Source organism: Dendronephthya gigantea, unplaced genomic scaffold, assembly GCF_004324835.1.
Source record: "Dendronephthya gigantea isolate DGI-Jeju-01 unplaced genomic scaffold, DenGig_1.0 000004F, whole genome shotgun sequence".
NCBI lineage: Eukaryota > Metazoa > Cnidaria > Anthozoa > Malacalcyonacea > Nephtheidae > Dendronephthya > Dendronephthya gigantea.
This window is the reverse complement of record NW_021163014.1, coordinates 1,229,559-1,360,521: the sequence shown is the minus strand read 5'-3', so window position 1 is coordinate 1,360,521 and position 130,963 is coordinate 1,229,559. Positions and strand designations below refer to the sequence as shown.

The window sequence follows — 130,963 nt, the reverse complement described above, 5'->3', positions numbered from 1 at the left end:
TCACTTCCACGGCGTGGTAAACTATTAAATCTTTGCGCAAGTTCGTCTTCAACTGAGGCATTTGTAGAACGATTCTCCGGACTCGGCCTTTCTTCACTTACTGACTGCACTGAGTCATAAACTCTTCTAACAATTTCTGTTAGAGTTGACTCATTTAGTTCTACGGTATTATCTAAATTACCAGATGGGTTTGCAGAAGATGATTGCCTGCCCGCCATATTTACATACACGCGCACGAGACAGTATTTTGACAGTATTTCACTGGTTCACGTTGAACATATATTTGGTCAGCGGTGACACTGAGCGGGCTATGGAGTACTTCATTAAAGCATATATGAATCTTGATATATATATTTAAATCTTGATATATATATTCAAATCTTGATATATATATTTAAATCTTGATATATATATTTAAATCTTGATATATATATTTAAATCTTGATATATATATTTAAATCTTGATATATATATTTAAATCTTGATATATATATTTAAATCTTGATATATATATTTAAATCTTGATATAAATATATGAATCTTGATATATATATTTAAATTTTGATGTATATATATTTAAATCTTGATATATATATTTAAATCTTGATATATATATTTAAATCTTGGTATGTATATACCGCATCTTGGTATACATATATGACACTTGATATGTATCTATCGCATCTTGATGTTTTGTCCCTTTTTAACAAGCATATCAAAGAGCATGGAAACATATGGAAGGAACTTTGTTTTCTGTGAGAAACATGAAGGAAAAGTTAATGGGTCGAAGAAAGGAGTTGTTGGATGTAAACATGTCTCCAAAAGTTTGGGCAAATGATGAAATAGGTTTCATAGACACTTCTGTCGAACAACTAACACCCATTTTGAATAATGTTGAGAGTCTTGTTAACAATCTACAATTTTTGCTCTCTCAATTGAGAAAAAGATTTGATGCTACTTCGGTTTTAGAATCTGAGAAAAGAAGAAGTGCCAGAAGGCAGAAAGAACAACGTAGCAAAGTTGCGAAGAAAAAAAGGATGAGGGCAGCTATTGCACCTAAAAAATCTAACAATTATCATGATAGTGAGTCGAGTGACTCTGACTGATTTTTATGTACTGGATTGACAATTTGACAGTTGACATGCTTTTTATACATAAGTCTTTAATAATTGAAATAGTTGTGCGCAAAAATTACATTGAAATTTTCTTACCCAACCCTTCACATGTTCTGTTTTTCATTTACCCAACCTTTTACTTGCTAAAAATTTTGTTTACCCAACCCTTTTCTCTTCGGTGCCACCCCCCACCATAAATAATGACCGGTCCCTAAGGTTTCGCCTCGCATTTTTGTCGGATCTCGGATCTTTAGCCACAAAATTTCAAATTACGTCAATCGTATTCGCGCTGTATTCAAGATGGCCGCTTACAACGAGCGAGTTTAGCATCAATTTCAATTACAAATTAGCATCAATTTCAACTTGAAATAAAGGACAAAAAGTTCAATTTTACAAAGAACTTTGGAACGGGAACATTTGGCTCGCGCAAACTGCTGTTTATTTGGATGCTTTTCTCTGTGGCTCTTGCTGCAAATATAAATACTGTTACGGGTATTGATATTAAACATTGATAATACTGTCATCTCGGCAGCATTTGGCTTGCGCAAACTGTCGTTTATTTGGATGCTTTTCTGTATTACTCTTGCTGCAAATAATACTGTTAAGGATATTGATAATACTGTCACTTGGCTCGCACAAACTGCTGTTTATTTGGATGCTTTTCTCTGTGGCTCTTGCTGCAAATAATACTGTTACGGGTATTGATATTAAACATTGATAATACTGTCATCTCGGCAGCATTTGGCTTGCGCAAACTGCCGTTTATTTGGATGCTTTTCTCTATTACTTTTGCAAATAATACTGTTAAGGATATTGATAATACTGTCACTGTCATGGTGTAGCCTAACAAGACCGCAAGAGTGTAAGACCGAAATACAACCACAGTGATCATCATTAATCACTACGTGTGAAATTTAAACTTTGTTACTGTGGCTCCAATGACTGGAATATTACAGGTTTACAAGTCGAGTCTGTTACTGTGGCTGCAATGACTGGAATAATACAGGTTTACAAGTCTGACACCTCTTTCAACTTTTCAAGGTCAAGATACCATATTAAATGAAACACAATACTCACTGTCAATAGTGCAAGGGCTGCAAAGGGGCCCTGTTAGGGGGGGGGGGCTTGTGATGTCGGCTGTCGGCTGTACATATCTCATTTTGTCATGTTCTTGATCATGAAAATTAGTATCCTCTCCGGCTTCGGGGCGGTGAACATCTCCCAGTAAACCTATCCATCCCATCCCTAATTCCAATGACACTCAAAATAATATATTTGCCCAATCACCTCTACCACTGTCAAAATGTGTTAGTATAGGTAATAGCATGGTTTCGAGTGCAATTACGGATAAACAAGCACATGTGAGTATTTTAAAGACTGATTTCTAGTCTTTAAAATACTCACTGTACATCTTTAACTATATTTGCATCAGAAACCAAAAGATGATCTACAGTCTGGTCTGCGCATCGGTTCTGCTTATAATAAAAGCGAGACTCTTAATATAAACATTGCCCAAATTTCGCATCTTTTGAACTTCTTCAGAATTAAAACTCTGGTTTATATTCATTTACAAGCATAGCAAACCAGAACAGTGTAAGATATTCAGTTAGTATATCATATTTTACAAATACAGCAGTTCGAAATGTAAACAAAGCATTTGTTTACTTCCCGGACTGAAAAATATAGATGAAAAAATTTGCACTCTTACCTTCGCTACTTAAGCATTGTCTTTTTTATGATATGCTCGTTGCATTCTCAACTTATTAATTTCCTCCAAAACTTTCAAAACAAAATGTGAAAAATTCAGATATTCGTTCCCAGGCTCTGTTGACTGTTCTAGTTCTGCTCCCAGTCCCAGTTGCAATTTGCATAGGTAATTGCACTCCTTTTTAGCCAATCAGCACACAGGCGGCCCAATCGCGGGTAGAGTGGTTTCCTAAAACTATAGATATAGTAATACTATATGTACAATATATTAAACATTATATAATTCTGTCTGTGATGTATATATTTCAAATATAATTTATCTACATGTACTTTGGGTGTTCTCATTTTATTCCTGCTGTGTTCCGTCGAAACTCACGCTCTGTAGTGGTAGGTACATGTAGATAAATTATATTTGAAATATATACATCACAGACAGAATTATATAATGTTTAATATATTGTACATATAGTATTACTACATCTATATAGTATTAGTAAACCACTCTACCCGCGATTGGGCCGCCTGTGATCAGCAACCAGAAATTTTTGCACCATATTATCAGTTACGAAAAGCCTATATCATTAATACCCCAGCGACTAAACGCTCCACGGAGTGTCTTGTTGAATATAAATTGTTAATTTCAATAAAACACATTTCAGGAAAATGTTAATTAGCCCCCCGGATTTTGGACAAGCACACTCTGTTTATTTATTTTTAACTAATCAGATTTGTTCCTCAAACCGCGTTTAATGTCACATATGTTCACTGCATGACGTCACTGAACCACAACGGAACTGGACTAACTTTTATTATGACCTATGTCTGCAGGGGGTCGCGCGTGAGACATGAAATGCTCGTCATTCTCGCGCGATTGGCTATGACCAAAGAAAGCTGGTATAAAGATTGAGACTACTTCAGGGTTGACGAGTGTGTTAAGGAAGTATTACACACCTTGGCTGTTTTGATGATAACATTAATATCTAACATTGGTTCTAGATTAATAGTTTTAAATTAGTCTTAAAATACCGTTTTCACAATATAACTTTGTAATTTGTAATCCATGGCCATAACATATGCGAACTTTACATCAACCCGACTAAGACTACGACGAAGACATTTCACTCGACCTAGCCCAAAGAATCCAATGATTGACGACACATATTTAAGGTTATTATTTTAAGGTTTATTATTTTTGCATGATTTAAATCCGATTTACTTTTCAATAAGGTTTACCTCAAAAGGAAAAAATTCCATTTAAGCACTATAATCTTTAAATGCACCCATAAAGTACAAATCTAAATTTCCGTATCAATATCTTTTCTGAAGAATATTAAGTTCACAATTTCGAATTCCGGGAAGTCTGAGCCCCGCTAATAAGATTTCAAGGAGAGCCCCAATCCCTAAATTCCCATACTCTACGCTTATTAAGGCACATGCATTTACTACTTGTAGATCGTATAAATTATTATTTCTCTGTTTGAAAAGTTAGTTTTGTACCTGGTGTTCTATAGCATTGAAACCGATCACATTTCACCGGGTTTACATGCACGGAAAGCAAGTAAATGAACAACTACTCCTTAAAGAGGCCGAGACCTCGACAAGTCGAAGGGCTTGTAATTGTGGAGGTGTTGCACTTTGGAACGATCTGGACACTTTAAGGTGGCTCAACAGGAAAAAATAGGTATTTTCGATAGCTCAAATGACAATGAAAGATTTAACCAGATGCAACCATTTTTTTTGAGAAGAAGTGTTTATTCCGTAACATTATCCTCACAAAAAATTGTTAACAGTAGATGAAAGAGACATGATTTATAACTTTGACACTCAACCCATATTTTGACGACACCAAAGATTAAGGTATTACAAGTTATAATCATGAATATAATTATTAGCTATGCAGATAACTAGAATTATCCAGATAGGGCAAAGCAGTCATATTTTTTTCCACCTGCCAAATGTTTCATTTTTTTTCCTGTTTAGCCACCTTAATAGATTAGATAGATAGATAGATAGATAGATAGTTTAATAAAATACCTATCTTGCAGAAAAATACTGAATTGATTAGGTTTACAGGAATTAAAAAACTAAAAGTAACTTTATACTACCTATTTACAATAAAATTCATTATAGCAACTAGATGTGACATTAATAAAGCAGTTATTGAAGCGGTCCGTATTACACTTTGGAACCGTAAATTTCCTAATGCTCCTTAAAGGTAAACCCGTATTCGTATTAAAAGGTAAATATTTAAAAAGTTTATCTTTAGTATTGCCAGAAATCTTTAGTAGAAGGTCATCGCAAAGATTGTCCCGATGGGATGACAACCATTCCAAACTCGATAAATCAAGGGCAACTTCGTATGGTGTATCAAAACCGTGAATAATCCTCATTGCTCGTTTTTGAACACGTTCCAAAGACTCCTTTAATTTTTCTTGTAAGTTAAAGTTAAAAACCTCGCAAGCATATGTTAAAACAGGGCGGATGCACGTGACATAGAAATTTACTAAGTCTTTGGTGTGGACTTTTGCTTGCTTCAGCTGTGATAGAAAATAAAGGCGCTTAGACGCCTTTTTGCAAACTTTTTCAACATGTTGGTTCCATTTAAGATTACTTTGAATAGTCACCCCCAGGATCTGGAAAGAGTCTACGACTTCGACAGTAGTGTCGCCCAGCTGCAGGTCGGCAAAATCAGACGGAGACTGCTTAAAGGATATTCGCAATTCCTTGGTCTTTTTTGGTTGAATTTGAAATTTGTTCTCACTTGACCAATTAGATATTTCATCAACAATAGCTTGTGCAGAGCTTTGCCCAGATTTGCTCACAACTTCAAAGGAGGTTGTATCATCAACATAGATCGCATTACCATTTGATGATTTAATCTCTAAATCGTTAATTATCACCAGAAAGAGCCATGGTCCCAGTTTAGAACCTTGAGGAACGCCAGCGGGAACATTATCTCAAGTTGAGAAAATATCATTCTCCAGTTTGACTCTTTGCTTACGATCACTTAGGAAGTCATGGATCCAATTTAAAATGAAAGGATTGATTTCATAGCTTTTCAATTTACACATCAGTAAGTTGTGATCGATTAAATCAAACGCTTTTTTGTAATCCATTAAGATTACTTTTACTTTTGAACCCATGACATCAGTTGCTTCCAGCTAATGGTGAATCAGGTATATCAGAGCGTGTGTAGTCGATGAATGCGGAACACAGTATGGTCGGATCAAATTTTCTTCAAGACGGCAAGTTTCACATGCTCTTGCACGACAAACTCTTCAGCGATTTTCGATAAAGTAGGCGTGAGAGAAATCGGCCTCAAATCTTTGTTAAAATCTTCAATGGTCTGGTTTTTTGGTAGGGGGATGACATCAGCCTTTTTCCATATAGTAGGTAATACTTGTTTTTGGAAGGACGAATTAATTAGATAACATACTGGTTCAGCAAGTAGATGACTAAAGGATTTTAGGAACCAATTTGGAATGTCGTCAGGGCCAGATGCTTTGGACACTTTAATTTCCCTTAGTTTTCTTTCAACCGTTTCGATGGTAACTTGGGGAACTCGATGATTAGTCACCGCAATTTTTCCACTTGAGGATAGTTCCGAGTAGCTTTGCAAAGAATCCAGAAACGTTGAATTTATATCGTTGGCCAATTTTGTTTTGGAGTTAATTGACGGCAATTCCATTTTCAGAAGTTTATTAACGATGCTCGCATTCGATTTTGACATACCGCAAATCTTCTTACAGGTCGACCACCATTTCTTGGGATCGATATGTTTCAAATTTTCAACCTTGTTCTTATAAAATTTTGATTTAATTATCTTCCTTTCCCGGTTTACTCTATTCCAATAAAACTTAAAGAGCAAGATGTTGTTTTCTTTCAAAACCATTTGACGATTATGAATTAGCTCTTTAAAATGAGGGGTCATCCAAGGGGCATCATTAACGTGCAATTTAACCAATTTTGAGGGCATCATTGAGTTCAAACCGATCTTAACGATATCATTGAAATAATTCAGTTGATCCTCGATGGTAAACAAGAAAATAAGCACAGACCAGTCAATAGTGCCTAAAAATCTCCCTAACGCGTCCATCGAGCTCGGATAAAAAGTTAGTTAGGATAAAAAGTTGGAGTACTTAAAATATTTCAAAATAAACTAAAGCAATGAAGGAAGTATCACGCACCTTGGCTGTTCTAATGATGACATAAATATTTAACATTTGTTTAAGATTAATAGTTTTAAATTAGTCTTGAAATACCGTTTCAAGCAACACAATATAACTTATGTCATCCCGATTACGATCACGACTATAATATTTCACTCGACCTAGCCCAAAGAATCAATGATTGACGACACATATTTAAGGTTATTATAATTAAACAGGTACACATAAACAAAAAATAATGCCATCATGCACATTTTGTTTACCAGCTATAACATTTTAAAATAATTATAATTCAAGCTTACTAAGAGAGCAGTTGATATTTTTATTTTTGCATGATTTGAATCCGATTTACATGTCAATAAGGTCTACCTCACCAGGAAAAAATCGCATTAAAGCACTGTCAGTAATATTCAAATGCACCCATCCATGGTGTGAATACCATAAGAAACTTCTTTCATCACGAGATCATTCAGTTTTCATACTATGGAGATTATAACTTAGATTATTCGCGCAAAGTGAAATTTATTTCGCTGAATAAAAAGCCGATTGACTGAGATATATATATACCCTTTCTTTAGCAGACGAGACCGTAGCTAGATCAATTAAATGAAACAGAATTCTGCAATAATTTGATAGTTAGTTATTTGCCACTGGAGCTGGGTATTGGCATTTCCTTTGTAATTACATATACGACTACATAACATTGACAACGAACGAAAGTCAATAAATATTGTATTTGCATATCTGAGTCCCTATCTATATGCACCAATCCATTCTGCAAAATGAAAGCTGTGACAATTCTCCCACATAAAAATACGGTTTAGAAAAGGTAGATTACAATGCTAATGATGTAATAATTCTCAAAAAATTCATGCAAATTGTAATGGAGTTCTACGTTTGACATTATTTTGTAAAGTTTACGACAAAAAATTTATGTTTTATTACACTGCATGGACTCTTCACTAATTTACATCTTTTAAAAGCAGAATCCAAGTTCCCGTTGCAAGAAAAATTGCACCGTGTAACATGGCCAACTACCAACTCAGGAGTATGTTTGATACTTTTTTTAAACAACTTATCCCATAAAAGCTAGTTTTAATGAACGCACGAACCGTTTTAAGAACCCGCCTCAAGGAGCGGGGTTACATAGCCACAAAAAAAATATAATTATTATTACTATAGTTTGGCACCTAAATATATAACTTTAGAATTGTTAATTTAAATCTCCAGTCAATTCGCGAACAGACACAGCCAAAATGACATGTAATTTAACGTTGTGGAATTGTATTGTAATAATGGCTCAGCATATACCTGGCTGGTATACTACATAACAATGTCATTGTCCTCACTAAGGTGCAGGGTTTAGGCAAAACAATACCCCATTCTGGTAACCAACTCTGCATTTTCCAATAATCAAACGCTCCAGACTATATATATATATATATATATATATATATATATATATATGTGTGTTTTTATTCAGTAGATCGAGTTTCAATGTGCATAAAATGCACATTAAGTATAAGATTGAGAAATATACATGAAATTTTGGTACTCATTCTTACACAAATTCAAATTTTAAATTCAAAACTTAAACTACAAGTGTTATTTCTAAGAAAACTTTAAAAGGGTATTGAGAAAATTTCCCATATTGCCAGTTCTGCAATTTGTTGGGTCGAAGTCCGGAAGGGTAAATCCGTGCCACCAATTCTGAAAGTATTGATTTTGGGCCGCAGACACACTGTAGCAGTAAACCACCCCTTTCTCTTGGGTCATTGGTTGACCTGTACAGGTTCCTGTCGTCACCTTGGTCGATGACGTCACGTCTACATTGTTTTCAGCAATGAAAACGATGGATTGCCTGACTGCGGGGTCTGGATCGCAGACTGCCTTCCAATAGAATTTAGGAACAACCATGTTTCCTGTTCCTGTTCTATATGGTTCTCTCCAGGGAATAAATAACCACTTCGTTGACCAGTACTTTGCCATACCAGCTGAATACAAAAATTGATGTAAAATGATTAGGACAAAGTGTTATTCACAGTTTCTATTTCTATGGCTGTATGCGTTATCTAACTTATCTATATTGCAATTTGATATATTAAAGATGAGGTAAAGTCCGTTCTGCGCATATATTCCGCGCATCAACACATTCCATCAATGGGGGAGCAACTTTTGGAATGTTAATGATATGCGATATTAACGGGTTGTATTACAAACGGCAGTTCGGGAGCAAAATTATTTTATTTTATATCGCAAGGCGAAGAGGCTCGAATTGCGAGTCACGACGATAACTTATCTTATCATAAAGCTGCTAGAAAAAGCAATATTATGCTGAAAGAAATGCTCCAAGAATTTATTTGTTGAATAAGGCCCGAAATGGCGAGGCTATTTGTTGACGCTACAGACGCCACCTTCTCGCTTGTCCTACAATTACAAATATATAACGTTTTAAATAACGGCCGGTTTATTTACAAGCTTCGCTTTATATTTTCTTCAAAATATAACAATATTTTCTTCAAAATATAATAAAAAATAAGCATATTCATCACAGATCACAGCCCGTCGAGCGAGAAGAAAATAATAAAATTATAACGACGCATACGTCATGTAAAGATTGTATAACCAACGTAAACAAACATTGTTATGCGCAGAATATATGCTCAGAACGGACTTTACATCATCTTTAAATAAAGTTGATAATGGTCATGTTGCGTTTAGTGACCCCACAACAATTCAATTCTTTAGGTCCCGTTCACTCGTGGGATTGCTATTGGAACAGGTCAAAGTTGATAAAGGACAGTGGAGATTTGTAATGTCCTTGACTTGAATAAATATACCAAATCTGTCAAATTGATATAAGAGTTTGCTAATAGCCGTTGTTTCATAACGGCAAACGAGGATGTGGTTAGAGCAGTGGCGTAGCCAGCCAGCTGACGATTTTGTCCCAGGATTCCACATTAATACATCTTTAAATTTGTATATTTAATTTGAATTTAATTGCAGATCTTAAAATCTTCGTGATATTGGAAATTGCATTCGACCAGCAAAAGTGGACTATAATTATAGGAAATTTTTTTTTACCAGCTTCCGAATTTATTAGATTAAGAAATATTGCAACGTTATAGCACGTATGACAAGACGCAGTGGATGATGCTTGCCCAAGAATGCAGAGGAAAACACAAGGTACTTACCAGTTCCGGTAAAAACATAAACTCCATGTCCGACATTATTAACGTATGCCTTCACAGCTTGTTCAACTGCATTCCAATTCCCTGCGTTAAACTCTTGCCATTGTGGCGCAATGTTAGTCATAGTAAATGTAAGGTCGCGCTCATCCTTTGTGTCGAATGCTCCATTCGGGACAAGGTGACCTCGGGAGCAAAAGTATTGACCAACTGCGCCGGGAGGCTTATTGCAATCTGTATGTTGTGCTTGTGGATTTGGAGCTAAAAAGTGCACAAAACGGTTAGTAATTAAAAATCATGCACATAGAAAGCAAGAGGATAATATACTCTTCGGTGACATGCATTTAGTTTATAATTAAGTTTTAGTGAATACTTATACCTACCCAAAGGTCCTTCGTCCTGTCTGAACCCGGCATTAGGCCTCTTGTACCCCGTCAAGGGTGGACCGACCAAGGGTGGGACAACATAAGCGGTAAACTCAGGTATCAGTTTTTCTGTATTGTAGCAAGAGATATATTGAGCGTTATTAGGACGACGGGCTGGCAAGCCATAACATAATCTTGAGTGTTTTGTTGTGCTACAAGCAGCAGTTGGTGAGGTCCGTAGAACAACAGGAAGACCGGGACCTGGAGTGGTCCATTGATTGATCATACATGTATCGAAGTTTTTGTCGAAGGCATCTTTGTTGGCATCAGGGGCTCTTTTGTATCCTTTGAAGAAAACAGTTGACATATGATTGCTTTTTTGAACTATTTAACAATTGGTCAATGAATATAGGCTTATATTCACTGAATATAGGCTTGTAATCACCGAACCTGAGGCGACTAATTGTTTTAGTATAAATTTTGAGGTGTTTACAACCTCAGAGTCAACAAAATTTCATAAAAATTTATAATTACTTCAAATTTCTTATTTGAAAAAACATCAGAAAGCTATATAGTCGCTGACCAGTGACTATCACTTCAGAGACAGCGAATTTTGACCAATTAGAACGCACGAAAATCAATAGTCACCTCGAAATTTATGCTAAAAATTCATAGAGAAGCCATCGGTAGTCGTTTTGCTACGAAAACAAAAAGTCGTAAAATTCAACTGAAGCAAAATTATGTCCTAGTGTTCCTGTTCATTTTGGAGAACAATATATTATAATGACGTTGTCGTTATAGCTACATTAATGTTATATTGTCGACAGTCTTTTCTTGGGCAAATAGAAGCTAGAATTTTTTTATAATGTTTTGCAGCGACTCCAATGACACGAGTTTTAATGAAGCTACCAAATTGACTGTTGGGAATCCGGAATAGTGACGAAATTTCCCCTGTCCCTCAGCGAGTTTTTATCGCAAAAATATTCGTAAATAAATAAGCGCTACAGGATGCTACCGAATTTTGCGTCGTCGGCATATCTAGAGAGTAGAGACGTCGTTCACTTACCTTTAGCTGTCGTGCCATGTGCATTATTAACCAACTGTTTCGCTTTAAATACCGTGACAGGAACGAATAAGATCAAAACACGCAAATAAAGCATTTTCTGTCTGAAATTAAAAAAAAGATACAAAAATTAAAAAAAAATAGATGTTGTAATAATTATTATGAGGAGATTTTTTAGAAAATCGCGTATTTTTGCACAAAATCGCTCAAAACTTAGCAACCAGGCCTTCGCTAAAATATGCTTTGCAGCCATTTTGAATTTACAAGTTTGGTAAAGTTTTCGTGTTGAGTGACAGCTCTTTTACTAACTTTTGGGGAATTTCAAAAGACGAAAAGCTCCTTGAAACAAAGAAGAACAACAGGTGAGTGTTCGTTCAATTGTTTTGATATTTTGAATGATATAATTTTCCATGCGTACATTTTTATTAGTGCGAAGGAGTGACACACAGTCACAGTCACACACTAATGTGTAATTGACAGTGTAAACATATTGAAATATACTGATTTTAGTGGTTTAGAATTAATCTTGTGATAAAATAAAAATCTCAAATGTCAACGTTTTTATTTCTAGGTATCCAACATCTTGGAAAATATGAACAATAGTTTCAGATACGGACATGCCAGTAAACTCGCATTTGCGTTGGAGATGGTGGATAGTTATGTGTAGTAGCTTGAAGATCAGTTTATCTTTATCACAACAATAATAAAAAAGACCGTAAATAATTTATTCAAGAAACAACACAAAGAAAGGGAAAGTCAAACTATTTTGATTTATTTCAAAAACAACTGCCCTCTCTACTTTATTAACAATGAATTCCTTGTGTGGTGGGTACATAATATGGGACATGTAGGTGGGACAATCATGGGACAATTCATTCCAAAATTATACAGCTGTAAGTATAGGTAATATAAAATTGTAATGTGACTTTGTTGTTAAAATATTATATCATTAATTGCAATAAATAGTGTTTTTGCAATCTTGTGTTGTTTCCACTGTTTTTTCAAAGCCTGCAATAAAAAGTAATAGATATGTCAAATATGTGGCAATGGCAAATTCCTCTATAAGATATTTATCAAGACAAGTCTGGAGTTAACAAGAAAGGGCTTAAGGGCATGTAGGATGTAGCATCCAGGGCTGATTTGCACAAACTTCCAGATCTGCAACATGTGTTCAACCAGGATAAATAAAACCCTATACAATCACCATAGAAATATAAAATGGCTGAAAGCCAATTGTTTGCACAGCTTACAGTATACATTTCATTTTATATCCAAAAATCAGATAGCAACACTGGGCTATTCAAGTAAATACATGTTGTGTATACAGCAAATCTGTTTTGTGTTGAAACAAATTGTAATTTTGTCTCCTCATTGAATATAGGCTAGTAATCACCTTGCCTTTAGTCAGTAATTTTTAGGATTTACCATTTGTAAGAATATTTAAGTGAATAATATTTGTCAAATATTGGGCAATTGGAGAAAGATACATTGTAAAAGATACATGCTGGACTGTACAATAAATACAGGTAGAGAATATCACACAAATCTGGTTCATTTTAAAAAAGTCGAAAAATGCTCCACGGCGTACCACTTCAATTTTAATTAAATGATGGTTTTTGTAAACTAGCATACCTAGGGCAAATCATGAAATACGCCTTAGGTTGATCGGAAATGGTTCTCAGTTGATATTTAATCATTTAACTTAAGGTGAAGGTTCCCTCCATTTTTGCCAAATCATGGCTTATAGAAAACCTGTGGATTTTGGGAACAAAACATGTTCAAACCATCTAAAATCATCATAGAAGTGTAAAATAGGTCGAGAGCCATGTTTGCACAGCTTGTAATACGGCGCTTCGCGTTATATTCAATAAACAGATAGTAATGCTGGACTGTACAAAAAATACACGTTGAGAATACACAAATCTGGTTCATTTTAAAAAGTCGAAAAATGCTCCACGGCGTACCACTCTAATTTTAATTAAATGATGCTTTTTGTAAACTAGCATACCTAGGGCAAATCATGAAATATGCCTTAGGTTGATCGGAAACATTTCTATAGTAATTTACAAGTGGTGAACAACAGTTTTACAACAGACTTATGTATTCATTTTATACTCAATTACACAAAAATATCAATAACTTTTTAGATAAATTTCATGCCTAGATTTTGGACCAGGGCAATTGTTGTAACAAAATACATCTTAGTTAAACATTAGACGTTATAAATTATAATATGAACACTTAGCTTGAAAGATAAGAGCAAAATACGGATTATAGTGACTGCATTTTGTGAAAATTTAAAATTTGAATCGCTTCTAAATTTAAGCAAGATTTACTCCGAAATAACCAAGTTAAGTTTATATAAGATGCCTTAAATTAAAACTAGAATGTCTAAGGAATGTTGCAAGGTATGATTTATTGTTATCGATGGCAGTAAAATAAAATCCGCAAAAATGCACGCCTACCTTCCATGCTTCTGTGAGAGTCGAATCCTTCCAACCCCTCTGTGTAACATTGCGTTGCTTTTGACTCTTCAATTACTGTTGAATTCATCTTGTTTATCATTTTACACATCATTCCAATAGTATATTGACGATATTTAACAAAATTAAACGAAAGTCAACAGTTGACTACGTGAAAACACGCAGTAAAGTACTCACACGATATAAGAACCAGCCGCCATGTTACCACCCGATTCATTCGATTGAATCTTAATTTAGTTTTGAGCGCCCAATACGCGATTTTCTAATAAAACTCCTCTTTAAAAAAAATTAATAGATTAAATTCCATGCTCTCATTAATCATATAAAACAAGAGCATCGGTTATAGTTATCAGTATACTAACCGGCTAGCACTCTCCTTACAATATCAGGATTGTAAATGAAGTGGAAAGCAATTAGCTTATATTTTTACAACGTTCAAATTAGGCAAAGAAATAATTCAAAACAGGTTCCTTATTGTGACAGATGTCAAAAAGTTAACGGGTGTGAAGTTAATCCCGCATTTCATCTAGACACAGCGTGATTGTCGCCCCCCGCACACATGTAGCAAAAGAATTTTTTAATTATATAGTAAATTGAAAATCACTAACACTGCTTAAAAAATTTTCCATTTATGCAATTTTTTGGCTTCGTTTTACATCATAGAACAACTTTCATAATGTTAAATTAAAATACTCTTCATTATTGTTTCGATATGTTTTGTACAAATCCACATTACATGTGCGTGTAATTTTTTGTATGAAATGTATATGCAATATAAATCCACATTACATGTGAGAGCATGGGGATATATTTTACCTAAAATATAAATTATGTGTATTTGTGTGTTATTTATGCATAGCGAAACGAAAATTGAGCCTGAATTTCTCTATCGGTTTCCATACGTATAAAATGTTTTAATTTAGTATCAGCGTCGTTCGCCCTTCACACAAGCGAATCAATTCTTTACATTTACCCTTATTTAAAGGTAATAAGGAATTTAATTCCGACCAGTTCTGGAACTCTTCCACCGCCTTGGGACTCGGCAGTTTTGAGAATTCATCAAAATCGGCAATAGCAACGAGGACTAGTTCCTCCTTCATTGCTACAGGTTGATTTCATAAAAATAGACTTAATTATAGTATTATTTTTAATTTTCGCACTTTATTCAACCAAGACATGTGATTAAAATACAGACCGCCAGATTCTGTGCTAATACAGTTTCTCCGGCACAAATAAGTGTTATTTATGATTTCTATTCATTAAACTCTAGCTATACAAAAAACTTTTATTAAAAATCACTAAAGCGTTCTATCGACCATGACTGCTTGCAGGTAATTAATTTATTGTTTGAATTTAATTTTGGTTTTCAATATATATATATATATATATATATATATAATTATATATATATATATATATATATATATATAAATGTAAAGCTTAATGATGATAAAACAAAGTTTTTGGTTTTGACGGGTCCACGCCGAGACTGTTCTGATTTCCCTTCCCTGTCGACCGGAAATGAAAATATTGTTAAATCAGAATCAATAACTCTTCTAGGAGTAGACTTAGATGACAAATTTACTTTAAAGAGTCATGTTCGTAATATAGCGAAAAGTTGTTTTTTCAAGCTCCGGAATATGTATAAGATTAGACAATGTATTACTGAAGATGCGGCAAAGATAATGGTAAACAGTATGATTACATCAAGACTGGACTATTGTAACGCCATTTTATATGGATCACCAAATTGTGACTTGGACAAGTTATACAGTGTCCAGAAGTTGGCTGCAAGATTAATTACAGGAACGGGAAAGTACGACCATATTACACCGGTATTGGAAAGACTCCACTGGTTACCAGTGAAAAAGAGAATAGAATATAAAATTCTCTTACTGGTGTTTAAATGTATCCAAGGAACTGCACCTGAATACTTAACCGAATTGCTGGAAAGACGTGAAAATAAAGGCACAAGATCAGATGATAAAAACCTTTTGGTTATTCCAAGGGTTAAGCAGGTTACTCAAGGTGAACGTAGTTTTAGAAGATCCGCCCCAATATTATGGAACAATTTACCTGACAGTTTGAGACTTGAGGCAAATTTTAGCATTTTTAAAAGACACTTGAAAACGCATTCTATCCATCTGCGGCCAACGTTTTTGCAAATGGGTGTATATATATATATATATATATAAGAAATAAGGAAAACCACGTACTGCAATTGTTCCCGACACAAGCGAATATTCTTTAAGCAGTGGGAAATTTTCGTGAGAAATAATCATTATACGGGTTTATGAATATGTATAGAGGGTCGTTTCACACGATCCAATTTTGTCGGACCCAACTACTGTAGTCATGCATGGATATCTTGTAATGTGTCGACTTGCAATTTTTCCCAGCAGCAAATTAACCAAAGCCAAGGAATACTGCTTTTATAATGTATATTGCTTTTCTGCTTAGTGCTGTAGAATATAATATTTGGTTGACTTAAAGGGGTGATGCAGCTATTATTTTTGTTGCAACTTTTCATGCATTATTTTATTTTTCACGCGCCCAGGGAGTGATGTTTGATATTCACATGAGCATTGATCTTTTTCAGTGATCTTTGACCCCATATTAAATTATTGCCATTGTCCGTACTGTTAATATATATGTATGTATATATGTAATAGTACATTGGAAGAAACCAACATTAAGGGATATAGATAATTACAGACACATGACCGAGAAACGTTTGTGATACGTTGACAATATGTCGTCTTTGTTTTGAATACATGTTTGTATATATTAAGCGAAATGAACCACTAAAGTTAACAGGTTGTGGGCCCAGGATAGCCCAGAATAGCCCAGTAAAAGCCAAGAAAGCCCAAAACAGTAAATAATGGATAATGACTCGTTCAAGTTGCTATGTTTAAACGGTGAAGCTGAGGATTATTCAGCTTGGAGTACCAAGACTTGGTTCACGGCGTTTTTGCTAACAAAGGGTCTCTACAAATCGTTATTTAGTGAAGAAGTTATACCAGAAGAAATCGCTTCGCCTCAGCAAAGAACAGAGAGAGAGACCAAAGTAAGACAAACAACAAGGAAATCGAGAACATTAAAGAGAAAAACAACAATGTTGTTGCTATCTCGCGTTAGCATTTGACAAAACAAGCCTGATGTATATTCGATACGATTGTTTGTCTCAAGACGGCACTGGCGACGGAGTGAAAGCATGGCGCTTACTACAGCAACGTTATTCGAATGTAGAAAAGCCTGCAGTGGTAGGTCTAGGGGGACAACTATCACGTTTACAACTCGGTGTTAAGTTGTTGTTATAGTTAATTTTCTACTATAACCGTTGCTTGCTTCAGCAAACTGTACCATGCAAACGAAGCCATACTTTGGACAAAATTACCATGCAGCGAAAAAATAGCTCCATGTACCAGATAACACCAAATATACTAACCTATTTCCAAACGACGGCTTTTATATAATATTGCTTGCTAAACTTCCCTCACAGTAGATGATATTTACCGCTTAACCCACCACGTCCAATTTTGTCTCATTCACTTAATAAGTTCAGTCCTATTACACGGTGGCCCTTAATAAATATCATACAACATATTTTTAATTGGAAAACACGACCCAACATTCACAATTACTCATTTACAAAACGAAAACAAAATTCAGAAAAAAAAACCAAAACTCATTTCAATATAGTGATAACACATAACATGATAACAATATTCACAGCATCTGTCGAAAATGTTGCCTTCGCCAATATGTAATCTTCGACACAATCACAAGTTTTTATAATATGTATTTAAATAACAGAAAATCCCAATCAGCGCACGGGCTGCTCACATCACACTTTACTATCATACACACTGCTTTAACTCCCCACACCCTCGTCTTAAATTACAATTATGTTTCTGACGTCACGTGCAATTGAAACCTTATATAACCCTATATTAATAGCGCCAGTCTCCCACACACCCCCCCATAGCTTGGAATCAATGTATATGTCACTAATCGAGACTGGCTTAACTTTGTGCAAAATCAGTAAAATAGTCAACTAAACTATTGTCCTGGAATCGGTCATATTGTTCCGAACCTAAACTGTCTATATGTGTGTATTTTTAAAGTTTAATCATTGCGAACGACTATTTGTAACAAAGTCAACTTATCAGTTCTCCTCTTCTTCTTCTCTTGCTGTCTGCTGAATCCTAACATTCGCAGCTGCGGCGGCGTCTCGTCTTGGTCGTGGTTCAAATGCCGGTGCTGTTGGATCCAGTTTCCTTGGTTCGACTTCATCACAAGACTACTCCATAGGAAACAGGTGCTGGATGGCTCTGTCGAGGCAACCGTTAGTTGTCCTCACCTTGGCCGCACGTACAACTCCATTACGAACTCTTATCAGCTCGACAACAATCCCCAATTTCCACAGGTTTCGGTTCTTCTTCTCGTCTTGAATGATCACGGCGTCTCCGGCTTTGGGATGTGAGATATTCTTCTGGCTTACCTGTCGATGGCGTTCACGTAAACTTCTAATGTATTCTCTTGACCACCGCCTCCACATAGTTTCTTTGCACTTCTTGAGAAATTTGGCTCGTTTGCGTAAGTCCTTTTCGTCGATGAGGTGAGTTCTCATCTCGGGTAAAACGCTTGGGTTGATGTTTAACATGGTGTTAGGGGTGAGGACGGGTAGTTCGATATCATCTTCTAAATACATCAGCGGTCTGTTGTTGAGTGCCACTTCGATATCAAGGATTACTTCGCTCAGTTCTTCCCATTTTAGGTTGCCGTTCCCAATGGTTTTGTAAAAGGCTCGCTTGAATAGTCCAATGAGCCGTTCAAACTGCCCCCCCCCCCACCAGGGGCCCGACTGAGGTTGAATCTCCATTTGATTGAACGATCTGTCAGGAACGCGTGTAGATTTTCTCCCTTTTGTACTTTGCTCAACCACTTCTTCGCAGCTTTGAAGGTCTTTGCGTTGTCCGAATATATTATCTCAGGACGTCCGCGTCGTGCTATAAGTCTCTTTAGACTCGGTAGGAACTCAGAAACTTCCAGAGATCTCAACAGCTCGAGGTGCACTGCTCTTGTCAAGCTACAGCCGTACAGGACCAAATAGGCTTTTCTGACTGCGTTCGCTTTCGTCTTGCACTGAATTGGGCCAGCGAAGTCCACTCCGAGGACTTGAAATGGTGCAGAGCCGTCAGTCCGGGTAGGTGGGAGGTTTCCAGGTGGTGGGTTGTTGTAGGCTTGGGTGCGAAACTTAATACACCCGTAACACTTCCTTCTAACTCTCTTCACGAGCTGGCGTAGTTTTGGGATCCAATAACGCTCTCTAACTTTGGACATGGTCGCGGCTACTCCTCCATGGAGTGTGGAAAGATGCGTTTTTTCCACAAGTTTCTGCGTGTAGACATGATTCTCTGGCAAGTATATCGGGTATTCCCCTTCGATTCTTCCTCTACACTCCAAGATTCCTGATATGTTTGGTTGCAGGTTGAGTTGTATCTTGTCTTTGTCGATTTCCCCACTGCGTTGTGCTTCGCGTTGGGTTTTCTGGATCCACCATAAGTTTTGCCTTTCAATCTCTTGTGTTTTGAGTGGGCCACTCACTTTGTCAGTTCGACTTCTACAGTTTGTTAGGAATCTGTGGATCCATGCTCCAATGGACCTTTTGCATAATAGACCAACTTTTGATTCAGGTGACAAAAAGGGAATTTCCTAAAAGAGCATACAAAACTTAGTAAAATTGCCAAGTTTTGGTGTGAAATATTGTAAAGTGCCGCAGATATAGCCATGCGAAGTTGGCGAATTTTGTATACTTTTGTATTACGGCCGGACGCGTGTAACTAAATTAGTTACACGCTTCCAGCCGTAGTAAAAAAGTATACAAAATTGGCAACTTCGCAAGGCTATATTTTCCATACTTTACAATATTTTGCAGCCAAACTTGTTAATTTTACTAAATTTAGTTTGCACTTTTCGGAAATTTCCTTTTTGCTGCCTAATTCAAAAGTTGGTCTATTCTGCAAAAGGTCCATTCTCAGGGTTTTCCGTAAGGAGAATTTGCTGATTAGCTCGTCGAAACTATCTGCAGATTTATTAGATGTCGTCAGGACTTGGGGACTCCGCTCTCGTTTCGCTTCCTCTTTCACCCTTTCGTTGGCTGTGAGCGTGACTTGCGGGGGCCATCTGCTTGGATCACTAAGCCATGCTGGTCCACGCTGCCAAAACTCGTTTTCGTCGATCGTTCCCCCACGACTCCCAAGATCTGCTGGATTCTCGTGAGTGGGAACATGGTGCCATTTAACGCGCTCGTGCTCTTGGATCTTCTTCAGTCTGTTGGCGACAAATTGACGGTACTCGCCTTGGCCATTGATCCAGTACAATGCCACGGTGGAGTCTAACCAGCAATGTACCCCGGATACCTTCTCAATGCCAATTGCTCTTTCGACATTAGACCCAAGATTGACCGCCATATGCCCTGCTACCAACTCCAAACGTGGAATCGTAAGATCACGCTTCGCCAGTCGAGACTTGGAACACACTAACCCTTGTGTCGTCGTTTCCTGCTGTTCAACCACGGCATACACGGCGGCAGACACCCCATTCTTGCTTGCATCTCCGAATGCATGGATTGATATTGACAACACTGGTTGATAACGTGGTACTAACGATCGCGGAACCGAGAAGTGTTCTGGCATTTGCGAGTGCCATTTCATCCAACGTTTCTTCAATTCCTCTGGGAGTTCACTTTCCCACGCAAGATGGGTTTCGCAGATTTCGCGATACAACATCTTTCCAACAACCGTAGCAGGTGATACCAAGCCGAGCGGATCGTAAACCTTCGCCAGTTGAGAGAGAGCTATTCTTTTGGTATTCGCGAACTTCTTCTTGTTTACCACCACGCTGAGTGTATCTCGCTTCTTGTCCCATGGTAGGCCAAGTAATTTCGTTTCCGTTTGCTCGACTCCGAGATGCCGCTTCGCGAAGGTCGTCTCTTCCCCGTCATGTGTCAACACTGGTGTCCTTTCTTCAAGATCTTCGACATTAGAGTGCCATTTGTGCAGTTTAAAGGTGTGGCGTCTTCGAAAACTTTGCTTGTCTTCATCTTCTTATCGTTGAATTCTTCAACAGTTGCACCCCCCGTCATGAGGTCGTCTACATACAGCCCATCACGGATTTCTTTGACCACATCTGGGTATCTCCCCTCCCACATCTTTAAGTGTTCGTGAATAACACCACCAAGCAGGAAAGGGGAACAGGTCAACCCAAACAACGCCCTTGTGAATCTGTAAACGCGAACTTCATTGTTTTCAGGAGCCTTCCAATAGAATCTCAATGCGTCTCGTTCATGTTCTTTAATCCTCACTTGCAAGAACGCCTTTTGGATGTCACTGGTGAGTAGTACCGGGTAGAATCGCGACCGGACAAGAACGCTCCAGAGTAGGTTCTGAAGTTGAGGGCCAGGGTGTAAGCAGTCATTCAGCGAAGGCTTGTCGTTCGATTCCTTTGCCGAGGCGTCGTATACAATCCTAAGTTTGGTTGTTTCGGCTGTGTTCTTCGTTACGCCCTTGTGTGGTATGTAGAACTCGTTGCCTGTAGGATTCGCTGGCGCTGGTTCAATGACTCCTTGCTCAAGTTGTTCCGTGATAATGTCGTCGTAACGTTGATAATCTCCGTCGCGTTTTAGTCGCTTTATCAAGTTGTTTAGTCTCCGCAGGCTTCCAGTCTCGTTAGTTGGTAGAGGTAGATAGTTGGGCTTCCAAGGTAGGTTCGTCTCGTACCAACCCCCCGGATTTCTGACAAGTTGTTCTTTGAAGTCGCCAAACACAAGGTCCTGGTCATTCTCCATTGTATCTGCAAGGCCCAACACGTCTAACCTACAGAGATCCTCAAAATCGGCCTGCGATGTCTGGGTCAGCAGCATCGTACTCTTGTCGAACTCGACCCCAGGGCTCATGATAAACCACCCGAGCTTTGTTTTTTCCGCCACTGGTTCGCAATCGTTTCCTACGAGGGGCCTGGTGCTGGTCTTAATTCGAGAGTACTCCCCGCTTCCAAGTATGACGTGAATCGGAAATTCCTTCTTCGTGTCGCTGTCGTTTATCTGTACTGCGTTCAAGTGTTGATAACGCTTAATTAGCTTGTCGTATCCCGGATTATTGATAGATAATAGTTCGTCTTTACCGACCTTCGTCAATCTCACGTTCATGACGTAGCTTCCGTCGATCGAGGACACCGAGGTATCATACATCTCCATTCGTGAGGTCTTCGTACTCATTAACATGTCGACTCGTTGCAATCTCGTTTCGTTTGGTTTCAACTTTAGGGCTTCGATTAACTTCGCAGACGCGTACGAGCCACCGGCGCCAGAATCAATCAATGCTCGACAAGTAACGCCATTGACTTTCACGACAACAACCGGAAAAATGCCATCACCACTTCCTCCATCTGTCATCAACTTTTTCTCGTTCTGCTCTTTGTCGCTCGTCTGGTGCGTTTTTGTCGCGCAATTGAAGCACAGCCTTTTCTTGGACAGAATCGCTTTTCGCTCAGCTACTGTTGTCACGTTAGTACACTGGTTAGCTTTATGCCCCGGGTCCCCATAGTATACACAACCCTTAGGCTTGTATTCGTCGCTTCGAGCATGAAAGAACTTCTTTCGATTATCGTCTCGATCTCTCTCGCTTGACGTAACTGGATTTCGTTTTACCCACTGTCGTATGGCCTCAGTTAACCTAATAAAGTCCCACGTTTCCCATTCTGGATCAGTTCGGACCAAATATCCCCGAATTCCGGATAATTTCTCCAGGGTCATAGAGACATTGCCGCTTATTTGGTCAAGCTTGCCCATAGTCTCAAGCGCCTGCACGCAATGTGATAACGTGTCACTAAACCCTGAGATCTTACGCGAATTGGAACTAGGAATTTGTGGTAAATCTAGAATTTCCTTGACATAACACTTAACAATCTCGGGCTCCTTGCCGTATTTGTCCTGCAAAACAGCCTTTGCGCGGTTATAACCTTCGGGTGTGAATGGGAGGGCTTCTACACAACGTTTAACTTTCGGAGCGAGAAGTTCGCATAAATAAGTGAATTTACTTATCGGAGCGATAGAGCTTTTGTCGATAGCTTCGGTGAATTGGCCCCAGAACCTGGGCCAATCCATAAATGAACCTTCAAACTTCGCGATAACCAACTTTGGTAGTTTGACCAAATTTTGGCAAGTTCTGCTTGCATTTTTAAACGTTTCTCATGCAGTTCCATTTCGAATCTAAATTGCTCTTCTTGAGCTACAAGCTTTTGCGCCTGCTCATTTTTCGCGAGCCATTCCTCAAGCTTAGTCACCGTTGCGTCTGCCGCTTCAAGCTTAGCATCAATCTCATTACTCCATTCGCTAATTTCAGAGAGTTCTGCCTTCTCGGCAATCTTTGTCGCTTCAACAATGTTTTTACACTGGTTTGCGTCCTTCGCAATAGCTTGTATCGTCTCAAGATGCCGTTTAATGGTTACTCTCTTACCTGAGTCCAGTATGTTATTCGTTCTTTCTACTGTAATCTTTAACTGCGTCAACTTCGTATCCAAGTCCACGGTTCCCATACTCTCATACGTTGTACGCTTCCCCAGAAAATGTGTTTTCAACTAGACGGTAACGCTATCCCGTCGGAGGTACCACTATGTCGAAAATGTTGCCTTCGCCAATATGTAATCTTCGACACAATCACAAGTTTTTATAATATGTATTTAAATAACAGAAAATCCCAATCAGCGCACGGGCTGCTCACATCACACTTTACTATCACACACACTGCTTTAACTCCCCACACCCTCGTCTTAAATTACAATTATGTTTCTGACGTCACGTGCAATTGAAAACCTATATAACCCTATATTAATAGCGCCAGTCTCCCACAGCATCTTTATGAATCGAAATTGAATTTGATTATTATATCCACTTGTCAAAATTTAGTGTTACTAGCGTTTTATTGGTCGAGAGCCAATCACATGAGATTGACGAAATTCTGATGTCGCCCGCTCAACTCCTTGTAGGGGGAGAAAAGGCGTTACTTCATGGGGAATATGAAACTGTAATGACGTGTGGCGCACGTGGACATGTGAACTTTTGCCCGTTGATATTCCATTTCAAATTATTTGAATAAATTATATCGTTGCTTACCTTGTTGTTTGGGGTTTCTTTGACAAATTATTTATAATAAAAACTCGACCGGTCCATATTTCACTCGACTTCGTCTCGGGTCCACAAAACACAATGACTCCTTCGGTCGCGTTAAAGTGCCTTTATCACTTGTGGGATCTTTACGGATTTGAATAGGGCTTGAAAAATTTGTTTATAAGTTCTACAACCTTTTTTGATATAATTAAATAGTTTCGAAAATACGTCGGTTGGGGGGACTGGGACTCAGGAATGATTTGCAAACACGCCGTCTTTTATAATGTAAACATGAAAAGTTTCACTGGCGATATTGTTTGCGCTTTTCAAGAAAAAAATGCGGGAACGGTGCGCAGTGTATGGCTGTAGCAACTGGGCTGGTTTTTCTTAAAATATTTTACGTTATTTGAAGATCGAAGTAAAATTACAATTGATTATATTAGGTTTGACAAGAACTCGGTCCCTGAGTCCCAGGCCCCCGAACACGACGGAATTTAGGCAAATCGTCATGTTTAGATGTAAATATTTCCGAAACTATTTAACTATATCAAAAAGGGTTGTAGGACTTATAAACTAATTTTTCAAGCTCTATTAAAATCCGTAAAGATCCCACAAGTGATATAGGCACTTTAAATAAGTGTTGAATAATCACCATACGGACAGCCAAAAACGGTAATTTCTTTAGGTTACTTTCTTTGGGTAATTTCTTTCGGTTATAGTGTGTCACATGGGTCATAATATGCAAATATGGCCGAGAGGCAGTTTGATAAATTTTGTATCATGCAATACAGTATCCAATGCAATCGAGTCTTACGTCAAGACTACGTCAAGATTATGTCAAAATTTAAGTTTTTACCTTGGTAAAAAAACTATGTTGGTTTAACTCGTTTTGAACGTAAAACGTCTTCTTTGATATTCGGTTCTAGGTTTTGGGAGAGTGGCCTACTCAACATAAACAAACTGAACCATCCTGTTGGATGGTTCAATGCTGGGTGAAACGGGAGAATCTTTTTGAACGCACTGGCGGCACGAGAGAATTCGTAGTCCCCGCCTAGGGGTGGTTTCCGGGTAATTAAGTGACATTATCGTCAGTTATACATGCAGTTTGTGCTTACTATTTAATAGAGTATTAAATCTGTGCATGTCGGTCTGCATGTCAAATTAGCATTTTTGGGATCCTTTTTTCAATTTTATGAAATGTGTTTAAATAATTATAACAACAAGAAAAGCACTTTTTCTAGAATCCGCAGACCATTTGAAGAATAAATTTCGCTTACGCTCACAGTACCCAAGAAAGTACCCCCAAAATAGCGCATATTCGTTATCGTTAGAAAGGCAAAATTGCCTGCCTGGGTAATTGTTGATCGACCGCGTAATGTATGTGCGCGGCCAAATTGTCTCATAATTACACAGCATAAAAAAGGTTTTATTTTCATATTTAAATGTACTTTTCTGCCACTTTAAATCTCCAACAATTATGTCATGCACATACCAGAAAAATAAACGTCTATAGATGACGAATTTTTGAAAACAGGCTGACATGTAACATCACGAGAACAGTTAAGATTTAAGAACAGTTGAAAACAGTTCCACGTGACAACTTTCATCCACGTGACCGTGTTTTGTTCCTCAGTTCCGTCTCAATACTATTCCTGCATGAAATCTGCGATGCTCCGAACAAGAAAAATAATGAAGCAGCCGGCCTCAGAGCCTGCTTCGCAGACGTGTTACTGGTAGGAAAAATACCCTCCAAGTTCAAAGCATCGTCTGTTAAAAATATGGGGCAGCGTAATTTTCGTGCGAAAAGGTGAATTCGAGTATCCCCTTAATCCATCACAAGACGCGCGTGCTCAATTAGTTAACGTAAACAAGAGTAATCCAGGCGCGCGCCGAAAATCCGACGAATACTTTTGTTTACGGCAGCTTTTCGTGATGAAAAAAATTGGAAGACGTTCGTTTCTTCCACAAGGGGTAAAATCCCAACTACGCTCAGCCTGTCAAGTGCAAGTGCAATTACCTAAAGGGAATCACGCGAATCCTTTACGAATCTTGGAACCGAACAGGAAAAGACTGACATCTCTCAAAGCAGAACGCGTTCTCCGTGTATCGGAAGAAAACATAAAGAATGTTCAGATTGTACTAATTTTACCTGAGGTATGTTTTTATTTTTCGTTGTTCATTTGTTATATAATATATTCGGAGAAGCAGTTTCATAAATTTTGTATCATGCAATTCGTACAGTATCCCATGCAATCGAGTTTTCGAATTCTAAAATGCCAAGACATACTTTCTCGACTATATCAAAATTTAGATTATTATATACCTTGATAAAAAGCTATGTTGGTGGAACTCGTTTTGAGAAGAAACATTGTTTTTATACTTTTCTATATTATTACCAAAGAGGAATACCTCATGACCTGGATAATATACCAAGGTCTAAAATGGTTGTTGATCTAATTATTAGGTAATCAAATCTTTGGAGAGATTTAGCATCGTTTTCGGGCAGGAATTATTCGTGTTATTGAAGGAACATGAAATTTTAAGGCAAAAATACGATGATAATGTTAAACAACTTGAGCAGGGTAAGAAGTTGGAAGCCGAGTACAAGGAATGGTTAGAAATGAATGAAAAACAAGGGGATTTGTTCAGTGAGTCAAGTTCTGAATCAAAAAGTGAATCTGGTCAAAAAGAAGACGAATTTGTTGTTCGAGTGAACGGACAAAGCATGACAACTTTACGCGAGAATGTTGTCATAACAGCGAATGAACTGACGTATTCTGTAAAGAATATTCTTCGGAAGTTCAGGTCTGACCCGACTGCAACAAAAGCTGTGATAGGTACAGTAGATCTTGCTAAAACCTTTTGCTGCATGTACTTTATGGTGAAATATATGTGGTAATACTTTTCAAATAAATCTTTCAAACTGAAACTTTCACACGCGGATAAACGTCATTCTAATTTACTATTTGAATGATTTCAGGAATAATTTATAATTACAATGTTTTGTGTGTTGCAAGTCGTCATCAAGTTTTACCACTTCATAAAGCAAATTAAATGAAAAACGAAATAAAAATAATTAGAATGGCGACAATAAAAACGTGAATTAGTCACCTAAATCAAATATTAGTTAGTGAAGCGGTGCATTCTTTCATGTGCAGCTTCAAACGTACCTAGTACTAAACTATTAAACTTTTGCCAAAACCAAAACGAACTTTCTCATTTTGACATATGAAAAAGTGTGGAAATAAAACATTACGCAAGAACGAGACTCCCGGTCTTGGCCTGGTAGCCTCGTTTTAGTGTTACAGTTTATTTCCACACTTATTCTTTTTCACGCACGTGGTGATGAACGATGTTTTGTATCTTTGCACGTGGCTCGTGAGTGTAAAACTTAAAATCCATCGCATTTAAGGTGGTTCTATAAATTTAAAGCAGTAATGTTGCGACGTAGCTATGATGAAAAGGGTCTATTATACAAAATAGATCACATTCGATGCGAATGATCTGTATTGAATCCTCCAAAAATCACCTGTTTTGCATGTGGAATTTTATACTATTTAATTAGATAACTCTCTTTACTTTTACAGAACAAGCAAACAGCCTATCTGGAATTAAGGAAAATTTCGTCAAGGGACTGAAGGATTTGCAAATGATCGTGCGCGAAAAGCTGTTGACAACACCTGTAGAGTTGGAAGAAAGAAAATATTACATCGCAAAAGTTGTTCAACGAGAAAACATGATATTGAAAATCAAGGAAAAACTTCAAGTAGATTACGAACAGCAAATAAAAATCAAGAATGAAGAGGTACTTCAAAAAGAATATTTTTAGCACCAAAACTCAAAATCCTTCGAAATAAGTGGGAACATGTCGCAGCTCTCGGAAACTTTCGTCCAATTCGATAATGCTTTTCTATGCTTTGTATAGAACAAAGCTATGCTATTGGTTGAGACAGAAATGTATTGTAAAGTTTAGCCAATGAAAATCATTCTTGCGAGGAGCTGCGACACTACCTAATAAGTGTACTATATACTTTCATAACTAGAAATCGCAATAAAAAATCTTTCCAGGCATACTTTCACATACGTATACTAAGTTTCGTATACCTTCTATAGGAGGAAAAACAAAACGCAATTATTGAAAAACTTAAGGAAGCGTTGCGATCTTTGAACGAAACAGCCATCAAAGAAAGCTCGAAAATCTTAACAGACGCAAGCCAAAAAATTAAATCTGTTGTTAAAAAGAGTGATGCGAAGCAAAAGGTTGTCACACAACAGATTATTGACGAGAAAAAAACATTTGGTGAAAGGTTAAGTCATAACTATGAAGACGAACGTGAAAAGAGAAAGGTACACGTTTGTGAGCGGAATCAGAAGCAGAATCAGCAGTATATTCTGTTCTGGCCGATGGATTTCTTTTGAAAACACGTATGCGTACAAAAGAAATCAGTAGGGCAAAACGAAATATATGAAAATTCAATACCTCCCCCCGGCCCCCTCCCAAATTATTTTCCTAGTTTCACCCTTGAGTTCCCCCTGAGTAAGGGAGGTTCATTCGAAAATTGTACCTATAGGCCATACGCTTTGGGATTTTTAGATGTTATACAGCATGCATTAAGTTGAACATTTCGTAAATCTGAACTAATTAATCGAACCCGCGGGTTTTGGCTTGCTAGTCCAATGCTCAGAATGTGTTCAGAACTGTCTTCTGTCGTACGCGCACTCATTGTCATATGCATTTTCTGTCCCCATTTTTGTTCGGAGCCATCCTAAAATGGAATTCTAAAAATGTCCTTTTCTTTGCAAAACAAACCCAAAATGTTTTATACAGAAAGTGTTCGAAAGACTTAAAAACTACCTACACATGTTTACAATTTTTTTACAGTAAGCCAAAGATGTAGAACTTTTAACTTTTTTGTAATCTTTGTGTTAACAGGTTGATATATAATTTTCATCTTTAATTTATCTCTTTAATAACACCTTTCAGAGGAAATTTAAGTTGTCTACTGAAGTGTTTAATTGGATTCAGAAATATGATAATGATATGGGAATGCGCCAGGTAATGTATGAATGGATAAAAAGGATTCCTTTACAACGGTAGATGGAGAAAGATACAGCGTTAACCTGGGGTCAACCTCACTTCATTCATCAAGTTAGTAGGGAGTTTTAGCAGCGACATTAGGCAGATTTAGCTCGAGGACGCGAACGTCGAAGAGGACGTGAAAATGGCGAATAAATTGCGTGGCATGTCCATATATATATGTTATTTACCGGCTGCGAGGTCCGGATGCAAAAAACTGTGCCGGAGGTCTCGAAAACGGCCCGAGGCCGTAGGCCGAGGGATGTTTTTGAGACCGAGGGCACAGTTTTTTGCATCCGCACCGAAGTTGCCGGTAAATAACGTGTTTATTTTTTTACCTTGACTTTTTTGACTTTATAAAACACAAAAAATACAACAAATTTAATGAATAAACTATAAAAATTTTAAATTCTGCAAGCCATTTTAGAATTTTAATACGTCAACAACTCCTTATAAGGATATCCTAGTCGGGAAACAGCCAATGAAATGGCAAATATTGTTACCATAGCAACTAAATCACGGCGAATCGATTAAAAAAACAACGTATTGACAAGCGAAAAAAAGCGTAAAAAATCCAAAAAAAGAAGTTTTTCGGGTATGTTTTTTATTTTTAACATTCATTTAGCCTTTTCCAGAAAGGTTTTCACACATTTTAGCCGTACGTTGCTTTGGTTTTGTCGTTTTGCTTGCATTTTTCACAGCGGGCCGGATGCATTTTGCAGCAGGCCGGATGCAAAATTCCGGCCCGCTGTGAAACGCTTCCCAGCCAATCAGATTGCTTCATTTACAGAGTTAAAAAATAAATAGGCGTATCACGCCATTTATTCGCCATTCTCACATCCTCTTTGACGTTCGCGTCCTGGAGCTAAATCTGCATATTCTTTGGCAGCGACTACGCGTACGAGATTCGTCATTCTCGGGCGTTGTTTGCTTACGCCATCAGCCAAAACTCGTAGTCGTTGGGCTTTCGAGTACGATATTTGCCAACAAACTCGTACTCAAAAACCGGACGACTACGAGTTTTCGCTGATGGCGTGTAAGCCAACAACTCGCGAGAATGACGAATCTCCTACTCGTAGCCTGTCGTACCCGTGGTTGCTGCTAAACGGCTCCCTACTATCGCGCCTCAAAGCAGCCTGTTGAAAGGCTTGGCTGGGAGAAAGTTTCTCAGACAAATTATTCCGATAGCACTGTGAAATTAATTTATTTTGCAAACAATCACTGTATTTTTACGTATTCATTAAATCATATTGTAACAAACATACTCTGATCTTACAAGTAAAAGACAATTTGAGGGCCTGCTAAAGTACTTTGATCTCGCAATTAAGTTAATGAGAAAGTGCAAGGAGTTTATCAAGATAGTTATTCATCACAAAATTGGAAAATCCTCAGGTTCCTCTGATCAATCAGAGTTTCATGCAAATTTGTGTTATGTTAAGGACGAATACGACGAAGTGTTGATTGAAAGAGATAACTTGAGAAAAGACCTAGACGACTTGGGACGGCATTTCAGCGTTTTGGAAAAGGAATATTTGGACATTCTTGAAGAACGGAGATTGGCCGAGGAAGCAGAAGAACGGCGAAAGGCAGAGTTTGAAAGGCAAACCGCCGCAGCCATAAGACTTCAAGCCTGTTGGAGAGGATATCGTGTCAGGAAACAAATGAAGAAGAAGGTCAAAAAGGGGAAAAAAGGAGGGAAAGGGAAAAAGGGAAAGAAGAAGTAAAACGATTTTGCCAATTTGTGTAATTTTCTTCACTTTCTGTTGATAATATGATCCATTTGCAACCAGAAATATTTAGAGTGTCTCTAAAATATGCTACTACAGCTCAAATCATTTACCTTATTAGCTACTTATATCATTTCTATTGTCACATATACTAAACAAATTATGTGCAATTGACCATAACAAAAAAGATTGTGGATGTACATTTTACCAGAATGCATTGCGGTCGGAAATCGTTTAAGGAAGCGAACTGACGTCTTTTAAAGGACAGGCATAAAGCAGGAAGTTATTTTCTTCGCTGTGTTAAAATTTCACGTCATTAGGAGTTTTTCTTACAATCTTTTTTCAGTCAATCATTCTTAATGCCTGCAATGCATTCTGGTAAAATGTACACGGTCAATTGCCTTTCTGTACCGAGACAAGTGAAAGCACGAGGTAACATGAGTGTGGAGTCAGTACTCTTTTGGTTGATATCACTGCGTGGGTAGAATTACTTACAGAGAGCCATACGACACCCCAGTTTCATTTACATGTATGCATGCTAAATTGAATTTCAAACCCGAAATCTAATCCTAATTTGTAACCTAAACCCATGGAAAACATAGTATGTACCTATTGAGGTATATTAAAATTACAAAATAATATATCATAAAATGATATTATGATATTTTTTTTTTCATTGCCGCTCTAGTCATATGCAGGTTGGAGTTCTGTTTCATCGGTCAATGTTAAAAACTTGTTCACAAGTTAAAATATCCATCACCACCGTGTAGAAAAGATTTTGCTCAAAGTATTTTAAAAAATCTTTTAAAAGTCTTTTCTACCTGTCAGACGTTTCTATACGGGTATAATCATGCAATATTCAATATTTAGATATAGCCTGCAGAAAGTTCGTTAGCGTTTAGAAGCGCCGGGTAAGAGGTTGCGAGGCACCGCCATCGTTGGTACGGATACAATTTCTTTCAAATTCCAATCCTCTAGATCTCCGTAAACGGCCTATTTTGAGCACGAATAGCCTTTTCTCTCCCGTGTACATAAGTTATACCATTTTTTAGCTAGCCACACGCGCTTATAGCACACCATCTATTGCTATAAGCAAAACAACTGGGCGCAAGGCCCTGTGCCCTCCACCATTAAAGAAATTAACGCGACTTTGGAGCTTATAATAAATTATAATGCTGATGGACTCTTTAAACTAGCTTTTATTAGATCGGCCACTTGACCTTTTGTAGAGTTAAAGAATTAGTACAACATACTTAAAAAAATATCCGCGGCTACCTATTCTATTTTTTATCGTGGACTCTTGCATTAACTAAGGTGTAATTAAAGCACTAAAGTATTTATAATTCTATGCCGTATTTCAGATTCTTTACATTTTATCACTGCACATGCCATGAATAATATTTGCTCGCTCTTCAAAGACGTTTTACAAGAAAACGTCAAAGTGCTCTGAAACTATGTTATTAGCGTTCATATCTCCAGCATCTAATTTCAAGGAGGTATTACTAGAATGACGAGATCGAGCAAGCTTTGTAAAGCTATCGTTTTGACTCTCAACTCCTTCCTGTTTTGATTGTGTCAATGTTTTGCCATGCAACTTATGTTGGTTTACACCACCTGTTGCACCTCTTGTACTTTCTCTGCCGCCGTTAGTCGGTTCGCTCTTTAATCTAGTTTTCTGCTGGACAATGCTATCACGTGCACTATTATCACTGATCAGCCTCCGACATTTCCTCATCTCAGAACCCAACGTAAACACTTCGATGAATGTGTCGTATAACAATTTGGCTTTGTGTTTATCTTCGCATAACAATACATGAGCTTTAACAGTTAGTTCGCTCTCTTCCTGTGCAACAACGATGAAATACCGAGAGTGTTGCTCCTTCGTCGTCGAATATATGACATCCCGTATACGTGACAATTCAAATCTTTGCAGCAAATCTCCGTCTTTGTCGTACAACAACGCACCGCTTATGTCCACAACTAGCCTCAATTTACACCCGCGTTCACAGTGGAATAATTCTAACAGATTGTTGTAGAATTCTTTCATCTCTTCCTCCGAGCTACCGGTTGTGTCTGGGTTCTCGACACACGTCGAACCAACACGTTTGACGATAAACTGAGTCCCTGCAGCCAGGGTATCATTGCCGTCCTGCTCTTGCAGACTAATAAAACGATGTTTTCGCCATAAAGCCATCCTCGTCGCGGGTTAGTAGAAATACTGACGGAAATACCTGCTGAATAATTATTAAATAATATAACAATCATTCGACATCATTCGATTCTGAGCACTAAAAGGAATCTTTAACGAAAAGAATAAATTCCCAGGAAACAGTTAAGTACTCACCAGTCAAGCACCACAAAATATCTGGCAAATTTTGTTTATATATAGCTATGTATATACTTTATAAAAATTAGTACAATAATTTGTAATGCACGGTTGCGAGTAATCGCCATATATTTTGTTTAGTATTCTGCAGCAGCTCTTGCTTCGTCGATATCAATATCAATATCAATGGACAATAGTGTCAACTAACACTTTCACAAAATCAATTTGACAATGCTGAGAAGAACCCATTACGGCATTACCGACTAAAACGTATTAATTGTATGCGGTTTGTAGACGTGCCAACGTTGTCATCTAGATAAGCCTTATGCAATTTTTCGTTGCTTGGTTACAGGAGTGTAGATTCGTGGACGTGGCAAGAAATTTGTAAATTTGTCACGCATCACCTGCTCAATTTCAAAACAAACTTTTGTAGGTTTTATTTCCATAACAATGTAGAGGCGTGCATCATCATATTGCAATCCCTTTATGTGAAATGTCAAATAATACTGATCATGATAAATGCTGAACAGTAGCGTAGCCAGCCAGACGATTTTGATGAAGCGAGTTTTCCCATCACATCAACAAGGGCAGATTTCGTTCTAAGCCAATCAGCGCGTTTGTTGACATTTTTGCTCTGCGCCAATCAGAATGCTTGAAAATAAAAATTGTAAACAAAAGGAGCGAGAAAATATTGCCGTATTCTAAGGCATCCGTGAGCCAGAATATTTACTTTTTATATTCGAAACCGAAAGAATGCAATAAAACATAAATATATCTTGAATTTTGCCGTGGGGTTTTTTAAATTTCAAAACATAACGTGAAATATCGACGTTTGAATTACTGCAATGATGGCGCTCTATGGCTGCAATATATCGTTAAACCCGATAAATTATTTGGGGAATAATGTCGGTTTCTTCTCAGGATTCTCCTTTCCGTCTCATGTTTTCATTTCAGTTCTGGATAATGCTACTTGGAATGAGTTGGATCTTTGGGACAATGAAAACACCATGATATAAATAATAACCATTGTTCGGAGCTTGCTAAGATGTTTTTTCACGCTCAGTGGACATTCTGTCAGAACATATGGCACTGTTTATGCAATAGTAGAGATTCACAGCACCAGCATCCCTGCATATCACCTCAAAGGCATTGGGATCCATTTCTGGTTGGGAAAAATTACCAATGTGAGACTTGATTTTTCTAAGATCATCACTGAAATTTCTTGAGCAGTGAAGAATATTCATCTGCAGAGAGAAATACACTGTCAACTCTTTGGCACTCTTTGTCTGCAACATCCAATATTTTTCCTGTATAAAAATCTTGACTGTCTATGGTATTTGCTTGGCTGCATGGGTGTTAAAGTTATTGTTGTTGTGTCACTTGTTTGGCTCTATGATGCTTCTTGGCTAAGTGCTTGATCTTCTACATTATGTTGACTTTCAGCAACCTTATCAGTGGTTATAATTATATCACCGGCCTAGCTATTAGATTGTTCTTGCTTCTCATTCGATTTTTTGCTGGATTCAAGGTGATGAATGGATGTAGTACCAGTACATTCAGGATTAACATGCATCTGCAGCAGAGTATAGTAAAGTACAGTAAGTTAGCTATAATTATTATATTAATTTACCATAATTAACATGTTGGAGGGTGGAAGGGAGGTGTATAGGATTACTTATATAATTTTATATTATAATGAATGTAACTCTCAATTTAATTATAATTTAATTATAACTCTCATCCCCCACACATTCCTTCCCCTTTTCCCCATCATCTTCGCCCACCTTACTCTCTACCTACTACATTACACTACTAGGTTACAATTAGTAGCATCACAAATAATTTACAATTTACTTGATCATAGATCACAATATAATTAAGATTAGGCATTCAGATAAAGTTTGAGGAATTAAGGCTGTGTTCTGATTGAGTGCCCGGCAATTGTGCTGGCACTTTTTCTGGTGCCTAGGCTTCACACAATATTTCTAAATGAAATTGGCATAATGGCATGGTACCCAGGAATGGGCACTACCTCCATATGTATTATAATTAAATTGAGAGTTACATTCATTATAATATAAAATTATATAAGTAATCCTATACACCTCCCTTCCACCCTCCAACATGTTAATTATGGTAAATTAATATAATAATTATAGCTAACTTACTGTACTTTACTATACTCTGCTGCAGATGCATGTTAATCCTGAATGTACTGGTACTACATCCATTCATCACCTTGAATCCAGCAAAAAATCGAATGAGAAGCAAGAACAATCTAATAGCTAGGCCGGTGATATAATTATAACCACTGATAAGGTTGCTGAAAGTCAACATAATGTAGAAGATCAAGCACTTAGCCAAGAAGCATCATAGAGCCAAACAAGTGACACAACAACAATAACTTTAACACCCATGCAGCCAAGCAAATACCATAGACAGTCAAGATTTTTATACAGGAAAAATATTGGATGTTGCAGACAAAGAGTGCCAAAGAGTTGACAGTGTATTTCTCTCTGCAGATGAATATTCTTCACTGCTCAAGAAATTTCAGTGATGATCTTAGAAAAATCAAGTCTCACATTGGTAATTTTTCCCAACCAGAAATGGATCCCAATGCCTTTGAGGTGATATGCAGGGATGCTGGTGTTGTGAATCTCTACTATTGCATAAACAGTGCCATATGTTCTGACAGAATGTCCACTGAGCGTGAAAAAACATCTTAGCAAGCTCCGAACAATGGTTATTATTTATATCATGGTGTTTTCATTGTCCCAAAGATCCAACTCATTCCAAGTAGCATTATCCAGAACTGAAATGAAAACATGAGACGGAAAGGAGAATCCTGAGAAGAAACCGACATTATTCCCCAAATAATTTATCGGGTTTAACGATATATTGCAGCCATAGAGCGCCATCATTGCAGTAATTCAAACGTCGATATTTCACGTTATGTTTTGAAATTTAAAAAACCCCACGGCAAAATTCAAGATATATTTATGTTTTATTGCATTCTTTCGGTTTCGAATATAAAAAGTAAATATTCTGGCTCACGGATGCCTTAGAATACGGCAATATTTTCATCGCTCAAACCGGTCTAAAAACACCTGCGTAGCCGTGGCATGGTTAGACAAACAATTTATTGCAGTCTTTAATCAGATTGCATCTGCCAGTTGTGGGGATTAAATTAAACGTTTAAATCTTGATAAAAAACTGTCGTAGGGGAAAACCTCGTGGTGAAAGAAGACCAGATAAAAATATTCAATTTTATCAACTCGGCGGACTTATAGCTGCATGCTATTTCAAAATCTTGGAAACCTGTAGAATTCTAAATTTCTCCTGTGGGGATGTTGCCCGACACCACCACGGCGCGTTTGACGTCAGGGCTCTGGCTACGCCGCTTCTGCAACGGCTACCAGATTCATCGTGAATGACGTGGTATTTCTTTTTAAACGCCTACACACACTTGACGCGATTCGCTAATGCGACGCGAATTTTTCATTTGCATAAATAAATAAATTCAATTCTGAAAGATCATTTTGAGAGATATGGGTACAAGAGCAGTCAAAATGTACCATCAATCGCGGTGATTACCGAGAATATCAAAACATTGTCAAAATTAGCAGCTTTTGAAAATTGAAAAATTCGTAAAAATCGCGTCGTGTTGGCGGATCGCGTCCCTAGGCCCATTTTTCAACTTTCAAAAGCTGCTAACTTTAACAATGTTGCGATATTCTCGGTAATTACCGATTAGTGGTACATTTGGTACATTATCAGTTCGAACCAGAGCGACTCCGTGACATCTGATTCTAATGGACCTTTTTCATAATGACGTCAAACGCGGAAAGTCTGATCTTACACGAAGTTTGATTAGCTCGATAGTTTTGTGGAGCCAATCAAATTCCGTGCATCATCAGACTTTCCGCGTTTGACGTCATTATAAGAAAGGTCTATTCTTGTCGACGTTTTATACCATATTTATTGTTGACATATGCAGCTACGCCGCCTCCATTCTTCTCGGCTCTGTCTTTCCTCAACAGATCGATTCCCTCGTCAGCAATAATATAATTTAACCACGTTTCACTTATAGTCAATACATCCAATGTTTTCTCACTTACCAAGATCCTCAGTTCATCAATAGCAGATCGAATTCCTCTAACATTAAGGTGCGCTATAACAATTCCACGTGCGCGGGGTTTGCGAAATACAACATGTCCTGGTCGTAGACATTTGTATTGTTATGATGATATGCTGTGTTTAATTTACAGGACCTGGTTTTAATCGCATCTTAGTGTAAACGTAAACTAATGAATTATTGTACCCAATATCGATCTAAAATGCTTACATATTTATAAATTCTTTGTATACATTATATTTCCTTGTTGTCAAATATTCTAGTTTGTCAATTATCAGAGTTGTCCATAAGAGAGTATTAAAAATTTTGACTGAAGAATTGTCGTTATATATGTATGATATTTGAAGAGCTTTTACCTATGCCTTCTGCGGTTATTGTCATTGTATATCTCCGTATTTAAAAAGAAAGTTACATTTTTATTAGTTATATACATCATATATTATAACAGAGAATTAAAACAGGGACAAATTACGATGTTAGATCAGCGGATTTGCTCCATGCTATGTCATGGAAGAATCTGAATGAATGGCATTAAATAAATAAATCTGTTTTGATGTTTAAAATATTAAACAACCACTCAGCCCCTAATTAAAAAAAATTCATTACAAGAGAAAATTGAATCTGAATAATTATAACTTAGAAATGCTGATATCAATCTTTCACCTCCAAAACCAAATACGGAATATTTTAAAGAAGAGCTTTGGGTACAATGGAGCTATGCTATGGAATAGTTTATCAATATGAAATAAGGAAACAAAATCTTTGAGCAGTTTTAAAAATTTGATAAAATCATGACGATTCTGTGTCAGACATCAATTAGTCTTAATTTCTAATTTCTTTTTAATGGTTGCATGCGTATATGCAAATACTTTTATCAATATACTGTCGGCAGTTAGTTTATTTAATTACTTATAATTATTTGTAATTGTGTGACGCCCCCCATGGAAATCATCCACTGGTGATTCATCCAAAAATCTGACATAATAAATTTTTATGAAGTGTTATAGAGAAGAGGTCAAACGTCTGGAATCGGAGAAGTAACCAAAAATTCATACGCAATCAATTTGGGATAACCCACTCCATTCGGACCTTATACAATCTTGGATTCCATTCCTAATTATATACGCTACTGCTCCTTAATTCAGGTTGCGAGACGATTTACGAATTGCCCAATATCATGTTTATTTTCAAAAAAGGTGTTGCGCACAATAGAATTACGCAAGTCTTCGCAAGATTAGAATAAATTTCTTACCGAGTTCATGAAACCTCATATTCAACCCGCATTCCTACGATAACCTAAAAAGGATTTTCAAATTTTGAACGCAACAGCTAATTATAAACGCAACAGCTCCTGAACATAGCGCATGTGAGAGGTTGTCAGAAAATTTACGACTGGCCCAATGCCTCGCACCATTACTGTATGAAAGACAGAACCCATTGTTTTAGTAAAATAACTACAAAATGTTATATTTATTATTCAGTTTTTTATGTAATCTTGGCTTCTTTTTGGATCATGCTTATTCTCAAAAAAGTTGTTGCGCACGATTACGCATGTCTCACTGTATAATCTTTTTTAAATCAGTCTGAGTTCGCAACATAAATTTCGTTTTCTTGGCCAATTCAAGAAACCTCATGTGGATCCCTTATTCCACCGATAAGATTGAATTGATATTTTAAATTTTGCAGCCAAAAAATAGTTGACCTGGTAAACAGCGAACAACTTGTTGAAATTTCATACTTCACTAAAAAAGCTTAGCTGTCTATTTGCAATTAATTTCGCCGTTAACTGGTAAACTGAACGAGTCCATAAAGATGCCTTCGAATATCGAAATGGTGTTGTAGGGTTTTCCGGACATTCATCCTAAAACCTTATATTACTAAAAATATTTTCATCAAGTGCATGTTATATAAAAGAGAGGTCAAGTGTCTGGAGTGGGGGAAGTAACCAATAACACATACCTAATCTGTTTGTGATAACCCACTTCATTCGGACCTCGTAAGATCTTGGATTTCATTCATAATTATAAATGCAACTGCTTCTGAACTCTGCACATGTGGGAGGATACCAGAAGATTTACGTCTGCCCAATGCCTCCCAAAAGTTACTCTATACAATTGGGAAGATATTGTTTTAGTAAAATTATTATTTAATTCTACATTTATTATTCCGTTTTTTATGTAATCTTCCATTCTCTTTGGATGATGTTTATTATCAATAAATTGGTTGCGCACGATAGGATTACGCATTTCTCCCTGCGTAATCTTTTTTAAATCAGTCGGAGTTCGCCACATAAAAGTCCATAACGCTGCCTTCGAATATCGAAATGGTGTTGTAGGGTTTTCCGGACAATCATCCTAAAACCTGACTAAAAATATTTTCATCAAGTGCATGTTATATAGAAGAGAGGTCAATTGTCTGGAGTGGGGGAAGTAACCAATAACGCATTACTAATCTGTTTGGGATAACCCACTCCATTCGGACATCATAAGATCTTGGATTCCATTCATAATTATAAATGCAACAGCTTCTAAACTATGCACATGTGGGAAGATACCAGAAGATTTACGTCTGCCCATTGCCTCGCAAAAGTTACTCTATACAATTGGGAAGATATTGTTATAATAAATAATTATTTCATTCTACATTTATCATTCAGTTTTTTATGTAATCTTCGCTTCTTTTTTGGATGATTTTTTTTTTCAAAAAAATTGGTTGCGCACGATAGGATTACGCATGTCTCCCTAAATGATCTTTTTTAAATCAGTCGGAGTTCGCCACATCAGGTTCATTTTCTTGGCCAGTTCATGAAACCTAGTGTGTATCCCCTATTCCACGATATGGTAAAATTGAATTTCTATATTTTAGCGGAAATATGGTTGCACTGGTAAACAGCGGACAAATTGTTGAAATTTCATGCATTACTAAAAAAGCTTAGGTATCTATTTGCAATTAATTTCGCCGTTAACTGGTAAACTAAACGAGTCCATAAAGGTGCCTTCGAATATCGAAATGGCGTTGTAAGGTTTTCCAGACATTCATCCTAAAACCTGACCTAAAATATTTTCATCAAGTGCATGTTATATAGAAAAGAGGTCAAGTGTCTGGAGTGGGGGAAGTAACCAATAACGCATAAGTAATCTGTTTGAGATAACCCCCCCCCCCCATAATCTTTTTTAAATCAGTCGGAGTTCGCCACATAAGATTCATTTTCTTAGCCAGTTCAAGAAACCTAATGTGGATCCCCTATTCCACCGATACGGTAAAATTGAATTTTTATATTTTAGCGGAAATATGGTTGCTCTGGTAAACAGCGGACAAGTTGTTGAAATTTCATGCATTACTAAAAAAGCCTAGCTATCTATTTGCAATTAATTTCGCCGTTCTAATGGTATACTGAACGAGTCCATAAAGGTGCCTTCGAATATCGAAATGGTGTTGTAGGGTTTTCCGGACATTCATCCTAAAACCTGAGCAAAAATATTTTCATCAAGTGCATGTTATATAGAAGAGAGGTCAATTGTCTGGAGTGGGGGAAGTAATCAATAACACATAAGTAATATATTTGGGATAACCCACTCCATTCGGACCTCGTAAGATCTTGGATTCCATTCATAATTATAAATGCAACAGCTTCTGAACTTTGCGCATGTGGGGGGACACCAGAAGATTTACGTCTGCCCAATGCCTGGCAAAAGTTACTCTATACAATAGGGAAGATATTGTTTTAGTAAAAAAATTATTTAATTCTAGATTTATCATTCAGTTTTTTATGTAATCTTCGCTTCTTTTTGGATGATGTTTATTTTCAAAAAATTGGTTGCGCACGATATGATTACGCATGTCTCCTTGCATAAACTTTTTTAAGTCAGTCGGAGTTCGCCACATAAGGTTCATTTTCTTGGCAAGTTCATGAAACCTAGTGTGTATCCCATTCCACGATATGGTAAAATTGAATTTTTATATTTTAGTGGAAATATGGTTGCACTGGTAAACAGCGGACAACTTGTTGAAATTTCATGCATTAATAAAAAAGCTTAGCTAACTATTTGCAATTAATTTCGCCGTTAACTGGTAAACTAAACGAGTCCATAAAGGTGCCTTCGAATATCGAAATGGCGTTGTAAGGTTTTCCGGACATTCATCCTAAAACCTGACCTAAAATATTTTCATCAAGTGCATGTTATATAGAAGAGAGGTCAATTGTCTGGAGTGGGGGAAGTAACCAATAACGCATAAGTAATCTTTTTGGGATAACCCACTCCATTCGGACCTCGTAAGATTTTGGATTCCATTCATAATTATAAATGCAACAGCTTCTGAACTCTGCACATGTGGGAGGATACCAGAAGATTTACGTCTGCCCAATGTCTCGCGAAAGATACTTATTACAATTATGAACATATTGTTTTAGTAAAATATATATTTCATTCTACATTTATCATTCAGTTTTTTATGTAATCTTCCATTCTTTTTTGATGATGTTTATTTTCAAAAATTTTGGTTGCGCACGATAGTATTACGCATGTCTCCCTGCATAATCTTTTTTAAATCAGTCGGAGTTCGCAACATAAGTTTCATTTTCTTAGTCAGTTCAAGAAACCTCATGTGGATCCCCTATTCCACCGATAAGATAAAATTGAATTTTTAAATTATGCAGCCGAAAAATAGTTGAACTGGTAAAAAGCGAACAACTTGTTGAAATTTCATACATTACTAAAAAAGCTTAGCTATCTATTTTCAATTAATTTCGCCGTTAACTGGTAAACTGAACGAGTCCATAAAGGTGCCTTCGAATATCGAAATGGCGTTGTTAGGTTTTCCAGACATTCATCCTAAAACCTGACCTAAAATATTTTCATCAAGTCCATGTTATATAGAAAAGAGGTCAAGTGTCTGGAGTGGGGGAAGTTATTAGAATTATTACAATTATGAAGATATTGTTTTAGTAAAATATATATTTCATTCAACATTTATCATTCAGTTTTTTATGTAATCTTTCCTTCTTTTTTTATGATGTTTATTTTCAAAAATTTTGGTTGCGCACGATAGGATCACGCATGTCTCCCTGTATAATCTTTTTTAAATTAGTCGGAGTTCGCCACATAAGATTCATTTTCTTAGTCAGTTCAAGAAACCTAATGTGGATCCCGTATTCCCCGATACGGTAAAATTGAATTTTTATATTTTAGCAGAAATATGGTTGCACTGGTAAACAGCGGACAACTTGTTGAAATTTCATACAATACTAAAAAAGCTTAGCTATCTATTTGCATTTAATTTCGCCGTTAACTGGTAAACTGAACGAGTCCATAAAGGTGCCTTCGAATACCGAAATGGTTTTGAAGGGTTTTCCGGACTTTCATCCTAAAACCTGTCTAAAAATATTTTCTGGAGTGGGGGAAGTAACCGATAACGCATAAGTAAACTGTTTGTCATAACCCATTCCGTTCGGACCTCGTAAGATCTTGCATTCCATTTATAATTATAAATGCAACAGCTTCTGAACTCTACACATGTGGGAGGATACCACAAGATTTACGTCTGCCCAATGCCTTGCAAAAGTTACTCTATATACATTTGGGAAGATATTGTTTTAGTAAAATAATTATTTCATTCTACATTTATCATTCAGTTTTTTATGTAATCTTCATTTCTTTTTGGATTATGTTTATTTTCAAAAATTTTGGTTGCGCACGATAGGATTACGTATGTCTCCCTGCGTAATCTTTTTTAAATCGGTCTGAGTTCGCAACATAAGTTTCATAGATTTTCTTGGAAACCTCATGTGGATCCCCTATTCCACCGATCAGATTAATTAAATCGAATTTTTAAATTTTGCAGCCGAAAAATGGTTGCACTGGTAAACAGCGGACAACTTGTTGAAATTTCACACATTACTAAAAAAGCGTAGCTATCTATTTTCAATTGATTTCGCCGTTTTAATGGTAAACTGAACGAGTCAATAAAGGTGCCTTCGAATATCGAAATGGTGTTGTAGGGTTTTTCGGACATTCATCCTAAAACCTGTTTAAAAATATTTTCATCAAGTGCATGTTATATAGAAGAGAGGTCAAGTGTCTGCAGTGGGGGAAGTAACCAATAACGCATAAGTAATCTGTTTTGAATAACCCACTCCATTCGGACCTCGTAAGATCTTGGATTCCACTCATAATTATCAATGCAACAGCTTCTGAACTTTGTGCATGTGGGAGGATACCAGAATATTTACGTCTGCCCATTGCCTCGCAAAAGTTACTCTATACAATTGGGAAGATATTGTTATAATAAATAATTATTTTATTCTACATTATCACTCAGTTTTTTATGTAATCTTTGCTTCTTTTTGGATGATTTTTATTTTCAAAAAAATTGGTTGCGCACGAAAGGATTACGCATGTCTCCCTGCATAATCTTTTTTAAATCAGTCGGAGTTCGCCACATAAGGTTCATTTTCTTGGCCAGTTCATGAAACCTAGTGTGTATCCCCTATTCCCCGATACGGTAAAATTGAATTTTTATATTTTAGCGGAAAAATGGTTGCACTGGTAAACAGCGGACAACTTGTTAAAATTTCATGCATTACTAAAAAAGCTTATAGCTATCTATTTTCTATTGATTTTGCCCTTTACGGTTTTGTTGTACGGTTTTCTGGGCATTTTTATCCTAAAACCTGTCTAAATATATTTTCATCAAGTGCATGTTATATAGAAAAGAGGTCAAGTGTCTGGAGTGGGGAAAGTAACCAATAACGCATAAGTAATCTTTTTGGGATAACCCACTCCATTCGGACAACTTGTTGAAATTTCATGCATTATCAAAAAAGCTTCCCTATCTATTTGCAATTGATTTTGCCGTTTTAATGGTAAACTGAACGAGTCCATAAAGGTGCCTTCGAATATCGAAATGGTGTTGTTGGGTTTTCCGGACATTCATCGTAAAACCTGAGCAAAAATACTTTCATCAAGTGCGTGTTATATAGAAGAGAGGTCAATTGTCTGGAGTGGGGGAAGTAACCAATAACGCATTAGTAATCTGTTTGGGACAACCCACTCCCTTCGGACCTCGTAAGATCTTGGATTCCATTCATAATTATAAATGCAACAGCTTCTAAACTCTGCACATGTGGGAAGATACCAGAAGATTTACGTCTGCCCGTTGCCTCGCAAAAGTTACTCTATACAATTAGGAAGATATTGTTTTAGTAAAATAATTATTTAATTCTACATTTATCATTCAGTTTTTTTTGTAATCTTCCATTCTTTTTGGATGATGTTTTTTTTCAAAAAATTGGGTGCGCACGTTAGGATTACGCATGTCTCCTATCATAATCTTTTTTAAATCAGTCGTAGTTCGCCACATAAAATTCATTTTTTTGCCTAGTTCAAGAAACCTAATGTGTATCCCCTATTCCGCGATACGGTAAAATTGAATTTTATATTTTAGCCGAAATATGGTTGCACTGGTAAACAGCGGAGAACTTGTTGAAATTTCATGCATTACTAAAAAGACTTAGCGATCTATTTGCAATTAATTTCGCTGTTAACTGGTAAACTGAACGAGTCCATAAAAGTGCCTTTGATTATCGAAATGGTGTTGTAGGGTTTTCCGGTAATTCATCCTAAAACCGACTAAAATTACTTTCATCAAGTGCATGTTATAACGAAGAGAGGTCAAGTGTCTGGAGTGGGGGAGGTAACCAATAACGCATAACTAATCTGTTTGGGACGACCCACTCCATTCGGACCTCGTAAGATTTTGGATTCCATTCATAATTATAAATACAACAGCTTCTGAACTTTGCGCATGTGGGAGGATACCAGATGATTTACGTCTGCCCATTGCCTCGCAAAAGTTACTCTATACAATTCGGAAGATATTGTTTTAGTAAAATAATTATTTCATTCTACATTTATTATTCAATGTTTATAAAATCTTCCATTCTTTTTTGATTATGTTTAGTTTCAAAAAATTGGTTGCGCACGATAGGATTACGCATGTCTCCCTGCATAATTCGCTGTTATCTGGTAAACTGAACGAATCCATAAAGGTGCCTTCGAATATCGAAATGGTTTTTAGGGTCCTCCGGACATTCATCTTAAAACCTATCTAAAATTTTTTCGTCAAGTGCATGTTATATAGAAGAGAGGTCAAGTGTCTGGAGAGGGGGAAGTAACCAATAACGCATAAGCAATCTGTTTGTGATAACCCACTCCATTCGGACCTCGTAAGATCTTGCATTTCATTCATATAATTATAAATGCAACAGCTTCTGAACTTTGCGCACGTGGGAGGATACCAGAAGATTTACGTCTGCCCAAAGCCTGGCAAGAGTTACTGTATACAATTGGGAAGATTTTATTTCAGTAAAATAATTATTTAATTCTGCATTTATCATTCAGTTTTTTATGTAATCTTCGCTTCTTTTTGGATGATGTTTATTTTCAAAAATTTTGGTTGCGCACGATAAGATCACGCATGTCTCCCTGCATAATCTTTTTTAAATCAGTCGGAGTTCGCAACATAAGATTCATTTTCTTGGCCAGTTCAAGAAACCTCATGTGGATCCCCTATTCCACCGATAAGATAAATTGAATTTTTAAATTTTGCAGCCGAAAAATGGTTGCACTGGTAAACAGCGGACAACTTGTTGAAATTTCATACATTACTAAAAAAGCTTAGCTATCTATTTGCAATTAATTTCGCCGTTAACTGGTAAACTGAACGAGTCCATACAGTTGCCTTCGAATATCGAAATGGTGTTGTAGGGTTTTCTGGACATTCATCCTAAAACCTGTCTAAACTTTTTTCATTAAGTGCATGTTATATAGAAGAGAGGTCAAGTGTCTGGAGTGGGGGAAGTAACCGATAACGCATAAGTAATCTGTTTGTAATGACCCACTCCATTCGGACCTCTTAAGATCTTGCATTTCATTCATAATTATAAATGCAACAGTATCTGAACTCTACACATGTGGGAGGATACAACAAGATTTACGTCTGCCCAATGCCTCGCAAAAGTTACTCTATACATTTGGGAAGATATTGTTTTAGTAAAATAATTATTTCATTCTACATTTATCATTCAGTTTTTTATGTAATCTTCCATCATTGCCTCGCAAAAGTTACTCTATACAATTGGGAAGATATTGTTATAATAGATAATTATTTCATTCTACATTATCACTCAGTTTTTTATGTAATCTTTGCTTCTTTTTGGATGATTTTTATTTTCAAAAAAATTGGTTGCGCACGAAAGGATTACGCATGTCTCCCTGCATAATCTTTTTTAAATCAGTCGGAGTTCGCCACATAAGGTTCATTTTCTTGGCCAGTTCATGAAACCTAGTGTGTATCCCCTATTCCCCGATACGGTAAAATTGAATTTTTATATTTTAGCGGAAAAATGGTTGCACTGGTAAACAGCGGACAACTTGTTAAAATTTCATGCATTACTAAAAAAGCTTAGCTATCTATTTTCAATTGATTTTGCCGTTTACGGTTTTGTTGTACGGTTTTCTGGGCATTTTTATCCTAAAACCTGTCTAAATCTATTTTCATCAAGTGCATGTTATATAGAAGAGAGGTCAAGTGTCTGGAGTGGGGGAAGTAACCAATAACGCATAAGTAATCTTTTTGGGATAACCCACTCCATTCGGACCTCGTAAGATTTTGGATTCCATTCATAATTATAAATGCAACAGCTTCTGAACTCTGCACATGTGGGAGGATACCAGAAGATTTACGTCTGCCCAATGTCTCGCAAAAGATACTTATTACAATTGTGAAGATATTGTTTTAATAAAATATTTATTTCATTCTACATTTATCATTCAGTTTTTTATGTAATCTTCCATTCTTTTTTGATGATGTTTATTTTCAAAAATTTTGGTTGCGCACGATAGGATTACGCATGTCTCCCTGCATAATCTTTTTTAAATCAGTCGGAGTTCGCAACATAAGTTTCATTTTCTTAGTCAGTTCAAGAAACCTTATGTGGATCCCCTATTCCAGCGATAAGATAAAATTGAATTTTTAAGTTTTGCAGCCGAAAAATAGTTGAACTGGTAAACAGCAGACAACTTGTTGAAATATCATACATTACTAAAAAAGCTTAGCTATCTATTTTCAATTGATTTTGCCGTTTTAATGGTAAACTGAACGAGTCCATACAGTTGCTTTCGAATATCGAAATGGTGTTGTAAGGTTTTCTGGACATTCATCCTAAAACCTGTCTAAACTTTTTTCATCAAGTGCATGTTATATAGAAGAGAGGTCAAGTGTCTGGAGTGGGGGAAGTAACCGATAAACCGATATTACGCATAAGTAATCTGTCTGTCATAACCCATTCCATTCGGACCTCGTAAGATCTTGTATTCCATTCATAATTATAAATGCAACAGCTTCTGAACTTTGCGCATGTGGGAGGATACCAGAAGATTTACGTCTGCCCATTGCCTCGCAAAAGGTACTCTATACAATTGGGAAGATATTGTTTTAGTAAAATAATTATTTCATCCCACATTTATTATTCAGTTTTTTATAAAATCTTCCATTCTTTTTGGATGATGTTTTTTTTCAAAAAATTGGTTGCGAACGTTAGGATTACGCGTGTCTCCTATCATAATCTTTTTTAAATCAGTCGTAGTTCGCCACATAAGATTCATTTTTTTGCCTAGTTCAGGAAACCTAATGTGTATATATCCCCTATTCCCCGATACGGTAAAATTGAATTTTATATTTTAGCCAAAATATGGCTGCACTGGTAAACAGCGGACAACTTCTTGAAATTTCATGCATTACTAAAAAGACTTTAATTAATTTCGCTGTTAACTGGTAAACTGAACGAGTCCATAAAAGTGCCTTTGATTATCGAAATGGTGTTGTAGGGTTTTCTGGACATTCATCCTAAAACCTGTCTAAAAATTTTTCATCAAGTGCATGTTATATAGAAGAGAGGTCAAATGTCTGGAGTGGGGGAAGTAACCGATAACGCATAAGTAATCTGTTTGTCATAACCCATTCCGTTCGAACCTCGTAAGATCTTGGATTCCATTCATAATTATAAATGCAACAGCTTCTGAACTTTGCGCTTGTGGGAGGATACCAGAAGATTTACGTCTGCCCAAAGCCTGGTAAAAGTTACTCTATACAATTGGGAAGATTTTGTTTCAGTAAAATAATTATTTAATTCTGCATTTATCATTCAGTTTTTTATGTAATCTTCGCTTCTTTTTGGATGATGTATATTTTCAAAAAGTGGTTGCGCACGATAGAATGACGCATGTCTCCCTGCATAATCTTTTTTAAATCAGTGGGAGTTCGCAACATAAGTTTCATTTTCTTGGCCAGTTCAAGAAACCTCATGTGGATCCCCTATGTGGATCACCGATAAGATTAAATTGAATTTTTAAATTTTGCAGCCGAAAAATGGTTGCACTGGTAAACAGCGGACAACTTGTTGAAATACCATACATTACTAAAAAAGCTTAGCTATCTATTTGCAATTAATTTCGCCGTTAACTGGTAAACTGAACGAGTCCATAAAGGTGCCTTCGAATATCGAAATGGTGTTGTACGGTTTTCTGGACATTCATCTTAAAACCTGACTAAAAATATTTTCATCAAGTGCATGTTATATAGAAGAGAGGTCAAGTGTTTGGAGTGGTGGAAGTAACTAATGGAGGGATCATGCATTTTAGAGAGGACTGAGTCTCTCACACCATATCAATTGGAATTGCTGTACAATGAAAAATAAATTTGTTAAAAGCTGTTTTGAGTTGTACCTCCTAATTTTGTTTTTATACAAATTTGATGCAAAGAGGTGAAGTTTGATCTTTTGCCCCTTACATTTTCAAAAAAGTTGTGGCGCACGATGTAGGATCACGCATGTCATGGTGGATTATTTATTTAACTGAATCAGTCGAAGCTCGTAAAGTAAGAATCGACGTTAGCAATAGACGTTGACGATATAATAGTCGAGGTTCCTTTCCCTTTCCCCAGCTTAGTCAAAGCAGCTTCTGAACGTCCGTGCTTCTTTTTATATCCCATGATTATTCTTACATAGGCCTATAATAAAATTCGAAAATATTCTGCCTGCAATACGTTTCAAGCTTTTCTTGCTGTTTCACTTTTAAATCAGTCGAGCTTTGCAAAATAAAGGCAGCTCTCGTAGCGAGTTCAATAAACCGGGCATGTATTCCGGTCTTTTCTTGTGACGAAAGATTCCATTTACGCAATCCACACTTTTTTATTCGCTTTTGGCTGAACTGTTTCCATCTTTGATGCGTATCCGAACCCGATTATATGATTACTGTTAACACTTCCCCGGTATTCAGTCGCTCAGTTATAATTCATTCCGTGAATTCAGGTTTCGTCTTAACTGTTTCTTAATCATTCGGTATTTGTCATGTTTTTGGCCTTTCGTTAGTGCTATAGAATCGCGCTGATGCCAATGACTGCAATATACGTAAAGGTTTAGTTCCAAATTTTAATGCACGTCAGGCATTTAAACAACTGACCTCGTCGCGTCAAAACCAAGCGTAATAAAAATAAAAAGCGTCCATCAAGCTTCCGGTAATCTTCACATGGCCGAATAAACAGATGGGACATTTGATAACTCATCAATATGAGCTCCAATCATAATGCTCCTGTGCGATCACGTGGTGCATGGGCGATTATCTTCTGCAGATAAGAATATAAGTAATATGGAAATTCCGAGCACTCAAGAGCCATCGCAGCGTGAGTGACGTCTTTATAGTTTATACACCTGTCAATGTTTTCATATTCCCCACGGGTATTTTTGAAGAATTCAAGATATTATTTTTTTATATATTCGCGACCAAACAAAACAACAGGATTTTATGTGAGTGCAAATTACGTCAAAGAACGGACGAAGTAGAACAAAATTTGGCTTATGAGAATCTTCTTAGAGGCATTATCAGCTATATCTGTATCGAGAATGGTAAGTTGGCGACTGAGAATATAATAATAAAATAAATGTAGCCTATGGTATGGTTCTATAATGCATGTATTGTCAGTAACAATTTTGTCTGCGTGAAATTATCACAATACTCATCCTTTGTTCCAATGTTCTATGCTTCAAGGTTTTGCTTATCCAAAATTGAAATCTTTATGACTGCATGAGTTTACACGAGACTGTTTACCGGGCAGACGCCTGCTGGGAATTCAAACACTTTATATGGCCGGTAGCTTTCCCGCATAGCCGTAACCCATACTTGCGTATTTCTTGCAGTAAATAAGCCAAAAGATTTATTAATCTAACCCAATCCAATAGCTCACAGCTATCTTCAAGGAAGGGGCATAATATTATTCCGAGCTAAAATATTACGCCTGACAGCTTAGTTGTCATTTAACTGCATGTTAATATGTACCGACATTGATTGTTGTCAAAATTAATGAACAGTGTAATATTTAGCGATTATTGAACATGATATGAAAGTTATCAAGCCGAAGACTGAGGTTGATAATGACAAACTAAGGCTCGGTAATTTTTCATATCATGTGAAATTCAATAGGCGTTTTATTATTTACTTAAAAGAATGAAGAATACAATTTTCAATTGATCTCTTGAATTTGTGTCGATTTCACATTCCCGCTCCTTTGGGACGTTGATGTTTTCGCCATTGGTGTGACGTCATTGCGTGGGGTACGACATTTATCACACGTTTAACCAAGACAAAAGTAATGATTATTGGATCGACGCACAACCTTTAAAAGGTCTGTGACTATCCAGCAATGTTAAATGACAACCTGGGGTATTCCTTGACGAAAAGATGAGTTTGGACAAGCATATTGAAAAAATTTGTAAAAAAGTAGGGGCTGGTATAGCGGTTATGAAAAGACTCAGGCCCTTTATTCCCTCTCATACTATGCAAATGGTTTATAATGCTCTGATACAGCCATATTTTGATTACTGTTCATTAGCATCATTTATTCACTAGATCTGCGTCAATATATCCGATTCGTTCTAATTAGGTCTAAGTCTATCAGCCATTTTTAGAGTTGGAAACTAGGTTACCCGTAAGGTATAGGGATCGGTGCGAGCATTTTAGGGTCCAAGTGAAACTAAATCCGTTTTAACTAATAGCAATAGCAGGTTTCAAACTCGAAAAGTGAACATTTATTGAACGTTATCTCGCTGGGGTTTCTGGGGCTGTGCATGAATTTATACCTGTTAGCGAGAATACTATCCTGACTGGCCATTTTTTATTGATACTGTGTCGATGAGCCAATAAGACAAACCTTGCGACGCCGCTGCTGTAGCCGCTCCAATTCTAAAGCTGTGGCCTACATCGTGTGATAACCGCCTTGGGGCTAAAGGGCTGAAAGTTCTCGAGCAAATTGACTACGCGCGATAGTGGAAAGACGTGTATAGATCAAAAACCACGTTTATAAGATCCTCATAAAAGCACAAAAAAAGGTTTAGTTGATTGTAAATAAGAATAAAAACATATGCCTATGCTTACAGTATAGCCCAATATAAAATATAGGTCAAATATGGCACGAATCTGAATGATTCAGTTAGGCAATTTAGACGGATCAATTGCATATTTTATCTGTGACTGTGTGGTCTGTGTCATGTTAACACGACTCGCAAGCATTAAAAGTTGGATTAAATTATCCACTGGATTGTGATTATTTCAAAAATTCTTTTTTATAAAATAATTTTAAATTTGATATATGCAGTATATATTACAGTATATTCAAATTATAGCTAACGAGTTATCCGGTACCTCGAAGATAATATAAAGTATAGCGACTTTGAGATGCGGTTTTGTTTCAGTTTACGATTCTAACTTTGCTTGCCAAAGGGAGTTTCAATTTACGACGCCGCGAATAACTTGTGGCCCTCGGGAGCAGCCTTCAAATGCATTTTAACGGCGTTGTGAAAACAGCTGCAACATGAGTGTTGTTAATGGCGTAAACGGCACGACAATATCAGCTAGACATCGAAGGTTTTCATCAAATTCACCAAAATTAATAAAAGCTTATTTAATTAATTAATGAGTCTCGCGCTATAATTATATCAGTGTTGTTAAAGAATATACAGTGTGAGTAGTATATTGTCATCCAGAAATTCGTTACACAAAGTTGCAAAGTCCGGCTGTAGTTAACATAAAACTACATCCCGAAACCGACGAGTACAGGACATGCAGCAGGGAAATCAAATGGCTTGTTGTAAAATGCGGACTCAGGACTGGACCGGAAAACAGGGTTGCCAGATTACTGAATAAGCAAGACGCCTGTTCTGGCGTTAACTCCGGCGTGCGGTGCACCTGCCAGTCTTCAATATAAAGCTTCTGAACATAAACAATACAGTTCATGCTCATTTACATGCCTTGCAGACCTAAGTGTTGTTCGATCGCAAAAAATCACAAGCATATCGTACTTTAAAAGCTATAGAAGTTCAATTGTTCACAAATGTAAATAAACCGCATGATAGATTCACTCTGTCTTACACTTTGCCTTTGGAATTCGCGCTTACATAGCTATATTAAATCTTCAATCTTGTGCAAACTGCGACGTGTCACCGCGCCCATACACGACCACATCTTGTCAAACGGCGAAATAGCAGCGATATTATTAAAATTGGACCAGCATCTACATGTGTTAAATGTATTCTTTCCCCAATTAAATCTAACTTATCGAACAGCATCAAAAGAACGGTTGATTTGTTCCTCTTAGACCCCTTTTACACTAGAACGAAAGTTTCCGGATTTGTAAAGTTATCCGGATTCGTTGTTACACACATGTATCGGATTCTTCAGGTGTTTACACTACGCTTTAGTTGTCTCTGTATGCGGATTTGTCCGTTTACACTCACATTACTTGTTCTTGCAGAATTGTTTGGTCGTCATATTGAATTTCTTCGGATTCGTCGTCCAAAGCGTTTACACAAGAAAATTTTCCGTATTCAAATGTTTCTGGATACGAAGTTTCCACAAACTTTTACGGATTCAAAGTTTCCGGATACGGCTTAAAACCGAGTACATTTTCTATCGGATTCGTTGCTGCATGTGTAAACAGCAACATGAATCCGGTACTAAAACATTCCATTTTCGTGATGAATCCGGAAACTTTCGTTCTAGTGTAAACAGGGTCTTAGAAGAATTGCCGTATCAGCGAAATCAAATCGCGCATCGAAAAATTAGCCAAAGCTGTGCACCACAATCTTGGGCGACAAAACTGCGACGTAGATAAATACGTTCAACATACATACGCTTTTCAAATACTAGTATATTTCGCGCCAAAACACACCCGCGACGACGACAAATAATAACAGAAACAAAAACTAAAACAAAACCTAGGCGAATTTTCAACTCTGTCGCTCACGCCGGAGTCATTAGCCAAATATTATTACCATAATCATGGTTTTCTTTGTTTCAAACAAAGAAACCAAAGGGTCGACTATAACAAAGTTTGGCTTCTTTTTTCAGTAATCTGGCAACCCTGCCGGAAAAACACAGACTTACAAGTTTCTTACAAATCACGGACTTGTAAATGACGGACTCAGTTCGTGATATAAGACGCGCACTTGTAAAGTGCGGACTTGTAAATAACGGACTAGTTATAACATTTTCCTCAGATCTCTCCACTAATTTTCCTTTTCGAAGAAAATTTCCGAAAGGCAAGACCCCCTATATATATACTTATACGCGATCTTACAAATTTGCCGAACTATTCTAAACTCTAGTTTCACAATTTACATAATATCGCGAATGCGTTTATAGTCTTGGCATATATATACTTCTTGCTTTTTAATTAAAATAGTCCGTATTTATTTACAATTCCGCACTTTACAAGTCCGCGTTTTATAGCACGCACTATAGTCCGTCATTTACAAGTTCTTGATCACAATCCGCACTTTTCCGGTCCAGTCCTGTCCAGTCCAATCCAGTACAGTCTAGTCCGCACTTTACAACATGCCAAGTCAAATCCGTTTAGTTCTCAATATAAACATGTTTTCAAGCACGTCGACTATATTTTGTTTTAAATGATGCATGCGTCGTCTTATATGATCCTATACGGCTGTGCCTGAGACAACACGTCGTTAACAACAGTTTTTTTTATAAATGGACCCCGTGGTAAGCCTTATACATTTATATATTTATATACTGTATATTGTATATTGTATATTATATTCAACAAAGGAAAATACTTGCAATTCCTCAAAGCTAAGATAAGTGTATGTTGGAATTTTGCCGAAATATAGCAATTCATTAGTACAGTCATGCATGATGGCTGCTAAATCAGATCAATCTGAGATAAGTTCTCTGCGGCTGGAGTTTTATTTATCTTGAAGAAATGATTATATTTGTTGCGTTTTGAACTCAAAGATGTGGGTTAGAATCCTTGCTTTTCCAAACACAGTGTCCAGAGCATATTTTGGGACCGCAATGTTCGTTAATTTCATGTCTTTGACGCATCCAAGATGGCGGCCAGCTCCATGGGAACCATTATCCCAATAAAAATACTATTTGAAATAATACAACTTATTGACCAGTGATCGCTAAGCATAAGCTATAGTTTTTGAAAAAAATGGAAACTTTTGTAATATTAATATTGTTGCTCGCTCCAGTGGGCAACTTTCGTACTTTGATTAATTTGATAGGCATGCATGATGATAAAACATTTTCCCTCTCTCTGAATTGAATCCTGAAAGGACAACCTTGATTAAAACACATTTAATAGAATATACAGGGCTTGGAGACTAAATAAAAGTACAATACAACTCATTAACTATGTCATTGTCCAGGTTTATGCAAAAAATGGTCCCTTTCTCGTCACGTGTCTATTGTATTTTAGCCAAATTTACCCGCAATGGCATATTCATCTTGCTAAGACGTTGACTTGAAAAATGTGTTAATTATAAGATTGCTATTGGTTTATCTGTGCAAAATATACTAGACATGTGACGAGAAAGGAACACTTAATTTTTTGCATAAATCTACTTCAAAGTCAATGAGTTGTATTGTAGTTTTTTGAGATCTCCAAACCATGTATATTCTATTAACTGTGATTAAAATCAACTGCATGTGCAAAGATAAACCGTGCTCTCGTCTCAGACTTTAATATAATAGACTTGTGAGTCAATTTGTTGTTTTCCCAAGACCAGCATTACCGTTGTTTTGTTGTACATCGTATTCTGATGGTTCCTTCCTCCTTCTCATTATAATACGCCAGATTGAGCTAAGTTGTTTACCGTGTTTATACATTAGACTTATATGACGCACGCAAACAGCTGTAATAAGGAGAAATGGGCTTTTATCTCGAAAAAGTCAGTGACCTCTATTTTAATTTACGGGGTGTTTGTCGTTTATAGCGCTCTAAGGAATCCTAAATATCACTTCAAAATAGCTGGTGAGGGGTGAATTAAGGGCTTTTAGATGGGCTTGATGTTTTTATATCCCGTTAAAGGCGAGATCCCGCTTCGTTCAGGCGGGATCTAGCCATATATGAATGAAATTTTACGAATATAGTGAAATAATAATGTGAAGCGATATCCCGGCACTGCCGACATTAAAATCTATTTGCAGGCACGTTTTAGGTTACGCTACCAAATCCAGACATTCGTATAACCTGTTCAAAGAGATTAACTTAAACCACTATATTAATTCAAACTAGAATAGGCCCTTAAAAAGGTGAGGAAGTTGGAAAGTCTTTTACCTAAAAATTGAATGATATATTCTTGAGACAAATGATTGCAGTGTGGAGAAATATGAAGCGGTCCATTTGATTTTTTATATATGGGAGGAGGGTTTTCAGATTATTCGATAATTTTTTCCAGCTCCTGACACTGTTTCATTTTTCAGTCTTAATATTTATAACAGAAATACATGCATGCAAAATCCCCTCGCCTGAAGCAATAAACATATATTTCCAACTCCGAAACTCTACAATACTCATTTATGCTGAATAATCGAATTCAGTCGTATAAGTAAAATCCTATATCAAGTACAATTATAAAGTCACAATTATAAAGTCGACTCTCGACTTTCAACTATAATCACATTCAACTATAATAATTCATTAATTGTGCTACGAATGGTGTTAAATACTGTACTACGATTTTTAGCGAAAATTAAATTCCCTTTTGTTTAGATTCACCTTTAAAAATAAATATTTTCCCAATCAAAATCATTTGAACAAAAATGACGAATAAATTCCAAGAGGTGTCGTACGTTTGTTGATAAATGATTGTTATGCGCATGTGAACATATACCAAATGGAACATGCATATGCGCACTATAAATGTAAATTTGTAGTGTATATAAATGTAAACTCACCTGTTTTAAAATGCAATATCTACCTATCTACCTGTTCAAAAACACTCTAAAAATGCTTTAAAATCGTAAATTTTTCACCATCTTGTTGAATCAAAGTTTTTCTATCCGAAAGCATCTTTCACTTTATATTTTAATAAAATTTTACGAGTGAGTTTTTCGTATATATTCAAAACCATACAAATGAAAAGTATTTTTAAAAAAGTTTTATAATTCAAAATATCAGTTATGCTGACGCGAACCAAAATTTTAATTTAGCCAATCGCACGCTTGCAAACGTTTCCTAGTTACCAGTTTTAACTCGTCTTAAACTAACGCATGCGCATAACTTACAAAAACGCCCAACGTCCATGGCATAATGCCGCACAGCTTTGACTTCGCATTTGCATTCCCGAGCGTATTTAAAATCTCCGGGCGGAATTAGTACCCTCGCTCGGTACTTCGTACCGGCTCAGGGATAATATAATTATAGCTATATAAACACGCACTGCAGCTATTCTTCGTTGGGATTTACATGTTACAATATAACGTACGAGCAGCAGTGGCGTAACTAGAACGATAATTGAAGTGGTGCATGTATATTCATATTATTCAGTTCTGGCCGACGGATTTCAAGTGTCAAGAGCTTACATTATAAATCCTCACAAAACTGAATGTATGACTATCATTCTAGTTACGACCCTGCGAGCAACGTCAATGCATCGTCTTCTAGCAACTTCGCATCAAATGCGCCGTAACGACTTTCCAAAATAGACCGCAAAATAGGGTATTTGTAGGTATATAGTTGATGATTCTAACTCTCAATAAATATATGTTTAAAGAGGAGTAGAAGAATAACCTCGAGAAATCTGCGACAAGCAGGTTAGGGGAAAAGTGAACAAGAGCGCCTCTTGATTATTTCATTCACTGTAATTGCCTTTACATTATACAGTGCATGCGTAGAAACAGTACATGCAACAATGTGGTTCATTTATAGTTAGACCATTTATTATTATTTAAAATAAGTTAAAACGCGGTTAAAACAACCAATTTTTGCGGTTGTTTTTATCATAGCAAATGTAATTTTTTCAAAAGAGAGATTAATCTATAACAAGACGCCAGTTCTGGCGTTAACTCCGGCGCACGTGCCAGTCTTCAATATAGAGCTTCTGAACATAAACAATACAGTTCATATTCGCATTATGCCTTGCGAACCTAAATGTTCGATCGCGAAATTCAGAAGCACATCGTACTTTAAAAAGTATAGAAGTTCAATTGTTCAAAAATGTAAATAAACCGCATGATATATTCGCTTTGTCTTACACTTTGCTTTTGGAATAGGCGCTTATATATTATATCTTCAATCCTGTGCAAACTACGACGTGTCAACGCGCCCATACACGACCACATCATCTTGTTAAACGGCGAAATAGCACCGATATTATTAAAATAGGACCAGAATCTACATGTATTGAATATATTCTTACCCCAATTTGATCTAAACTTAATCGAAAAGCATGAAAAGAACGGTTTATTTGTTCCTCTTGGAGGAATTGCCGTATCATGCGAGCGAAATCGAATCGCGCATCGGAAAATTAGCCAAAGCTGTGCACCACAACTCTTGGGAGATAAGACTGGGACGTAGATAAATACGGTCATATACATGATTAAAATACTAGAATGTTTCGGCAGTTTCGCGCCATTTCAGACTTGCGACGACGAAAAATAAAAAAAAAAAAACAACAACAAAACAAAACCGAGGCGAATTTTCAACTCCGTCGCTGACGCCGGAGTAACAAGAAGTCTTAAATTAGTTTCTAACAAACTTGTTTTACAGAGTATTGACTTTTTTAAAAACGAGAATTTTATAATGTTTTCACAGGCCGACGTTGAGCAATACGGATTGCATGAACTCATGGATTACAAGGTGAATCTCGAAGGAATGGTGAACAACCACGTGTTCTCTATGGAAGCAATGGGGAAAGGAAATATTTTCGCGTGAGTTAAGCCTGTTTTCAACACGCGGTATTCCGTTGCCTGCCGGCCGAGCGGGATTTTTTATTGTTGGCACTCTTTTATGCAGAACTAATGTGAGAAGAACACAGAAAATTCCGCTTCGCGCGCAAAATTCCAGCTAGTGGAAAACAGCCCTAAAACCGATCCTTCATTACCGTTCTGATCTGCCCATGCGACCGTGACGAGCCTGAAAAACAAAGCACGCTTCGCCCTCGCGGGCAGATCGCCTCTATGGCTGTTTCCCATTACATTCCAGGTGATATCGCGCTCATATTTCAGCCAATCAGCGCTCAGAAAGTTTGTGAAAATAGAAATCCATTCTGCAGTGTTTAATCGATTATATCTTTTATCATTCTTGATGGAACCATTCAAAATTTTGCGATTATGTTTAGTTCTAAGAACTATAGCTCTGATATAAATTTGAAACCGAAATAAAGTATATTTCACGAGATATTAAGTTGTTTCAACCGAGAAATGGATTTTTATATGAGTCCTAGTCCTTTCCCGCCATATCAGATCACCTTGTTCGTAAAGCGACCTTTGCAATATAAAATATCTTTCCCTTAGTAACAGTGAAAAATTCAACTTCCAGACCCATTCCAAAACTATATCTGTACTTTTTCTCTTGTAAATATAACTGATAAGCATTTTTATTATCTCTCAAGTGGAAATCAAATGGCCCAAATCCGCATCACTAAAGGTGGGCCTCTACCGTTCTCATTTGACATTCTCTCTGTATGTTTCCATTACGGCAACCGAACTTTCACCAATTATCCTAAAGAAATACCCAGTTTCTTCAGGCAATGTTTCCCAGCTGGCTTTACAATGGAGCGATCACTTCGGTTTGAAGATGGCAGAATTCTGGACGCTCGTAGTGATATTAGGTACGATGATAATGAAACTTGACATGTCAAGAGTGTTTATTATGTTCCCTTATAGGAGGGGGGGGGTAGTGTCGCAGCTCCTCGCATGAATGATTTTCATTGGCTGAACTTTGCAATAGATTTCTGTTTCAACCAATAGCATAGCTTCGTTCTTTAGAAAGCATAGAAAAGCATTATCCAATTGGACGAAAGCTTCCAAGCACTGCGACATGTCCCCTATAGGAAAAAATTACTTTGTCGTGTTTTCATGTTTGCAGCGTTTTCGAGGACACAAAAGAGGAATCTCGTTCTAGACCAATCAGCAAACTTGTCTCCATTTTCTGTACCCAATCAGAATGCATAAATATTGACTATTTCCGGTGAAAAGGTGTCTTATTTACAATTTTACATTTAAGAAATAGAAAACATTTTCCGTGTTTCTATACTGTTATAGAAACACGCGTGGGAGTTTGGGAGAACGAGAATTAATCAGTGGGAAAACGAGCCCGTAGGGCGAGTTTTTCCACGTTATTTCGAGTTCTCCCAAACTACCACAAGTGTTTCTATTTAACAATTAGACAACGTGTCCGAGTTGTCTATGAGTGAATAATCAACGAAGGCGAAGCCTGAGTTGACTATTCGCTCATAGACAACGAAGGCGAGTTGTCTAATTGTTTTAGTATACACCCTGTACCTAGATTTATTAATTTCGAGAAAATAATCGATACACCGCAATTACACCGAAAAATAATTCAATTAATTCAATTTTATACGGTCGCGCGAGCGAATTTTTCCCAAACTTTCACTATCACGAATAGGCAATGGTTGAGTAGCCAATTAGAATGTAAGATTTGTAATAGACAATAGTCGGGTGTATACTAAAACTGTATAGAAACACAGGAAAAACTGTTTTCTATTTCTTTTATATAATAATATAACTCAATAAAAAGATTTTGTACAAATATTATGATTCGATTCAATTACAAATTCTCATTACATCGCTTCGCTTGTCAAGTTCGGTGGGAAAATTCCCGTGTTTCTATACAGTTATAGAAACACGCTTCTCGACCAATCAGCACGCGCGTACTATAAATGTTATATTATAATAATTTATAAAAAATTAGACTTTCTGATTGGCTTAGCCTGAAAAATGTTTGAAAAATTTGCCGATTGATTAGAAACGAAATCACTCTTTGTTTGTTCAAGGTAGATTTGTTAATTATTACTTAAAAAAAAGAAAAAGAACAGCTTGTACTGATAGCTTTCAGATTTCCACATAAGAGAAAGCTTTACATGATTATTTTAACATAATTATAGGGCATTAAATAATTATGTGCAGTATAAGTGTGCATTAAATATGAAGTTTGCTAGCTGAGTGCGAAAAAAACACATATTTTTGTTGTGATGCCCACATTCGTATTTCATAATTTATCACATTCGTGCCCACAAACCTAACATCGACATTGACGTGCTTCACAGTTTATCAATGACAATGGACCATTCCCAGGTCCATAAAACCTTGAACGCTAACTTGACCACCATCTTTGAAGCCAAATTTTGTTTCCTGGATGTCTCAGGACATTCACGTCGTGAGTAACGAGATACTGTGATATCGGCTGATGAAATCCAAATACTTCGCTATCGGCTGATGATCTCTGCGATCTGAAAAGAGCGTATAAAATAAGCTCGTATCAACGCCCTCTCCCAGCTGATAAGAAGAACAAGTAAGGGGTTTGGAATCCAATAGACTCTACAATAGTATCGGCCATCACGTTTAACATAAACTCTTATACAATTAAAAAAACGGGAAATTGGGGTCGTTTTGGTCGATAAACTCCAAACGGGGTTGTCAAGAAATTGAGAACACCCACAATGACATTTCAGTCGAATGATTTGAAGCTTTAATTGCGATTACTACAAAGGCGTAGGTAAGGCAGGGGTCATAGATAATAAAATTCCACAGAATTCTGCGCGCAGAATGTTCTGTTCGAACTGCGAACTTTGTCTTGAGTCACACTGTTACCCTGGCCCCTCGATCCCGACCAAAAAATCTTAGCTGCGCTTCTGTTAACCCACAATAAACACAACATTCATTAAAATGCCCCATCATTTATTTTAAGCCTGAAAGACGGAAAATTTGTTGGCCTTGTTGAATGCAAAGGGGATAACTTCCCAAACGATGGTCCTGTGATGCAAAAAACAATAATTGGTTTAGAACCATCGTTTGAAACTGCGTTTCCCAGAAATGGTACCATAATTGGTGAAGTTATTCTGTCGTTCAAGATTGCACGTGGAAGCCATTACACTTGTCATATGAAGACAATTTACAGGTACACACACACACATGCAGGCTAAGTTTTGCAACGATACGGTTTAAGAAAGAAACTGGCTTCTAGTAAAGAAACTGCTCACTCTTTGTTCGATTGTTTATTTAATCCGCAGGTTTGACCACAATTAAAAGCCGTCATTCAAACTGAAAAACAAAAGAGGCATCTTTATTGCTACATGCAATTTTCGCCTGATTGCGTTGATCATGCATTCAAATTCCAACAAAAACTTTCAATAGGGGGACTTTTTTGGGACACCCTGTACAGGGTGAGTAAAAAAATCTGACATCTTTGAAATTCAAATTGGCCGCGAACTTACGGCTAGAATTTGACAATTTCCATGTGCACAATCAACAGGACGTGGTTAATTAATGCGAAAGTGTTTAAACCAATTGAACTAATTCAACGTGGCGCGTGTGCTAAAAAAACGATTTGATAAAACTGTCCTTTTTTATTTACAGAGCTTACGTGTAATAACAAATAGATGACTATGCGCGGCTAATTTGAATTTTAAAGGTGTCAGGGTTCTTTTTACTCACCCTGTATATCGCAGTTTGCTATAATAAATCTTTATTGACATCTCTTCAGCGGCACCCATGCAGTTAGGCTGGATTTTCACTTGCAGAGAAACAGTTCGCTAGCGAAATATTTGCATATATTTCTTTTAATTTTAGCAGAATTAATTCAGCTTATTTCAAAAGAAAATATGCAAATATTCGCTAGCAAGCAATTTCGACTTAATTGTAGAGATTGAAATCCAGTAACTTTCAATTAATTTTATTTCCTCCAAACATCGGATAATTTGTTTTCCAGGTCAAAGCAACCAGTAAAGAAATTGCCGAAGTACCATTTTATTCAACATCGTTTGGAGAAAACCAACACTCTGGATGACGGAAAATACATTGAGCAACACGAGACAGCTATTGCACAATTCTCGAGCATTACAAAGCCTATTGGGTCATTATATTATTGGGCCTCGTGATTTGGGACAAAATTCGGACCGAAACAGCACAATAAACGTGCTTTTTGTAGCCTGCGTGGATAGTGAAGGGCAGGGCAAAACATTAGATAGTAAGGGCAGAGCAGAACTTTAGATAGTTTCAGGTGATTACATTCTAGAAGCACTCGCTGCATGATGTTAATACGTGGAGGATACAAAGAAAAATCATAGAAGTCTTGTTTGATTGCTATCAGTAAAATAGTTCCGTTTTGGAGAAAAGTAACTCTTAAATGAAAATATTGAATGAAATTGGTGCATCCTTAGCTTTGAGGACCCGAAGGGATCAGTATATCTGGCAGCATGTGCAGGTGCATTGTCGTGCATAAATAGTAGTGTTTTTCGCAGTCTTAGTGGCTGCTTTTTCCACCATGGTCGAAAATACTTGTCCAGAAAGGCACTGTGAGTAGTTGCATCGATTTTTACCCCCTTGTCAACGCGAAATGGCCCAACTAATTTGTCACCGAGAATTCCCGCCCAAAACACACCCCGCCTCCCGCTTGCTGACGGGACATTCGGACGGGGGGAGAGTGATCCAATGAAACCCAGCCTCGGGCCCAGCCATCTGGTCCATCCAGCGTCCCTCGGCATTCATCCGTAAATATTACTCGCGAAAAATCAACTTTCATGTATTGCTTGGCCCATTGTATTCTTTTTGTTTTGTGTCTCTGGTTGAGAGGTGGAGTCTTGACGGCATTCACGACGCTTGCAACCTCGCGCAACGCTTTTCAATGTGTGACACGGCACACATTAGGCATATCACAGGCACCAAATATCTGCCTGCTGGTTGCTAATGGTGTCTTTACAACTTAGGGATGGATTTGCCGGAGTTGGCGTCCATTCAGCTTTCTAAATTTTGGCTGTACATGTTTCTTACGTCCATGGTGACTCGCCGCTACATACTTCTTGACTGTTCGGTGATCAAGCTGCAGAACTTTGGCTATCTGTAATGTAGACTTTCCATTTGCCAATTCCCTTGTAACACACTCTTTTTCTTCTACTGATCGGTCAGGTTTTCGGCCCATTTAGGCGTTATGTTATCGCTTGCATAATATTAAACACCTCTTTCTTCTGCTTGTTAAATTTATACCCGAAAGAATGCTACCCATGACTAACCATGAATTTTATATGACTTAGTTACATTCCTAGGCGAATTCCGAAGTTTCAGTGCTTGCACAACATGCACGCTCGAACAATTTATGACAACAGTACTGCTTTGCATAATAACTATAAACACAGTGTATAAATATCGTAATTGCATGTGCCTACCTATTTACGGTAAAACCAAAAGATGTTTACATTTGTTATTTACTGAGCAGTGCTTAGTATTTGGAATCGTTTTTATAACATAATAAGTAGGAATAAAGATGTAGCCGCGCCGCACTTGATATAACGTGTGCGTCACTGAGGTATTTTGGTAATCGCGCCCCATTCGCCGCCGGATAAAACGATTAGCGAGCCTTTCTGAAGAGCCAATCAGCGCCCTGACACAACCTTTAAGACCCCGTTTACACTAGAACGAAAGTTTCCGGATTAATCACGAAAGCGGAATGTTTTAGTATACCGGATTCATGTTGCTGTTTACACATGCAGCAACGAATCCGATAGAAAATGTACTCGGTTTTAAGCCGTATCCGGAAACTTTGAATCCGTAAAAGTTTGTGGAAACTTTGTATCCAGAAACATTTGAATCCGGAAAATGTTCTTCTGTAAACGCTTTACACGACAAATCCGAAGAAATTCAATATGACGACCAAACAATTCTCCAAGAACAAGTAATGTGAGTGTAAACGGACAAATCCGCATACAGAGACAACTAAAGTGTAGTGTAAACACCTGACGAATCCGATACATGTGTGTAACAGCGAATCCGCAAAATTTTACAAATCCGGAAACTTTCGTTCTAGTGTAAACGGGGTCTAAGTAATGCAAAACTCATTTGCATTCATAAATCTGCTTTCGTTTATTAGGCGCAGCCACTTACTAAAGAATTACAGCTGATGTAGCTATGTATATGTGCCTAGAATTTTGTGTTCAATAAAAGTGAAACCCTTACCTTGAAATCAATATCATTGCGGTAAGAAATGTTTCAATGTCACAAATAATAATGTTTATATATGTTCATATAAATTTTAGTAAAGCAACTTACACCGATATATTTTTTACTTTAATTCAATAGTTGAATATAAATTATATGAAATACTATATATAGAGAAGCAATAATGAGATCTACAATTTACGAAAGCATTTAAGCATCAAATAGATGGGTAAATACGAAGCCGACCTAGGAATTACTATATAAAGTTTCACAACACCAGTAACACCAGTTGGAGACGTTTGCCGCAAAATGAACTAAAACATGATCTTTAAAGCGTTTGATTTCCGTGTAGTGCATTCGATGCAGATTTCGCGTAACATTCCATACGGTATGGAGAAAAAAAGTTTGAGAGATGATTACAAACGCAGAATGCTGCTGGATGTTTGAAACCCTTTATATGAAGTGGATCTGATAAATTTTTGTATAGTAAAAAAACTTCGAAGCTACGAAACAAAAATAAAAGAAACACTGTTGTCGCTATATGAAAACAGTTCCCATACAAATAATTTTGCTATTTTTGTGACCTTTTTGCTGCGGGAATCTAGGCCGGCCCTGTCGAAAACTTTGCCCGCGGAACCTCAATAAAGTTCTGACCCAGCGTGCAGTGCATTTATGTATTTTGAAAGGAACTATGATTGGAAATTGTTTAATTTCTGACGAATTGATATTCAGATTGCCTTATATTCAGATGGCGAATTGATATTCAGATTTTTAACTCAATACTTTAAATTCCTACACTCTCCAGGAAGACTTCGCACTCGGTTTTATAACCATCTTATATACAGTATATAAGATTTAAATTATAAATATATATATAGTATATAATTATATATATATTATATATATATATATATATATATTATATATATATTATATATATTATACTATTTAACACGCCGAAGATGATGCTTTGATAGCCCCGATGGTTTCTGAATTCTGATTATCAATTTCAACTTTATCTGAACTACAGCCAGGGTTACATTTTACAATAATTATTACGATTCTTCCAAATTACCTCAATAGTTGGAGAACGTGGTTCATTTAAAATCGCTGTACGACAAAACTTGTTTATTTGGTATATATGAACGCGAATCCTTTATTCTTGAAGACTTATAAATCGCTTTGTTTGGACACTCTTCGATCCGCCATATTTATTTGTGAATACTCACTAAATTGTTTCCAGTACTTTGTCTTTGATCCGCGACAGGTTGCTCAGATGATCATCAGACTCCCATACAAGTGGCGTTAGAACTCTCGCTATATGTGATTTAGAACACGAGGAACGGGTGGTGTCCTATGTTATGGGACCGACTTTTTTATTGTTTGTATTTGATAGAAAGGCCGGGCCAGTAAAGTATGCATATAGTCGTTAGAGAATCTTAGCTGAGAAGCGAGTGTCCAACTGATGAGTGGCGACAGCTGAAAAAAAATCGAGATCTCATTCTACAGAAACTTAATTATGGTTTGCATGCCATAATAGTATATTCGCGCAGGAGTTATGTTCACTTGTATCAAAATTAGGCTACGAGGTGGAAGAGAAGGAAAACTGCTATCTTCATTTTCATCTTAAAGGATCATCTTACAGAGCGATGCAGTAATTTTAAATTGGCGTCTTTTCATGCAGATATGTACGGGATGTCTTTCCGCATCACGTCCCGATGAACATTTGCATTATAATTATATGTATAAGCACAGTAAAATATTGCTTCTTGTCGCAGGAAAAAAAATTATATCATAAGCTGATACTGACAATCCATTGGCTGCTCAACTATAATTATAAAAATAACAGAAAAATGTCTTAAAATACTTTATTTAATTGTGCAAAGTGCAAAATTGTGAGGCTATATATGTATAGAAATATGTCTTGATAAACAGCAAACTAATTATATATTAGCCGTAGGAAAATAATACATTCGTCTGGCAATTATCTTGCTCGGAGCCGACATTTTGCAAATCCAAATGCAAAAGAAAATAATCTTTTTTTTTCAATTTTAGGCGGATAAATGTGGCTTCTAAGAACAGTAATTGTAAATGTTTCCTAATTCTGTATTCAATTTGTATGGGCACAATTTTAGTTCTCATATGTTACCTGCAGTATTCACTAAGAATGAAGTACTTTGTTTATAATAAATTTCCTTGATCTAAAGCATATGTTAATGGGATGACATAATTATTAATAATTATAGGCTCAATTTTGTCTGTGCGTGCGTGTGTTCAAGACAATACATAACAGAAGAATAATTAGGGCACCTATGTTAACAAGGCTTCCGACAAATACGCTTCATATTTGAATAAATTCAAAATGCTATTGGCTGATTGGATGTTTTAAGTAATGCGAAACTAAAACTTGTCTGCATTAGTTTATTAGGCGCAGCCCCTCTCTAAAGAATTACAGCTGGTGTAGCTATGTTATGTTCCCAAAATTTTGTGTTCAATAAAAGTGAAACCCTTACCTTGAGATCAGTATCATTGCGGTAAGAAATGTTTCAATGTCACTATAATAATAATGTTTATGTATAAGTGTTCTGACGTTCATATAAATCGTATAAGTAAAGCAACGTACACCGATATAATTTATACTGTAATTCAATAGTTGAATTTGAATTATATGAAATACTATAGAAGCAATAATGAGATCTACAATTCATGCACGAAAGCATTTAAGCATCAAATAAATGGATAAATATGACGCGGACCTAAGAATAACTATGTAAAGTTTCACAATAAAAATTTTAAACACCATCTGCATGGAAATTTCATGAACATTTCATACGGTACGGAGGAAAAAAGTTTGAGATGATAACAATAAAGTGGATGTGATAAATTTTGTACAAAAAAACTTCGAAACGGCTAAGCTGCGAAGAAATACGTACAGTTGTCACTATATATATATATATATATATATATATATATATTATATATATATATATATATATTATATATATTATTAATATATTATATATATATATTATATATATTTATATTATATATATATATATATATATATATATATATATATATATATATATATATATATATAATAACAGTTCCCCATGCATGCACATTCACGAATGAAAAACTGAAAGAGGATATTAAAGCCATGCAAAACATATAACAATACCACAATTCAAGTGCATGTAATGTCGGTTATTTTTCACATTTATCTATATAATCGTGTTCTTCACAACAACCATTCGTTTATTCAGTCATATAGACCCTGAACATGCATTCTACAAAATATTTATGTTATATCATCATATCCTGCATGGGATATTTCAGGCTCAGTCAGCTTATTCCTTGTTTTTTTATACAAATTAAATGTAGACAGAGATAGTCATTTGCATGAGTACAAGGAGCCGAAACTTACAAATTTTGCGTATCCAAACAAGCTTCAGGGCGATCCGTTGGAAAAAATTAAATTTAAGTCACAGATGCTTGCACCGGGTGCAATTTATCAATCCGACGAGACAGCGACGAGTTTTCAGTATAAATGGTTCTCCAGCAGGAAATTTAAAAAATTCGGAAGATGACCCCGCTTTGTTTGCACAATATTCCTGCACAATTTAAAACGTGTCGCTAAAAAGTCCAATATTTATTTCTCAACCCAGTGTTGAGTTCATATCGTGCCATGATTAAAACATGCTATTCAGAAGTATCTCAACACTTAGCGCAAGTTGAACACTAATGATTAGTAGTTTAACATCGAAAGAAGAAAATATAATTATATCCATCCTAGGTTAAAATTTTAATTTTGCACGCCTATGTTAGTCAATATCCATAGTGACTTCAGAAAATGTTGTGCAGATCTTCGCCTTCTTTCGTTCCGTATTGAAGATATTGTAGGCCTATAGTTAATATTACATTAGTTTAGGTAAGTGCAGTTAATAATTTTGCTAGTACTCGCTGCGGGATAAAAAATTTATTTGTTATAATACTTATTGCTGCGAGAGTCTATAATCTCCTTTATTGCTTATATGCACGCAGGAGAAAACTTGTGATGTTTACTCCACTTTTAACAAAAAAATTAATTATAAATTAAGTCACCGAATCATATTCACGATTGAGGAAATTGTAATCGGAAAAGTTTGCATGACTTGTATATGCAAATGTTAAGAGGGATGATTGTGTAACAGGTGCAACCTTGTGTATATCTTGCTATTCTTTGTTTTCGTGTTTCGTTCAATTTTTTTTTTGTAATTAAGGCTCTTATTATAATAGTGTATGTTTCTGTTAAATTTTGAATGTTGTTTTATACTTAGTCAACTCCTTATGATCATGCATTAAACTCAGGATGTATATTATAGACGATGTAATAATAAGTGTCGTTCTAATGACATGCAACTTTGATTAAGACACCGATGCCTATTTTTGGCCTATATACACTGCGACTCACGATATTAGTTGTCATGCAAATATGTTCACAAATTTACTCGAGTAAGCTCTTCCTCCTCACGGAGTTGGGAATATTGAATTATCGCGGTGGAAACATAGCCTCGATGTTTACATTCACGTACGTCACGTGATTCGTAAATTAGGCAGGTTTTTATATAAAGGGTGGTCCACTTTATTATTTTTATCATTCTGTTGTGACGATGGGACGAAGCAGAGATCTTACTGACCCAGGAAAAGAGATTATTATAAAAGAGCTGGCAAAATCAACCACAGTTGAAGACACTGCAAAGCTTATCAAACGTCACGCCGTAACAGTAAAGAGATCTTTAAAGTGCCTATATCACTTGTGGGATCTTTACGGATTTGAATAGAGCTTGAAAAATTAGTTTATAAGTTCTACAACCCTTTTTGATAAAGTTGAATAGTTTCGGAAATATTTATATCTAAACATGACGATTTGCCTAAATTTCCGTCGTGCTCGGAGCCTGGGACTCAGGAACCGAGTTCTTTGTAATTTTACTTCCATCTTCCAATAACGTAAAATATTTTGAGAAAAACTCGCCCAGTTGCTACAGCCATACACAAAGCACCATTCCCGAATTTTTTTCTTGAAAAGCGCAAACTATATCGCCAGGGAAACTCTTCATGTTTACATTATAAAAGACGGCGTGTTTGCAAATCATTCCTGAGTCCCAGTCCCCCCAACCGACGTATTTTCGAAACTGTTTAATTATAACAAAAATTGTTGTAGAACTTATAAACAAATTTTTCAAGCCCTATTCAAATCCGTAAAGATCCCACAAGTGATATAGGCACTTTAAAAGATCATTTAAGGAGGAGGAAAAGAAGAACTGATCGTGGATCCATGAAGTCTGTTTCAAAGCGTGATTGACGTTGTTTGAAGCAAAAACTACCAGGAGCAACGAGTAATAGAATATTTAAAGAAGCTGGCCTGCCGGACGTCTCCAAAAGTACACGAAACAGAATTTTGGCAAAGATGGCCGAGAACAAATGTTCCCTGAAAAGGCCTTCACTAACGAAAAGACACACAAATTTGCGGTTGAACTTTGCTAAAGACTATATGAAGACAGACATGAAATGTGTATTGTTCACTGACGAGGCAAGAGCAACCCTAGATGGCCCTGATGGTTGGTCGAAAGGATGGGTCATCCATGGTGAACAGTGTCCAACAAGAATGAGACGCTAGCAGGGAGGCGGAGGTGTAATGATATGGTCTGGCATAATCGGGGACGAAATGTTTGGTCCTATTCGTGTGCCAGAAGGTGTTAAAATAACATCTCAAACTTATTACCATTTTTTAAAAAGCGTTCTTGAACCTTGGCTCAAAGAGATCCCATTGTCGCTGTTGAGAAAGTTAATTTACATGCATGACAGCGCCCTTTCCAATTCAGCTAAAGTCTTTGGGTTTCAAGGACCGAACACTGATGATATGGCAAAAATGATCATATGGAAAACAGTATACTTCCAAAGATGCCTTGTGGAAAGCCATGCAACAGGAATCAGCTTCCATACCAAGATCTTTAATAGGAAAACTGACAGATTGAAAAAATTGTTGCGTTAGATTTGTTGATATTTCAAACTTTTTCATTTTCTGTAACGTATTGGTTGGACCTTTTGAATACACGTAGTATAATATTTCCCACTATACAATCAGCCGAAATTGAAGATTTTTTCAAATCTATAGCAATATAACTAATATCGTGAGTCGCAGTGTAATTGAGGAACCTTAGCTGTTCTCCTTGAATCTAATTCGGAAAGGACATTGGTATACGGCTTGTTACAATGAGGCAGCCGTGCTAAGCGCGAGTATAAATTTCGTGTCTTATATATTATCCGCAAAAGATTTGTAACAAAAATTCTGGGTTTACCGCTGCATTATTTTAACAGTATACCGCTACTAATTCTTCCTTTTTGGAAATTGCAGCAGACAGCTTTAAAATTTTATTTATTCTGAAGGCTAAAGATGATATTTATTCAGACACAAAGACAGCTCAGTTAATGATTATAGCATTGAGTAGATCGGTATAGTTCGCGGACGTTTTCAAATGATACAGAATGCACGCTACAGTATTCTACATGCATGGCTAAAGGATATTTAGAAATATAGGGAAGAATATGTTATCTAGCTGTAATATATCCAAATATTTATGCCAACTCAACAGTTTGCTTTCTTCTGCAAAAAAAAACGGTAGTTATTATTCTTTTGGTATATCTTTTTAATTTAAACAGTAAGATGTTAAAACGTTTCCAAGCCTTTCTTACATAATTATGATATCTTTTAAAATGCAACGATAGCTTCGAAAAGTTTTTTGATTATGCTTATATTTTATATTTATTTCATATTTCTTTTCAGATTTCCAGTTTAAACATTGGAAAAAATCAACGATACTCGCCATGAATGTTTACAAAGTTCTTCAATTGTATTTGTTACAGTTGTTCACATACACGTCCAGTTCTACGATATCTACTGCCGTATTCAAATTAGCCGCTTCAGGTAGGCAATACGCAATTAATTTTCTCCTTATTATACATAGCTTAAGTTATTTTTTAGCTAATAGCGACAGTTTTGGCAAGATATTGTAACTGTTCACTCTTTTTGACTTCTACGAGGCAAGTGTGAAATTTTGGCGACGGATATACTTTGAATAAACCATGTTGGCTCTTAAATGAGACATTGCAACTTTTGACCACTAGAAAAGACACTGCCTCCAGTTATTCCGATGCAATAGATTGTGTATCTCAGCTTATGTTTAATCGCTGACACACTATCATCATGATGGTGTGCCGCCTATAAGAATGTCTACATATAGATCTTTAACCATTGATCATCAGTGATCCGAATGTTTGCAGAGTTCCTTGACTTGTTTTGTTTCATACCGATAGAATCTATAATAGAGAAATCAATGTACAGTCGGGGCCGCCTATAGAGAGTAAAAAGGACAGTTTGCACATGTTGAGACCGCCGAGAAAATAATTGAACTTTCGTTCGGAAATTAATATTTACAGTCCTTATTTCCAATACATAAGACTATGGGTTTTTATATAATTCAGATATATATAGGTAATATAATTATTACGTTCAATTGCGGAAATGACAAATGTGGAATTTTATAATCATTATATTCAAAAATTTAAAAGCCTTTTTCAAAACCTGTAAAACAAGAGAACTAGCTATATATGCTGCTAAACATGCAAGACTATACGCTAATAGATATAACTAATTGTATGCTACCTAATACACTAGTATACCCATAACTTTGCTGTTTTTGTGACCTTTTTGCTGGGGAGCTTCGCCCGAACCTCTATAAAGTTTTGACCCAGTGCAGTACATTTATGTATTTTGAAAGGAACTATGATTGGAAATAATTTCTGGTGAATTGGTGAATTTTATAGGCCGATGAAGGCTTTCAGAATTATTTTTAACTGCTCTCTTTTTTAAATAGTCTCGCCTGTTCATCTCACATCTATCAGTCTCTGTAGTTATCCATGGAGCATATGTGCTGCTGACTTTTCTTGTTTTCACTGAAGCATAAATATCCGACACATGGTTAAAAGCATTTTTAAACTGGTCCCATGCATAATTGTTCTGGATCTTTGTGTGCCCAATTCAAACTACCCCATGCAGTAGATGAGAAATATGGTTGTTGAAATCATTAATGTTGTATTTTTTTAAGTTTGTACTTTCTAAAATCTTATAGGCTTTTCATTAGTCTAGTAGGTCTTCTGCTCAATCGATCAATACTTAAAAATGTTCACAACTTAAAACTAGTAAAGACAACTAGTAAAATTTACTTTACTTATTTTACTGAATTGAACTTTTGATGACGTAATCTATTACATGCTTGACCGTGCAACATTTTTAACACAATTGATTGACATAAGGGCTTGCATTGCCTATAGCACGCACATTTTTTCAGAAATTGGACAATTAAGATAAGTGACGATTTAAGACTGTTTATCCAGGTATTAGCTCTGAGATGGTGATAAATTTTTTCACCTTATTACTTATTTGATCCCCCCATATGTCATACTTGAAAGGAAAAAGTGATTGATGATCGGCAAATGGGCCAAAAATTATATTTACTCAAGCATTTTGCGCTAAAAATCAATCACTAATCCCTGTCATGCATGCAGTTGATATTCCTATTTTTACAGCTATTTTTATATGAATACATCCAAGCACAATAAAGCCTTGCGTAACACAAGTAAAGATTTTGTGGTACTTGTTATACGTGTGGCATCTGTAATTACTTGTTTCATTTGAAATAATTCAAGAATATCCAAAAACCTACTTGAATGAGATAATAAATAAATGTGGAGGAGAAAAGTCAGAGTTTAAGTCCCCTGTAAGAATTAATTCTTTGTCTTGCTCGTTCAAAATGTGAAAATAGTTTTCTAATTCGTCCATAAAGTTAACATTAGAACTCGGAGGACGATAAACCGTAGTGACCAATATCAGTTTAGATTTAGGCTTAGTAATCTCTAGACAAACGGCTTCAATAAATTGTAAGTTACATTCTATTTTCAATTGGAATAAGAAAAATGCAAATTAGTTCGCCCCTTTTCTCACAAATTTCTGCCTTATTTCTTCTTTTTCACAGATTCTGGACTTGCTGGTCACGTCATTCGCAAATGCCGCGCACTGACTGCTCTAGACTGTGCTCATGAATGCTTGGCTGAGCGTCCCGCTTGCAAATCCATAAATTTTATAACAAGAAAACAATCTGATCCTGGCATGAATTGTGAACTGAATAACGCCACAATGTCAGCACATCCCATTAAACGTTATTTGGCGAAAAAAGGCAATTATTACGAAATAATTGAAAAGGTACGACAACTGGGTAACTTTTATCGTTTTTAAAAAAATCTTTGAACAGTACACTGGCCCTCTATTTGATTACCTTGGAAGGTACACCGATGACTGTCTTCGTACAGCAACGTGTTCTGGTGATGAGTTGGAGAGATTCATCGAATTTGTTGATGTATTTCATCCAGCACTCCAATTCACATGGGAGATCAGTGAGACCAGTGTATCATTCTTAGATATCCTGGTTTCCATCAATGGTAATAGGCTCACTATCTCAGTGTTCTACAAGCCACTGACTATACCTCTTATATTCTTCCTTCTACCACAGCCACACTAAGAGGTCTATCTCTTCCTCGGTTTTTTATCAGGCATCATTTCACATGCCTCTGCTCCAACCTCAATTATTGCATCTTATGCAACAAATGCGGTTTACTATATATCGGTGCAACTGGAAGATCTCTCAGGGTAAAGTTTGGTGAACACCGTAGGTTTGTCAACAACCACAATAACACCAAGCCTTTTGTCAGACACTTTACCCCTGGTAATCATTGTGTCACGGACACGAAATTTAGAGCCCTCTGTCCCATTTCCGGTACTAACGATAGCCGTAAAAGACAAGAAATGCGACTCATCCAAAGTCTTGGCACTCTCCATCCCTCTGGCATGAATAAATGAAAGACTCTCTTTCATTTAATAATCTCATTCACCCAGAGTAATATGACTCCCAATTCTTTGTTTACATCAAAACTGCTTGTAATATATATTCGTTGCTGATCAGGCTTCCCTCATTGTGGGCTATTCTTAGCCCACAATTAGGCGCCTCTTTGGCAATGTAATGTATTCCAATTTGTTTTGATTTTTTGTTTCCTATCGGCCCATTTTTATCACGTGTTTTTCTCCCATTCTAATTCTGCTGACGAAGACCCTCAGGGTGAAACGTCGAGAAGTGTTTTGTCTATTTTAGGCAATCGTTACACGACATTTGATGCTAAGTTCTTTGAAGACGCTGCCACGCTAATCCCTGGTTATCTTTATGAATATTTTATCGGCGTTGACGGTCACTCCTAGGCCTTTCTTTCTTTTCCTATATTAATAATTAATAGCTGCCTATACAGGCTCATATGCATTGTGTGTTATCAGTTTTTTGTGATAATTTTTGTCGGGGCCCCCCGTCTCTTGACACCCGAACGCCCCCACGTTACGCCTTGTCCTTAGTTCCTCTCTATACATACTAGGCTTTTCCGTTCGAAATTAATGCGATGTGTTGCAACACGTTTTTGCCAATTAGACTTATTTGTTTGAGAGACCAGCGAATACATGGGCCATGGCACGGCTGTAACGAGAGAGAACGTCTAGCCACAGTTTTTGTGAAATAGAATTTAGAAGCTAACCTTGTATATTTCACGTACGGCTTGCCAAACTTTTATTTCTACGTTAATTTTAATCGTTCTAGTTCGACCCATAAGAAAATATTTTTTATTCCTTTCAACTCATATTTTAGTATCAATTCGTGAATTTTTTTGCAATCCTGCTGGTATACTAAGAAAACGGAATTTCCGAAAGATCTTCGAGATATTATATGTGGTATTGCCATATAAACTACTACCACTTCAAAATTAGTGAACTTAGTCTGACGAGCATGCAAGCCGTATTACTTCTTGTATTTCGTAATTTAAAATGTTCGCTGCAACTTTTAAGTCCTATACGCTTAAGTAGTTTTAACGTTGCTTCTTCGTCGCGTCGGACAATGCACTGATGTTGTGACAATCGATTGAACTCATTAGCACTGATTGACTATCGTCTCATTATCAATTGTTTTGATATCTTAATGAGCCGCATCATTTTTCTTTAGAGAAGAACTACTGGCGCGAGTGTTTCATCAGTGCAGAATGGTACGTTCGAGTTTTTGTGTTAGTTTACATATCATATGGCACTTTTATATTATGTGGATCGAGCTATACTTAACATATGAAACGTCCTTGCTTTCTAAACATTTGAGGGCATGTCATCATCAATTTTCTATATCGTGACGCAACGTGTACGAATAGATAGTTAATGGTGGCAATGTTGAGTATTTTGATGTTGCGTCTAAAAAGGATATAAACGTTCCTGCTAGAAGTTGGGTAGAAATGCATCTGAAATTATAATTTATAGCTACAATATAATTATTACAATATATTACAAGACATTATAATAGCCTCATATGGCCGTTACGAACTACCTGTGGTCACTCAACATCACCCGTCATAACACCGTTAATGGGGACTTTAAGTTGCGCGACTACAGACAACGGACTACGGTTGACCGTGTGTTTTCTGTACCCGAAGCCCTGGGTTGAGTACGGACGTCGTAGTCGTGCGAAATTGAATAGTTAGTTGTGGTTGTGCAAAAACTACGGAGTACACTGCGTACTATATTGCTTGTAAATATTGCGAAACGTCTTTCCAAAAAGTACGAGAAGTCTTCGTGTATGGGTTAGCAGACGGAATTCTCAGATTTGATCTGCAAAATACAAACTGGAGCTCAACTTTATTCCAGACTGGATGCTGACGATATAATAAATATTACATAGAAGTATAAAATGACTTCCTACTTATTATTATTCATAAAAAAAGGATATGTATACTCACCTTTGTACACCGCCATACCTTTATAGCGTAATTTTGAATGTCTTGAGTTTAATTTCGTTTGTTATTAAAAAAAATAAATTATCGCCTTTTTATTTATGGTACTTAAAAAATCGTTAACAGCCAGTCTGGAAATAAAGTTGAGCTTCATTTTGCATTTTGCGGATCAAACCTGAGAATTCCGTTTGCTAACCCATTAACGAAGACGTCTCGCACTTTTTGGAAAGACTTTGCAATATGGAAAGACTTCGCAATATTTACTACAAGCAATATCGTACGTAGTGTACTCCGTAGTGTTTGCACATGTAAAATTAGGTTTTATTTCATGTATTAATAACCCTAGTATAATCGGCAAATATGTCCGCCACATTCTCGTACCCAGAGCCCTTCTTACGCACGGTCTCATGCGCTAGACCCTGGGGACGAGAATGGGTGTCCGCCATTAACACAACTCAAAGTCAAAGTCAAACAGAATCCGTTATTCATTTTTAGTATTATATTAATGCTACGTTATGTTGTCTTGCGACTTTACTATAAATCTTCTCTATATATAGCCCCAACTTGCCTGCTTAATTGGAAAGAATATAATGGTCGTTGCTACTATATCAGTGGTAATGTTGCATCATCTTCGTCCACGGCGAGGGAGTACTGTACTTCACAAGGCGGCGACTTGGCTGTACCAACAAATGCTGAAGAAAATGGATTTATCTTCAATGAGATAAAAAATCAAAACGCTCACGACCTATATATTGGTCTTTTCAGAGTTAATCGGGAAAACAAGTTTAAAACTGTCTACGGTACTGAACCATCCTACAAAAATTGGGAAAGTGGCGAACCGAATGATTCCAATGGACAGGAAGATTGTGTCACCATGCGCAACTACGGAAAATGGAATGACATAAATTGTTTCCGTTCCATGCATTTTGTTTGCGAAATCAAGGTCTAATAATAAGAAACAGAAGCAAAACACTTGAAATACACCTGGGCACGCAACTTTTAACAATGTATTAAAACTTTGTGTTTTGATATTTAGCTAGATAATTAGATAATTAGCGACTTTAGATTATTCAAGATGCAGGTTTGACAAGTTATCTATCCGTCCTGTAGTCATATAAAATATATAGAAGCAGTAGAAAAGTTATTCACAATGTATACACATAATAAGATACTGATTTATATTGCATCGTTATTACGTCGTTATATCGCCGCATGCAAAAAATACCGGACTCGTAGTAACTCAAGAGACAGACAAAATAAATAATGTCAAAACAAGGAATTCTTATGAATTTCCACTTTAAAAAAATCCCTCCGTTTCAAAAAGCCAGCGGTTCATGATAGAAACAATGTGTATAACTAAACTAAATTGAACGAAACTATTCTGCATTGCCATAGAAAAGTCCACTTGCTTTCCACTTGGCACTAAAGCTTCATTATTTGAAATCTAGGTCAACATATTCTAAAATACGGGGACGGCGGAACGTTGGGGGGCTGGAGGGTCTAAAGCCCCCCCTAGTTTGTATTTACTGTAAAACTAAGAAATGTTTACACTTCTTCTTTACCGAGCAGTGCTTAGTATTTGGAATCGTGTTTATAACATCATAAGTAGGAATAAAGATGTAGCCTCCGCAGTTCATATGACTCTCCGCCGTCCCTGAAATAGACTTTTGTAGAACACAGAGTACTCAATACATTGAATGCAGAGCGTGTTATAACAATTATAAATACAATTCTTTTAATTAGTTGCTACCACTGAGCTGTACTAAAATTCCTGGATGGAGTGCTCGCCATCATCAAGCGAAGCCAAAAAGATGGCGGATTTTAAGCTTTGCTGACGCGACATGGTCCTAAATGGCCTGGCTAGTTACCGCTGACAAACCGCGATCCAAAGACAAAAAATGAGTCATCTCCCTCCTGGTTTTTGATAAAAAATACTTTTTCCTAATTTTTAGTTTTTAAAATGATAAATTAAAATTGTTTCTTCGTTTCCGGGCTTTCCCTGTTTCACAAATTACGCGAAGCTGTGGTTTCTTGATCTACTTGTGATGTTATAAATGTTTCATCGTCCGTTTCTTCCGTCTGGACTTTAGTATATAACTAATATACGACTCAAAATTAAAGCTCAAAGCCAGTATTATAAAGTCTATCAAAACTTATGTTATGAGAAGCAAAAATGTTTGCCAAGAACATGTTTTGATTTCATTACAATTATTAATTAAATAAAAGTTTTATTGCCATGTTACAGAGAACTAGTTTTATATGTCAGCCTTTTTGGTAAATTTTCATAATGCAATTTTTTCAAATAGCCAAACTTTTAGTAGAATGTATACAATTTATAAGTTTGTGGGTACGTGGCAGACTGTATATTTTTAGCTAAACAAGACACAGTAGTCACTTTATATTGATTTATTTGCCTGACCTGGCAGGGGTTCGGGCAGGTTATTTAACAACCACTGGAGTCAGTGGAGTGGCAGTTATAAAGCCTAATATTTTCTTTGACAGGCAAATTCCTACAATTTTATTAATTCTCGCACGATTAGAATGCATTATTATTATTAACTCCCAAACTGGGCAAAGGGAACAGTCTTTATGTTTTAGGTTGATTAATGGGTTCACTTATTTATGCTTCGTATACCTATGAGATATTTCAGTAGCGAACAATTTCTACTTGTGGAGGTGGAAGTCCAGCCTTACGCCCACAGTAACTCCCAATTTATTTCCTCCAAATACCGGATAATTTGTTTTCCAGGTCGAAGCAACCAGTAAAAAAATTGCCGAAGTACCATTTTATTTAACATCGTTTGGAGAAAACCAACACTTGCGGTAAATACATTGAGCAACACAAGACAGCTATTGCGCAATTCTCGAGCATTACAAAGCCTATTAGTAATTTCGCAATCGAGCAGGGTACTGGGTCTAGTCGCAAACGCGAGGCATCTATGGACTGTTTGGATGGACAAATTACTTCAGACTTATATTTCCTGTGTCCAAACAGTCCATAGATGTTTTGCAGTTCGCGACTAAACGCAGTCCTCTGCTCGATTGGGAAATGGCTAATTGGATCATTATGTTACTGGGCCTCGTGATTTGGTCCGAAACAGCACAATAAACGTGCTTTTGTAGCCTGCGTAGATAGCGAAGGGCAGGGCGGAACTTTAGATAGTTTCAGGTGATTACATTCTAGAAGCACTCGCTGATGTTAATCCGTGGAGGATACAAAGAAAAATCATAGCCGAACTATTTCGAAGTAAATAGTTTAATTGTCAATGAAAGTACATATTTAATGCATAAGATTTACGCCTGTATTCTAAAAGCTCACTCACACCTAAACTCATTGAGTGGGAGATCTTAATCCTCTCATAAGGTTTCAATGGCGGTATTTCCAGCCGAATAGGGGCTTGATTTTCAGTGATTTACCTTATATCTTTCCACCTATTCAGAAAAAAACTTTCTCATTGATCAGCATTAACAAAATTCATATGTCACACTCCATGAGTGTGAGTGTGAGTGAGCTTTTTGAATACAGGCGTTAGGTTCAATCATTTACAAGATGTATGGGGGTACTTTGGCTTATCCAAGATTTAAGCTAAACGCCTTTCGAACAACCGGCCCCAGGATTAATAGTACGAGTAATTCTGTAGGCGATGCAAACGTAATTCAAACAAATTAGTAGGAGTGATATTTGAAGTTTTTCCCAAAATTGGACGAGCCACTGGGGCGAGTTCGCAAATAACTCTCCGCAATTTTTTTTGGAACAATCATTAAAATTGTATTCAAGTACATTAATAAAATAACTGTACTCCTATGCATTGACCAATAAGCAACCATGCAGGAGCCAGTTGTGTAAAAGACCAGTTATATTAACTTTTAACTGCATGTAGTTAAGGACATAATTGGCCGATCAGAGTTGTTTAAGTAGGATTTAACTATGCAAAATATGTGAGGGTAAATCGAATTACGATCAACGGTAAGTCGATTTACCCTCACCTATTACCGGCATTACCATCCTATACACACATTAACCACGCTTGCTCTTGTCAGCTACCTCTGTAGCTCAGTGGCAAGAGCATCGCACCAGCATCGCAAAAGCGTAGGTTCGATTCCTGTCGGAGGACCTATATAATTGACTCCTTTTTCCATCAACTGTTCCTGCATGGCTTGAATTTGAAGTGTGTATAATTCCACTGGAAATTAAGACCCTTAAAACCTCTATGCAAAATATAGTTAAAGAGTTATTTTTTACGAGTTAAGATTTTGTAACCACGCATATGATTTTGGCATTAAGTGGACTTTTATTTGTTGTACAGGGTATCTAAAAGAACTATTGAAATTACCCATATAACAATGCAATACTTACAGCTTGAATTTGTGAGCACCTTGTTGGGACCCACAAGTGTATAAATGTTTGAAATAAGCATTTTTATGCACGATGACAGTAAAATTCGTTTGCATGAACAAATGATTTTCACAATATATTTTATCTATGTCGGTGCTTGGTATTCGCAAAGACGGCTGTGAGGTTATATAAGGCCAGTTCAACGGCGTTTTGATGCAGCAATGTTGATGAGTTGAGGTTGGTTGGAGTGGGTGCATGGACATTTTTGGGTGTGATATAATTTATCTGTCACATTTAAACATTTCCTAACTAAATCTACTCATTAAATTCATTATACAAAAGACCAGACGCCGATATAGCATCACCTAAACCTACAGTCTTAAGAGGTCGTTTACAAACTAAAACTGGACTAATGTGCAACCTAATCGCATCGTTATAAACCACGGAAATGGGATCATCCGAATTAAATTTGATGGTATTTGGTGATAGCAATGAGGTGATGAACTCCCTTGGAATTCTAAGTTCAGCGTTGTCATTATCGGCGACCTCAGTGTCACATGCCTGAGAAAAAGCTGTCCACGCCCCTTTGCCAACGCTTGCTTCGTTTGAGCTCCAGTGTTGGGGTACAACGACCAGAATGTGTACATATAAGCAGTGAAAATGTACCCGGGATAACCTCGAGTTTTCTAGGGAAATGAGGCCGTATTGCTCAAGTATCCAACTTGCTATGTCACTGTAAAAGCCTGGAAACAAGAACAAAGGGATGATTATATGACGATATGACTCTTCTTTGACATCGGATTCTACATTCATGCATCGATGGACGACTTTTGCTTTAAGCTGTTTACACTACACTAAAATGGGCACCGTACCGTGCCAATAAATTGAGTGTAGTGTGAACGGAGCTTTAGACTGTTTATGTTGGCGATAAAAAGAATATCTCGTGAAAGAGCATATCAAAACTAGTAAAACTGCCACGCTTCGCTGCGAAATGTTGTAGAGCACGAAAAATACAGCCACGCGAAGTTGGCAAATTTCGCATACTTCTGTACTACGTGCAGAAGTGTTTTACTGAATTAACTAAACATTTCCGCACAAAATACAAAAGTATACAAAATCTGGCATTTTCGCATGACTATATTTTTCGTATTTTACAAAATTTTGCAACGTTTGCACTCATTTTAGTTTCCTCTTTCAAGCTGTGCTGATTTATTTTCTTTTTGCTACTTAGTGCAATAAAAAATAGTCTAAAGAGCAAGTCATCCATTACGACGAACTAAACACCTTAAGCCCGCCGCACACGAGAGCTATCAGCTGAGCTAACGATTTCGCGAGGCAGTTAGCTCAGCCCGAAAACCATCCGCACACGTGAGAAATTTGCCTCTCGAGGCGAATTCTTCACGAAAAACTATCCGCACACGAGAGTAACTTACTGAGATAACAGTCACGCGTGGTCTTTAGCTCAGCTAATAGCTCTTAATTGCAGCTGAAAGTCATCATGCATAAGAGGTCTATAATTCTGGCATGCAAGCATACCAATTTCATCTTCCTTTTTCACTGCTCTCATTTCGGCATGTCGTCCTCCCAAACACCTTGATATAAAGGTTAACTCTTGTTCATTCAAACCAATCGAGTTCACCAACGGAAACAACTGCTTAACGATAGCCACCATCACAGGGCATTGACTCATACTGGCGAGTTCTAAGTGGACTGGAACCGAACGTGGAAGGCGGGAAAAAGCAACGGCTGCAGCGGTAATTCTTTGTTGCCAAAGTTCGGAATCTTGACTGTCAAGCAAGTGGAAGCCAGAAACAACGATAAGGTTTGGCTTGAACACAATTGTCTCCTCTAAAAATATTAGAATGCAAACATCAAAAAGATATTCAGTTAATTAGACCGTTTGCACGAATCTTAAATATCTCATAAGCACAAAAGCCTTTCTGCTCCTGGGAATTTGACATAACTTGTAAGAGCATGCACATTTGTAGCAAAGTTGTTAGAAGGCGCTACACAATCCTGGCATTAATTATCGTGGACATTGCGTTGTGGAGGGAACCGATATTTATTTCGGCATAAATCACCTTTCGGAAATGTCGGCGGAGTATTTAGCTGTCATCCGCGTCATGTTTGATTGTTAAAAAAAAATTGAATACGGGGGAAGACTGGAAGAGGGGGTGATTCCTTGCCAAAAGAACGACTCGGTGTTTCTTATTGCGAAAGAAAAGTTACAGTAAGTGCATGTCCACATGATTATTGAGGCTGGTTTAGCCTAAACGGTGGATAATTAAATTTAAATACCACCCTTACATCTCTCTTAAACGAGTCAACTTGAATATTATGCACAGAATAATATGTAGTTGTAAACAAATCGCTGTATTAAGGTTAAAAGCATTTAGTTTGCTTCATGAACAAAACGATAGACTTGCTTGCTATTTTGAGCATAACCACTGTTTAAGCTAAACGGGCGGGATACAACCAGCCCAGCTATATACGGCCTATACCACACTACTTTGATTCCTTGTTATGTTGGAACGTATCTTATACGACTGATCCCATAACGAACAGCACAACAATAAATCGGCCTGTAAAAACATAGCCAACGATACAGCCTGTACTTACCAATAAACGCTTCGAGTGTACTAAGAGCAGAGTTTGCCACATCGTGGGACATAATAAATCTATTTGCAACAGGCGCCACAATATTTCCCCATTTCTCTTGCCGTTGATATTCCAATATCAGGTGGTTCTCGTCTCCCGTCATCGTACAGTTGTCGGGAACCACGATACTCGTCGGAAGTAATGTTGCCAATTTGGGACCGACAGGACCACACAACATCACCTGTATGTGTATAGTAAAAATGCAGGTTACAATTAATAGAAAGCGATAATTTTAGGCAAATTGCTAAAAATGTATCGCATCACTGCGACGGTAGGGACAACCGGTATGGAACTCCGCTGGTAGAAAATTATCAAGGCTATTCACACGATACTTAACGTTGCGTTTACACGGTCCCGCGATTTGATGACGTTTTTTCTCATTGTTACTGACAATGTTATTGACAATATATACGCTGCACAAACTTGTTAAAATAGACAGAATAGAATCCACGAACAACATTTTGTTGAATACATTTTTCAATAACGAATTTCGCGCGAAAACATTTTGCACTACCGTAATGAAACTCTTACGGTTATCAGCCCGTTTTTCACTAGGCGAATTTATTCGCGGGAACAGATAAAAAGTAGATAGCGACTCTACTTTTTCGCGGTGAATTTTTTCGTATACCAATCACATCACCGAATTTCAGACATCGCTTCGTGTCGCGCGAATAAATTCGCCTGGTGGAAAACGGGCTTACAGGCTGACACACAGCGGACGCAATTTGTTCATGCGATGGAAATCACGAATTTTTCAGTTTTCAAAATTTGCAAAATTTGCTAATTTTGACAATGCTGTGATATTCTTGGTAATTACTGTATGATAGTGTATTATCTGAATGATAGTATATTATCTGAATGATAGTACATTACTGAATATTAGTACATTACTGAATGACAATACATGATATACTTGGTAATTACTGAATTATAGTCTGCATGGTCTGGTACCTATATCTCCCAAAATTTTTCTTCGGAATTGAATTTATTTGCTCTTGATTATGAAAAATTCGCGTCCAGTGTGTGTGGGCCTTTATGCGTTCGAGGACGGTTAAATTTTGAAACCAAGTTCTCGAGCGATTCTATAAGATCTCAAGTAGAATACGGATGCACGCAGAGATTTAACATTTAATTTACAATTTTTACAGTGCGATTTTTGTCTTTTGAAAGTCGAAAGTCGAAATTTTATCTGACTTCATCTGACGTTTACAGTATATGGCCTTGCAGAATCGTCCACAACTTTTCCTACTCGTTCGCATCTATCAAAAGAAGAGAGTCGCACATATAGAATCGTTTTAAAAGTTGCTAGCTATATAGTGTGAACGGCGTTATATATGCCTGCATGCACGGAAAATTTGAGATAAAACACATGCATCATTGCTGAAAGCCATCACTCGTGGTCATATCGGCCGCAGTTAAAGTCCGCGAAAACGATGTCAAACAAGGAAATAAAAGGCAGTTGCTCTTTTTCCTCCAATTAAATGACTTTTTATATACGTCATCTTTAGCCGTCAACATTCACGGAGAGATCAATCATTCATGGTCTCCAGGCGAGAAACAAACAGTGAATAAAATTTCCTGCGGCCGGATTGTGCAGATTGTTTCACCTTCCAAACCATGCACACATCATACATGTGCCGGAGATTTTTTTGAAGAAAACAAATTTATTTCGATATTCCGTCGATTACGGCCCATTCTCAGAGGCCCATTCTAAGAAATTTCCAACACTATGCACACACTGCAACGCTAAAGCATCAGGGAACTGAAAACACATGCGACCTTGCATAGGCAGTGCAGTAATTAGGTGGACTCCCCGTGCATATGGCCCTTGGCGTAGAGAATTACTCTCTTCATCTGAAATAAGTTTAAGTTATCGAAACAATCAATACGGATATTATAAACGGGATTTTCGTTCTTTATAAAATCACATCGCATATCGATGCGCCGCACTTGTGTACAATACTGCACACTAAAACAGCTCGTGACGAAAATATGAAAAGTCCAATGTTGCTGTACGTAAAGGAAGAAATATCTCTACAAACCTGAGCTTCCGAGAGCAATTTGGTAAATTTCAAACCAACCAAGGCAGCATTTCCTCCCACAAAATGCTACAGAAATGTTTTGAAGCTTGCGTTTAGATAAGGAATAGAGCTAGATGGGTTAGAGCTATTTTTCGTACACTGTACAGGGGTCCGGAAAATAATGCTAAAATTAGGTCTGCAGTTAGGATCAGACATCCACTGATGTCATGCAAACATATCGTACAATACCTGTGTCTGAGCCTCCGGTAATCTCAAAATTGCTGAAATAATTTGTGAGTTCAAGTCCTGGGTTGTGATTGGTCGTTCAGCAGCAGCTCCCTTGTCCATAAAATATGAGAAACATTCTTCTAAGACATCCAAAGAACTGATATCACTGCATTCTTTACCAGCACCACGTTCCTCAACACCAAGCTCACGAAGTAGTGCAACACCAGATACAATCAGATCAATATTTGCATTTGTCCTAAAATACAAAGATTATAGTAACATCATCTGTAGACATCATTTCCCACGTAAAAATATATAATATTCTCTTAAATATTTAAACATATTCAGGCATCCGCTTGGTTTTGATGGTACCATGTAAATACTGCACACCTCCTTCACTCCTTCAACATGGCATGTGCTCTGAACCTAGACTGTGTGCCCCAGCACTGGTGCTCAGAGTATAAAATTGGGTTAATAACACATGCTAAGCACAATGCCCTACATATACATTGGTACTGACTCGGATATATCGGTACTGATTCGTATTTCAGTATATTAATAATTTCAGTATATTAGGTCTGGTAGAAAAGGTATATGATTAATAATTGACAAGTGAAAACCACACAAATTACAGTATCCTCTCTTGGTCAAGAGCAGTTGGTATCCTGCTGAGATGTGTCCGCATGGGGGGATTTTGCACTGTATGTATTTCTATGGCAATTTCTCAGGATTAATTTACCTACAAATTTGTACTCTTTACAAATGAGATATATTTGTTTATTACTACGGTCAAATCTACTGTACTATCATTTATTACTGACCGATCAAATATGTGTAATATTACTTTGGAAAGTGATTGTTTATATATAAATATCATGCCTGCAGATATTCCCAACTCACTTTGTGTGGTCTCTAATCAGCAAAAGTTAAACCTATTTCCCGAAAGCATGATTGGGTGTTGTTTATATGATCTTGGGTACCTGGGACACCCCTACCCCCCGAGATATCCTGGAATAGAGATAGGATCATATTGACATATTAGCAGCTGAAATGCAAGCATTTATATGAAAGGTTTTCTTGTCCGATTGGGTCACCCTGTTTACAAAAGAGTATAACCCTAGCAGTAGGGACAACTATTATCCATGTAAACACTTTGTCTATGGCCTCCAGGGTTACTTTTCTACCGGGCGGTGTGTGCGCAATGGCGAAATATAATATGTTTCTTTTTAAGCAGACACTATCGCTTTGTATTTGCTTGATATTTTATCATACAAATGCTTGGTAAAGTTGTCTCAGGGGTAGGGGTGTCCCTGGTAACGAAATCATATAAACAGCACCTTTATAGTCGCACAGGCATTCCAGGATCTTCTCATGCAGATCATAGTATTTGCAGGATTTTTGTTGGAAAGAAATAATAATCATTTACGATCATCCATATGCAGAATAAGGTTGTATACATAACAACTGGTGTGCAATATTATTCCACTTATATACTGAAATGATAAAGGTTTAGTGGACGTACCCCACAGCAATTTTTCTATAGCTGCTTGTTCGATTTTCTATTATTTTCCACAATGCAAATGCAGTCCTCTTCTCAATGCTTAACGTTTGACGACCCTGCTTTTGATATTGATAAATAGCCAGAGCAAATATCACGCAAATAACTCCAAAAATATAAAATTTGTTCGACATCTCAGGTTTTGTATCAATCAGAACAGAAAATTAGAAGATTGAACAAATGCAAGTTGTTCCGACTTGTTCGATCAAAAATAGTTCGTTGTTACAGCTCGGGGTATTATCGGGAGGATATTCACATTCTGACGTATGGTTTCCTAGCTTCAGGCAGTATTATACATTTACGATTTTTGATCAAAATAAGTCTCATATCCCTCGAATATTCCACTTAAACGCAAGTCTAAACATAAAATATGTTTAAATTTAATGATTTTTTCATGAAATTTTGGGTAATAATCGCAAATAATTGAAATCAAGACAGTTCTCAACTCTTCAAGTCATTTTGGTTGATCTTCGGCTTTTCACGCTTTCAAATCGGACGCGCATGCGTATTTATCTTCCTCTTTGAACGCCATATAAACTTCTCTTTAGAAGGTTTAAATTCAGTGAGTAAAAAAATCCAATTTTTGCCCTACTTTTTGGCCTTTTGTGGTTTGAAAATACCCTGTGGTTGTAAAATACCTTACGTAGTATATTTTGTTGTAGAAAATGTCGAAGTCAGTGCAAGTGTTCGGTCGTAAGGTCAGTAGATACACTGAGTCAAACCTTCTCAAACACGTGTTGGTTTGGTTTATAGTTGCTTGTACAACACATACCAAAATAAGGAATAGTGGATAATTTTATTTTCACTCAGCAAATTGTTGTGCCAACTCGAATGGTCCTTGTTTTTGCCAGATTCTATTTAAAATCTCAATAGTGAAAGGCTGCAGGCTGGTATATTTTGGCTCGATTTTGCAGCCAATTTTAATAGTTTAGTACGAAAGCAAATATTTTGTATAAACTATAAGTTAACTGGTGCCATTGGCATATGTTGGTGCACGAATGTTTAAGGACAAGTTTGCTGGTGAAAGCTAGAGTATCAGATTATAAACTTTCAACTATATGGCCCCATTATTTGCGGTTGACTGGCCCTGTTTACATCTGCTAATTTTGCTATGAGTTTAACCTACATGATGTTCTTTAACATAGCCTGGACCAGGTATACGTCTAGGTGTGAAAAATATTAACCCACAAGACATTTCAATATATTTTCATTTCATCATATTTTCATTTTACCTTGGTTTAGAAAACTGCAACTGCAGTTGCATATTGCAAGGAAGGTAATGGAATGGTTAGAGTGAACGGTCAACCACTTCATCTTGTCCAGCCAGAAACATTAAAGTTTAAGGTAAGATATAAGTTGAAATGCCACATTTATTTTGGCAGATTGACAGCAAAATACAAATACATAGTTTCCTCAAATTGTATCTACTGTAGCTCGAAGAACCAATTCTGTTATTGGGAAAAGAAAAATTCGAAGGTGTTGATATCAGAGTCCGGGTTAAAGGTGGTGGTCATGTTTCACAAGTCTATGGTAAGAAAACATGCCGGTATATGAATATCTAATTTGCAGGCTGCAACGTCCGAATGAAGAAAAACTAAGCCTCGGTCATGAAATAACTCTCAGCCAAGACCAGACCAATATGCCATAAAATGAAGCTAAGGCCAAGAGCCATTTCATGGCCCAGGAGTTATTTGTATGCATAAATTACACACATATTTATAATTACAATAGTTTATATGTATATGGTGAAAAGCACGTTAACCACCAAAAAAGCAATTTCATTGGCTTAAAAGCATGTACAGGGAAAAATGCTTTTTACTGAAAGAAAGGAGCATTTTGTCACTTTTTTGACCAACATAACCTGTGTAGACTAATGCTACTTTTGTGTGATATTTAAATCAAGCCTACAGTGATGTCTTACCAGTTTGATAGGTACATACTCCCCAGCATGTTCTTATCACACAGAAGCACTGCTTCTAATGACACCTACATTGCTCAAAAAGCACAAACTTGTGTATACAGTAGTGTAGCTGCCCCAGCCTCTAAGAAAAGGGTGCTGGCACTTTGATTGTAGCAAAACCCAAAAGTCAGAACAAATGAACAATGGCTATATATACTTATAGTGTAAAACTTTAACACTTTTTCACTTTTTTTAAACTTTTTCATTTTAACCCTCCCCAAGGAGAAAATTGTTCCTTTCACGCTGAAGCAAGCTTGAAAAATTACTGAGACCCATAACTGAATAAAATAAACTTGTGAAATCCTCTTTAAAACCACAGTAGACATATTTTAGAAAATCTGAACAACTCCAGTATATTGTACTCAAGTGAAGTCAGATATTTTCTGACAAGTTTCTAAAAGCTCTGAATGCAAGATATTTGCACTTATTCTCAGCAGTTTAGGCTAGGCACATGTTATTCTTATTTAAACCAGTATTTGAGAAACAAATGATATTTTGCTTGACTGGTGAATCGCTTAAACCTGTACTTACTTTACATAGAAGGATTTGACCAAAAAAACTCTGCTTTACAATGAAATTCTTTTATTTTTAGTTTTCACTAGAAGGTAGTTTTTTTTAAGATGTTTATCCTTTCTTTTCTAGCTATCAGACAAGCAATTGCCAAGTCCTTGGTCGCATATTACCAGAAATGTAAGTCCCAAAAATTTCAACTTGTAGGTTAATTATCTGTTCACCGACAAACCAATTTTCATTGATTTCTATCAAAAACGAGCCGTCAGTCTAAGAATTCGCAAAAATTGCATTTCCTTAAAGTTTCTACTTAAGTTTCGTTCATCATGAATGGCAAAAGTTTCTGGTATAAAAAAAGTTCTCCTAGGCTAACCTACCTATCAAGCCTCGTAGTCTTTCCCAAGATCAGTTGGTAGTTTACGATTTACGAAGCGGCCAGCTTAAAGACGCGCTTGTAAAACAAAACACCACACGCGTGACAATAAGTATGCATAGTTTGTGCTCCCATGATAGGGTTGTCATTCTTACGACGCCTTCAAATGAGGCACTTTCACGGCCTCTCGATGACATGAAAGCGGCAGCAACATGATAGCTGTTTGAAAGCTTATATGAACCTGCAATATCAGCTGGACATCGGAGGTTCTTAGCACAATTGAAATATGTGTATGGGTATTTAAAAGTCCTGGCAGCATAAGTAATTTCTGTAGCTTATTTCTAGCAGAATAATTGACTAGTCACGTCGAGCTGGCCGCGTCGTAGATCGTAAACTCCCTATTATCTAAATAAGGACTCCTCGACTGTATCTTGACTGCGAGTCTGGAGACGACACCCTTGGAAAATGTTTGCTCAGACATGCAGGTCAGATTGTTTGAGAACCATGTTTCATTGTGTTTTAACCCCTGTTACAGTCCTGCCTCTTGTCTAGAGCTAGAGTCTCGCGAATTTTTGCTTCATTTGGGTTGGTGAAGTTCTGAAGCATTTTTTTTATCGGAAAGCAAGAATTAAAAAGAAACACTGGTACATACTTTGTCGTCGTATAGGCTTGAGGAGATGTTGTACCTATTTCGCTTGAACATATAAAAATGTTGACAAAAATTTGAAACATAAACATTGAAAATATAGGTGGCATTATAACGCCTGTTAAAACGAGTGCGTCCGTCATAGTTGGGAGACATCTTAATTTCAATCGGCATAGTCACTTTGGCTGGATTACACAGTACTGCTCAAAAGTAACTTGACAATTAAAGCGTTCGCGTTAAGTTTGCCTCATGAGTGTGTCTTAGGTTCATTTGAAACGTTCCTACTTGGGATATGGCGAACAGCTTACCGGAATTCCCGTCGTTTGATGCCGAGAATCTAGAAAACATAGTAATTCGATGAAAGCGGTGGATCACGCGATTCAACAATTTGTTAATAGCATTTGACGTTAAGGCCCGTGTACACTCGCAACTTTTGCTGCGATTTTATGTGCGATTTTCTTCTTTTGGTAAATCTGAACGAGTAATGAGTTACTGATTTTCAAATACGAGTTCCTATTATTCAGAGCATTCGTAACTAATTGCTCATTCATATCTATCAAAAGAAAATCGCACATAAAATTGCAAGTGTGAACGAGCCTCAAAAGTCAAGACGAGACATGCAGCGCGCCGATTACACTTGCAATTTTTCCTGCGATTTTATGTGCGATTTTCTTACTTTGATAGACGTGAACGAGTGAATAGTTATGGATTTTCAAGTAGGAGCTCGAAACATCAATGCATTTATGACTACAGTAATTACTCGTTCACATCTATTAAAAGAAGAAAATCGCAAGTGCAAACAACGAGCCGTTTATACCAATTCGGAAAACACTGGCGGATCACAGTCAAACATACATTATTCCGTAGAATTGCAAAATATGCTGATTAAAAATTCACTGAACTAAGACGCAGACAATATTTGATCATCGATAATGTTGCCTGTCTTCGATTAACGCGAAAGGAAACGACATATCGAAGTTCTTGAAATTTTTATTCCCTTCTCCCCAAGCAATTTTTTTTGTTTACACCGTTTGAGTGCAAAGAAATGATTCCTTCCCCCGCATATTTCAAAAGCTTTAAAGGGTTAAAACGCAATGGAAACGTTCTTGTCTGAACAATCTGACGTGTCTACAGTAAGCGTTTGAATTCTCCGTCTTACCCTGTGATTATCTGAAGTTCTCCCACTTATCCTCCATTTTCTTTCCCCATCAGACGTGGATGAGGCATCAAAGAAGGAAATCAAAGATATCCTAACGCAATATGATCGTTCTCTCTTGGTTGCTGATCCCAGACGTAGTGAGGCAAAGAAGTTTGGTGGTCCAGGGCCCAGAGCTCGCTACCAGAAATCATACCGTTAATATTATCATTACAGTATGTATTCTAGTGCAGTCATGCCATTAAATGATATTATTTGAACGTGTTGTGTCCGTGCTCTTGTGACAAAATAAGTGACCTGCTTGTTGATTGGAGATAAAACAAAAAGTGCTCACTTACTGAAATGAATCCAATCGTGTATCTGAGTATGTGTAAAGTTAACTTGATAGCCACTCCGATTATGCATGGTCATGCAAGGCAAAACACGTGCATGTGTTTATCCGAGCCGACCGAACGTTACACCCAACTTCATCATTGAGTCATGTAGAAAGGATTAGAGCGATTTTGATGAAGCGCCTAAGAATCAATAAAAATAAGAAGTGAAAATGAATTGTAAAGGAAATGTATTGATTTCACCCGCGTAATTGCCGTGAATGTTCGCCGCAATGGACTGTAATCCCCAACAAGTTCAAAGTTTTCAAACAATATATTTATCACACGTATACCACTAGCTGCTTCAACTCAAATTGTCCCTCACACGCTCTCGCGTCTCTACACACACTTACACTAAATGGTGTATCAGAAAAAAGTAGACAATTTTGAAATATTTAATGAACTATAAATTTATCAACACTTTGCATAGAGTCATGCAAACATGGGTACGTTAGCATCGTCAGCTCAATGTAACACTTAGTGTTACATTAAGCTGACGATGATAACGTGCCCATATTTTCACGAGTCCATGCGATGTTTTCATAACTTTATAGTCTACTAAATATTTCAAAATTGTCTACTTATTTCCGATACACTCTGTATAACGCATCACATATTACATACATATGCCATTACGTTACCTTGACAATTGTCCCAATTATATGTTGCGTCATCTGTCAGTCTCCAACAGGTTACATTTTTTTACATGACGCAACGAAACTTATGACTTTTACTCATTTTGTGCAGCTCTTTCCAAATTCCAATAGCGGTGAGATTACTTTTGAGATTTCCCCATACAACGTACTAGGTCAATATTTTATTTATTTTATACGATCGGTCTACTAATTACATGATTATGTACGAATTTTAGCCTTACAATCTTAAAACAATTAAAGAAATTGGTTTGTACTCATCGAAATGCCCTAAACACGTCCACTGTATGCGACATACTTTTAATTACATTGATTTTTTATATGCGTTTGGTTACATCGACTTTTTCAATTTTCATTCATTCAACATTTCCTCATCAATCAGTGAAAATATTCTCCAATACTCAGCTGTCATGCAACAAACCTATATTTAAAAGTGCCGACGAACTGTAAAAAAATATGATTGGTGTTGATACCTTGCAACGCAAAATGCTATCATGCAGAGTCGAAATTTGATGCGTGGAAAAACACGAAACCAGTTGTTCATTTTGATGCATGGAAAAACACGAAACCAGTTGCGATGAAGCTGAAGAGATATCATCTGCCCATTGCTACCTTGCCAATATGTCAATTCAACAACCTTATTTGCTACTGTTGAGAAGTGTGGCAAATAACACCAAGTTTCAAATCTGGTGGCAGAGATTCATTCGACAATTACAGACCAATTTCTGTGCTGCCAATCTTTTCAAAAGCACTATAAAAACGACTAGTTCATTGACGAATTTATGAATATTTGGAAAGTAAAACGCTACTGAATTAAAATCAATATGGTTTTCGCAAAGGTCGGTGTAAAATGAACCCAAGCCATAACTTCATTATCTGACCATATCCGTATGCATATGGATAAATGCAACTATATACAGGAGTATAATGTAACATTTATAGTACGAGCGTGAAACAGAAGACATTTTGTCCTATGTTTCTATACAGTTATAGAAACCCTTGTGGGAGTTTGGGAGAACTCGAAACCACTGAGTATATTTCTCGTTCTCCCAAAATGTTTTCCATTTTTTATGTAGTATATGCAAATCCGCAGGAGGCATTTGATACAGTGGACCATTCGGTCCTCCTATCCAAGTTACCGGCGCATGGCATTCAGCACAACAAGTACGATCGTACTACGTATAGTGGACCAGGAACTGCGTGAACGAGTTTCTGAACTGCATTGTATTTACAACAATAGAGAGGACAATGTATTTCTAATCGTTTGCCTTTACTTATATATAGGCTGAATATTAATGATATGTATATATTATTTGCTGCAAATATAGTCAAGAATTGCTTGTAACTTGCTTCAAAGGTCAAAAGTAAAAATTCGAACTCCGTCAATCGATGCGGAATATTGCTTAGAATAATTGTGCCAAGTTTCATTCCGATCAAACAAGTAATGCGGTAGAGCCTTGAGGTTTTTTTAAAGAGCGTCGCCCCCTAACAACAACAACAACAACAACAACAAGATTAGCAGCAGTTAGGGACCAGTTCCTGGTCCAAAAATTGGAATGGATCAAAGATTATTTGTTTAAGCGAAAACAATATGTCAAATACGACGGTGTAGATTCTGATGAGAGATCCGTGGCCAATGGAGTTCCCCAGGGTGCAATATTGGTACCATTGCTGTTTTTATTACACATAAAAGATTGTGGACTGAATAAAGAGAAATGTAAAACGTTATTATATTCTGATGATATGGTATTGTTTTACTCAGATAAAGGTCCTATAAGAAGATATAAAAAATATTATAAGTGAAGAATTCGATTATGTAGTAAATTGGCTTGAACATGCATGCAATAACTTAACTATAAACTTCAAGAAAGGAAAAACGGAGAAACTATCCAATTCAACTGAGATAAATATAATGGTCGGAACAACGAAAGTAGAAAACTCAACAATCTACGAGTATTTGGGTGTCTTAATGGACAGTTCGTTGACGTTTAAAAAACAGTCAGACAAGTTATTCAAGAAGGCAGTGTCAAGGGTTAGGCTATTAGCATTAATTAGATCAACGGTTACAACACATTTGGCGGAGTCGATATTTAAAGTAATGATAAAACCATTCTCCTTTACTGACACTCCTTCCATGCTACTCGCGATTGGTTCTAGTACAATGGTAAATAGATTTCAGAAAATACAAGATCATTCTTTTAAAATTGTGTTCGGAGAGAAATCAATCAATAATTGGATCTCAAAACGGTGTGTCATAGGAGCTGTTCACATGAGCCCGGTTACTCGAGATTCAACGAAGCGTGAGATGATTTTGACGTATTGAAATGAGCAGATAACATGATCCTGGCAGTCGTATAATCACCACAACAACAGCATGTGTTTGTTTGGTGTCTTAAAGACTTCTTTCAATACCTCAAAGTCCTCTCACGCTTCGTTGAATCTCGGGTAACCAGGCTGATGTAAACAGCCCCATATAGATTATCTATTTTGGATGCATGGAAATGCTTAAATGGTGCTGCTCCAGAAACCTACAATAACTACTTTTAACGGATTGAGCACATGCAGCATCAACACGCGAAATAATGGGGAAAATGTCGTATTACCGAAGGTGAAAACTGAGTGCGGCAGAAAATCGTTTATGTTTCAAGGAGCAAAACTTTTTAACTTGTTGCCAACTTATTTAAAAGAGGAATTATCTATTACAAAGTTTAGATCTAAAATTCAGGATATTTTTGACGCTTGACTGTTTTTTAGCAAATTGTAAAAATATTTTTAAACTTTTGACGTTTAGACTTTTTATACTGTGATTTTTAGTTTTAGTTTAGTTTTTTTGTAGGGTTTTTTTAATTATCAGGTTTAACTGTCAGGTCCTCCAATATTTTTACCATGTTGAATCGACGTTCTGTTTTTATTACTAGTGAAGCATTTAGTTGCAAAAAAACTTTTTTCAGACTAACTTGTGATTCATTATTGATTTAAGTCTGATGATTGCAGTGTATGGGTGGTCCAGGAGATAACAGCTTTTCTCGCTCAATGTACTTCATGCATGTATTGTCTAGCATGAAAATTACACTGTCGGCCACCTTGAAATTTTATAGGTAACGGTAAGCCATAATCTTCTTTTATATATATATTCACCTTTTCCGTTCCGAGCATTGGAATAACTGTCCATATTATAAAAGCATGCACTTGGCATTCAAACAGTTAACTTCAAGCCATGATACTTTTTTCCTCTGCATGAACCAGGCTATAGTATATAGGTCGTATAATAAATAAAAGTATAGATTCGAAAATTATCTTACAAATGCGGAAACTTGTCATTTAAAGCTTTTTTTTGAAACAAGTTGTTGTGACTTCCATGCAGAAGGACTCTTGAGCATACAAAGACGGATGATTCAAGAAAACTTTGTTGTCCAGTTACATACGAGCGCAGCTGTGAATTTATTCTATCCGACGATTATATATATATATATATATATATATATATATATATATATATATACATATATATATATATATATATATATATATATATATATATATATATATATATAAAAGGACGAAACTCCGCATTGTCAATAACAACTCAAGCAAAATCACAGTCGTTCCCAACTTGGCCTTGTAGCTCAGACGGTAGAGCATCGTTCTAGAAATGCGAAGGTCGCGGGTTCGATTCCCACCGCGGTCAAGTAGAATTTTCTGCTTGCCCGGTTGGTCATACTTGTGTAGAAGAACAAACACACCTTACATATATATATCCACAAGTGAAACATGGCTCAATTAAGAGCAAAAAAGCACAAATATATATATCAACATTTGCAGAAGTAACTGCATAACGACATGTAAAAGGACGAAACTCCGCATTGTCAATAACAACTCAAGCAAAATCACAGTCGTTCCCAACTTGGCCTTGTAGCTCAGACGGTAGAGCATCGTTCTAGAAATGCGAAGGTCGCGGGTTCGATTCCCACCGCGGTCAAGTAGAATTTTCTGCTTGCCCGGTTGGTCATACTTGTGTAGAAGAACAAACACACCTTACATATATATATCCACAAGGAAACATGGCTCAATTAAGAGCAAAAAAGCACAAATATATATATCAACATTTGCAGAAGTAACTGCATAACGACATGTAAAAGGACGAAACTCCGCATTGTCAATAACAACTCAAGCAAAATCACAGTCGTTCCCAACTTGGCCTTGTAGCTCAGACGGTAGAGCATCGTTCTAGAAATGCGAAGGTCGCGGGTTCGATTCCCACCGCGGTCAAGTAGAATTTTCTGCTTGCCCGGTTGGTCATACTTGTGTAGAAGAACAAACACACCTTACATATATATATCCACAAGTGAAACATGGCTCAATTAAGAGCAAAAAAGCACAAATATATATCAACATTTGCAGAAGTAACTGCATAACGACATGTAAAAGGACGAAACTCCGCATTGTCAATAACAACTCAAGCAAAATCACAGTCGTTCCCAACTTGGCCTTGTAGCTCAGACGGTAGAGCATCGTTCTAGAAATGCGAAGGTCGCGGGTTCGATTCCCACCGCGGTCAAGTAGAATTTTCTGCTTGCCCGGTTGGTCATACTTGTGTAGAAGAACACACACCTTACATATATATATCCACAAGTGAAACATGGCTCAATTAGAGCAAAAAAGCACAATATATATATCAACATTTGCAGAAGTAACTGCATAACGACATGTAAAAGGACGAAACTCCGCATTGTCAATAACAACTCAAGCAAAATCACAGTCGTTCCCAACTTGGCCTTGTAGCTCAGACGGTAGAGCATCGTTCTAGAAATGCGAAGGTCGCGGGTTCGATTCCCACCGCGGTCAAGTAGAATTTTCTGCTTGCCCGGTTGGTCATACTTGTGTAGAAGAACAAAACACCTTACATATATATATCCACAAGTGAAACATGGCTCAATTAAGAGCAAAAAAGCACAAATATATATATATCAACATTTGCAGAAGTAACTGCATAACGACATGTAAAAGGACGAAACTCCGCATTGTCAATAACAACTCAAGCAAAATCACAGTCGTTCCCAACTTGGCCTTGTAGCTCAGACGGTAGAGCATCGTTCTAGAAATGCGAAGGTCGCGGGTTCGATTCCCACCGCGGTCAAGTAGAATTTTCTGCTTGCCCGGTTGGTCATACTTGTGTAGAAGAACAAACACACCTTACATATATATCCACAAGTGAAACATGGCTCAATTAAGAGCAAAAAAGCACAAATATATCAACATTTGCAGAAGTAACTGCATAACGACATGTAAAAGGACGAAACTCCGCATTGTCAATAACAACTCAAGCAAAATCACAGTCGTTCCCAACTTGGCCTTGTAGCTCAGACGGTAGAGCATCGTTCTAGAAATGCGAAGGTCGCGGGTTCGATTCCCACCGCGGTCAAGTAGAATTTTCTGCTTGCCCGGTTGGTCATACTTGTGTAGAAGAACAAACACACCTTACATATATATCCACAAGTGAAACATGGCTCAATTAAGAGCAAAAAAGCACAAATATATATCAACATTTGCAGAAGTAACTGCATAACGACATGTAAAAGGACGAAACTCCGCATTGTCAATAACAACTCAAGCAAAATCACAGTCGTTCCCAACTTGGCCTTGTAGCTCAGACGGTAGAGCATCGTTCTAGAAATGCGAAGGTCGCGGGTTCGATTCCCACCGCGGTCAAGTAGAATTTTCTGCTTGCCCGGTTGGTCATACTTGTGTAGAAGAACAAACACACCTTACATATATATATCCACAAGTGAAACATGGCTCAATTAAGAGCAAAAAACAAATATATATCAACATTTGCAGAAGTAACTGCATAACGACATGTAAAAGGACGAAACTCCGCATTGTCAATAACAACTCAAGCAAAATCACAGTCGTTCCCAACTTGGCCTTGTAGCTCAGACGGTAGAGCATCGTTCTAGAAATGCGAAGGTCGCGGGTTCGATTCCCACCGCGGTCAAGTAGAATTTTCTGCTTGCCCGGTTGGTCATACTTGTGTAGAAGAACAAACACACCTTACATATATATATCCACAAGTGAAACATGGCTCAATTAGAGCAAAAAGCACAAATATATATCAACATTTGCAGAAGTAACTGCATAACGACATGTAAAAGGACGAAACTCCGCATTGTCAATAACAACTCAAGCAAAATCACAGTCGTTCCCAACTTGGCCTTGTAGCTCAGACGGTAGAGCATCGTTCTAGAAATGCGAAGGTCGCGGGTTCGATTCCCACCGCGGTCAAGTAGAATTTTCTGCTTGCCCGGTTGGTCATACTTGTGTAGAAGAACAAACACCTTACATATATATATCCACAAGTGAAACATGGCTCAATTAAGAGCAAAAAAGCACAAATATATATCAACATTTGCAGAAGTAACTGCATAACGACATGTAAAAGGACGAAACTCCGCATTGTCAATAACAACTCAAGCAAAATCACAGTCGTTCCCAACTTGGCCTTGTAGCTCAGACGGTAGAGCATCGTTCTAGAAATGCGAAGGTCGCGGGTTCGATTCCCACCGCGGTCAAGTAGAATTTTCTGCTTGCCCGGTTGGTCATACTTGTGTAGAAGAACAAACACACCTTACATATATATATCCACAAGTGAACATGGCTCAATTAAGAGCAAAAACACAAATATATATATCAACATTTGCAGAAGTAACTGCATAACGACATGTAAAAGGACGAAACTCCGCATTGTCAATAACAACTCAAGCAAAATCACAGTCGTTCCCAACTTGGCCTTGTAGCTCAGACGGTAGAGCATCGTTCTAGAAATGCGAAGGTCGCGGGTTCGATTCCCACCGCGGTCAAGTAGAATTTTCTGCTTGCCCGGTTGGTCATACTTGTGTAGAAGAACAAACACACCTTACATATATATATCCACAAGTGAAACATGGCTCAATTAAGAGCAAAAAAGCACAATATATATCAACATTTGCAGAAGTAACTGCATAACGACATGTAAAAGGACGAAACTCCGCATTGTCAATAACAACTCAAGCAAAATCACAGTCGTTCCCAACTTGGCCTTGTAGCTCAGACGGTAGAGCATCGTTCTAGAAATGCGAAGGTCGCGGGTTCGATTCCCACCGCGGTCAAGTAGAATTTTCTGCTTGCCCGGTTGGTCATACTTGTGTAGAAGAACAAACACACCTTACATATATATATCCACAAGTGAAACATGGCTCAATTAAGAGCAAAAAAGCACATATATATATAATTATATATATATATATATATATATATATATATATATATATATATCTGCGGCCAACGTTTTTGCAAACGGGTGTATATATATATATATATATATATATATATATATATATATATATATATATAATTATATGACAATTAGAGGATAGTATTAGAGTAACTAACAAACGTTTCATTTGTTTATATGTGGGAATAAATGTGTACCTCTTTTAATTATATCGATGAACACACTGATTGCAAATATAGTATATATATAGACTCAGAGAGATCACTTCGTAGTTGATCATCAGGACGATCTCAGATTGTCGATCATTGAATACAGTGCTTTAATTTATGACTTACGTGGTGTTGAGTTGTGTATGTTCTCGTTAGAAATGAAGAGTAGGTTTGCGATCCTTCACAACAAGTTCACTGTAAAATCGTACAAAAACGCCAAATATAATGTAATCGAAATTTTATGCATCAAAACATATCAATTACCGTAGGCGTGGTGGAAATCATATCCGTATGTAAACAAACGGTTTATTTACATTTTGAACTTCACCATTTTTTTAAAATACGATGTGCTGTCTGAATTCTAACACTTCTTCGTTACGCTTCTAAATTAATATGAACTAGAGCGGTTTATGTTCAGAAAAAAAAGAGAGCAAAATATTTTCCCCGTATTTAGATCTTTCTTTCGGAAAGATTGTAGCTGCTATGTACTGAAAAAATGTCTTGAAAATTTGAGAATTATATTTTCAATCTCATATCAAGTATATATATATATATATATATATATATATATATATATATATATATATATATATATATATATATATATATATATATATATATATATATATATATATATATATATATATATATATATATATATACATATATATATAAATATATATATATATATATATATATATATATATATATATACCGGGTGTCCCAGAAAAAAGTACTCCGGTTTGATTATTAATAGCTTCTAAACTAGCTAAGCTATTAAACTGACATAACTTTCACTAGATAGAGGGAAGACTAACTTAGATTTTGATATATTACAGTTGTATTTTACTTTAAAATTTACGGAGATATCAATGTTCAAAATTGGTAGCATATTTCTGGATGTGTCTAAATTATATTGATTAACATTTGATACGGCGTTTTTTGCATAATTTAGACACATCCAGAAATATGCTACCAATTTTGAACATTGATATCTCCGTAAATTTTAAAGTAAAATACAACTGTAATATATCAAAATCTAAGTTAGTCTTCCCTCTATCTAGTGAAAGTTATTTCAGTTTAACAGCTTAGCTAGTTTAGAAGCTATTATGAATCAAACTGGAGTAGTTTTTCTGGGACACCCAGTATATATATATATGTATTTGTCATGCCAATACAAGACGAGACCGCAGTTTTTTTATGAAGCCGGATTTTTTGCATCAATCATTGTCAATTTTTTCCTTGCAAATACACACGTATATATAATGTCATTTTTTTTCATGACAAATGCATTCGTTGAAAGCCAGTAGTCCAGCTTTTCAAAGTGGTATTATTTAATTCGTTTGCCTAGTGTTGAAGATAAGAATCTCGTTATCTTAAAACGTAAGATTTTAACACATGAAATTGGTATGAGGGCGATAAGACTGAAATTTTGTTTCTTACGACAGATTCCAAAGACAAGAGAGCGCGTGATCGTCATTTATTGCTTAGATATTATCTGCATAGATTCAGACAATTAATTCATTTAATTGAGGTCGCGATTACACTCACCAGATTGCTATATTGGAGAGTTTCGAATTTTGTACATGCATGTACATTGTATTGCAAGCCTGTGAAGTTGCTTTTGATAACAAGCAAGCTCTCCGTTTATCTGAATAAAAAAATACACAAATTTGTTAATTAATTTATAGCGAACGTATTTAATGGGGGCTTATACAGCTGTACACTTTTCAGCGCGCACGAGCCACAACTATTGACCAAGAGTGGCTTGGTGTCATCTGATCGTGTAGCAACCACCCCATGCATGCATGCAGGGATTGTTTGAACTAATGAAATTAAACAAATATTTTTTTGAAAAATGATATCAAATTTTAGATTAGAAACACTTATTTACATATTTATAAAGACATTAGAACTATGTATGTATATATATATGATATATATATATTATAAAATAATAAAGGTAAATTCGTATGGACTGTCCTCTTGTACATAATATTATCAAAGGTTACTAAATGCAAGTTCAACTCGATTTTCTTCTGACTTTAACGATATTCCAAACGAGAATTGCATCAGTGCTTTAAAACTGGATCTCAAGTCTCAACTAATGGCAGTTTGATCTAGTTCGATTCTTCGATATTTTGCCTGCGGCTGCAGCTGTTGAGTTATTCAGGATTGGAGTCCGATATTGTTAATATGACAATTATGACGCTGGAAATTAGTCCCAATTTCTCTGTGTGTTTTTTAACTTTCAAGAACTATAATCATCCAATAACTGATTTAAAAAACTTAAAGAGTTCAATGTCACCCTTATTCTACTTCAAAATGAAAAGATATATATTGCTGCATTACGAATGCAGACCATCTACCTGAAGTAGTGTTTTAACGAATTAATCAACATTTAAATCCACTCAAAATATTTAGATTCGACGCAGTGGACGCATGACTTGTTACCACAGGCACGAATTCAGCAAAAAGTATTCATTTTCATTGTTTTTTTTATAACTTCAGGCATAAACCATACCAAGTTAGACGTCAGAGATACGGAATTATTGCATTTTTTAAAGCTTCCAGATTCGTTTCGAGGATTTGATTCGGAAACACCATGCAACGCTGAATCCTGACAAATGATTAGTACTTTGAGAAAAATAAATATACTGCACTCATGCAGCACAAATTTAAGCTTGAAAATTTGACCGCGGTAGTCTAATCATTTGACCGTTGTGGTTTGCGGTTTTAAAGAATGATGAAAAAATGCACGAATCCAAAATTATTTGGTCGAAAAATTACGAAATAATCTACTTCAAAATTATGAAATTATCTAGTCAATATTTCTGTTTTGACATGCGTTTAATCCAACTCATAAATCAGATGAAAATGTCTAGATGACATAATATTATAATCAGGCAAGCAAAATCAGATCTACATTATTATGCCAAGAGACGTATTTTGTTACAAAAACATGCAATCTTGGATTTGACGAGATAGAATCAAACGTCTTCGGGTGTTTCGCGGCTCGCTCGTTGATTTGACATTTTTCGAAATTTCCTGTACGAATTCCTGAACCAATTCGGAACGAACAATCTCGAGGAGTCGCCGACCGTGTCTACGAAAGCGTTATCGTTATTGTTTTGATCGCCAATATTCAAGTTGAATTTCACTCCATGTTTTGCGTTCCCGTTGTTGTTCGAAAGTCGTACGGTGATCGATTGTCGACTTTCCGAAAAACTTTTCGCGGCCTTAGATTTTTTTTTCATTTGTAGGCATTCGTCGTGGGCGTTCAAAAGTCTTCGCGACTCAGGAGAGCTCTTTCCAAACTCGTGTACCGAATCGAAATCGCCGTCCTCCTCGTCGTACGGGTTTCCTTTCGGCCGACCGATTTTCGTAGCGTTTGATTTCCGCAAACTCACACTCGGTGTGGAACTCGTACTGGACGATGAAGACTCGCCAATCTCGTCCGCGGTCGATCCAGAGTCCAAACTATCGTTTTCCATCCTTTTGAAGCCGAGTTGAAAAGCGCTCGTCGTGAAATGGTAAAATTCAGCGGTCCGCGCTGTACTCTTGCTGTAGAAGACGAACGGTTTGTACAAAGGCTCATTATACTCCCTTGCAACCAGCACGCTCGTCTTGGAATAAGGTGCTTGATCCAAACACGTCGTCACGTCCTTCACGTAGGCCAAAGGGAACGTTAGCAAAATTTCGTCTTCATCTTCGTTAAAAACGTTGATCTTTTCCGCGTCCACAAACACGACAACAGTTCGTGCTTTGCTGAGCTTTGCATTTCTCTCCGAATACAACGCGTGGATATCATGTATCACGTTCGCTATCTCAAGATCACTGCCGCCGAATTCTAGTCCTTCGCCGCACCCCAAATACTGCATCGTGAATTTGAAGCCAGCGATGATTTCTTCATCACGAAATCGGGTTGGATTTTTCTCGTTTTGCTTCATGTCGGATTGATCTGAACGCGCAGTCAGAGGTGGCGATGTTTCCTAAACGAAGATAGGGGCATTAATGATTTAATGAGAGGTCCTCTAAGGACAAAGTCCTTGCTGTGGCCACAAAGCCACTTACAATTAGACCACAATACCTGTTTATCAGGTTTAAAATTAAGTAGCCTTGAGAAAGTATTGATAATACGAAGAACATGCATGTTGGACTCGCTCGCTCGACAAATACACACACAGATATGGCCGTAACAATTTGCACAGCTGACTTTTGCAAACCTTTTCAAAATATGTGTTGTTTACCGCGCCATGCCACCTTTGTGCAAGACTTATCCCGCACAATAAGTGACCCAGGGTGACCCGAAATACCATCGATAACTCTAAACATCTGGTTCATGTCTCTGAAGAATGAATGAAATGAAAAACAAATCTTTCCACCCTAAGTCTCACCTGTTTGCTGTATTTATTGTATTTCGGTATTCGCGATCGTGTTCGCGTGATCGGATATTGTCATAAGGCTTAATTAAAATGCACTTTATTAAGCACCATTTTTAATTCCTTGACAGATTCGGTGCTGCTTTTCAACAAATACATTCGCTGTCATGTAATCTCAGTAACCTGACCTATATTGTAGGCTTACAAATTTAAGGCTTCTATTCAAGTCTGATATGCCCTTTGGGAGAAATTTAACCGCAGGCTACACGCTACGGCAATGGGGCACGAACTGATTTTTGTTTACTTATTGAGCCTTGAGGGGGCGAGAGCGAAATTTGGAATCTCACATCTGTCGCGGTGACAAGGAAGTGCAATCAATTTCACTAGTTGCAGCTGAAATGTTTGCCAGCTATTCCTAACCAAAACAAAAATAAAGAGAAAATATTTCAGGTCCAATCCCCTCCTCAGCTGAAGGGTATATTGTATCCAAACATACGCCAGTCGCCAGACTCGCCAGTGTAAATTTGTCAAACTGCCAAAATCTGCATGCAATTTGTTCAATTATAATCTATGTAACATAAAATACTAAAACTGAATTTTGGTTAAAAAATAATATAATTCAGGCAGTTGTACGACAGCCGGATAGTGCTAATCACCGGATACTGATTTTTTCAACGGTTCTAAGACTGCTCGAAAAGCGATACAATTTCATCTTTGGAACCAACAAATATTAAAGAAGAAAGTTATAGCAAACAACGGGCGATTTTCAAGCGATTGAAAAAAACACTCTTCGGCGGATAGCGCTATCCGGCTTTCATACAACCGGCCCCTGATAGCTCTTTCAAAATCGCTCTAAAAATTGACTAAAATTGCCTGTTGTTCGCTAATCGCTATAGCTTGAATTAAGCAATAGTCTTTAATAACTTTTATAGCTCCGTCTGTTGCTTTCCACCTTTGAGGCATGTTTACAACGGTTGAAAAATAAATGACTATCCGATCCGATGGATAGCGCTATCCCATGCAGCTTTCGTGCGATTACAACAAACAAGTCAAGCCCTCAACACGCCGACAATAAGCTAGGCAAGGCAAATTAAACATGCCTAAACGACATCAGGACAAGTCAACAATATAATCTCAATTTACATACCGGTATGTACATACACACGGTATATACTCGCCTGCATGCAAATATTCAACCTGCGACATAGTCACATAGGAAAATTCGTCTTCTATATAATTTAGAGGTGAATTTACGAAACGAACTAACTACAACAAGGAAACCTCTCTTTGAAACACTTTCTGTTAGTCGTACACCTCGGGTCATAGCAATATACTTTCAAACTAAAATTAGCGATAATTAATCAGTGGGTTTGCAATGTATGCCGCCATATTGTTTATTTTTAAACCACATCTTTTGTGGATGTTGCTTCTATATTTAATAAAGCCACCCCGCGAAATACGGTAGACATCGGAACTGCTAGAATTACGTTACAAAATGAACGAAGAAAAAGCAATTTAACTTAGTTTGTTCTCATAAACAAAAAGGCAGCAGACGGAATATTCGCAATACGAATTCGCAGTCAATGCTGCATACCGGTTATCCAAAAACAAAGCATAATTGAATTTTATTGTTCTCACTAATTTCGTTATGTCTTATGATGTCAAACTGCGATCAAATTAAATTCCTTGTACAGTACCAACAATTTTGAAAAAGTACTGATAAGAAAATTACTGCAGTGTACAAAGTCAAAGAGCCTCCGGAGTATACGCAACATGATATGCCTCGTTGGAGACTTCTATATAATTAAGGTCTATAATAAAGTAGCGAATACCATATAATTGGTACATTTACCAACAGTCATAAAATGAATGTGTCAAAAATTCAGTCTGAAATGTCGAAATATCGTTAAAAATATGTGTATGAGCATTTGTCCTTCATTTCGACCGCTATACTGCATCAGTTTAGATTTGATTACTCAAAATGGCGAACCGCGGCTGTAAATTGTGATGGGATTCATATAAGAGCAGAAATAGTTTTGACTTTTGATACGTACCATGCAACAAACCTTGAATTATATTGCATTTCAACAGATAGTGTTCTTTAGTGCTGACCACGTTCGGAAAAAGCAGAGATTGTAGACTTTTTCATCATATGCGGGAGTATTGCGATATTGAACCCTAATTTGCAAAACTGAATTCGAAATTAGTTGAGTTAGTTGAGTATGCACATATTTTTTGCGATGAAAACTACTTTAGTTCCGGCTGGTTGACAAGTTTAATTCACCCTAAGAATGCCTGGTTGGTGATCACTGGCTTCCTTGTATCAACACTCGGATTATTGCATAACAATATAACAATAAACCCGGTTTTCGACAGTTCTAATACGGGCTATATATATATACCGTGACCGTGTGTCCCTCAAAAAGGTACACTCTATTGAAAATTAAGTCACTCTTTTTTTTTCAATGGTAGTTTTTTTAGACACATGTATATATATGCTATATATTTATTCACTTAGAATTCGAACGACCAAACTAAAACCGAATATTACAACATTGGCATAAGACTACTGATAAAACTGTGTTATACACCACACGATGATTTCTCGTCTACAATTTGCAGCTCATTTCTACTTCTGAAAGATGTGAATTTGGCAATTTGGCGATATGAATTTGGCAATTTGTATGCTGAAGTACAAATGTACAATTATAATAAGTTGTGCAGTTAATCATGCCAAAATCATACTCGTGGTTAACAAATGCGGTGTGTTGATTTTGTAATCACTCGTATGACTTTTATTAATTGTATGTCAGCGCAGTTAATTATTTTGCCAAAATAAACAAAATGGCGGAAACAAATGAAAAAGGCCTGGCTGGAGGAACTAATTAACTGAAACGGCCAGGTAAATGAAAACTTGCAAAGGACCAAATATAAATATCATTTGTCTTAACGTCCGGCAGGACAGTGTTTTGACAAAAAAATATTATGGTGGCAGAGAAAATTATGTCCCAAAAGATCGCGGCGATAAAGGAATCGTACTATAAATCCCGAATTGTATCCGTCATCGCATGATTACAGCTATACTAATTGATGCTCATCTTTTCTTTTTTTTAGTTATGTTGCTAGAAAATACTGCAGTGAGGTCCTGCCGAGATAACCAGGAAAACCTGCTCTGGTGGGATAATTACTTATTGACAGATATTTTATGCTGTTAAATTATATATGCAGCTTAGACTATATAATCATACTATGAACTCCATGCAGTGTAGGGATTAATCTGGCTTCGATATGCTGCATTTCATTCCTTACGTTTTTTTACATGCGCAAAAATAGGTTCTTTACGTACAAGTGCTAGCAAGGTCACTATAGTCAAGGTCGGAGTGCCTTTTGGGCGAATGCGAAAAAAATTTATTCTGATGCTTCCAGCGTTGATTTAAGCGGGTTAAGACTTAAGAGGGTATGTTTTTATGCGACCTGTAACTCGGAACCGTATTTTAACATCAATTGGTTGCAATAAGATGCGGAGAACGGCGACGAAATTGTAACCCACGATACCTAGAACTTAACGTGCGAACAAGCTCACACTATATATATGTGCGCGCAGTGTCTCGAGCACTCGAAGATTTCTATTACTTGTCGTGTGGAGGCCGTACGACATACACTGAATGATGATTGGTTGGAATTATCAGTTTATCCAGTAATAACGTACCCCTTCAGGCTTCACGAACAACATGCGTTTCAGCGTGCCTCTACACAGAGGATCTTATTATCAAAATGTCTTCAAAATCCATTTTTAATGCTGTACTAGCTTAATCAGATTATAAATGCATCATCAAGCTATCGCCCTGGAACATTGCCATTTTGTTTTAATCAGGTTTTTCTCCTGATGGAATATGGATACATAAACACGAGTTCGATTGAATTTCAAATAGGAATGTGGGTGTTTATAAAACGATATATATATACATCATCACTTTACCTTGTTCCTTGACCTTAGCTCCGAATAGTTCAATCCCGAGCGGCAGACGGCAGTATATCTTGTTGATTTAATATGTGATTTTTTTACCACAATTAAGAAATCAATCGGCAAGCTTTGATTTCAGTTTTGATGCCAATTAATGAACGTATTCTTATAAAGCTGTCGTTAAGATTTTATCTTCAATAATGCACTCTTTCTGGCCTTTTGTAAGGAGGTATATAGGCTCGGATTTTTTCCCTAAATTAATTATTCACACGGTTCCAAGTTTAGGGTTGTTTACTCCCTTTATGGTACGGACTGGCCCACATGGATACCGGAAAATTTTCCGGCGCGCCACGACTTATATGCTCTTAGCATTGCGCGCCCGTTTTGGAGACAAATATGCAAAGAATGATAAAACTTTCGAAAATATTAAACACAAAAACATTCTGAAACTATGCAATATGCATTGCCCGATTGCGATGCATGTCATATACATAAATCATCATTGTGTATACTTTTGCATGAGTGAATCAAATCATAGTGATCAAATCGAGCTAAAATTTAGGGACGGAACATATTTTCTTTGGGGAGTAGGTTGAATTTAAGACAAGTTTCTTGTTAATCTCATCGGCCATAAAATGACTAGAAATACGAATGTAGTGCATCTAGTCTCAAACACGACGCTACCAGAGACACTTTTAATATCTTAATATATGCTGATATTTCACTCTATCGTATTTAACATATATATATATATATATATATATATATATATATATATATATATATATATATATATATATTTAACATATCCCAGCCAATAATAGCTAGGAGTATATAGCTACAGTCTTCTCAAGCTCTCCGGCTGGTGTAATGAAATATACAAAGGATGTGTTAAAGACACTTTTCGCTTAGTATATATTATATAGCTATAAGTGTTCATATATAGATTATAATATCAAGGAATTTAGTCAATACGTCTCAACTCGTTACAAAACCAGACAAAAACACTTGTGATTGCATTGCATGTACATGCGTCAAAGCTAGCTGGAAGCGATAACGTCTACTTTTATTCTTCTGAGGGCAACATAATTTACGAGAGGATGACAAAGCACGTATGCGAATTTCAAATTTCACATTATTAAGACGGTTTTCGAAAAATTCCGTCTAGTGAAAAACCGCTCTTATTCGGTTTTCTCGATCGTATTCGATTTCAAGGGTTTTTTACGACGAAAATAACAGGCACGCACGCATGCAAGTTGCAAGGTCATGCACTCACTGGGCAGCCTCTCACATTATCTCGCGACTTATTTTTCAGTTTAAATTTAAGAGGGTTATGCTATGTATTTTTTCAACCTCATTAGATTAAATGCCTATTTAAAAAAAGTCACAATGACGCAAGGGCCGCGGCGGAACCATTTAGAAGAGGGGGGGACTGGCAAAAAAGGGCATTTCTCATATTATTTTATAGAACTATATCACATTTACCCCCATATACCTGCAAAGACAGTGAAATTCACTGAATTATTACAACTGCAAATCTGCAATGCAACATTTTGCTACAAATTAAACTCTACTGAGTGTGAGATCGTGTATAGTCTTGTTAAAAACAACGCACATTTAATGACTTAAAGAAGGACACGTTCGTTTGAACAAAGGTTCAAAGTTATATTATTAGCATGTAGCTACTAATCAATTTGACCTTTTCAATCAGTATTAGGATCAGTGTTCTGACGAAGTTTGTATATAGCTTAAGATAATTTCAATACTTCAATATTTTTCTCTGACATTTGTCGACATCAGTAATTCTTCTTTTACTTATATAATTAATAAATGTGCATACTTAATATCATGAAATCCATCAATTAATGTGTCTCAACCATATAATATAGCATTATAGCTTCAGTACAATAAACCATAAAAAAATGCAAATACGAAATAATTTAAGTATGTGCACATAATAAAAAACGAGGGTGAAACATGTCTTAAATTTTAAATTTTAATCTTTCGCCTGTCAAAAAAAAACATGTCAGAAATTTTGTTGTGCATACACACGTGCAATTGCCAATTAAAACTTGTCATAGAAAACTTGCTCGTCTGTAAGAGGCTTAATCGAAACCAGTATGGCGGATTCAACGGCTAAACCGGGTTGAGGAAAATGCTTACTCATTGTGCCATTTAATGCCATAATTAAAGATATAGGCACTCTAATTAATGAATACTAAAATCCCCAAACATCTCTGGCGTAGTTCTGATGGTGGTGACAGATGAATAGCCGGTCAAAGTTACACGGGGGCCGCATAGACGGGGAGGAGCTTGAGTGCACTGGGGCCTTCGTGATCCCTGAATCGAGGCAGTTTGGTGTGTTCTTCGCAAATATATTTAGTGATGCTCCTACTTCAATTTAGAAAAATTGCAAGATTGCAAAAAATCAGCCTCGTAGTAACTCGCACCAAAGTTACGCTGAGCTTTTTATAGAAATGACTGACTTCTATAAAAAGCTGAATGCAACTTTCATTCCTCCCACTGAAGCGCCTGCGTACGAGACTAAGAACGTCCAATGTTTTAAACAATCAGACGCTGTTGTCGCAGAAACTGCCCTGCAGAGACTCATGCCACCTTTATTTAATCTGCACCTGATTTAATCCAATTACAACATAATCATACCACTGGATATAGGCACCTTAAGCGTATAGGACGGGAATACGACGACAGCAGTTTTCATTTTTTAATAATTGAAGTCCTACGGGATTTTTAGACGTCGCCTACGTTCTGTTTACACCGGCAAACCTCCGGCTCCAATTTTCATGCATTTGAAGTGTAGAATGTCCATGGATTTCAATATGGAGCGAGCGCTACCTCGCATGTTATGGGCTTTCCTAAACATAAACTCAGAAACACAACGTTTTCAACGTCTTATACCTCATTAAGTTGATATGATTAAAGGAGTTTTACAGTCTCGTTGTAGTGTTGACTTCCCACATGCTTAGTCCTATTATAGACAAGAACGTTCTCTCATTTACGCAGATGTAACATGTTGCATTCGAAATTGGAAGAGTAATTTAAAACACACGTGATGTGACAAGTTTTTGAACCTCTTATAAAAACTGCTTTCAAACTGGTTTTCGCTGGATTGCGTCATAGAAGTAAGCTGACGCGGAACGAGAAACGACGACATGGGAGCTCAATGACCGACAAAATATATTTTTTTCACATCGAGTACCATGCACTAATTCTGTCCTTCCTAATGCACGGAACAACTTTCAGGTAAAGGATATACAGTATAGAAATTAATATTGGGAATAATCCTCGGAGAATAAATGAAGCCATAGATTATCAAAGATTATTATATAGATTATTAAGTGCATGCCTTAAGGGATTTTAGTGATTAAATGTCCCGCAAACCGAGGGACGGAGGGAGGTTTAGTAAAAGTCCCAAGGGACGTTTTGTACAGTCCACTTTAAGTCCGTATATAACCTCTAAATATCCAAAGATCACCAAAGATCACTGATTAATTTATTAAAATCCTACGTTTCATCCGCAAATCCTTGACCAAGTCTTCGTTCATGATAATTGTCAGTAAAATATCCGAAACATATTTTGGGAACCGACCGTCCCGCCCGAACCATTTCTAGACAGCACAGGTGCACCATAACTCTTGAGAGTCTTTAATAAAAATAAGCGTTTAGCCGCTTTCTTTATAATATATTCTGCATTAGATTCCCATTTTGTCATCGTCCACCCAGAGGGCAGCAACTTAAACGATTTTTAAAACTCTTGCCATTGGCTGATCATCAATACACAGTGGTAGAATAGCAGTTTGGCGTTTCTTAAAATCAATAATCATTTCCTTGCACTTTTTGGCATTCATTTCCATTTTTTGGCAATCATTTCCAACCTCCGCAAACTGAACTACGTTATCTACATTATTTTGACCATTTCCACCAGGACTCCCAGATGAATGATTAGAGACACCTATTACCTCTGATATGGTAGCATCATCTATAAATATGATCACATCTTCATCTGAACATAGGTTTTAGCTATCATTTTCGGATGCAACAACTATAGGAAGCCGTTATTGATCTTTATAACAAATGGGCGGATGCCAATAGGATAAAACGTGGATTATATTTAGAGCATTAGCGTATGACAGGAATATCACCAGAGAAATTGTAACTGAAGTAATATTCCTGTGGTACGCCTATGGAGTTTTATTAGCTCTTAATGCCTGCACGTAGCAGCTACCCTGGTTTCTCAACCAGCTTCAGTGCGATTCGGCGTTCATCGATTTAATTAAATTAGTTATACCTGTCGCTGTACATAAATGCAAATACGAAATAAATTAAGCATACGCTCCGAATACAGCACGAGGGTGTAACAGGTCTTAAATTTTAAATTTTAATTTTTCTAAAATTTATAGTCTTGCTTATAATGGAATATTAAAATCTTTTGCATTTTTTCATTTTCCCAGAGCCAAGAATTTTCAGTAACTTCGCAGTGCTATTTGTAACCGACAAATTAAAGAAAGCATCAGTCAGTGATGTAAAGCCTGGACACTAATCATCGCGAGAAAATACGTCAGTACATGATGACGTGCATGTCATGACGTCAGCCCAAATTTCGCACAAGTTTCGAATTTTTCTCATCAAACACATGCAGTCACTATTTCATATTGATCTAAAAGAAAAGCAAACCTAAACGTTGTTAGATATTCAGCTAGCACAACGTAAGTAAAAAAAAGTATAAAAGTATAGTTGTTCACATACGGTCTTGACTTAAATATCTCAATTGATAACGATGTCAATCGCAGCAGTAAGTGACCTGGTAGATTCTTTATTTGCATGAAATGCCGTTACCGTCAAATAACTGATTAGACTTAAAGTCACCTTACTACTAATTCATTTTTGATAGTTTACCCTAGCTTGTTCATTTTTGTATTTACGATGAATATATTAAATCAAATTTCGTCGTCAAAGTTCTGAAAACTTGCAGACACACAGTAAATTTTTATGTTCAATACTGCGTCTAAACATTAACTGTCAAACTATTTAGTTATATTGCTAATCATAGACATAGTCTGTCGCATAGTAACTATCTTTATATTCAAATGTTATGCACTTGTCCACCTGACACCTTTCCGCCCCATTCCAGTATCCCTTTAAGGACCAAGAACTCGATAACGCCAATGACTAGGGCAACGATATTCTTTACCATAAACACTGCAGTTTCGTATTTCCGCCAAACGATGGCACGTAAAACCAAGAACGGAAGGTTAATAAAAAATATTCCCACTCCAACAACAAACATGGACGTCTCCCTTCTCATTTTCATCACCCCATTGGCCATGAACTTATTTCGAACCAATTCCAAAAACGATAGGAAGAAACAAATGCAGGCAAAGACGATAATGCATATTTCCGTTGCTTTGTTCAAATCAAAATCCGCTTCGTTTTGGGCCAGAAATATCTGCAACATTTTGATGCCATCGAAGATATTCAACGCGGCGAACAGAGACGACGCTAAGACAAGCTTTTGGTAGGATGGAGAAATCGTCAGCTGCAGAAGGAGAATTAAGAGCACTGGAGTAATACACAGCGTACCTATCAGTGCGTTGACACCAAGACCATCATCCTTAGTGAGCTTATGTGCGATCTTTCCAAAAATTGTAGCAACTGTGGCAACGTAAGCAAAGATATATAGTGCCCAAATAAACCAAACCCACCGAACTCTTTCGTCGTTGTCTGCGTACGGTGTCTTGCTACAAATGAACTTTGTGAAAATAAAAATTGCAGCGGGTAAAAACAGAAGAAACCCAAACAGTGTATATAACGACGTTCTTCACTATATTTCGTACCAAAAATGCTTCGAAAAGAGCAGCTTGCCCGAAGTAAAGTATAAAAAATGTAAACCATCCGAGACGAACGATTAGCGGCGATCTTTCTTCTCTCCGTGCTCTGCTTTGTTCCATCATAAAGCCAAATATTTGAGGAATAAACTCAGATTAAAATTAAAATGATACCTCAAAGAGCTTGATTAGAAAACCGCGATTGTGTGTTAATTGAATAGTTCTATGTAGCGTAGACAAATCAGTACATACAGTATGTTCTTTGTGGGGAAACCCCTTTGAAGGAAATAACCTTTGCGTATCAAAAACAGCTGCGTATTCCAGGACACGGTGGGAAATTCTTAGAATTATACAGCTCGGAGGAGCCTGCATTATATAAGGTCTGCAGTTTATGAATCTCGCTACGTCATGTTATTCTTGTTTTCTCATGTCGGAAGTTAAAATAAAACATTGCTTAACAAAATTATATTTGAAGCTGTGATATTCAGTCACTTCAATGCCTTGACTTGCGCAGAATCTGAGCTCGAACAGAAAAGATTGAACAACGTGGAGATAGCTAAAGCTCTAAAAGAACTCTGGGCCCTGTTACCTGGTACACCCCGTTTGGCAAATTGACATTTCGGGGCATTTCGACGTCGTTTCGAAGGAAGCATCCATGGAAAGTTGTTCTCTATGTTGTCATTCCCGTGGAAATATTTACCATGCTCAAGAAATTTTTTAATGAGGACAGTACACACACGAAACAGTACACATGCACACGAAAGGGGTATAATCTCGTTTACTTGTCGTCTTTGTCTGGCAAACTTGGTTTTAAAAGAAGGAGGAGGATTTTCACGAAAAACATTTATTAATGAGTCCGAATAGAAATAGTTTGGTATCATATCAAATTACAACAAAGAAATCTGTATCTTTGATTTCTTTTATGGTTTTTGGAATTACCATTGTAACTACAGTTCTAACTATAGTTCAGGCGAAACCTGTTCGCGGGCCAAAAGGGAAAAATTATTAGGTTGAATACGAAATCATCGTTGCCGCTAGTAAGAGGATATTTCATTTATATCAAGTTTACAAAGTTTGTCAACTTGTCGTTTCTAAGTGAGAAAGGTTCTATTTTCATTACGAGGATGTTATACCTGTATTGCTAACGATAACTTGATAATCGAAGATCCGGCGGAACTAGTCTAATCATGGCGAATGCGTAAGGCTACGATGTGCGGCCAGGAGTTACAACCATGGATGATTTTTCTCAACATTTCAGTAAAATGTACGTAAACTGGGAAAACTGGGAAAATACATGGTTTCAACAAACATTGGCGACTCAGCTGACGGGCTCAGAAGGCAGAAATAAGCCCGAGCACCACCCGCGCAAGTAAAACGGTCGGCATATTGCAAGGTGTTACACCACCACCACGGCACGAATATACTGCATGGTCTCACGAGATTTTCCTTTGCCGTAAGAGAGAGAGAAATTTATGTACTCAAAGTTACTGCCGGAGCATCCCAGTTTACTTCATCGCTGATTAACTGATTTGCCCGATGTAACTTGGAAATTTCCCAAAACGGAAATATCTAAATTTTGTCAGGGATATTTTAATTTTATTCAGTAAATAGCAAACTTAATTGCAGTATAGAAACATAAGCATGCGATGCCATTAGTTACTTTGTGGTGTGAAGAATTCAAACACGACATTTATGTGTGTGTGAGTAGCTAACATGCATCAATTACATCATCGCTACTTTGTTCGATGACATTCACTGCCACTCACAAAGAATTTTCTTTCTTCAAAATTGACCTCCCCAGTTTGTGTGTATAAATTTACCCATTTTGAAATCACATGATACTGGAGTGACGAAAATAAGCTACGGTATGCGCATGAGTTTAAAAAATGAAATTATATTTTGCATACAAGCTGGGAAGTCACTTCATTTTGAATGTCATCAAGCAAGGGAAAATCATCTTGTAAAAGAATCGCTTGAGAATGGCTATACACAGAGACTGTAAAAGATATCTCTCAACAAGATCTTTAGATTTTTATATTCGCTTTTTGGGTCAATAATTTTTTTTATTTAAATCCTTAAACGACACTCGACATGTCAGAATGTAAATCAATAAAATTAATTAAAACGAGGTCAAGGCCGTTAAAGGTTTGAGAATTGATAATAACGGTTAATGTGTCTTTATTAAAATTCTGTCCAACTAGGAAAGGAACTTTATGTATTATATTTAATGCGGAAGAATAAACAGTGAGCAATATACGATATGTATATCAGTACTCGGCGTTCAGGAATCACAAAACAACAACAGATTTTCTGTGGTCGAACTAAAATGTTTCCCTTTCCTTTACTCTAGTCTAATCTTTAATATGTAAAGTATATAATTATATACCAATCCAAAAGTTTCGCTAAATTGGTAAATCGATTCGCATAGAATGTATGGTCATGCACAATGATTTAATTCCTCTTCCTGTCTTTGCATGACTATTAACTTGATTTTTTATCTATATACTCTGTTCTATGTATACATGCGTATACTTCTTATAAATGTGAAATTCATATTAGCCGGCATCTGTACATACACACCATGTAGTATTCGAGTCAGTAAATCAGTAATGTTAATCAATATATATATATAATTATACATATGGCAGACCATGCACGCATAGCTAATTCGCTATATGACCTTACCTCTTTTTGCAGTTCACTGGGTTTCACCATCATACCAACTCAGTTGTGTGAAGTCTACGGAATCTTTTATAAATCTTTCTTCTTTAGCGTAAGCTCGACTTTCGTCACTGTATATGCCAGGCCGTGATCAGGAAGACTCATCAACACTTGAAATTTCTATGCGTGGGCTTCGCAAAGCTTTTGTCAATTCAGCTGAGGACACGCATTCATTCTTTGTTTTAGTGTCATTTATATTCTATTGCTCAACTTCGGCGATAATCATTATCACGGAAATTGGAATTTGAAAAAACGCAAGGTCTTCAGCTCATGTAATAGCTCTCATGTGCGGTGGGCATTTGATTCGCCAATGCTAATAAATTCGAGTTACAATTACGACTAGGAGATTGTTTGACTTTCGTTTAAATATTTGCTGCCCTAAAGACTATTTCAAACGACGAACTTTCCGTGTGTCAAATGGCACGCAAATGAACTCAAACAAAGACTTTACTTAAATCACTTTACTTTAATTAACATTAGGTTAGGAACATGAAACGTTCGACTACAGATTCAAGGTACACTTCAGCTCTACTTGCAATCACATTGGTAGATTGTAAAATTGTAAAAGTATTCTTCAGAATTGAATAACCATGCAATAGCAATAAAACACACCAAATTATCAACAGAAAACGACCCTATCTACCTAATCCTCGATTTCATAAGTATCATTTACATGATTCTAAATTTTTATGTGTGTATACGTACGTTGCAAAAAACGCGACATTGGAAAACAGCCCCTTCCAAATCTGACACTGGATTTGTGAAATTGTCCTTATAAGCTTTTTTCTCCTTATATATCTATAGCCTAGCCAGAGTCAGGTAGAAAAGCATACCCGAGCGTACCCGAGTGAGAATTTTAGCAAATGATAACCATGTTTAATATATAGAAACTAAAAAATTTAGGGAGACTGAAAACCTCATACGGGAGAGGTCCCACCATAGACAATCCAAAAGACAGCGTGTATCCAGTGGCGTACGGGGGCCGATAATTGGGGGGGGCACATATTCATATATTCATGTTGTTCAAGATTAATTCTTTTTTCATGTCGAAGTAACTACACCTGCTCTATCTCAGATTCCTGTCAGAATGAGCCATCGCCCTACGAAGAAGTCAAATGGCATAGTGGTAAACCATAAAGTTTTGAAACGAATCCTCCATAAGAAATCATATATAATATACCATGCAGTAACCAGTTATCCTATCAGCTAATGTTAGATCACTCGTACTGAAAGTAGACGAGATTGCACAAAATGCTGAACTAAATAATGTTAACGTAATTTGTGCAACTGAAACCTGGTCATCTTCAGATATTCCTGACTTTTCGATTGCTATCCCTGGATATAACCTATTTTGAAAAGATCGTGCGGGTTCAAGGGGAGGTGGTGTCAGGTGTGTGTATTTATTTAAACAATACATTTCCCTATAAAAGACTTAAACAATGTGATAAAGATGGAATTATGGATATCAATAAGACCTTATTCCTTACCGAGAAATATTACATCGATAATACTCTCTGTAATCTACCACACGACTTTGAATAGTGAACTGAGAATATCATTCTCCGACAACATATGCAACGTAATCTCGATAACTTATTGGCTAATGCACTGCTAGTAATTACTGGAGATTTTAACCATACCTCAACTGCAGTGAAAGCGAAGCGCCAGACTGACTAGGAAACGCTAGACTGCTTTCCAGAAGAATGGTAAGGAATCATCTAGTTACGGGTATTGGAAGAATAAAACCCAAAAGGAAATTAAATCGGTCAAGCATTACTATACACATAGTGGCAGATTTAAGTCAGACTAACCCTCGAAAATGGTGGAGTCAGATAAAAAAGCTTATGGGACAAGATATCCAACAGGAGTGGGACTATCAATTTCTTAGCGACAATGAAAATGTTAAGATACTAGCAGCCAAAAAATTTTGTGACAAAATTAATGACTATATACTTCTTAAGTATAACTGATAATTTTTCACCGTTATCCCCATCATTACCTTCTTGCTCAACTCAGCGTGCATGTGCCAAATGAATTCCTTGTCTTTGAAGCAGAGGTTTATCGATCGCTTTCGTCCTTACAAGTTAACAAATCTATCGGCCCTGATGAGATCCCACATAGAGTGCTAAAAGAATTTGCAGCCGAACTTTCACTGGTTATAAAGGATATATTATATAATCAGTTGATCAGGGAAGCACATTACTGAATTATTAAAATGTTCGCTTATAACGCCTATATACCAACGGTGATTCCACCACAATCAATTGAAGATGACCTACGTCCAATATCATTAACATGTAATTTGGCAAAAGGAAAAATCAGTTTGCTTGCAAGAGTCACTCTATTACAGATGCATTTTTTTTTGCTACAACCCGTTTATAAGGCCCTTGATGGTGAAATTAAATGCCTGTGCCCGATTTTTCCTTGCTGACTTTAGCAAAGGTTTCGATCGCATTGACCACCACGTGCTTATGAAGGAGTTAGCAAAACTAAATATTCATCCTGTATTACTTAATTGGATTTTGGCTTTCCTCTCTGATAAAAAACAAGCCGTCAGAATTGATAGAATGTTATCAGAATGGAATCGTCCAATGGTGGCATATCTCAGGGAACTAAACTTAGTGTTATCCTTTTCTCAGTTATGACGAATAATTTAATATCTGGTTGGCATTTTAGATCAAAATATGTCGATGATACTGCCGCGTTAGAGATCGTCCCCAGAAATTTAATTAATCAGTTACCTGAATCACATGGGAGACGAAATATATCAATTTGCAATCAGCATTGCCACTGTCATTGGGATATGCTTGTATCTTTTTGGCTTAGAGACGATCACTCACTTCAGTCCGATCTCTTAGTTTAGAGTGCTCAATTTCCGCTATTATCGTGATAATTGGAATTTTAAAAATTTGCTGACTGAGAACACTGTTTGCGATTTTAAACTATATGTAGTTATAGTTTCTCAAAACTTTAAGTTTGTAATGAATATTTATACATTTGAATCGAAGCTGGATATTTCACGATATTTGTATCACAGCTAATTCAATAGAGTATGTCCTTTTAATTATTAGCTTTTTATATAACCTAAGCCTTATTATTGTTAGGAAATTGCCTTCAGAGCAAGTGGATCTTCCGTTGTGAGTCATCTCTTTCATCGTTCCGAAATAATCAAGGTCAAGGAGAAAACATTTGCACGTGAGTTTGGTTCCTTGGCTTTTCGCAACAGTTATCGCTCCAGGTATATTACAGTTCACTGCGTCTCAAGTGCTTGCATATCAAATCACACTACCTAGGAAAGTTACCGACAGTACAGGCCATGGCTTTTATAAAAAGGCAACGAGGCGAAGAGATAAGTGGCGTCTGTGGCGATGAATATTGCATGTTTATGTCACGCGACAGAACATAGTCTGCATCAGTCCATAGTCGCGCTTTTACGTTCTACTGCAGAGCATATCAAAAGGATTATGAGCGTTAAAAATAACTTTAAGACGCCAGGAACTGGCATGGATGTTTGGGGTAAACAAAGACTAGAACTTGGAATATTGTTGCGAGATAAAGTCTTGAACGAGCTCAACATTCCTTGGGTTGTGGAAAACGGGACTTTGTTGGGAGCATATCGAAGTGGGAAGTTCCTTCCACACGATGACGATTTTGACATCGCGTTGTTTTTGGAATCAAATCCCTCAGATATTGTACCTGATATCCTAAATAAGTTAAAGCAGTTGCTCCCTGTACCCTACGAAGCACGCGATGTCTCCACTTACGCTCAAAAGATTGAAGTGTATGACCCAACTTACGGCAGTTTCAATTTATGTGGACCACAATACAATGGTGCCGATTTCTACTATGTTTGCATTGACCTGCAGTTCTATCAACGATTTGATAACATCTATCGCTGTTTATATTTCATTCAGGCAAATGTAGTCGAAATTCCCGTGGAAATGCTCTTTCCATTGCGCTCTATCTCGCTGGAATCACAAACATTTCAAGCACCAAATGATGTCGAGAACTATTTGAAATGTCAGTACGGAAGCATATCGCCAACTGCTAAGTTCAACCCGTCTACTGGATTGTATGAAGATTTAATATGAAATAGACTTGTACTATTAAAATCAATTGCATATTTGCTTAGCACATTTACGAGTGTAAAGTTAGAAGCTAAATATTTTACTAAAACGAAAAGAGTTCGCATTAATTTTAGTACAATTAGGCCGTATGTGGTTGTAATAGTAAATATCATGCATATAGTTGTTGCAATATTATAATTATCTTGTTACAATTCGGTTGAGGAATGTATAATTACGGATTCAACCTCGTACCCAGGGTCTTTTTATCGTCGTCGCAAGTGTGTTTTGGTGCGAAATATACTAGTATTTATCTACGTCACAGTTTGGTCTCCCACGTACGGTGGCCCACAGGCATCACTGCACACAAAATATCAAATATCGATTTCAAACTCAAAAAACAAACTCAAAAAATAAGGATGTCACAACGGATTCGCTACTCACAATTCAAAATTGTCAACTCACAAATTAGATTCGCTTTTCGCAACTCACAATTCAAAATTGTCAACTCACAAATTAGATTCCCGACTCACAACTAAATTCATTGCATAAATACTTGAAAAGTTGATTTCCATAATCTCTGCAGTTTTGCGCCATATAGCCGTTCACAATGATGACGTGCCTCTAGTAGCGTTAAACACAGCTTGAACGGAGGTCAGGTCACGCTAGAACTAATAAAGGTGACGCTGAATACGTCATATTTAACCCATACGAGCATTATATAAACATTTGCTCGCGATTATATATTAGAAAGAGAGTCGGTTATATTCTCCATTACCGTCCGCTTCACTGAAATATGATATGTTAAGGGCCATAGGTACCTACACGCCCATTTATGCGGTCCAACGTTACAATCCTTACACCTAGCTCTTCACATTTCCCTTCACCTCCTCAGGCCTCAATAATACTCATTAGACTTCTTTACATCTTCTTAGATCTCATAGCACTTTTATACACCTGGTTAGGCCTCCTAATTAGTGCTTCTAACCCCTACACGTTTTGCACCTCCTGAGGCTTCTTAAGCCTCCTTAGGGACGATCATGATACCATGATATCAGAAACTGAGAGGACGAAGATGAGACATGATTTCAGAAACTGGGAGGACGATCATGAGACATGATATCAGAAACTGGGAGGACGATCATGATACCATGATATCAGAAACTGGGAGGACGACCATAATACCATGACATCAGAAACTGGGAGGACGATCATGATACCATGATATCAGAAACTGGGAGGACGATCATGATATTGTGATATCAGAAACTGGGAGGACGATCATAATACCATGATATCAGAAACTGGGAGGACGATCATGATACCATAATATAAGAAACTGGGAGGACGATCATGAAATACCATAATATAAGAAACTGGGAGGACGATCATGATACCATGATATCAGAGACTGGGAGGACGATCATGACACCATGATATCAGAAACAATTTTTTTTTAAAAAAGTGGATTCTGGGTAAAATAAAATATGGATGCATGTTTTCATATTCTTGCCGATAGGCATGGTGCTAAAATGTCCCTATATAAATACGCTGCTCTCTGAAAGCCAAAGTTCCGTAGTTACTTTATGTGCCCCCTTTTACAGTGCATGTGTATCACATACTCTTTTATAGACCGGCTTTGTTTCTCAGGATCGTCACGGTCGCATAGGCAAATTTACAAAAACCGCTTCGCCCGCGTGGGTGAAGCGGACGGTAATGGAGAATCGCCTATATTAATAATCAACACACCAGATCGAATCTTTCTGATATCCGAATATGTATTGTTTTAGTTTTTTTATATATGTCCAACTTTATGACCATGTAACTGACTCTCTTTCTAATATATAATCGCGAGCAAGTGTTTATATAATGCTCGTATGGGTCAAATATGACGTATTTAGCGTCACCTTTATTAGCTCTAGCGTGTTCATGTTTTCCTGACCTCCGTTCAAGCTGTGTTTAGCGCTACTAGAGGCACGTCATCATTGTGAACCGCCATGGCGCAAAACTGCAGAGATCATGGAAATCAACTTTACATGTAGCTATTTATGAAATAAATTTAGTTGTGAGTCGGGAATATAATTTGTGAGTTGACAATTTTAAAATTGTGAGTCGCGAATCTGGAAAACGTGCATGGCATGATTATTTCTTTATTATTAACATGATCGTAACACTTTAGTTAAAAAGGATATTCCCAGCTGGTGACTTTCCGGCTCAAAGAGAAGGTTGGGTTTACCAGATCATTTCTCTTTGCATCCATGCAGTTTTGCAAGGCTATCTTTAAAACAGGGAACGGGGAATGGGGGAATGGAACGGGGAATGGAAGGGAATGGAATGGCTTCGGGGAATGAGCCGGGGAATGGAATGGCTTCGGGGAATGAGCCGGGGAATGGAATGGCTTCGGGGAATGAGCCGGGGAATGGAATGGCTTCGGGGAATGAGCCGGGGAATGGAATGGCTTCGGGGAATGAGCCGGGGAATGAGCCGGGGAATGGAATGGCTTCGGGGAATGAGCCGGGGAATGGAATGGCTTCGGGGAATGTGCAGCTTGTGCGTCAGTGCGAGTTTGTTTGGCCCATTTGGCGTGATTAAAACCTGTAAACGCTTCCATGTCACGAATCATGAGACAGCTACTCACAGTTTGAATTCCTTGAGGTAAAAGACAAAGCGATTACAAGCTCATAGTATAAATGCGATGTTTGCATTGTCATTGTGATGTACATTGATGTACATTATATAGATAGAATTTGGGTAGGTGGTTCAATGTAAATCCTCCAAAATCTGAAGGCAATTAGTATAATACTGTAATAGTATTTTTTGCAGAAATCTTTTTAGTTCTTAATATGCCTTATAAAGCTCAATGTGTGTGATTAAAAGGTGAATAAAGATACTGACACAGTGTCACTTGTTTGTTTTTTATTTCAGGCTATGTGAACAAGACCTCTGGACAGTTTTGTTTAAGCAGGAATAATGGTTGTGGTGGAAATGTGGTGAATGCATTCTTGACAAGTTAATGGGTTTGCTTCCAAGAATACACTGAAACTTGGAGCAACAATGACTTTGAATATAATTATGTAATTAATATATTATTTATTAATCTTAATTTATATGACTTGGAAATATTTCACTGTTAATGGTGTAATAAATATTTTATATGTTGATTATATTCATAATGATTTATTTGTCCTGCTCCATACTTTGGCAATTCTGTTTAAGAAATCCCAGCATAGTAGATCTTTTTTGAAATAGTTACAGTCAAGTTGTTGTCTAGTTTTAGTACAAAATAATACAAGTGCTACAATTAAACAAGGGAAAATAATAAAAATTAATTACATAAGCAAGCACATTTTCTATTTTAAAAAGGTCTATGAATTGAGATGACATGTACTAACAATTTTGTGCATTAATTAAAGACAATTGTATTATTACTGTGGGTTCTTTAATATTGTCCAATACTCCCAGTGACATCCCACTGAAATTCCTGCAGGTGCATAGACCTTTTTAAAATAGAAAATGTGCTTGCTTATGTAATTAATTTTTATTATTTTCCCTTGTTTAATTGTAGCACTTGTATTATTTTGTACTAAAACTAGACAACAACTTGACTGTAACTATTTCAAAAAAGATCTACTATGCTGGGATTTCTTAAACAGAATTGCCAAAGTATGGAGCAGGACAAATAAATCATTATGAATATAATCAACATATAAAATATTTATTACACCATTAACAGTGAAATATTTACCTCTTTATCTGAACATTATTTGAATTATGTGAGGTAAAAAGTCATATAAATTAAGATTAATAAATAATATATTAATTACATAATTATATTCAAAGTCATTGTTGCTCCAAGTTTCAGTGTATTCTTGGAAGCAAACCCATTAACTTGTCAAGAATGCATTCACCACATTTCCACCACAACCATTATTCCTGCTTAAACAAAACTGTCCAGAGGTCTTGTTCACATAGCCTGAAATAAAAAACAAACAAGTGACACTGTGTCAGTATCTTTATTCACCTTTTAATCACACACATTGAGCTTTATAAGGCATATTAAGAACTAAAAAGATTTCTGCAAAAAATACTATTACAGTATTATACTAATTGCCTTCAGATTTTGGAGGATTTACATTGAACCACCTACCCAAATTCTATCTATATAATGTACATCAATGTACATCACAATGACAATGCAAACATCGCATTTATACTATGAGCTTGTAATCGCTTTGTCTTTTACCTCAAGGAATTCAAACTGTGAGTAGCTGTCTCATGATTCGTGACATGGAAGCGTTTACAGGTTTTAATCACGCCAAATGGGCCAAACAAACTCGCACTGACGCACAAGCTGCACATTCCCCGAAGCCATTCCATTCCCCGGCTCATTCCCCGAAGCCATTCCATTCCCCGGCTCATTCCCCGGCTCATTCCCCGAAGCCATTCCATTCCCCGGCTCATTCCCCGGCTCATTCCCCGAAGCCATTCCATTCCCCGGCTCATTCCCCGAAGCCATTCCATTCCCTTCCATTCCCCGTTCCATTCCCCCATTCCCCGTTCCCTGTTTTAAAGATAGCCGTTTTGCAATGTGTGCCGGTTTCGCCTGGTTCGCACGAGTGAAATTAGCATATTCTAAGTGCAGTCAAGCGTAACATCAGGTATACAGGGTGTCCCAAAAAAAACGCAACCACTTAAATATGCAAGAATATTAATATTGTTCGGGTTTGCACCATAGTTCAGCTAAAATGACTTTTAGCATTGTAAATGAAGGATTAAGAGCCATTTTCAATTCCCAGAGGTGCTTATCTATTGCGCTTTAGAGCTGTATTAATGTTCTGCATATTTAAGTGGTTGCTTTTTTTTTGGGACACCCTGTATAAGACTGAGATGTTAGTAAATCAGGGTCAGTTGTTAAACGCTACTCCCGAGAAGCAGTCGAGATGGCCGAAGCACACGATCCAGCCGAGGTTCAAATTGTCTTGCCACCAGTCGCCAACAAACAAGTCGAGGTGGAACAGTAGCCGCAAGTGGCTCCGGAGCAAATACCTGCTCGCAATCAAGCAGATGCTCAGCTGCATGGTCATGCTCCACCGGTTGGGTATGTCTCATACTATAGGCGAGTTTTAGCGGGTGTTGTCGTTTTATATCGACCTTTCTGTTGGTTGTTAATGTTTACCTAAGACTTCCAGGGTACTGCGTAGTCCAAGAAACAAAAACAAAACAAAACCAAAGTCTGTTAGACTTCGGGTTTAGCTATGTTAGGATTTGCCGTGTCATTAGGTCTTTAGAGCACAATAAATTTCCTCCGTGCAACTCATTTCACGCCGAATGATTACTTTGCTTTCGGGGGTTGTTCGTATACTGTCTGTACTCTGTACCCATACGCTTGCCCTCCTAAGCTCATTCTCTAAGTTAATTTTACTTTCGTAAGGGACGTCGACTGGGTTTTTCAAACTTTCGGCGCTTTACTATGCTCTCAATTTACAATTTGTTGAGTGTAATTTGCTCAGAGCACGCTAATGTCATAATGGTTTACAAATTAGTAGTGCGACTCATGACCATTTTGGGTGTCTATTAGGCCAAGCTTAAGTGTTTGATTAAGTGAACACAAGTTTTGTTGTGTATATGTGTTATCACGTTTCGGCGGTGACCGAGAAGATCTTAACGTTTATGCATTAAGTGCTTTGACTCGGTAGTGGCCGAGAAAAGAATTTTTAAAATATGTTGACACGGTAGTGGCCGTGAAGAGAAGTAAGGCGTCAATGTGTTTCATGACTCGGTGGTTGCCGAGGAGAAAGTTTTAAACTGTGTATAATGACTCGGGAGCGACCGAGAACGGAATTTGAAATGTGTTTTATGACTCGGTTGTAGCCGAGGAGTGAATTTAAAAATGGGTCATGACTCGGACCGACGAGAGAATTTCAAAATGCGTTTAATGACTCGGTAGAGGCCGAGAAGAGAATTCTGGATTTGCTTTATGACTCGGTAGTGGCCGAGAAGAGAATTCTGAACGTATAATGACGCGATGGCCACCGAGAAGAAAATTTTAAACGTGTAAATACTCGGTAGTGGCCGAGGAAAGAATTCTAAATGTGTAATGACTCGGCAATACCCGAAAGAGGAATTTTAAATGTGTTTTGATGACTCGGTAGTGGCCGAGAATAGCATTTAAATGTGTCTAATGCTCGGTAGTGACCGATAAGAGAATTTTAAATGTGCCTAATCATTCGCTCGTGACCGAGAGGAGAATTTTAGATGACCTCCCGGTAGTGACCGAGAGGAGATTTGTAAACATGTTTAACGGCTCAGTAGTGGCCTACGAACAGCATGCTAAACGGTGATCCCCCTGCAGTGGACGAGAATACAATTTTTTAATGTCCTTAACAACTCGGTAATTGCCGAGAGGGACATTTGAAACGTGTTTGATGACTCGGTAGTAACGTATTTGTTCTGCATGCTGACGCACGAATATTTCACATCATTTCCCTTGTCCTGGGTACGCCATTCGCGGGTATTGCTTGAGTTTAAGTATGATCATTGACCCTTCCTTTAGACCGACAATTTCTATTGCTTCAGTGTCTCTTATTGTCACAATCGACGAATCGCAAGGCCTGTTCATATGAGTGGTGCCCACCCAATGATTCAGTTAAAAACATACTAACGACCTTCTCTCGGTCGTCGTGCGACATTACTTGACTCGGCTGTTGTCGGACCTGGGTGCGGGCGTCTAATGCCTTTATGCCCTTAGGGGTTACCTGGGACTGGCAATACGGGCGAGTCAGGGCTGTGGGTAATTTCTAAATAATTTACCGTATGCTATGCCCTGCTATGCGCATCAACTTGGGCTCCGGCTTTCCTTTTCGTACGACCGTTAAGAATACCTCCGTATCGACTTCTCCCTTCCTGGCGTCCGCGTCTCAAGCGAGGCTTGTGACATATTTAAAAGACCTGGGCCTGTATACCCGTGAGACGGTGCATGGCTTCAGAGGAGGTGCGGCTATTTTGCTGGGTCTTCTTGGCGCATCCAAGAATGAAATTGCTCAGCATATCGGCTGGTCATCCACGCAGATGGTGGACTATTACACACAGTTGGATAAAGTTTTAGCGGCCGTCACCACCGTCGAAACGTTGAATGACAGTATTCTGCTTGCGGCAGGGACTCGGTGTAGCCTTGGGTGTAGCCCAGATGAAGAGTTGGGCATCGAATTCCGCAATTGTGACAATTTAGTTAACTTCGAACCTTTCTTTCCCAATTAGCTCAATTTTGAGATGGATTCAGGTCTTTAGTTTTGGGAACTAGGAGGGAAAGTAGTTTCGGGGAGTAGGGTTCGGATTGTAGTTTCGGGAAGTTTTGGGGCAAGGAGGGGGTTCGAAACGATCCAGCCGGGTTGTAGGCGTGGTATGGCGACAGGGCTCGCATTTCCCGTAACTCTATCTCCCGTGAGCTGATGTTAGCAGGAATGCAGTTGGAATAGAATACTATTCTAAGTGCAGTCAAGCGTAACATCAGGTATATAAGACTGAGATGTTAGTAAATCAGGGTCAGTTGTTAAACGCGGATCCAGGAACGGAGTTGAGAATGCATGCTTATGTGCGGAGGGGGTTTTCCTGCATGCAACGTTGTAGCATTCTTTAATAACAAATTTACGACATGGTAATGGAGAATAATTGAACTTCATATATCTTGTATGATAAGTAAAGGCGTGGAATGTTAATCTTTTCTTTTTTGTTTTGTTTAACTCGTTTGAGGTTATTCACACGAATCGGTACTTCCCACCTCCCCACCCAACGTGGGATCCTCTCGTCCTGCGCGCCTCGGCTCACGGGCTCGCATTTCCCGTAACTCTATCTCCCGTGAGCTGATGTTAGCAGGAATGCAGTTGGAATAGAATACAAGTACGATCGTACTTATTAGACCAGGAACTGGTGAAGTATAGATTCAATCTTTCTTTCCAGGATGAAATTTCAAATATCTATGAACCTAGGCAATCTTGCTAACGGTTATATTAAAATTGTCGTTTTTCTACATTTTCTCATCTGCTTTCAATACAAAGACACTTAAAATGTGCTGAGTTGCACATCTATGTCCTAACCTATGCCGCTGTAGTTGGCGAGAAGCTAGCGTTGTGTGCACCGTGCCACTGTCATTACAGTCGTTTTTTATGTATATGTATGCTGGGCAAAGCCTAAACAAATAAATAAAAAATAAGTAATGCCCTAGAGAGAAACGCATTTAACGCAATGGTGCTATAGTCATGAATATAATTATATTGTGTACAAAACAAAGAAAATACACGACCTTCTGGCTTGAACTCATAGTATATGAATATTAATAATATTGAAATTTGCCTCCCGCCACAATCTGACATGGCTTGCAAATCTTCTGAAGAATACAAGCACAAGCAATTTAACTCCATAAGTTGATAGAGAATAACCTTTAAGATAGTTGTGTGCAGTGGCGTAGCCAGCCTGACGATTTAGTCATGCTATGCAAATTTTATGTTATTATCATTATTCATTTCTTTAGAAATTCATTGTTTTCACAGTCAATGAACACCAAAATATTAGCATAGCATGACTAAATTGTCGGGCTGGCTACGCCACTGGTTGTGTGAAGTTTTATCACGATCTGGTGCGAAATGACGGAGCCTTAGCCGTTTGAAATTGCTTCAGTTATGCATACTAATATTGAATATAATCTCCACGGATTACTACGCTATAAATTTGAGTTGCTTCTAAATTTCTTTAAAAAAAATAATCAAAATTATAACTCCGTCAATCGATGGGGAATATCGCTAAAGATAGTTGTGCGATCTGATGCGAATTGACGGAGCCTTAGGCTTTTTTAAAGAGCGTCACCCCCTAACAACAACCACAACAACAACCACAACAACCACAACAACAACAGCAACAGCAGCAGCAGCAGCAGCAGCAGCAGCAGCAGCAGCAACAGCAACAGCAACAGCAAACAACACAACAACAACAACAACAACAACAACAAGATTAGCCGCGTGTGTCGGTGTGGGGACCAGTTCCTGGTCCAAAAATGACAAAGACAAAGTGAATAGACAAAGTGTGAGCAT

At 37.1% G+C, this 130,963-nt stretch overlaps 9 protein-coding genes and 13 non-coding genes across 28 annotated transcripts in view; 16 read left to right on the top strand and 6 right to left on the bottom strand.

The window, feature by feature from the left end:
- Positions 1 to 218, bottom strand: part of LOC114515624 — a 3,515-nt gene extending 3,297 nt beyond the window's left edge. Inside the window, exon 1 of the mRNA XM_028534914.1 lies at positions 1 to 218. This exon is cut by the window's left edge and continues 307 nt beyond it. Within this exon, the coding sequence (XP_028390715.1) occupies positions 1 to 218 (218 nt within the window).
- An 8,227-nt stretch (positions 219 to 8,445) lies between these two features.
- Positions 8,446 to 17,563, bottom strand: LOC114515638. 2 transcript variants are annotated; one of them, XM_028534931.1, is made up of 5 exons: positions 17,539 to 17,563; positions 11,611 to 11,711; positions 10,563 to 10,889; positions 10,186 to 10,440; positions 8,446 to 8,985 (listed from the first exon to the last, which is right to left on the bottom strand). In XM_028534931.1, the coding sequence occupies exons 2-5, from the start codon at positions 11,702 to 11,704 to the stop codon at positions 8,603 to 8,605; spliced, it is 1,059 nt and encodes a 352-aa protein (XP_028390732.1). In that variant the 5' UTR covers positions 11,705 to 11,711; positions 17,539 to 17,563; the 3' UTR covers positions 8,446 to 8,602. The 2 variants fall into 2 exon arrangements, with proteins under 2 accessions (XP_028390732.1, XP_028390731.1); XM_028534930.1 differs by lacking the exon at positions 17,539 to 17,563 and adding an exon at positions 14,453 to 14,530.
- Positions 17,564 to 18,866: 1,303 nt separating this feature from the next.
- On the bottom strand, positions 18,867 to 20,884 carry LOC114544617. The gene is made up of 2 exons (XM_028563204.1): positions 20,067 to 20,884; positions 18,867 to 19,758 (listed from the first exon to the last, which is right to left on the bottom strand). Exons 1-2 carry the CDS (start codon positions 20,882 to 20,884, stop codon positions 18,867 to 18,869), a joined length of 1,710 nt encoding a protein of 569 aa, XP_028419005.1.
- A 218-nt stretch (positions 20,885 to 21,102) lies between these two features.
- LOC114544605 lies at positions 21,103 to 22,944 on the bottom strand. The gene has a single exon (XM_028563197.1). The coding sequence runs from the start codon at positions 22,942 to 22,944 to the stop codon at positions 21,103 to 21,105; it is 1,842 nt and encodes a 613-aa protein (XP_028418998.1).
- A 3,249-nt stretch (positions 22,945 to 26,193) lies between these two features.
- On the top strand, positions 26,194 to 31,062 carry LOC114544594 (dynein regulatory complex protein 9-like). The gene is made up of 5 exons (XM_028563186.1): positions 26,194 to 26,415; positions 26,726 to 27,098; positions 27,849 to 28,066; positions 28,375 to 28,608; positions 30,778 to 31,062. Exons 1-5 carry the CDS (start codon positions 26,194 to 26,196, stop codon positions 31,060 to 31,062), a joined length of 1,332 nt encoding a protein of 443 aa, XP_028418987.1.
- Positions 31,063 to 50,264: 19,202 nt separating this feature from the next.
- Positions 50,265 to 63,286, top strand: LOC114515589 (GFP-like non-fluorescent chromoprotein). Of its 2 annotated transcripts, XM_028534874.1 has the most exons (6): positions 50,265 to 50,487; positions 51,085 to 51,263; positions 58,692 to 58,807; positions 59,491 to 59,709; positions 61,809 to 62,018; positions 62,829 to 63,286. In XM_028534874.1, exons 3-6 carry the CDS (start codon positions 58,725 to 58,727, stop codon positions 62,995 to 62,997), a joined length of 681 nt encoding a protein of 226 aa, XP_028390675.1. In that variant the 5' UTR covers positions 50,265 to 50,487; positions 51,085 to 51,263; positions 58,692 to 58,724; the 3' UTR covers positions 62,998 to 63,286. The 2 variants fall into 2 exon arrangements, with proteins under 2 accessions (XP_028390675.1, XP_028390674.1); XM_028534873.1 differs by lacking the exon at positions 51,085 to 51,263.
- Positions 63,287 to 80,781: 17,495 nt separating this feature from the next.
- LOC114515678 (ADP-dependent glucokinase-like) lies at positions 80,782 to 87,943 on the bottom strand. Its single transcript, XM_028534975.1, has 6 exons — positions 87,720 to 87,943; positions 86,219 to 86,453; positions 85,991 to 86,056; positions 83,910 to 84,129; positions 82,827 to 83,138; positions 80,782 to 82,033 (listed from the first exon to the last, which is right to left on the bottom strand). The coding sequence occupies exons 1-6, from the start codon at positions 87,887 to 87,889 to the stop codon at positions 81,606 to 81,608; spliced, it is 1,431 nt and encodes a 476-aa protein (XP_028390776.1). The 5' UTR covers positions 87,890 to 87,943; the 3' UTR covers positions 80,782 to 81,605.
- Positions 87,944 to 88,253: 310 nt separating this feature from the next.
- On the top strand, positions 88,254 to 92,660 carry LOC114515533 (40S ribosomal protein S16-like). Its single transcript, XM_028534797.1, has 6 exons — positions 88,254 to 88,317; positions 88,418 to 88,453; positions 88,998 to 89,099; positions 89,189 to 89,285; positions 90,358 to 90,405; positions 92,457 to 92,660. Exons 2-6 carry the CDS (start codon positions 88,421 to 88,423, stop codon positions 92,600 to 92,602), a joined length of 426 nt encoding a protein of 141 aa, XP_028390598.1. The 5' UTR covers positions 88,254 to 88,317; positions 88,418 to 88,420; the 3' UTR covers positions 92,603 to 92,660.
- Positions 92,661 to 97,039: 4,379 nt separating this feature from the next.
- On the top strand, positions 97,040 to 97,112 carry Trnas-aga. Its single transcript has one exon. It is a non-coding gene; the product is annotated as a tRNA-Ser (tRNA).
- Positions 97,113 to 97,330: 218 nt separating this feature from the next.
- Positions 97,331 to 97,403, top strand: Trnas-aga. The gene has a single exon. It is a non-coding gene; the product is annotated as a tRNA-Ser (tRNA).
- Positions 97,404 to 97,620: 217 nt separating this feature from the next.
- On the top strand, positions 97,621 to 97,693 carry Trnas-aga. Its single transcript has one exon. It is a non-coding gene; the product is annotated as a tRNA-Ser (tRNA).
- Positions 97,694 to 97,909: 216 nt separating this feature from the next.
- On the top strand, positions 97,910 to 97,982 carry Trnas-aga. Its single transcript has one exon. It is a non-coding gene; the product is annotated as a tRNA-Ser (tRNA).
- A 214-nt stretch (positions 97,983 to 98,196) lies between these two features.
- Positions 98,197 to 98,269, top strand: Trnas-aga. The gene has a single exon. It is a non-coding gene; the product is annotated as a tRNA-Ser (tRNA).
- Positions 98,270 to 98,488: 219 nt separating this feature from the next.
- Positions 98,489 to 98,561, top strand: Trnas-aga. The gene has a single exon. It is a non-coding gene; the product is annotated as a tRNA-Ser (tRNA).
- A 212-nt stretch (positions 98,562 to 98,773) lies between these two features.
- Trnas-aga lies at positions 98,774 to 98,846 on the top strand. The gene has a single exon. It is a non-coding gene; the product is annotated as a tRNA-Ser (tRNA).
- A 214-nt stretch (positions 98,847 to 99,060) lies between these two features.
- Positions 99,061 to 99,133, top strand: Trnas-aga. The gene has a single exon. It is a non-coding gene; the product is annotated as a tRNA-Ser (tRNA).
- A 213-nt stretch (positions 99,134 to 99,346) lies between these two features.
- On the top strand, positions 99,347 to 99,419 carry Trnas-aga. The gene has a single exon. It is a non-coding gene; the product is annotated as a tRNA-Ser (tRNA).
- Positions 99,420 to 99,633: 214 nt separating this feature from the next.
- Positions 99,634 to 99,706, top strand: Trnas-aga. Its single transcript has one exon. It is a non-coding gene; the product is annotated as a tRNA-Ser (tRNA).
- A 214-nt stretch (positions 99,707 to 99,920) lies between these two features.
- Trnas-aga lies at positions 99,921 to 99,993 on the top strand. Its single transcript has one exon. It is a non-coding gene; the product is annotated as a tRNA-Ser (tRNA).
- Positions 99,994 to 100,208: 215 nt separating this feature from the next.
- On the top strand, positions 100,209 to 100,281 carry Trnas-aga. The gene has a single exon. It is a non-coding gene; the product is annotated as a tRNA-Ser (tRNA).
- A 215-nt stretch (positions 100,282 to 100,496) lies between these two features.
- Positions 100,497 to 100,569, top strand: Trnas-aga. The gene has a single exon. It is a non-coding gene; the product is annotated as a tRNA-Ser (tRNA).
- Positions 100,570 to 102,868: 2,299 nt separating this feature from the next.
- Positions 102,869 to 117,939, bottom strand: LOC114515698. 5 transcript variants are annotated; one of them, XM_028534997.1, is made up of 2 exons: positions 117,781 to 117,939; positions 102,869 to 104,895 (listed from the first exon to the last, which is right to left on the bottom strand). In XM_028534997.1, exons 1-2 carry the CDS (start codon positions 117,811 to 117,813, stop codon positions 103,894 to 103,896), a joined length of 1,035 nt encoding a protein of 344 aa, XP_028390798.1. In that variant the 5' UTR covers positions 117,814 to 117,939; the 3' UTR covers positions 102,869 to 103,893. The 5 variants fall into 5 exon arrangements, with proteins under 5 accessions (XP_028390798.1, XP_028390800.1, XP_028390799.1 ...); XM_028534999.1 differs by lacking the exon at positions 117,781 to 117,939 and adding an exon at positions 109,265 to 109,416; XM_028534998.1 differs by lacking the exon at positions 117,781 to 117,939 and adding an exon at positions 107,340 to 107,456.
- Positions 117,940 to 130,963: the final 13,024 nt, after the last annotated feature.

Excerpts from the sequence above, each read along its gene's own strand:
- LOC114515698 (XM_028534994.1), bottom strand. The coding sequence starts at position 105,056 with ATGCATGTTCTTCGTATTATCAATACTTTCTCAAGGCTACTTAATTTT. Across the intron at positions 104,896-104,993 it reads ATTTTAAACCTGATAAACAG|GAAACATCGCCACCTCTGAC; the intron begins GTATTGTGGTCT and ends ATCTTCGTTTAG.
- LOC114544594 (XM_028563186.1), top strand. The coding sequence starts at position 26,194 with ATGAAAAAAATTGGAAGACGTTCGTTTCTTCCACAAGGGGTAAAATCC. Across the intron at positions 26,416-26,725 it reads TTGTACTAATTTTACCTGAG|GTAATCAAATCTTTGGAGAG; the intron begins GTATGTTTTTAT and ends TCTAATTATTAG. Across the intron at positions 27,099-27,848 it reads TGCAACAAAAGCTGTGATAG|AACAAGCAAACAGCCTATCT; the intron begins GTACAGTAGATC and ends TTACTTTTACAG.
- LOC114515533 (XM_028534797.1), top strand. The coding sequence starts at position 88,421 with ATGTCGAAGTCAGTGCAAGTGTTCGGTCGTAAG. Across the intron at positions 88,454-88,997 it reads TGCAAGTGTTCGGTCGTAAG|AAAACTGCAACTGCAGTTGC; the intron begins GTCAGTAGATAC and ends ACCTTGGTTTAG. Across the intron at positions 90,406-92,456 it reads GGTCGCATATTACCAGAAAT|ACGTGGATGAGGCATCAAAG; the intron begins GTAAGTCCCAAA and ends TTTCCCCATCAG.
- LOC114544617 (XM_028563204.1), bottom strand. The coding sequence starts at position 20,884 with ATGTTGTATCGCGAAATCTGCGAAACCCATCTTGCGTGGGAAAGTGAA. Across the intron at positions 19,759-20,066 it reads AAAAAGGAAATTTCCGAAAA|GTCCATTGGAGCATGGATCC; the intron begins GTGCAAACTAAA and ends ATTATGCAAAAG.
- LOC114515589 (XM_028534873.1), top strand. The coding sequence starts at position 50,440 with ATGAGAATCTTCTTAGAGGCATTATCAGCTATATCTGTATCGAGAATG. Across the intron at positions 50,488-58,691 it reads CTATATCTGTATCGAGAATG|GCCGACGTTGAGCAATACGG; the intron begins GTAAGTTGGCGA and ends ATGTTTTCACAG. Across the intron at positions 59,710-61,808 it reads GACGCTCGTAGTGATATTAG|CCTGAAAGACGGAAAATTTG; the intron begins GTACGATGATAA and ends ATTTATTTTAAG.
- LOC114515638 (XM_028534931.1), bottom strand. The coding sequence starts at position 11,704 with ATGCTTTATTTGCGTGTTTTGATCTTATTCGTTCCTGTCACGGTATTT. Across the intron at positions 10,441-10,562 it reads ACAGGACGAAGGACCTTTGG|CTCCAAATCCACAAGCACAA; the intron begins GTAGGTATAAGT and ends TGCACTTTTTAG. Across the intron at positions 8,986-10,185 it reads TTATGTTTTTACCGGAACTG|CTGGTATGGCAAAGTACTGG; the intron begins GTAAGTACCTTG and ends TTTTGTATTCAG.
- LOC114515678 (XM_028534975.1), bottom strand. The coding sequence starts at position 87,889 with ATGTCGAACAAATTTTATATTTTTGGAGTTATTTGCGTGATATTTGCT. Across the intron at positions 84,130-85,990 it reads AATTGCTCTCGGAAGCTCAG|GTGATGTTGTGTGGTCCTGT; the intron begins GTTTGTAGAGAT and ends ATACACATACAG. Across the intron at positions 83,139-83,909 it reads TACACTCGAAGCGTTTATTG|AGGAGACAATTGTGTTCAAG; the intron begins GTAAGTACAGGC and ends TAATATTTTTAG.
- LOC114544605 (XM_028563197.1), bottom strand. The coding sequence starts at position 22,944 with ATGGGCAAGCTTGACCAAATAAGCGGCAATGTCTCTATGACCCTGGAG.